We start from the raw sequence: 144,179 nt of genomic DNA on the forward strand, positions 1-144,179 counted from the left end.
TTTGTTACAATATGAGCTAGTAATAGTAAGTCTATAGCACTCTTACTAAATAGATCTTGCTTAAAAGACAGAATAAACTCAAAAGTTATCCACAAATAAGTTAAAATAAAAGGTCTCAATAAGCAAGAAGCACTATAAAGAAACTCTCATTTTACCCATCCATGTTCTCAGATTCTGCCTCCTTCTTTCTTGCCCACAGCTGAGGCCATCTCTAGGTCTAGTCCCACCCACACTTGCAGGATTTAGACTCAAATAGTAATTGGTGGACCTCTCTGGTCTACAAGCACTGCTATCTTAACATTGTTGTCTTGATTACTAGTGACATTTGACTTCTCCACTCCTCTCTGGATCTAGTTCAAGGTACCTGCCAGGTACCCAACTGTACCTGCCAATCCCCATGCTTGATAGTTGTGGTTCCAGGCCTCTACCCTAGTTCCAGACCATCAGTGACTGATGTTTAACTTTTGCTTTCTAACATGTATTACCTGATCTATTACTCAGTGGAAAATTTTTCAAGCTCACCTAAATTCCTAACTCAGAATATCTATCCTAGGCCAAATGGACCTGTATTCTCCTGGGAGATAAGATGAATGAAACCTCTCTGGTGCCAAGATTCTATAATAGGAAAACAGCAACCAGAAAGGTATATTTATAGCTACCCCAAATATGAGACTTTCTTATGTTAGATGATAAAAAAGTGTATTATCCAGAGTTCTTGGGTTGCAAGCAACAGACAAAGCTCTAAATTCCATCACAGAAAAAAAATTTTGGCATAGATTTGCCAGTTCAGAATCAAAGAAAAAAAAACTTCGAAAAGAATAGGAATTTAGGTATCACCAAAGACTAATGCAGAAGGAGCTAAATCCAGTCTCTTCAGGAGACAACAATAGGCTAAATAAAACACAATGCTTCAATTCCCTTATGTTACCTTTCAAGATATCATTGGTTAAAGCCTATTCCTTGCCTTGAAGATGATGGGGCATTTTGACAAACCCAGGAAAAATCCATCAAGAAGAGGAGAGATAATTCCTAAAGTAAGAGAGAGCTGCTATTACTAGAGGAGAGGAGGGGTTGAGCTGTGGAGGATCCTCAGCAGATGTCAGTCACAAAACAAAAAAACAAACAAACAAACAACAACAACAACAAAATAGCCTGGAAAGTATCTATTAGAAGTTGACATTTATATCTAGACCAAAGGGTACAAAGCACAGAAACTGAAATGTGTGTTATCCTGAAATATCTGTGCAAATGATATCTTTGAGATCATTACGGACTACTAGTGCCATAAGTGAGGGAAGAAGAGGGTGAAAGGAGACTTAATGGAGGAAGCACTGGTTTTCAGGAAGGAAACCAAGAAAAGCTTCAAGGAGGAATCAGCATTTAATATGGGTAAGACTTAAAGGAAGGAAAAGAGGAGCAACAACACTGGTAAAAGCATAAAGAAGAAAAGCAAAAGCAGGTTTTAGGAAGGAAAACTATAGTTTTTAAGGGTAGGTATTTTTATGAGATAAATATACAGATAATGCTGGAAAGTCAGTTTGGGGCAGGTTATGGAGGAACAAGTTAAGCAATGAATTTCCTCAGGAAAGAAGTACTATTAGGTCTTGATCTTGGTTGCCAACAGTGTGCAGCAGAGGGATTGGATATCAGACAAGGAAATGGGAACAATACTATAGAGGTTATTAGCAGACTGCTGAAACGAACTACAATGTGGTGAGTGATTAGCAAAAAGTCAAAACCGACACATATTTCAAAGCCAGAGCAAATCAAGAGAGACAGGCATGAATGTACTAAACCTGTGATGACAGTGGGAGTTGAGGAAGACAGCTCAATTCTGGAATCATCTGCCTAAAATTTGTATTTGACACTAGTTTTCATGTGGGTGAAATGACTGAGAGAAAGTGAAAAGAGGGACAAAGATAAAACTTCACTGAAGACCTAGTTTCATAGGGTATGAAGGTAGAATCAATGATGTAATTCTTTTTGTGATGCTATAACGTAATACCTGAGACTGGGTAATTTATTAAAAAACAGAAACCTATTTCTCATAGTTCTGGAAGCTGGGGATCTAACATCAAGGAGCCAACAGGTTTGGTGTCTGGTGATGGTTCAGCCTCTATGCTTAAGATGATACTTTGAACACTGCATCCTCCAAAGGGGAGGAATTCTGTGTCCTCACACAATAGAATAGCACAAGAACCAAGAGAACACATTTGCACTTTTTTATTAAGGCATTAAACTCTCCATGAGGGTGGATTCCTAGTGGCCCAATGACCTCTTAAAGGCCCCACCTCTCAATATCATTCCACTGGCAATTATACTTCAACTTGAGTTTTAGAAGAGAAAAACATTCAAATCCTGGAAATCAGAGGCATAGGGAAAAGCAGGGCAAAAACAGGAGAAAAGTAGAGGGAGGAAATGACTAGTGGGGAATATCATGGCATCCAAGGGGGGAGAGGATGGTAAATAAGGCTGGGTCAATGATGTCATATGAAAAAGGATGTTGGGATGCAAACTTTAGGAGGTTTCTTATCACTCTGGGGTGGTTTTGGAGATAGGAGATAAATTGCAATGGTCAAAGGTGCACGAGGGGATGGGGACTCAATGTTTGGCACTGAAAAGAAAGAATGGGCCAAGCTAGTATTTTGAGAATGAAACAAAAATAGAAGGAATATTTTCAAATAAAGGACACCCAACTTGCCATAGGCTTAGAAATCAGGAAAAGATGTAGAGAAGATGAGAGAAAATGAGAATCTCATGGTAGAGCAGAAGAGACCAAGGTCATTATATAAGGGACAGCCAGGTCAGAAGGGGGCCTGGAATGTAGGAGGAGAGAGCAGGTGGCCATTCAGAGTGACTGGAGATGAGCAAACTTGAGTTTCTGGCTTTGATCTTCTCAGTAGGTTGAGGGTGAAGTCATTTTCTGAGAGTAAGACTGGAGCGTCTGAAGTTTAAGAAAAATAGAAAAATTTGAAACAACTGCTGTGCATTATCTAAGATAACCATTGCCAGAATAGTGGAAAACAGTGCTAACTTTTCTTAATTCCTGGAACCTCCTTGTTTGTGTGACCCAAAACTCAACAATCTATGAGCCAGAGTGCTCAAAGGCCTGCACTATTCCTTCCTTTATTGGACTAATAATGTCATCCCCAAGTATCCCAATCTAATGGTGACCATGCAATGGAATTATCAGTCCATTGCTTTAGGGCCAGGTTGTCATTACACAGCAACTTTCCCATATGGAGCTTGATAACATCAAGCACTGGTGTCACTGTGCGTCCCTGTGTCTGTGTCACTGAGCAGGCAGGACTTGGTGAACATGAGACAAAACTTCATGACTCACTCACTCAGTCATTTTATAACATCAAACCCCTGGAGCTCCCACAATATTTTTGAACCATCTATCATTTCTATTGTTTTTACTCTTAGTCATACATTGTAAAGAATTCTGAAATACAGAAAGTGGAAGAAAAACATAAGACAACAATTCCGCGAATTCACCTCAAGATGCTTCCCTAGACCCACAGATAGCATTTGAAGTTCTCATATCACACATCAGGATGTTTCCAGTATGTCAACAATGTTTAAAATGTAAAATATACTGGTGATTATGTACAATTTGACTCTCCATCTACTGAGAATAAGGCGTATCAACAGCTGCAGTGTGTTATTTGTGAAATGCTTGCAAATCAAAGCTGAAACTTCCTCCCTTATCTTGTAATTTAGAAACAAAACCTGAAAATTGTATTTGTGTAAAAAAGGATACCAGTTGATTATTTTAAATTCAAAAGAGAAATTTCAAACATTAAGTTATGAAAGCAATTATTGATTCTAGAATCCAATCCATTTTAAATACATTTTTGGTTCCAAAGTTAAAATATAAAGTTATATTAAAATGTATTTGTCCATAAATCATGCTTTTTCATATTGAAATGAGTATGAATCAAATAGTATGTATCACTTGATAAATGAAAATATTGAAATTTCCTGTAAAACTAATTACTAGACCATTAACACGAAATGCTGACAAAATATTTTGTTTCTTATATTAAAGTATTTGAAGAATACAAAAATGTGAGGATAATAATATAATAAACACCCATATTCTCATCACCAACTAAAGAATTCATAATATGAATCTAAAATATATCTATTTTGCTGGACGTGGTGGTGCACACCTGTAATCCCTGCACTTGGGAGACTGAAGTAGGAGAATTGCAAATTCAAGTCCAGCCTCAGCAACTTAAGGAGGCCTTACGCAATTTAGTGAGATCATGTCTCAAAAGAAAAAAATAACAAGAGCTGGGGATGTGGTTCAGTGGTAAAGTAACCCTAGGTTCAATCTTCAATACCAAAATAAATAAATAACATGTTTATTTTAACTTACAATACCTTGTTAATTTATACTATGTAAAAATGATTAAATAATTTTAAAATTCCTAAGGGGACTTGCAAGAATTTTTTGATAAAAGGATTTGACAAGTCAGAAACTTTGAGAAATGCTGCCTTAGAGTGTTCACTGAGGTCAGAAAGTACTTTTAGCTAAGACTGGAGTTACTCACCCAATGACTTGCAGGACCTGCTCATTCATTTCACCAAAGGACTCATGAAAAAGCAGAGAATAAATGCAACTCAGATATAGTTATTTTTAAGTGCAGAACAAACAACACAAAAAAAATCATCCTGTATTCTCTATACTCTGGGCCAGTTCTGTGGTGGGTTCAGAAAGCCAGGAGCTGGGTGAGAGGTAATAGGAAGCCATTGTTATGCCAAGGGTCCTACTGGGTGTGAGACCCCCTATCAGACACATTATACAGCTTAGTTCATTAAACTTGTGCAGCCATCCCCTGAAGTAGGTATTATCATGGTTACAATTTTTCAGCCTTAAGAGGGTTTCTTAAGGCTGGTGGCATTGAAGCCACACCTAGGTGGATATGTCCTAAAACTACATGAGGTTTATTTTCTGTATTGTTAGTCTGGGGACTTTAAAGTTTAGAACAAATAGCCACATGATAAAACATCCCAAATGAAAGCACAACATGTTCATCTCATCAAGAAAGGTTTACAAGCCTCCTTCCTCATTTTCTCTGTGGCAAATCTGGGGATACTGGGGCCTCAGCAACTTCTGATCTTACTGTTGCTGACAAGAAGGAAAATTGAATTGCCAAGATAACAAGCAAACCAAGAAATACACTTTAAGAACATGCCGGGTCCCAATTGCTGGGTTGCCAGGGCCCCTGTTTTCAGTGATGACCAAAATTTCAGAATGCATTTCTGAAATAACTGGACTACTTACTCACTGATCATCTTCACTGTGAGTTCAGGGCACTTTCCAAATGCATTCCCATTCTTTGTCTGCCTTGTAGCTCTACTGGGGAACTCCTCCACTGTTAATACTCACTCAAACCCTGTGCAATATTCAAGATCTACAGCAATATCACTTTGAGAAAAGGAAAGAGGGAGAAGGAAAACAGTAAGAGGAGAAGAAAAAGGAGCAGGAGAGATGAAGGAAATGAAGAAAAATCTCTTTGTGGTACATTGTGTTGATCTGTTAAACGAGAGTATGGGATGAATGCTTTTCTTAATGTTTTCTGGATGTTAGAGCCTGTGAGAATCTGAGGAGCGCTGTGAACCCTGTTTAATGCACATACTATATTTTGCACACAGTTCCAAGAAGTTTGCGGACTTCAGGTTAAATACTCTTAGACTAGATTCTGTGGGAGTAATCCTGCTATCAATTGAAATGTAGCATGTTTTGTTGCTATCAAATTCTGGTTCTATTTCAACAAGGTGGTGGGCAAATAGTAATATTCAAAATTGGCTATATGCTTAGAAACCTGCAGGTGAAATCTAAATGAAAGTAAAATAGTATTAAGGATATAATCATTATTCCAATTATCTTAATATTTAACAGGTAAGTCTCAGCTCCCTAAACGTGAACACTCCTAGTAGGAGTTTGAAACCATGGAAAGCTGCTGTGGTACTTCTTGGCCTTGCTGTCTTTCTCTCCACTCCCTACCCCAGACTCCACACCAAACTTTCAAAGAACTTGTGGGGAGGTTCTTTGTTCTGAAGAAAAAGGCTTAATGGTGAAATGAAATGGGCAATGATTTTTTTCCGGTTTTCTCTTTTTTCTTTTATAGTCTGCATGATAATGGTAGAGGAAGTTCTCTTGGCAGTGTTGTGTTTCCATGGTGACAGGAGAGGTCAAGGTTAGCAAACCAGGGTGCTGGGAACCTACTGCTGCAGGGTGGATGTGAAGGAAGGGCTGGCAGTCAAAGTGTCACCAGGGGACCCAATTTCACAGCCTCCTCCTTTGAGTGAACCACAGAGCCTGACTTGTGCCTCTCTGAATGGACAAGCCAGTGATGTCTTGAATGTAATAATAGCTCCATCACTTCCCCCAATGCAGAAATTTGCTGTGCCCTTCCTCTCAAAGGCCAAGAACTGATGCCTCTCATGACCAACAATCCGCAGATTGTTGGAATATGTATGTGCTCTTTGTATTGGTACCAGAAGCTCAGAGATGCCAAGTTTTAGAAACCAAATGTACTTTAGAAAAGTAATTTGATCTTTGAGAACAAGAGATCCTAAATAAGTTTTGACCAAGTCAGGGCAGGCCAAACAGATGAATTAATTAAGAGTAGGAAGCATACAGTTTAAATTAAATATCAGATGACTCAAGTAATTCTCCCTAAAATCTCAGTTATTTTGCCTGAAACCAAATGTCCTGATTTTACTCTAGGATTCATTTCTTACACTTTTAGGTGGGTGCATAATGTCACAAAACTTCCATAGTTTTGTTCAAACTAGAACTAAAGGGGAAGAAATGTGGGAATCCAAGTAAACTTCAATTACCAAAGATTTTTAAAGTATTCATTCAAAAATCTGTAATTTCAAGCTGGGCATGGTGGCACATACCTATAATCCCAGTGACTCAGGAGGCTGAGGTAGGAGGATCATGAGTTCAAATCCAGCATCAGTAACTTAGCAAGGCCCTGAGCAACTCAGTGAGACCCTATCTCTAATAAAATATAAAAAGGGCTGGGGATGTGGCCTGATATTTAAGCACCCTGGTTTCAATCCCTGGTACAGAAAAAAAAATCTATAATTTCTTGAGAGGAGACAGGAATGCTGTTAGGATTGTAAAGATGGAATGGAATAAGACACTGGTGCATTACAGAGTTGTGTTAAAGGCAATTCAGATATGGGGTAGTTCTTCCCATTTTAAGTAATATTAATGAATTCTTAGGAGTTCTGCTACCCAGAAGATGTAGTATTTCTTGGGCACACTGTCCTCCATAATCAGTTTTGTGCTAAAAACTCTCAAATCTCAATCCAGAGTTGCAGACACATATATCCAATCACCAATCAGAGTTTTTGAAAGCTCATCCAACACACGAAACTCAATAAGAACCAAACTGAACTCCTCATCTTTGCCCCTTCCTCTGCTTCCCCTCTATTTCATGGTCCCACTGTGGTAACTAGTCATTCACCACTAGTCCAGCTATACACCTTGCTCCCTCTTGCTCCTTCTTTCTCCCTCATCCTAAACAACAATCCTGAACAAGTCTTGTCTATTCTCTCTTCTTACTCTCTGTCTTCATTTCTACTTGCCCTATTTAGCCTTTCATCCTCTCACCTGAGGATTCCCACATTCTTCTATGCTGAGCTTTCTGCCTTCAATTTGCCCACCAGTCCAAATTAAATGATCTATGGCCAGATGACTTGGCAGTGTTGTGTTTCCATGGTGACAGAAAATATGATCATGGCCATTTTTCAGCTTGAAACTAACCAAGGTACACTGCTGTGATTCTAGCAGCTCAGGAGGCTAAATCAGGAGAGTGGCAAGTTTGAGGTCAGCGTCAACAACTTAATGAGACTCTGTTTCAAAATAAAAAGGGCTGGGGATGTAACTCAGTAGTAAAACACCACTGGGTTCAAGCCCCAATAACAAAACAACACTAATAATACTAGCTAATGGTTCTCTATTGCCTTCAGAATAAATCCCAAATTGTTATGAGTACTATAAGACTTGACAGGATCTGGGTCCCTACCTCTCCTGCTTCACCTGTGGATACTCCACCTTCTCTTCCCTGCTCCCCCGACAGCATCCGTACCTTCTCTGCATACACAGTGTGTATATAAATACCAGATGGAACAAATTACTTGGTTACCTGAATGCGCCTTCTTTCTCTTGACTCTGGGTCTTTAGCTTGAACTCTGCTCATACTCTAACCCACTTTCCTAGCCATTCATCTTTCTGGGTTAGGATACTTATTCCTATAACATCTAAAGATGTCATCTTAGTTGTAATTTCTTCAAGGATATATTCCCTGCCCTTCGAATTTAGCTAGTAGGATCCCATATACCCCATACTTCCTCTGTCAAAATATTTACACACTGTGATTATTGTTAATGTTCTATTATAAGATTATTATCAGTTATTTTTTTGTTGTTTTAGATATAAGCTCCATGAGGGCAGGACTGTATCTATGTCATTCAGCACTATACCCACAATGCATGTTCTTGAAGAACCCCCATCAATAATTAAGCATTTAATGGAATACTGAAGTATAGATTATTTAATCTCAGAAGTTCTCATGCTTTTTTTGACAAATCATGAATTTTCTCCAAGAATTAGCAAGGTCTCAGATACTTATTGTGGTTAATGTTCTCCTTTCTTTCTTATATCCTATGACTAACTTGAGTTCATCTTTCCATAGAGTCCCACCAGAATGATACTGGAAGAAATTTTGGCAATGCCCCTTTTCTAAGTAAATTCCTGTGTATTAAAATTTGGCTCCTGTAGGAACTAAGAAACTAGCCCTTCCAAAAAACATTGGGTGGAGTGCATTTCCCCAACATTTTTGGCATTTTCTACAAGACAGGGAATAATTTGGATGGAAGAGAGGATTGAAGATTATCTCCTTTGGAAATAACATATAGGGAAAGAGGAGTTTGCCAATTGCCTAAATATTTTCACCATGATGTCTTGGGCCACTTAGTAATCTCTTTAATTTCTAACAAATGTAAAAAGTTTCTTTTTGTAGAACTACAGTATTCTAGAGTGTTTTTAGCAGTCATCTGACCCTGTCTGAAAATTTCAATCAGGACGTTCTTCTGCTGCCAACCACCTTTCTAAAATCAAGCATTGATTATAACATCATCACTTGCAAAAACCTTTATGGGTTACTCCAATGGCTATTTAAATAAAGCCCATGATTAGCTTAGCTCATGACACCCTATATTACACAACTCACCAGTCTTTTGAAAGTTTGTCCTTCCCAAGGCTCTTCAGCTATCTTATATTTTAGCCACACTGTGTGACTTGCCATCTTCTAAACATACTTCTTTCAAGCTGCCATATTTTTGCACATCCTATACACCTGGATTTCTTTCTTCCTTAATGATCTTTGTCTAATACATTTTTACTTGTCCTCCAACCCTCAGTATCCCAATGTCTTAGATGTTAGAAAAACTAATGGGGCTCCTAAGCTAGAGCAGGATTCTAAGATGAGATGACAGCAGTTGAAATTGATTTCCAAGAAATGCAATGAAGGATTCTGACTAGATGGATGGTACACATAGGTGGTGTTCAGTGAATACTTTAAGACAAACTAGGAGTCCCAGGGGCCTAATGTTGATATTAATGTAGAGTCAATTTATAAAGGAAAGTTATCACCTCCAAGTTCCCTAGAGATAGACCCCGACATTCCCATTATTCCTTTGTAGTCTGATATATATTGCTCTCAACATGGTGGTCTGCTTGCCACACTGATTAGCAACTCTAATCTTCTATTGGACACACCAATCTGTACAAATAGAAGTGTATCTTACATTTTCAGGTACTTTTTATGTCAGCCTTGATTTCTTAGGTTATTAGGTTCGTTAAATCTGCCGAGATCTCCCAATTAGCTACCTGCAAACCAGCTTCAGCTGAAAAATGAAAAATCAGAATGATCGTGTGTTTACTCAATGCTTCAGTGATAGAGAGAGAGAGAGAGAGAGAGAGAGAGAGAGAGAGAGAGAACAATCTTTCCAGTTCATCTCTGTCATCATTTCTTATAGTTTTAATAAATTGTAGAATAGGAGAACCAAACGATAAAAATAAAATCACTTGAAAAGGATTAAATTGCAGTCATTGTCATTACACTGGAAGGAATGGAAGCCAGTCATACCCAAATGATAACATATTCAAAAACTACTTAATGACAAGGGCATTAAATGGGTAAAAAAAGATCTGATGCCCTGTAAAGGAAAAATCAGAAACTTTTCAATTAAGGGAACTGCTTTGAAGCAATCTAAATTGTTTTAGAATTCATGTAAATATATCCAAAAATTTTTATCTTAAATGGATGTATTTTGCTCGTGCCATATGGTTTGTAATTACTTCAGAATTTCTCGTTGTTCTTCCTGGCTTGTTTTCTCTCTTCACATATCAGAGTTATCTGTCATAACTAAAGAGAGAAGAAAAAAAGATGCCTTGTCTTCTCATACAAAAGCTAAGTACTTTATTTTTGTCTCTTTGCTTCAAATCCCCTACCTGGGAAAGAAATTCTTTTTCTTGGTTAGTTTTGGTTGTTGTTGTTGTTGTTTTTTTTTTTTTGTGTGTGTGTGTGTGTGTACCAGGGATTGAACCCAGTGGTGCTTAACCACTGAGCCATATCCCTAGCCCTTTTTAAATATTTTATTTAGATACAAGTTCTCACTGAGTTACTTTAGGACTCCACTAAGTTGCTCAGGCTGGCTTTGAATTCATGATCCTCCTGCCTCAGCCTCCTGAGCCATAGGATTAGAAGTGTACATCACTGAGACCAGATCTTGGTTAGCTTTATTGGTCTATTAAATACAACATTTTTTTTTTAAATTGAAGGTTAAATTCCTAAGTTTATTTAGACTAAAATTTTATAGATTCTGACTTCCCCATGCCCAGCTCCCAAATAATAGGTTTTTCAATTGAATCTAGTTGGAATTTCTTTGACCTGGTTTGTGTATGTGCCCCCTGCATTGGAAGATATCCTGAGACTGTGATTTTTAAAATGGTTTACAATTTAAATCGGTACATGAAAGAGATAGCTGCATCCCCATGTTTATTGGAGCACTCTTCACACAACAACCACGGTATGAAATCAACTTGTTGTTCACTGACAGATAAATGGATACAGAAAATGTGGCATAGATGTACAATGGAATATTATTTGATCTTAAAAATGAAATCCTATCATGGATGAAGATGGAAGACATTAAGTGAAACAAGTCATTATAGAAAGACAAATACCACATGCTGTTCCTTACATGTAGAAGCCAAGAAGGTCACTCTCATGGAAGCAGAGAGAAGAACAGTGGTTGGGAAGGGTGGGAGGTAGGATATACAGAAAGGTGGTTGATTAACAGGTATATGGGTGTGGTTGAATAAGATGGATGATTCCTAAGATTTTATGACAGTAGGCTGCTATAGTTGACAATGATTAATCATGTATTTCAAAATGATAAATAGAGAGCATTTTGAATGTTCCCAATCCCAAAAAGACATGCCAATTACCTTGGTCTGATCATTAGATTATATATATATATATATATATATATATATATATATATATATAAATTATATATATATCACAGTACCCTAGAAATAGGTATAATTATTATGTGTCAATTAAAAGTAAAAATATTTTAAAAGTGATTTACAATTTGAATAGTACTTCATCACCCTTCCCTAGCTCCCACAAAGATTAGCAGGTGTGACTGCATATCTATTTTTTTTTAACTTTTGAAGAATTCATTTGAGCTTTGTTTTTTATTTTTAAATATTAAAATTTTATTTTATTTGTTTCCATTAGTTATACGTGAAGTACAACGCATTTAGTCACATTATACATTAATGGAGTATCACTTCTCCTTTTCCTGATTGTACATGATTCACATGGGTCGTGCAGTCATTTATATATGTACATAGGGAATAATGTTCAATTCATTCCTCTGCTCTTCCTACCCCCATACCCCCTCCCCTCCCTTCACTCCCTTCTGCCTAAACCAAAGTACCTTCAGAATATTAAAATTTAATGTGAATTTTATTATCACAACTCCTTGTGGGAAAAAAGAGGATTATATTATATATTATCAGCAAGTCATGTGTGTATACACTGGCACGCTGAAAAACAGTAGCATTTATTCCACAATCTCCAAAGAAATTTCCAAAAGAAGTCTGTAGCTCTTTTCAAGGGAGGGGTAGGTGACAGCTTGAGTGGTTGCAGGTGGATGCCACAGGACTTCCTGTTTCTTGATTTCTGGCTCTGCTAGGGCTTGCTGGAGACCTCCCTTGGTTAAAAAACAACTTCCTGCAAGCCTTCAAAGGAGATTTCAATAGGTTAACACCCACCACTTGAAGGGAGAAGTCCAGAGAGAGGAGGAGGTCAGGGCTGAGAAGGCTTGTCTTTGAGAACTTGGTTTGACAGTTGGCAGGGAGCTCCCTGCTGCAGAGGGTCACAACCTCAAGCTCTGCTTCGTGTTAGGGAGTCATGGCCAAGGTTTGTCAAAACAAAGCCACACAAAACAACCTAGTGCCAAATGGGCAGGAGCTCTGGCCTGTTGCAAATGAAATCATTAGGAATTCCTTTGGAGTAAGAGCTACAGCCCTTGAGTCCTCTGCTGCTAAGCAAATGCAGATGTCTAATTGTGCATGTTGTTATCTCCCTCAGGCACAGCTTGGAGCATGTCACTTCCCTTTTCAAAATCCTTTAAGGATGCCACCCTCCTTGAACAAAATCCAAAATCTTTACCCTGCCTTTCAGAGTTTTCCCAAGTTTTGTTCTATGTATTCACCCAGTCTCAAGTCACAATGTTCCAAATGTGCCAAACACCCTAGAGGCCATGGCCATTGCTCAAGCAGTTATCTCTGCTTGAGCTTGGTTTTCCCTCAAGATCTTCCTCAATGCCACACTTTCCCTCTTATAAATAGTCTTCCTCTCACCCTGTTTAAGGACATCTCACTCTGTTATAACATTTCTCATATCATCCTTCTCAGGGACAATGAAAACTTGAGACATTTACATCAAACACACTGGGTTCTTCTCTCAGCTTTGGAGCTTATGGAGTGCAATGTCACATAAGATGCTAATCTTCCCTAAGCCTCCATTTGTTACCCTGCTGGGAATTAATTATTCTAAAATAGGTGATTAAATTTTTAAAAAATGTCAGGAGGAACACATTTAGAATATGCCTGGTACCACATACAGGTTTGCTGTTTATCATTTGTTTTTCTCACTATGCTGTGATATAGGGCCATATTTTCACATTCTCAAAAGCCCTGTAAGTTCTGCTTGGTAAGTATGAAAAACTTCATGTTGAATTAAGATGTTTTTTGAGTAGATTAACAGTACAAAGACAGGAAAATGACACCACGCAATGCAAATATGTGAGATTTCTACAGAAGCCCGTCCTGAAATTGGTTTGATTTAAGTCCACTATTATAAACCTCTAGACAGAAATTCTGAGGGAACCATACCCATCTCCTGCCAAGGCCAGCACCGGCTTGCTTCCTATAGTTACCAATCCTTGCCTGTCTCAACTAAGAAGAAAGATGGGATTAACAAATTCTAATAGTCTCTCTAAATATGACTACTACTTTTTTCCCCTAAACCTGAATAGAAAAAATATTGCAAAGATGATCTGGAGTACTGACTTTCAAACTTTTGGTCTAAGGATCCTTTAAAATTAGGTCTCTTGGTACCAGGCATATTCTAAATGTGTTCCTCCTGACATTTTTTTTTTTAAATTTAATCACCTATTTTAGAATAATTCCCAGCAGAGTGACAAATGGAGGCTTAGGGAAGATTAGCATCTTATGTGACATTGCACTCCATAAATTCCAAAGCTGAGAGAAGAACCCAGCGTGTTTAAACATATATGTTAATACATAATGTATTTAATGAAAAATAGCTATTTTACAAAACAAGCCAAAAACTTAATGAAAAGTGTAGCTTTTTTTGTTTGTTTTTGGTTGGGGGCAATACTCTTTAATGTCTGGTTTCATAGACGAGAGCTGGATTCCCTTGTCTGGTTTTGCATTGAATTGGTTATGACATGTTGTTTTGGTTAAGGTAAAAATTATGAAGAAAATTGGACTCACACTGATATGTAATTGGAAAGTTAGGAGGACTCAACAAGGGGAAACTTTTTAAAGGTTAGTTGCAACCTAGAATCTAAAGCATTGTCAATGACATTTTTGTACTCTATTATATTAAAATCCATTGGTCAGTCTTGCCTTATAAATGGATCTTTTTATTAATTTTAAAAATTTATTTATCTATTTTAGTTGTAGATGGACACAATGGCTTCATCTTATTTATTTATTTTTTATTCAGTCCTGAGGGTCAAACCCAGTGCCTTACAAGTGCTAGGCAAGCCCTCTACCACTGAGCTACAATCCTAGCTATTAAGTGGATCTTTTAGCATGCATGGTTTTAATTTTTAAAAAATTCATGCATTTGGAAAACAATGGTTTACTGAATCATGCAGAACTTCAAAATGTTAATACATTTCATTATATAATATATAAAGCTCTCGATTGTTAATGTTGCCAACAACCTCATCAGTACAGTCTTTAAGTATTGGGAAGCTGTCAAGCTAATGATAAAAGATAAAAGTTTCTAATTCTTGCTTGACAGCTCAAAATTTTATCATTGGTATATTATCAATTGTTTTCCTTAAAATGATAGGCTTACTTGGTTAAGTTTGTGAATGTACCAAAACCTAAGTAATCAGGGTTTTTCCTATCAGTTTTTCTTCCAAGAAAACAATGTCATTTCATGTAAAGAGAAATGACACTACGGAAAACAAAAACAAAAAACACAAGAGTGCTTTATTTTGGCACAACTATTATAGTCCAGTGTAGAACAGAATTGCATTATGTATACTTCCCATTTTATCACACAGAATAAAAAGACATGTAGTAAAGGACTGAGATTTGATAAAATCAATACTTTTTACTGCTTTACAAGGTCATTCTTTAACAGACATTTTGTTTTTACTGTGAGTTCACATCAATGAAGAAAACAATGGCTCTAAGTACACTATTAAGAGCATTTACTAAATGTGAGGGTGAGAAGCTAAGATTGGCAATTACAATTGAAAAGATATTTTATAGGCACATAGATAAAATTCCTTTCTACTATAACATGGGTCCAGAAAGCTCTTTCCCATCCTCCCCAGCCTTCCTTGAATTTCTTCCTAAGAGGACATATATTCAGGACAAGATTCAGCCAAGAGTGACATTTTCAGGTGTTAGCTAAAGCGTGCTATTCCAGGGCTTGTGTCATCTGATATTTCTCTTTAAATTTGGTCTCTTTAGAAAGGGACACCAGCTGGAAACCAGAATGCATACTTAACCCTAAAGCAATATCATTCAAATGTAAATGATATTTGAATTTGTTTAAATAAATTCTAGAAGATTGAGTCTGTCAGCTGTAATGTCCCTTCCTAATCAAAATATTGAAAACAATTTCATTTAACATTTACCAATTCAACTAATAAACCCCTTCTTGTCTCCTTACAGACTTGTATGTTAACAGATACTTTATCAAAAAACATCAGAGTTATTAGAGTCAGTGAGAAATCTGATGATCTTATAAAAGAGTTAAGCATAAAATTAAAGATCAGTCTCTTCAAAAAGAGTAAAGACCTCCCCCAGATGACTGCTTTCTTGAGCAAATTTTTAGCTTTTAGCTTTTGGCAACTCACATCAATATTCACAGAAATCAAGTTCATGGGATTCATCTGTGCATAGAAAAAGTCGATTGAACCAGATCATCTAAAGGAATGGAGAAAGGTCACATACTCCTCAGGGTTTAGCATTGGGAAGAATCAAAGTTGTGCTTACCTTAAACAGTGGAAAGACTCTGGAAGAAGTTGTGTGCAAATAAAGTGGTAAATGAATAATCTAAATAAATTCATCCCAACCCAAATTTCTTCCTGAGCATATAGAATCTATCTATTCTAGAGAAGTCTAGGTCATTAAGCCTCATCACTTCATTCTAAGTTAAAAAGACATACATCAATAACTAACAGGGAGAGTACATTTTTTTCTATTTGTGCAGACCAAATAATATTTTCATATCTTTTACCCCGAGCAACAAAATAGTTCTCAGTCTATTGTTGTGTAGTGAAAATATCTTAGAAGAAGGAGATGCGGGACGTGGATTCTTCTCTTGACCTTAAACATTATTAGGTTGACCTGGGCACATTGTTCTGTCCTTCAGAGTCTGAAATGATCACCAGATGGTTCAGCTCCCCTAATTCACAGATATAGATCTTTCTATATTCGGTTGAAATGGACAGCCCCTAAGCTCTAAGTTTAAACAAACAAACAACAAACAAACAAACAAACAAAAAAAACAGCACTGCCTTGAACAGGTGGTATATCTCCAATTCAAGGACTGAGGAAATCATAGTCTCTATAAATTCTTGGGGGACTCAGGTTCTCCTGGTTCCTTTTCCTCCTAAACTCTTTGGTCACATGCTTTGTGATATCATACCTTACTTAATGATAGAATTTTATTCCCATCTTTGGTTATGCATATATATACTACTTAGCTTCCTATTATTGCAATTTTAATAAAGTTTAGTGAAAATAATAACTTCAGAGCCAGTCCAGAGCTGAGAGATGATAGACATTTTGTTGGCTCCTTTCTTAAAGAAATCTCATTTAGAATTCTGATCTAACACTTAATTGTATGATCTCTCTGAACCTTCATCTCCCTCTCAAAAGACATTGCCTCCATTATAGGTTTACTGTAAGAACAAAGAAGATAATGTATGTACACTCAAGTTTCTAAAAAATTTCCAGCTTTCTAAGGTCACCTTCTAAAAATAGATATAAAAACAATATTAGAAGTTCATGTCCAGGATGGAGCAGATTAATCTCCCTGTAAGTACGATGAAAACACTTGGATATTATATATTAGGAAAAAAAAACGTTAAAAAGACTCTTGAGAAGTAAAGAAAATAAGACATATACTAGGAATCTCAGGACAGAGGGGAAGACACACAGTGAATCCCCTGTGTTTTCTCTTTACCTTAAATATTTTAGATTTGGAACTGAAAAATAGTGGCAACTGGGGAATACATTGAGCAGAGACAATAATAGCCCCAAGGAAAACTGGTCTCTCTCACCAAAGGACCAGGAACCTGGGAACCAAGCAAGACAAAATTTTTAGACAATAACTTTCTTACTCTATTGAAACAGCATCTATATTCATGCCAGAAAAATGTAAAATGAGGGGCCCAGACTTCCATTCTTGCAAGATATAATGAACATTCAATGTCCCCTCCAGGGTTGTACCATAAAAGACTAAGTAAGAGATTCAGGACTTTCTCCATTACCCAACAATGACACCACTTGCATTGCATTTGTAGTGGAGATCATGTGGGAGTTTATGGCCCTTACAACCAGCAGTAACGAAATTATATCCCCCCTCCTCTGCTATAGCAGCATCTGAGAAAACCAGATAAAACAGAAGGTTACAATAAGGTCCTTAGTCTCACAACATGATATGAAAACGAAAACGTCTAAGTTTCAAATATCATTCATCATGTTAAGAACTAAGAGTATCTCAAACTAATAAATGAAGGCAAAAAATAATTGCCAACACTGAGATGACAGAGATGTCAGAATTATCTGACAAAAATTTAAAGTATTATAAAAAATGGCTTAATGAGCAATTATAAAATATTGAGAAAACAAAATGAAGTTTTAACAAACAGAATCTTTCGTCAAGGAAACAGAAGATATAAGACCCAATGCAAATGTTAGAATTGAAAAACACAATAATTAAAGTAAGAAAGCTCAGGGGAATGTGCTCAACACCATATCAGATGACACATAGGAAAAATTAGTGAACTGTAAGATAGAGTAGAAACTATCCAGTCTGAACAATAGAGAAAGAACAGAATGAAGGAAAAATAGGTGAGTAGAGCCTCAGAGACCTGTGACACTGTAGGAAAAGATCTAACTTCCTTGTTATTGGAGCCCCAGAAAGGGAAGAGTATGGCTGAAAAAAGTACTCAAAGAAATAGTTTCTGAAATCTTCCAAATTTCCAAAGATATGTAAATATATAGATTTAAGAAGCTGAAGAACCTTCAAACAGGATTCACCTCATAATTAAGCTTTTGAGGATTAAAAATAAAGAATAAGAAAAAAATCTTGAAATAACTAGCAGAAAACTAAACCTTTCCTAAACAGGAAAAACAAGTCAAATATCAGTAGATTTATCATTAGAAATTAGAATTCATCCCCAAAAAGTGAGAAGGGAGGTATATCTTTTTCAAATGCTAAAACAAAACAAAACAAAACTCTGTAAAACTTCTACTTAGATCTGACATTTTACCAAAAAAATCACTCATAATAGATTATATAGATTACAGACATTTTAAAACATAAAACTACAAACCTTTTCGAAAAAATAAGGGACATTTTTTAAGATCTGTAGCTAGGCAAAGATTTTTTAGACTTGACACCCAAAACTTGACTTATAAAGAGAAAAATTGATAAATTGGAGTTCATAAAAAGTAAAACATTTGCTAAGAAAAAAAAAACTGTTAAGAGGTTGAGAAGGCAAGGCAGATTGAGAGAAAATATTTGCAAACCACACCCCCAGCAAAAGACTATTATCTAGAATAGTTAAAGAATTCTCAAAACTATGCAATGAAAAGAGAATCTAATTGGCTAAGAGGCAAACATATTTCAATAAAGAATGAATAAAAAGACAAATAAGGGGCAGGTATAATGGCACATGCCTGTAATCCCAGAGACTTGGGAGGCAGAAGCAGGAGAATTCTGAGTTCAAGGCCAGCCTCCGCGTAAATTACTAGTGAGGATATAAACAGTACGGACCCTGGAAAATAGTTTGGCAGTGTCTTTTAAAAGTATACATATAATATGTGGATGCTAACCCACAACAAGGGAGGGTGGAGTGGAAAAGAATAGAAGTCTATTGGATTTGACAAAAGGGAAAGAAAGGAAGGGAGGAAGGAAGGGAATAGGAAGGACAGTATAATTAATCAGACATAAGTTTCCCAGCCTTGTATTTGAATACACGACCAGGGTTACTCTGCATCATGCTCCAACACAGGAATAGGATTCTAATTGGAATAAGGTATACTCCATGTATGTATAATATGCCAAAATACATTCTACTGTCATGTATATCTAAAAATAATAAAATAAAAAATTTAAAAACTATTATACATGCCAGCAATTATACTCCTGGGAATTCATCCCAAAGAAATGAAGATTTTATGTTTATAAAATAAGTGTACAAAAGCCTAGCAACTTTATATGTTGCATCCCTAAACTGGGAACAATTTAGATGTCCCTCAATGGGTAGATACTTGAACAAATTGTTGTACATCCACACCCTGGTATACTACTCAGTAATAATCAAAGACCTGCATGCATTGATACCTTGGGAAGACCTGGATGGATCTCTAAAGAACCAAGTTGAATGAAAACAGCCAATTCCAAAAGGTTGCATACTATATTATTCCATGAATAGATGTTTTTAAAATTACCAAATTAAAGTCTTGGTGAACAAAGCAGAGGTTACCAGGAGTTAAGTAGAGGGAGTAAGGCAGAAGGGAGTGATGCAGGGTCAACTTGAAGGGTTTTGTCCATGGTAGGAGTTTCTGGAACATAAAAGGGCATTTACTTTTAATGAATGAATGTATGATTTATGCCTTTGGAATTCTCCTTAGAAAAATATAGTATAAACCAAGATTATATAGTAAAAGCCTATTATTTTATTCTACTACTTTTATGGGTTTTGTTACTTTCAAGTCAGAAGTCAATCTCTGAAAACTGGGGGACAAAAGATATAGTATGAGTTAAGACTCTACTTTGATTTTCACCCCTAAATGTAGAAACTAAACACAATTGAATAAGCTATACTTCACTACCAATATAAGATATTGTCTTTATCATCAAAAAAATATTACATTTACTTTTAATAATTACTTGCCTGTCTTGGCTTTTATATCTGTCCATTTTACCATTTTATTTATTCCAGTGCCTAAGAATCACCTGAATAAGACATTTAGCAACAAGAAAGTGTGTCCAGTGAAAATGAGAAATTACCTAGCTTTCCTAGTCCATTAGCTTTGTAAAGTGTCTTTCTAACCTCACTTTTTCTCTCTGTAAAATAGAGCTAAAATACAATTCTAGATATTACACACAGCATATGGAAATACCCCCTTCAAAAGTGTGTTAATATAGAATTTTGTAAGAATGTCTGTTTACTTGGCTTAGTCTTTTCAAGTCCCAGAATCTTGTTTATAACAATCTCTAAAAAACAACAACAACAAAAAAAAACCAAAATAAACAAACAAACAAAAACAACTTCATTGAGATAGTTTAGATTTAAAGAAGAATGAAAATGGCCAGAGTTCCCATGTATCCTTCACTTAGCTTCATCTTATATTAACATCTTGTATGTTCATATTGCAATTGTCAAAACTAAGTCCTTAACTAACACTAATAAATAAACTACAGACTTTATTTCATCAGTTTTTTCGACTAAGGTTTATTTACACTTTCATGATCCAATCCAGGATCCTACTTTACTTTTATCTGTCATGTGTCCTTAGTCTTCTCCAGTTGATGACAGTTCCTAAGTCCTTTCTTATCTTTTATAATTTTGACACTTTTGAAGAATACTGCTTAGTTATTTTGATAACAGCCATTCTCAAAATAAAACTGTTTTTTTAAACCAATAGCAAATCATTGTTTCCCATTTTATTTTTTCCATCTTTATTGCAGTATAATTGACAAATAAAATTATATATATTTATAATGCAGGTGAAGCTTGGACATAATTAGATATTGTGAAATGATTATCACAATGAAGCTAATTAACATATCCTTACCCAGCATAGTTACCACTGTGTGTGGGGGTGGTGTTGGTGAGAACATTTAAGATATATTCTCTTAATGATTTTCAAGTATTCAATGCATTTTTGTTCACTACAGTCACTGTGCTATATATTAGTTCCCCAGAACTTATTCATCCTACATACAGATGGCTGGTGACACATAGAACTAAAAGCACTACTTGATCCTGACTTTTCTTACTGGAAGAAATGGGATTTAATCGTTTCAATTCTTATATGTACGCTTTGGCTCCTATATGCTAAAATAAAAGGCAGCAAAAAGCTCAAGTTGTTTCGTAAAATTAAAAATAAATGAAGGAGGAAAATGATGTAACCCTCTGCTACTCTCCCCACTGACACAACTGGAAAGGGTTAGCTTAGGACCATGAAAGAGGAAAATCTCCACACTTCCTTAATTTCACATGTTATATGTAGTTACTGTTAACACATGTGCTTCCAATCACCTTTGTCTTAAAAACATTGCAAATGTAGATGCTAAGAGAATTGAACCTGCCAAATATATTTGACATCACAATGCCCTTGAAAGAACTATCAGATATATATTTATGTATACACACACACACACACACACATACACACACACATCTCAGCAGTTCTATTTTATTAAACTCACAACATTTCCACCCAATTTAAACTCACTGTGATAGCACACGTCATGATGGATTTGGGTGGTGGTTTCCTTTCCAGTTGGCTCTGAGAGTATTTTATTGAGCCAGACCACAATCAAATGCCAAGTCCCTGATCAGCTCTCTTTGCCACTTGGGTCTCTTGGTTTTTGAGCAGATATGCAATGCTGGATATGATGACTTGTGGGTGGGCAAAGGACAGGACCCATTTGAAGAGATGTGACAATGGCTGTGACAATCCACTTAAAATGCTGCAAGTCTTGTTATTTTAAATGTTATGTGTGCATTTTCTGATAAAGGCTGTTGTATCTGTAATACTGATTGCACACTAGTGGCCCCTGGTCCATGTATGGCTCACAGATGTGTTTTATTTGGCCAGCTCAGTGTTATTAAAGCATCTGTATTTTGGGCCAATATTTACATATTAAGATATTCTACACAAAATCTGGATTTCTGGCTTTTCATGAAAAATTTGATGTGGCCACATCAGGCCTACTTTTCCTCATGGCAACAATTGGCTGGGGCTGAAGAGCAGCTGGCTTTTTGAGACAGGGTTTGAACCATCTGGTTAGCATAATCTCTATCCAGCTCACTTCTCCCAGTTATGTAACTTGCTTCATTTCTGTGAGTGTTTAGATTTTCAACACTAGTTTATAAAGAGCACTTCAATTATCAAAGCTTCTGGTTTGACAAAGGTGAGAAAAACTGTGCTGAGAAAAGATGACCTGTGTCTTAGTCTGGCTTTCTTCAAAAGTAGACTTTAAGACAAAGATTCAAGGGCAAATAATTTATTTAGGCTGTGAAACTAGGAAACACGGGTAGGGAAATGGAAAAGTGGGTGAGTGACAAAACAGCAATCGATAAAGAATGCATTATCAAGCAACTAACTGCTGTGGTCAACTGAGGCTTAATCCTTTTGGGGAATTCTGGGAAGTCATATAAAGTATGACCCTCAGAGTTACCCCAACAGAGGGCAAGAGAGCTGCGACATTTACTGACCTGTTCCCAACAAGTATTGGTTGGTGTCCCCAGAAGCAACAAATCTCAGCATTTCCAGTCTGCCATGCCCATAGGCAGGTCAAAGAAAATGCAGGATAAAGAGAGGAGGATGACAAAAATTGGAAATTTGTGCAATAGGCAATGAGTGTAAGACCTAAGGAGTGTAATATGTAGGGTACCAGAAGCCATCATCCACACCTCTTTTCTGCGACTACCTGCAAGTGATGGGTATGTAACAGAATATAGCCCTTGCTATATTCTGCCACTCAGGCTTATCTTTAAAAGAACATTTCTCAATTTCTGGTATCGCCCACACACACACCCTCCAAAATAAACTAAGTTTGAGGCAATCTTTCAATGATAAAAGTGTTCTGGTGAAAAGATCGGAAACTGTTCTACTTGGTGCTTAATAAAAATGTTTTGAATGAATGTATATACAAGTTATTGGCATTTCTTTATATTAATTCAGAAATTATCTGTCAAATAAATAATAATTTTTTCAAAATTAAATAAATGAACATTTCTCCTCTCTTCCAGCTCCCAAATTAACAAGTGAATCACAGTCCCCCTACAGGGAATACCTGGAATGTAGCCTTGGAATAGCTTCTTTAAAAACCCTCTTCTCCCTGATGGGCAGAATTACAGCCTATGGTACAGCAGTCCCCCATTTCTTCTTTGCTAGCAAAGCAATAAAACTTCTTTTTCCTTTTTCTCAAAACTGTGTCCTCATTATTGAATTGGCCTTAGGGACAAGGATTGAGCCACTGAGCTTTCTTAACAAGCACAATGATAATTTTATCTTACAAAATAGAGTGGTGGCACATGGTATTTTGGCCTTTGCTTCCTGCCACTCATTCTCAGGTCCCAGGTAAAAAATTACATTCAGTCAAACTACCCAAAGCAGGAGAGCTGTGAGGATACAAAAACATGACTTTTTAAAATTTTTTTGATTTTATTTTTTATTCTAATTTGTTATATATGATAGCAGAATGCATTATAGTTCATATTATACATATAGAGCACAATTTTTCATATTTCTGATTGTACACAAAGTATATTTACACAATTTGTGTCTTCATACATGTACTTAGGGTAATGATGTCCTTTGCATTCCACCATCTTTCTTACCCCCATGCCCCCTCCCTTCCTCTCCCACCTCATTGCCCTATCACCTACCCTTTTTCCCTATCTAAGAGTTTGTCTAATCTTCCCTTGCTCCCCCTCCCAACCCTACTATGATAGCCCTTATATCAGAGAAAACATTTAGCATTTGTTTTTTGGGGATTGACTAACTTCATTTAGCATTATATTCTCCAACTCATCCATTTATCTGCAAATGCCATGGTTTCATTCTCTTTCATTGCTGAGTAATATTCCATTGTGTATACATACCACATTTTTTTTAATCCATTCATCTACTAAAGGGCATCTAGGTTGGTTCCACAGTTTAGCTATTGTGAATTGTGCTGCAATAAACATTGATATGGCTGTGACCCTGTAGTATACTGCTTTTAAGTCCTTTGGGTATGTAGTATGCTGTTTTTAAGTCCTTTGAGTATAGACCAAGGAGTGGGACAGCTGGGTCAAAAGATGGTTCCATTCCCATTTTTCCAAGGAATCTCCATATTGCTTTCCATATTGGCTGCACCATTTTGAGTCCCACCAGCAATGTGTAAGTATGCCTTTTTCCCCACATCCTCACCAATGCTTACTGTTGTCTGTATTCTTGATAGCTGCCATTCTTGACTGGAGTAAGATGAAATCTTAGAGTAGTTTTCATTTGCATTTCTCTAATTGCTAGAGATGTTGAACATGTTTTCATATATTTGTTGATTGATTGTATATCACCTTCTGAGAAGTGTCTGTTCAGTTCCTTGACCAATTTACTTGTTGAATTATTTTTATTTTTATTTTTTTGGTGTTTAGCTTTTGAGTTCTTTAGTACTCTATCTGATGTCCAAGTGGTAAAAATTTGCTCTCCAGCTGTGGGCTCTCTGCTCACCTCACTGATTGTTTCTTTTGCCCGAGAAGAAGCTTTTTAGTTTGAATCCATCAATTTATTAATTCTTGATTTTAATTCTTGCACTATAGGAGTCTTATTAAGGAATTAGGGGCCTAATCCGATATGATGGAGATTTGGGGCTACTTTTTCTTCTCTTTCGCCACTTTCATTTAACATAGTTCTTGAAACACTGGCCAGAGCAATTAAACAGAGAAAGGAAATTAACGGGATATGGATAGAAAAAGAAAAACTTAAACTATCACTATTTGCCAATGATATGATTCTACACCTAGAAGACCCCCCAAAAAATTCCACCAAAACACCTCTAGAACTAGTACATGAATTCAGCAAAGTAACAGGATAAAAAATCAACACCCATAAATCAAAGGCATTTCTGTATATCAGTGACAAATCCTCTGAAAGGGAAATGAGGAAAACTACCCCATTTATAATAGCCTCAAAAAAAAATTTAGGAATCAATCTAACAAAAGGGGTGAAAGACCTCTATAATAAAAACTACAGAACACTAGAGAAAGAAATTAATAATTAAAGAAGACCTTAAGATCTTAGGAGATGGAAAGATGTACTTTGTTCTTCAATAGGCAGAATTAGTATTGTCAAAATGACCATACTACAAAAAGTTCTATATAGATTTAATGCAATTCCAATGAAAATACCAATGACATTCCTCATAGAAATAGAAAAAGCAGTCATGAAATTCATCTGGAAAAATAAGAGACCCAGAATAGCTAAAGCAATCCTTAGCAGGAAGAGTGAAGCAGGTGGCATCACTCTACCCGACCTTAAACTATACTACAGAGCAATAGTAACAAAAACAGCATGGTATTGGCACCAAAACAGACTGGTAGACCAATGGTCAGAATAGAGGACACAGAGACAAACCCACATAATTACAGTTATCTTATATTAGACAAAAGCACCAAAAACAAATATTGGAGAAAAGATAGCCTCTTGAACAAAATGGTGCTGGAAAAACCCGTATGCAACAAACTGAAATTAAACCCCTGTCTTTCACCATGCACAAAACTCAACTCAAAGTGGATCAATGACCTAAGAAAAAATGACTTTTGAAGCCAACAATAGGCATTGGTCTCCTTATTCTCAGTTTATATTTCTTTATTCCAAAGCAAGGACATTTAGCACTTCCTATAGTGAGCCCAGGATCAGAATCCAGATGCAAGTAAGCTACATTCATTTTTATTTTTTTTAGTTACCAACAATGGTGAATCATATGAGAATTGGATGCAGTTCAAACATGAGTCTAGTACATGTCAATGCTATAATTATGTTGATGTTTCCTTGGTGAGAATTCTTGATGTCCAAGCATCATGATATGTTTATGATTTTGAGCTAAAATAGAAATTTGTAAGTGATATAATTATTCATACTGAGTTTCAATCCTTAATTCATCCAATCTTGCTTGCATGACAGCTGGTGGCACTCAGTGGCCCAGTGAAAACTGACCATAATATCCTCAGGGGTAGGTACAACACTTAGGCAGGATATGCCTGTACATGGAAAGGGCTTGCAGAGTCCCATTACTCATTCTTTGCTGCATGGCACAAAATAAGCACTTAAACATTGCATAGTCTCTTCACCTTTTCTTTTTTCTTCTTCCTCTCCAAGTTTACCATTAAAAGTGGAACGGGGTTGACAAAAGTGCATGCTAGATAATGAGATATAAAAACCAGCAAAATGAGGTGGTAGACCACACAGAGGCTTATTAGAAAATTGGCTCATATTATCACCAATGTTGAAAAGTTCCACAGTAGCCATGTTCAAGATGGAAAACTAGAAAAATTAGCAGTGAGGATTCAATCTAAAATGCTGAAAGCATCAGAAGAGTGTGTTCAAGAAGAGTTTGCATATTCAGAGAAAGGCTAAATAAAAGAACATGGACTCTCAAGTGGATAGGGAAGATGTAAGCAACAGTGAAAAAAGGTGAGGAGGCTATAGTGAGAGAATATAGCAGAATGATCTTGGGTTAGTCACTTTCCCACCACTATAACAAAATTCCTGAAATAATTAACTGATAAAGAGGAAAAGGTTATTTTGGCTCACAGTTTGGAAGTTCCAGTCTATGATATATTGGCTCCATGGCTTTGGGCCTGTGGCAAGGCAGCACACCATGGCAGGAGTGTGTAGTGGAACAAAATTACTCACTTCATGATCAGAAAACAATAAGGAATGAGGAGGGGGCCACAGTTCCACAGTCTCCTTCCAAGCTAGGCTTCCAATAACCTAAACACCACCCACTAGGCTTGACCCCTTAAAGGTTCCATCACCTCCCAATAGTGCCAACCTGGGGACTAATACTTTGACACATGGACTTTGACGGACCTTCAACATTCAAACTATATCGTACCTGGATAACCTGTTTGATTTACAAATCTCCCTCTGTTTCAGGAAGTGCTAATCTGATGTGCCACTAAGTAACAGCATGTGGATTAACAATGCTATGCACATATATTCTTTAAAGTATGCTGCTCCCATAAACTCTTCTATCTGCTTATCCCAGGGTGGAGGGCCTGCTCTTGACAAAATGTGCTCTGGACATAGTACAACCTTCCTGATGGGAGTACTGTTCAACCCCAGAAAGACACAGAGTTCATAGCCTCTATGGAGGACAAGCCCCTCTTTATACAATCCCCATTGGTGGAGGTTCTGAGATTCATAGAAAGTTCCATTCACCCCACCCCACTAGATATGGTCATTCCCAATATAGTATGAAAGGAGAGCTCTCCCTAAAGGTCAAAGTCAAACTATCACTTCACTGACTACCACTGTGTCCGTCCTGTGCTGTTAGAAACTTCACTGTGAGGTTCCTGTTACAATGAAATGCATTCCTTGTAGTAAGTAATGTGCTGATCCACATCACTATTGGACTATATTTCATATATACCAATACTATATTTCATATATACCAATAGGATAGCACTTATTTACTGGGTGATAAATGCATATTACAGCATTCATTCAAAATACCATATGGTGTTGTTATTCTTATCCTTTCCAACAGATGAGGAAACTGAGGCTCCAATAAGATTTAGAAACTTGCCCAAGACATCACAGAGCTAAGGGTCAGAATCATCCCTCCAGTACATTGGTGAAGACTATTTCAGATCAAGCAACACTGTCCAGTGGGGAGGAAGGCATGACACTGGAGAGATGGAGGCAGATTCAGTATTCTTTATGTGGGAATCTTAGAGGTGACAGTCTTGTGGGAGGCAGGGTGGAGGTGGTGTTTCCTCCCTCCCGCTATCCCTGGGATACACTTCGAAGCTGTGTTTACACAACAAGCACAAGCATTATTTGGAACAACTTAAAGAGGAGAGTTGATGGAATTTTTAGGGGAATTGAATGTTCCTAATCACCCCCTTAATAATACCTTTAAGTTTATCCAATGGTGTTTTTAAGGCAGTTACATGCACCAGGCTGTCTCTGAACACTAGATGTATCACAACATGAGTATTGGAAGGAACATACACAGAAGGGGGTGAAACTCAACTCTAGAAAAAAAGGATCAAAACCAAGGAAAAGATTCTCTGCCCAGATCAGACAGAAGCCAGACTCCTTGTGATGTTGCAGGATTAATTCCTACTGTAACTTAGGCACTGGGATGGGGTCTTCTAAGTTTCCCTCTAATTCAAGAACATATTCTTTTAGAGGAAGTCAGAGAAGAAGATTCTGGTGTAGAGCTTTGTACTGAAGGCTGCATCTGGATAGGCATTGCAGAGACAGTCAGGCTAGTGTGGAAGAGGGAAGAGGTTTCAGCACAGAATGAAAAAGAAGGAACAACCAGGAACAAGGGCAGTAGAACTGGCTTGACTTTGGGCCTAGACAGACCTGGATTGAGGTCCCACCTTGCCTTCTCTTCAGAGTGTGCTTAGATGAGTGACTTACTTTTCAGAGCCTCACTCTTCTCACTCATAAGACTATTGAGAGGATCACATGATATAGGTACCTAAAGCACCTTAGTATGATGTCAAGGACATAAGTTGCTCAATAGATGGTCATTTATTATTAGATTCTTACCAAAAACTATAAGTTCCCCTGTGGCTAGTCCTCTCCTTAATTTACCCTGACAGTATTGTTTCTAAATAAATGACACCATCATTGAGCCAAAAGTCTTCTAGACTTGGATAAATCACTTCCCTTCTAAAGGAAGGTTGTCTAATTGGTTTTGTTGTTTCATTTTGCACAAACAAAAAGGCTAAGTGAATGCTTCCAGAACTCCCTCTCAGTTCTACTCCTTATTTTTTATTTCATTACTACCATTAATCATACCTCACTCTTGCATAAGCTTTTATCGTAGGACCCTAGCTCTCTGCTGTCCATGCCACAGTACAATTTGCACACTATTCATACACGTTACACACTTGCCCATACAGACACACAAATATACACGTTTATACACAGTAACACACACACGCGCACACATATACACACAACCCTCAGCATTATTCCTTTTGCTATTCTCTTTCTATATAAGCCCAGAACTAAATTATGAGTCTCGGGTTGAGTCACATTTTTGTCTGAAATAAATGAAGCATAAGATTTCCCTTGGACAGAAGCCAAACTTCCCCCATCTCCTCCAGGAAAAGTCTACATCTCTCACTGAGGGCATATCAGGGAGATTATGGCACAGATGAACAGCAGACCCTTTATTTAGGTCACCCTAGAAACCCAGAGGGAAGAAGGAGCACAGCTCTGTGATCACTTGAAAGGTGGTGAATACAAACATCTGAAATTCATGGTACAAGAAATTCCTGTTTCTCCCTCGATCATCTAAATGATCACCTCTGAGGAGGAGACATGGTACTGTTCTCACAATGCTCGGAGCTCACAGTACGCGTTCTCAGGACACACAGCTTTCATAAAGCCTGAGCACACTCCTCCAGGCTTGCTGGTGCTTGTGAGAGACAGAGATGGAGACAAAGACAGATGCCCAGAGATTTGCAGGGAGGACTCAGGGCTCCCTGCTGGATCCAACAAGGTTCAGGAAATGCAGCAGAGTTAACATTCCTGCTGTCAGCAGTCACACTGGAGATCCGCCTCACTCTTGGCATTCCTGGGCTGTCATCAGTCTGCCTCACAGTTTCAGGGTGCCTAGGTGTCTGTTTTGCATTTGATTCTGTCCCACACATCACACCACGCGCCATGTCGTGGTTCTGCCCTTGGAGAATGGTTAATATCTGAAGAGGGTGGGCGCCCTCACCAAGAAACCCCAGGGGAGACATGGAGCTACAAAGATAACGATCAGTTTCACGGAGAAAACCACACAGGCACAAACAGCAGAAACTGATATTTAAACCCCAAACTCATAAGGGACCCCGCGTTTTCACATTATCTGGCTGTCTGTTTCTCCTCATCAGTAAACATATGTTCTCCATGGAACCAGCCCAGCCCATCTGAACCAGTTACTATTTTTGCAAGAAGTGGGAGGGGGAGAAGAAAGAGAGGAAAAAAAATCATATCACCCTCTTCAAGTGCTGCTATAAATAGGCACCCATAGAAAGCCATGGGGGTCTCATTTGCATGAGTGATACATAGAAGCCAAAATGCACCTCTGTGAGCTAGTACATCTCTCCCTCTGTCCTCAGTGTGCTGCCTCGGTGCTGGGGTGGGCTCCAGGATACCAGAGACCTGTTTTGGAATCCCAGCTCAGCAACATCATATTGTATGCCTTTGAGAAAAATATAATTTACTTCCATTTTCCAATTTCAACTGTCCCCTATTTTTGACTATTATCTTCTACCTATCCAATTCCTGCCTCCACCACTGCTTCAGCCCAATGACACTTTGATGCTCAGCAAACCCTTCAGTGCATTCACCTATAAGAATTTCACCATCTCTTACAATATTCATGGGCTCCTTTCACTCATTATTCATTTTAAAATCCCACGCTCATGCAACAATAATTCCTTTGCATATATCCTTCATTTTCTTGCCCTTTTCCTTTGAAGTATTTGCTTGGTTAAATGACAAAACTAATTATATCCACCTCTTGGTCTACTGTATATTTGGAGTTGGTTGGAGAAAAACACATAATCTTACTGACTAGTTTCATTAAATATGTAACTACATCTTCAACTGGGGCCTCAGGGCTGCCTGACAACCATGCCATGGTCCCCTGGTGTTGGGAGCTGCCACGTGGGAATTGAGTGCCCCTTAGCTTTGAGTGATGAGAGTGTGGAGATGTGGCAAGCCAGCCATCGGCTGTGAGTGTGTGAACTATGAGCATTGAGCTCACAGGGGGAACTGAACTGAAGTTGCCCCTCTCTTTGGGTGGGCAACATAAGCGTCTTTTCACTTGCTCTGCCATGATCCCCACACAGCACATGAGATGGGCGTGGCCTTCCTAGATGTCAGTCAACCTGACAGTAAGACATCAGGAAGCTAGACTCAACCCCCTGAAACCTGACCCCTTGCGTCATTTGAATGGCTTCTCTCCAATAAAAGGGTTCGGCATGTGCTCCTCTCTTTTTTGCCTGCCTTGCTTCCTTTGTGGGAGTTGGGTCAGAGGAGCCATCACAGAACTCAAAGAAAAAGGTATTTCTCTGTCTCTGTGTGATTATTTCATGCCAGCCCAGTTCACCTGGAGTGACCCTGACTGGTTTAGTTGGTGTTGCGACACTCTGGTCCATCTACTGCTTCACTTCTTGGCTGATCATCTCTGTTTCTTCTGCTCTCTTCGGAACTCCCTGGCCCCAATCCTCCCACTCTGTTTCTAGCATCACTTCCTACTTTCCTGAGAAAAAAATGAATCAAAAGAGAGAATTCCTACAAACTCCCACTGTCACATCTACCTTCCCCGCATGCTGCCTAATTTTTATTGATGTGCGTACCACCCCCAGCTCTGACCTTAACAAGCCTTGCCACTTTCTCTCCTACATTCCTTCTCTGTTTAAGCCACTCCCATCCTAGCATGTCACCCTATTTTACTAAGAGGTTTCCTTTTGACCACCACTTTTCTCTATACCTAAAGCCCCTATTCCTCCCTATCCCTTTGTAGCAAAAGCTTTTAAAAGTGGGCTCTATATACTCTCTCCCAATCCTTTCTTGAACATACTCTTATCACATTTTTGCTCCAATGAAAGTACACTTATTAGACCACCAGTGACTCTCATGTGACTAAATGCAATAGTAGGCACTCAGTATATATTTTTAAATGAATGAATAAATGAATCACTCTAAGCCTCATTTTCTTCATACATAAAATGAGATAATAATACTTCTGATGTTGATTGTGAAGATTTGATACACTGTAGGTAAAGGATTTAGCAGAAAAAATGCTAAATTTTATAGAGAGCAAAGGAACTTTGCTACATTTGAGAGGAAATATTTACCTCCAAAGACTGAAGTTTTCTCAATGTTGAACTTAGAAGAAAGATGTTGATCACTCCAGGTAATAGCCACTTGTCCTTATGGTAACATTCCTTCCCATTCCTGGAAAGAAGGGGACTTGACTTCTATTTTCCTACATTTCTTATTAAACATTGATACACTGAGAGGAAGGCATTTGTACTGTTTGTTAATGACACTATGGGTCTTCCTGATAGGCATCTAGGTAGAAGAGGTACCAGCACATTCAGTTTATTCATTAAACTGATCCTAGAATAGGTTATAGCCCTTTGAAAATAATTGGAATCTGCTGAGCACAGGGAAAGAAAGAGAGAAAGAATGAAAATGGAGAGGTGGATACAAGAAGTGACCAAAAACTGAGCACTGTACCTATTTGATTCAGGATGTTGGAAGGATAAGCAAGCTGAGTCCAGCTCACAGGCAAGTAGATTTGCCAGGGGAAGAATTCTAGAAGATTCAAAAATTCTCTACAAGACTCAAACCATACTTTGCTGGAGTGAACATGGTTTCCTGAAACCTTTGGGAGCAATTTGGCATTGTATTATAAAGGTTTCTAGTATGTCCTTTAATCTAGTTTATTCCATTTCTTGGAATGTATCTCCAGGAAATAATAATGGATTTACACAGAGATGTGGTTACAGTGCGATTTACTATAATGTGGTTCACGGTGTAGTAAAAAGAAAATAAAAAAATAGAAAAAATCTAAATGCCCACCAATAAGGAATTGTTTAAACACTTTATTCTGTATAATGACATTTAGTGTAGCCATTAAAATATGCTGGATGTTTTATTATTTGAAGTTGAAATATGCTCACAATCCATTGTGTTACGTGAAAAAAATAAGGCCACAAAACAGTATATAGAGAATGATTCTATATTTTTATAAATTACAGGAAATTTTTGAGATAATATATAACCAAATATTAATAGTTATGAGATATAAAGTGATTTTTATTTTCTCTTTTCATATATAATTTTTCTACAACTATGCATTATTTACATAATAAAAGCTAAATACCCAAAAGAAAGTTCTGTCTCTAGTTGGTATAGGACTCTCTTTCTCCTGGCCCTTAACAAACATGAGCAAATAAAATGGAGTTGTGCAAAAGTTAATAAGCCAGCAGTAAGTGGGGACTGATTAGGAATATTGAAGAATGTCCATCTGCTCATTCACAAAATATAAGTGTGAACCATGTTCAGGCACTGTATAAGTCCCCAGACAAGCAAAGAGGTTGCTGTGGGCCCGTGACCCTATGTAGTCCTGCAGCTACTAAAGAAAAGGGACATTGAGACAAATAATAATTTAAGTATGAGGATTATTACAGAAGAAAAGTTCTGCTATGACAGGAGGACACAGAAGGATTTAATCAAGTCCAAGGGATATAAAGACTTCTCTGGGTGAATGCTATTTAACCTAAGGCCTGAAGGGTGAGCAAAATGGGTCACACATACAGGGGGAAAGAGAATTCAGGTCAGAGGAAGGAAAGAAAGTTCTCAGCAAAGGGGCTGGCATGCATGTAGGCCCCAAGTCAATAATAAAACAGGGCATTTTGGAGGCAATGAAAGAAAACCAGAGCATTGAGAACATATGGGTACGTGTGAGAGACAGGTGTGCTTCTGGGCAGAACAATACCAGCAGTGTTCCCAGAGTATGCAGGCCACGTGGGCAGCATGTGGAGTCCAACTACCAGAACTCAAAGTAATAAGTGTGCCAGTCTAAATCAGAGCACCCCTAGATCCTGCAGAGTTCCCAGTCGTGTTGGCCTGACAAAATATGCTTCTGTAATAGCATCATAACTTCAACCACTCACATGATCCAGGCACTTGCTATGAGCTCTATGTGCATCACTTCACTTACTGCTATCCATCATTCTTTGAAGTGAGAATGCTTATTAAATATATATATATATATATATATATATATATATATATATATATATATATACACACACACACACACACACACACATATACTGAGGCTTGGATAGGTCAGGTATTTTCCCAAGACCAAAAGGTTAATGAATAGCAAGAGTACAAGTTCAAACCCAAGAAAGTCCATGCCAAACCCTCAGTGAAGAGAGTGAAGGAAACTCAGGAATGAATGTGAAGAATCAGTCTACTCACACAGATATGCAAGAAGAACCCCACTTCTTTAGTTTTATAAACCAAGTTGAATTTCAAGCCCTTGTTCAAATAAGCTCTTGAGTAACTTGAATGTAGCATTCTCAAGGTTCCCTTGCTCTTTCTGAGGTTTAACTTCAGCTTTGGGGTTTCATGCAGCACTGTGATTCTGGGGAGTTCCCTCTGCCTCACCTGTCATCTCTCCTGGCCTTCCAGAGCACCTAGACACAAGGCATAGAGGACTTTGGGGAGGATAGGGGTCCTGGGCCTAAGACATGGTTTTCTTGATGCCCTATCCTGAAGTCTTGACAATCTCCAGGGGCTGCCAGAATGCAAAGGTCTCCCTTCCCTTCCTTTCCCTCTTTACCTTTAGCCTGGGAGAAAAACCTCTCTCCTCTGTGTTTTCCCTAGAATCTTTCCTTGGCTCCTGGACTCTGGCCTGCTTACTGGATTTATACTTTCGGAAAGAAAATCCATGAAGGTCAGTGCCTTACAGGTCAGAAGGAGCCTGGCACCTTTGTGGCTCTTAAAGATAATAGCCCTATTTTTCTTTTCAGGGGTCTCTAGCTAAAAGTTTCACCAATGTCTCTGAGTGAGCCCTTTAGAAGCATCTGCATTACTCGCCATAAGGCCCCTTCACCACCTCTTCAGGTTAGAGACATGAAAAGAATACTCTGAAACAAGGCTCAGACTTATCTCTGCCTTCCTAATTCCTTGTATGACTGAAACTGCCAGTGTGGTCTGACCGACTGATGGTCTATTGCTAGTCTCTAGATTTACAATAGAATTGTAGACCCCAACCCCAAACACACACTGTACCAAAAGACAGGAGACTTGGCCCAAGCCCTACCTCAAGTCCTAGCTGCGTGGTCTCATACAAGGCACTCTCAATATTTACAACATGAGCTCGTTGGATTAGATGACTCAGCTAAGGACTTCAGGAGGAAGAGAGCCTGACATGGGAATGGAACCGCGGAGTTATTGGCTTTGTCAAACTTTGCTAAAGTGGAGTGGGGAAAGTCAGAGAAGGTTCCTAGAGGAGGACTCAGGTCTGTGTTTTCCAACTGATGGGCATGGTGGCCATTCCAGGCAGCAGGAACAGCCTGATCAAAAGCACAGAGGTTGTGATCAGGTTGGTGTGGGCCAGAGTCTGATCAGTGTGTACGGGGAGAAGGGCCATAGAAAGTGAGTCTCGTGAGGGAGAAGAGGGCATGGAGAGGCCTGTATGTGATTAATAGGTAGGACTGTGTTCCAAGAGAAAGCAGGATCACTGAGGATCCTAAATACAGAACTAATGGAATCAGATGGACAGCTTAGACAGTTTCCTCTGCCTATAATATGGAGAATATCTAAGGGGACAGACTGGATGCAGCAGATCAATGAGAAAACTGTTGTAATAATCCTGAGAGAAAGAGATATGAAAAGGAGAGATGGGCAGGGAATCCAATACCAAATAATATCCATCTAATGGACAGGTCTTGGTGTCTGGCTAATCAACATGGGAAGGCAGAGGTCTGGTCTGGTCAACTGGATAGGGTCACTGAGACCAGGGTAGAGTGAACTTAAGTGGAGGAAATCATGGATTCCATATTGGTCACATCTAGTTTGAGATTTCCAGCAAGCAGTTAGTGATGAAGATCTGAAGCCCAGGAAGGAGGCCTGTGTGGAAGACTTATTTGACAGCCTGAGCTGATTACTCATTCACTGATGCCATGGGCAGGGAGGAAATGTAGGGTAAAAGGAGAAGAGCAGGACCAAGAGTGGACTCGAGAGCACTGCATTTAAGGGATAAATGGAAGAAAAGGAGCCAGCAAAGAAGAAGCCAGAAACAAGGACCAGAAAGAGAGAGAGAAGAAAAAGAACTGTTTCTTATTCCTTCCTTTCTGGTTGTTGGAGAACCAGATGGAACCTCACATTTAGTTGTGTAGGAAAAGGATTTATTTGAGTATGTCCAGGTGGGGATGGAGGAGGTGGAAGACAGGGGTGGAAGGGGGGGTGGAGGTGAGAAAACTGTGCCTCATTCTTCTAGCTCAGGGTGAATTGGGAAGTGAGAGATAGGAGGCTGGGTAACCCCTTATATTCCTGGAAAAAGACACAAGATGCTTTACCAACAGTTTGTTGTTTGGTTTGTGACAGATGGAATCACCACTGTTCACCAGGACACAGAGCCTTGTCCTTGTAGCAGGCTCTGGAGGCAGTTTCAGATTCAGGTTGGAAAGGAAGAGATAAAACCCATCTACATATGCTTTGGCTATGAATAGAGCCAGAATCAAAGTATTTTTAATGGTGAACCAGAGATTCCCCACACACACATGGCATCAGGCAACCAGAACCTGCAGTGGGCCCTGATTCAGCACACTCAGCCCACCCTATGTATAAGCCGCAGGTCAAGGGCCATGGGGAGACAGGTTGAGTGGGAGTCTGAATCTGCACCCAGACATGGGTGTCTCGCCTCACAAGGGTGGCATGACATCCAATTCTTGATCTGTGGAATTTGACCTTCAGATAAGTGACTTAAGCAGAAGTGGATTGTTGAATCTAAGGAGGGGGATTATAATGCAGGCACGAAATGAAAACCTAGCTCCATGCCATACAGTCCAGTGGAATAAGGACAATTCCCTGTGTGTGAACTGACGAGGACAGCTTTTGCCTACAGCTGTCCAGTGGCTCTGCTGAAGAAGCAGTTCCCACATTTGATGACTTCCAGAGTAATAATGCCACATATGCTTAAGTGATAACAGTGCTCAGGGGAACTTCAACAGCTTTTTCAGGAAGAAGAAATTGAATTTCAGACCTTTGGGATTTGTGACTGATGCTCAGAGGACATGACTGGGGGTAGACCTCACCCAACACACCCATTCTGCTGCCTTAGAGGTGAGCCCACACTAGGCCACGCCCTTCCTCTCCAGCCCACTGCTCTGAAAACAGTGGACCCTTCCTTCCTCCCTAGAGGGCTTGTGTTTCCTCTGGGCTCTGTGCCCTCTGAACTCCACCCCTCAGGACCTTTGTGCTTGTGATTCTCTTTGCTATGACTTCCCTCAGCTCTCCTGTGGCTAGCCTGATTCAGTAGTTGTCTGTTTGTCCAACTGTCACCTTAATTTTAAATGACAGAGAATGGAAAATCCAACCCCCTGCATGGGCTCAGTGTCTAGATTATCTCTTTGTCCTGCATATGGGGACACCAGAAAACAGCACAGTGATGCAATGAACTTCATCCCCTTCTCTGTTTTTGCTCAAAAAACCCACTACTAAGAAAGGCTGGTACAGAAAGATGACTGAGTTTGGGGGTAAGATGGATGGGATTGTTTGCATCACAATAGAGAAAACAAATTGAAATGGAGCATTAGACATTCCCCTTTTTAAAAGCATTTGGCCACCTACCTCTGGGGATTTTATGGCCCATTTAAACCCATTTAACAATCCTGTCCTCTATCCATCTAATGTCATCTCTCTCCCTCTCCTCTCCTACTATCAATTTTTCTGCCCACCTCTTTTTTTTTTCCATAAGAACACAAAATTTTCCACACTACTGTGTAAAGCAATTCATCTCTCCTCAGCTCCCACACACAATCTCCAGACCCATCTGTGCAGATCTAAGCCCATTAATGTATACTTCAGAATGAAAGGGTCTTTCTTGGAACAAAACTCCATCTTTCCCCAACGACAACTGTACTTGTTAATAGTAATAGTTTCTCTCTGGGAGGAAAGATTTAATCTCAGGCTAAAAAGCAGGGCAGATGGGGAATCCATCTAGCTATATATATTTAAAAAACAAACAAGGCAAGAAGCCCTGCTATTTTTTCTATGAGTTCATTTTCCATTGTCCTGAATACATATGAGGTGACTCTACAGGGAGAGGTTCTGGAAAACAAAGGTAATTTGGCAAATGCTACCGTCATTGATGTAATGACATCATTGGTACTCTGAGGTGAAGGAGATAATAGTACAAGAACCCCAGATAAGTCAGCCTCAGAGCAAGGAGACATTTACTTGGTCATTTGTTAGTATGTTATGTAGTCTAAAGGTACAATGAGTGTTCTGCTACATTCCTGGGCCACCTGGGCAGAGGCTCTGGGTAATTTGCAATGGTCAGTACACAGTAGGTGCTCAATAAATATCAAAACAAGTGGAGAAATTTAAAAAAATATGGATGGCCCCAGTGACTGAGTAAGTTTAGGTGTTTTATGATGCACAGGCCCTAATAGAGAAGCCCAGAATAAAGGACTCCTTACAGATATGGACTCCTGACAGATGGGGAGTAGCAGTGGGGCAATTGGAGACAATGAAAAGGCATTTACATGGTGGGAACATTACACAGAACAGCCAGGCAACTTGCAGCACAGGTAGAGGTGGGACCATGCTGGACCATGCCAGGATTCCTGAGGTAGTAGAAACTTATGGTTTTAGCATGTCCTTAGAAAGAAATATATCTGGATGGGCCCACGCATGATAAACATTTTCTCAATTCTCCTTCCAATCATTCTAAACCAATGACATGGTAGCATTTGTCTGGGACTGAATTTCAAAAAGCTTCATTGAAGTCACACCTAAACGAGAGCAGGCTAATAATAAGGTTGACTTTGTTTTCTTAATGCCTGGAATCTGAACATCTCTGCTTAGAACATTTTTTTTCCTGCTTCTCAGATGCTGGCTGAAAAATGGGCTTTGGAATCAGGCAGAATCTGGATCCACCACTAATTTACTACATAATCTTGAACAAGGCACTTAATCCTTCTGAGCCTCTGTGACTGTGACCTAGAGGAAAAGTGTAGAGAATGTGCCCACCTGATAGAATTATTGTGGAGATATACCAGAAGTGTGTCCACACATGTGCTGGGGATGGGTAGAATGATCATGTCTGAATTTGGAATTCAAACTCAGATGTGTTTGAACAGATATGAGCAAAAAAATCAGATATGCAACTGATTCCGCTGACTGGGGAGCAGCAGTGGGGCAATTGGAGACAACCAAAAGGCATTTAGACGGTGGGAACATCACACAGAACAGCCAGGCAACTTGAAAGTCTTGACTGATTTTGGATATAAAGAGAATTTAACGTGGCTGATTAGAAAAAGAGTGGATGGTGAGACTGGAAAGGGAGGCAGGGGCATCGGAGTGTGTGGACAGATTTTGTGGCAGCAACTGGCACCGGCAGGTCTGTGAGTGGAGGGAAAATAGGCAGATTGTGAAAGATGGCCTGGGGAGGAGAACTGGAAGATTTGTCATCATTATTTAATTGTCACTACTGACAAAAACAGCTACCTGTTACTGAGCTTCTGCAGTCTGCCCGACAGGGCCCTTAGACAGTTTTCATGCTTCATCTCTGGTCACATCACTCTAAGAGATGGATGCGATTAGCTCCAATTTACAATTGAGAAAACTGAGATGTAGAACGGTAGAGAACTTGCCTAATATCATTATGGGTCATTTCTAAAGCTCAAATTCAAATGTGTGTCTAAGATCCAAGCTCTGCTGTCTTGCTGTTCCTGGGCAGCGATGGTGGGAAAGAAGACCCCACCTTGAACCACAGGCTGTGGAGCAGGACTCTGCTCTGACAGCAGCTGCCTTCCTGCCTTCCTGCCTTCTGCTTCTCACCCACACTCAAGACCACGAGGTTCTGCCCACCTACAATGCCACTGTCTGCTCAGTCTCTACACCTCACACAGCACTCATATGCACACACACAGACATGTGATAGTAGACCCCAAATGCTGTTCTTGCTTAGATTATATCCAAGTTCTGTCTCACTTTTTGGACATGATGCTTTTGGTCTTTCTTGAGTATCTGCAGTTGTGAAGATCTCCCCTGTCTTTTCCACCCTAGGGGAGACTCAATTCTTGGTCTTCCTCACATCCAGTCTGATTATTCTGAATGATGTTCAGTCTATATCTATTGCTGCCTGTGAAATATGACACAGTTGTGTATGCAGTTTGCCTCAAGCATTATATAAAAGACAGCTTACAAAACTAGAGTGCAAAATGATGTGGGTTCAAATCTCATGCCTACCACTTCATTAGCATGCCTTGGACAATTCCAGAACGTCCAATGGGTGTACTTGTTAGAAAACTTAGGAGCCAACAACAGAAATCTGCTTTTAGGCATACACACATGAGAAAAGAATTCATCAAAGAGACACAAAGAGCTCCCAGAATCAAACAAGTGGTCAAAAGACCTGGCCTTGGGAGAGACAGGAAGCAAGGCTCCTTTGAGATCTCAGTGGCATCTGGCAACATACCACTTTTTGTTTTGTGACAGCATCTGGATTCTAATTTCTAAGAGATTTCTGGGATGCAAGGAAGGCTCACTTTGCAGTTTTACAAAAGCAACATGTGTATAAGTGTCAATTTTATAATTTAAATAACTTCTAAAATTAAAAGAAATGGAGAGGGAATAGAATTTTATGGGGTGTGGGGGAGACAAAGCTTTTATGTCCATTCCTGCTAACCAGCACATCATCACCCATTTTCTTACCCAGAGGGACAAGGCACCCAGAATTTTCATCTCAGTTGACAACAACCAGAATTTGTCAGGACAACCTGAAGAGGTTTTGAAAGCAGGGGCACACTGAAAGGGACAGAGTAAGAAGGGTGCCATACAGTTCAGAGAGTAAAAATTAGTACCTTGATTTTTTTCTTCAAAAATTAATTTGGGAAATAAATGCATATGTGGCATTGGGATCAAACCCTTGAAGTTCCATTAAAAGATCAAGAGAGCAATTTGAATACTTCACCTGGAGCTCCATTGTGCTAGGTCCTGTGGCTGTGAGAACAGTAAAACACATCTTCTCTCCACAGGCAGTTCTAAGGCTGGAGGGGAGGGGAGCAAGAACCAAGTATTAAAAAATGATTAAGCATTATGATAGGTGACGCAGCAGAGCTGCTCAAAGCAAGAGGCAGAATGCAGGGTGGAATGTGGACTCCCGGATCCCTGTGTGGGACTGGGGCAAGCTGTCCTCTCTCACCCACCCCTGCTTCTTTTATTTTTTCCAAATATTTATTTTTTAGTTGTAGTTGTACACAATACCTTTATTTTATTTATTTATTTTTATGAGGTGCTGAGGATCGAACCCAGGGCCTCACACATGCTAGGTGAAGGCTCTATCGCAGGGCTCTGCTGCTGAGCCACAACCCAACCCCCACCCCTGCTTCTTATCAGAAGCTCAAAGAAGGGAAAAGAGAAGCCCTCTAACAATCCATGCTCTCTCCATAGACTTTCTTTCCAAGCACAGTATGTTTCATGAAAAAAAAAAAATCGTATCCCTAGTTAGTTATTTTTTTTTCCAGGGGAATTCTTATTATTCTATTCATAACAAATTTTAGAATAACATTCTTCTAGCACTATAGCTCTCCATTCAAGGCCCCTTGTACCCAAAATACAGGAAATAAGGCTACTTACCTAATCAGAGAATTCAGAAGTCGAAATTTATTTTTTAATCTACTATTAATAGACAAGATAAAATATCTTTTTCTCCCTAAATAATAAGAGTTTAAGTTTGCAAAACACTTTCACATATATCTTTTGATCCATGTAGCTTATAAACTGGATATGACTAGTATTCTCCAATAGATTATTAAAAAAAAAAAAACTAAGGCACCTAACATTTCAGTTAAACCTCACAAAACTCTAAGGTTGTTAATAATTTTCTTTCTATTAGATACTTGCTAATAGTATTAGTTAAAGGTAAGAGACTGGAGTCATACTGCTTTGGTTCAATTCCTAGTTTTATTATTTCATGACTGTGTGACATTAGGAAAGTCACTAGAATTCTCTGTGCCTGAGTTTCTTCATCCATAAAAATGAGATAATATTTAATTGTCAAGATAATATTTAATTGTTAATATTTTATGTCAAGATGACTTAATATATGTGAAGCACTTGAAATAGTGCCTGGTACTTTGAAAGTATTATTGAATCGTGTGCTCTTACTTTGAACCAAAAGATTTTTATTTTTGATTTACAGTTCTATTCCCTGGATTGTATATTCCCAGAATGTGTTTGTGGGATGTTACTAGGCTTTATTGGGAAGGAGGTGTTGAAGAAGGTTCTATTATTGGATATACTGGGGAAGTCCTTCATTAGATCAAGTCATGTATCTCTTCTCTACAGTATTTCCCAGAGCATTTAATACATTTGTATGAACTGTGGATTTTGTCAGAGGATTTTTCTGACCAAATGCTGGCACTGAGGCCTCTCCATCCTCACTGTCTTTGCCCCACTGGTCACAAAAGCTCTTATTTTGGGTATGGAGGTGTCCTTGGCCTTTGATAGATGAACAACATCCAGAAGCAGAGGTCTCTCTGGGACATAGCTATGGAGGCCTGGCTTGCCTTCTGCCATTGGTGATCCATAGGCAAATTCCTGAAGCTGTAGATGGAAGCCCACACCTCTTGGAGACAATGTAAGAAGCCAGTGCTCCTCCTGCACCTGGTGAACTGTGGTGCTCCCTGCAGCTATGATGACAGGCCTGCCTTTCACAAGGTACCCATGCTGCATTCTGGAAGGGACCATCAGGGTACAGGATGTTCCTCCAGGATGCTGGCCCTTCTGCTCAACCATGTGTGGGGAGGCACACAGGGGGCTGGCTAACGGTCTTGTTCTCTTCTGGTCTCTCTAGTTCAACTGATCTGAGAAATTGTAAACTTTGCTAGGGATGGAGTAGAGGAAAGAAAATTCAAGTTTTATATGAATGCAGATCCACCCTTGGTAGATAGGTGGGTGGGTTGCTTGGGAGAATCAAAAGTTAAAAAAAAATGTAACCAATATTTGTAAAATAATCTTAGAGTTATCAAAGCTTTTTATCTACACTATCTCTTTTGAGTCTCTGGACTGGATGTCACAATTAGTTTCATGATTGACATGCCCACCTTATATTGAGAAAGTGAAGGCTGGTAAGATAGGAGACCTCTCTCTCAGCTAATGATTGGCAGGACTGGGACCCAAAGTCAGGTCCTTCCATTCCAGGGTTTTGCTCCTTGCCTCACACTGTGCTGCCAGGTCTCTCTGGGAGGAGAGACCTGGGAGTGGATGAGGAAATAAGAAATAAGAGCAGGGAGGCAGATTTTCTGCAGTGTAGCCTTAGGGCGGGTTTGGAAAGGAGCTGCCAACCCTATACATTTGATAAGACAAAACCTGCCAAGAGTGAAAATCCATCCCGCTGAGGAGTTTAAAAAATAACTTCAGGCTGGAAATTGCATTTTATCTTTTCATCCCACTTAAGTTCAAAATTCAACTCCCCACAGTTGCCCTGACTCTAAAAGAAGAAAAGATTCCAACTTCACAATTCAACGCACAGTGAGTCAGAAGTCCCTGTGCAGCCATGCTGAAAATGGCCAATGGAATTAGAGTGTCTGGCAAATAAGACAGGAGACTGCACATCTCAGCATCAGAGCCCATTTTCATCATTCATTATTATTGAAGGAGAAAGATTTGTGCTCATGTGCAGAATGTGGATAATACTAATCTCCATGGTAAAATTTCCAGGGATGAAGACTCTTCATTACTGGTTTCTTGGGAAATAGTCTTCCGTAAATCTAACAGTTAGGCAGACCAATACATAAGTAAATTAATTAAAAGGCTACTAAAAAGTTTTGTAAGCATGGTTTCTGCCCAGATAGCCACAGACACAATCAGGGAGAGGTAGTATATTAAAAGGGAACATTGACTTTACAGGAAGTCACATTGGGTGTAAACCCTATGACCCCATTCACAGGTTGTGGTTATAAGTTTCATAGGTTTCATTGTAGGAATCAAACAAAATATCCTGAGTAATCAATAGTGACTTGAGCCAATTATGTGTTTAATTAGCTTTATTTAAATCAAAGTCATCACAATTCAGAACAAAGAGACCTTGGTTCCAGGCATAATGGCACACACCTGTATTCCCAGTTACTCAGGTGGCTGAGGCAAGAAAATCATATGTTCAAGGCCAGCCTGGGCAACTTAGTGAGATTCTGTCTCAAAATTTAAAGGAAAGGAAGAGAGAGGGGGTGGGGGAGAGGCGGGTTACAGTTATAATACAGTGGCAGAATACGTGCCTAGAATGTATAAGGTCCTAGTTTCAATCCCCAGGGAGAGAAAGAGAGGAGAGAGAGAGAGAGATGCAGACACGGATCTTAAGCGTGATCCTTGATTAAGGCAAACTGATGCAGCTGTTCAACCAAGAGATATTCTGACCAGCAAGAGCTGAAAGCAGAAAGCTGGTGAAAGTCAGAAGCAAACAGGAGTTATACTGGTCCCTTGGTCCACTTGTGTTCTCCATTACATCAACCCCAGAACCTGAGGTCTAGGGAGCCAGGGCAGGGGTGAAGCGTCTGATACACAGCTGACCATGTGCCAGCTCTGGCCCAGAGTAAACTAGTCAAGGAGGCAGGCCAGGGGATACCGACCCAATCCTGGTGCCTGCCAGAAACATCCTGGAATCCCGGTAGGCTGACAGCCCAGGATGCCTAGTGGGAGCTGGTTGCCAAGGAGGTGAAAACTAGAATCAAAACAAAGAGTCAGGCTAAGGATGGGCTGCTGAAGGGTAAAAGAAATGTTTCTTTTAAGCTTATCCAGGAGCAGATCCAGGGGTGGAGGTTATAGAGGTCAAGGGAGCTGTCTAATAAGAAAGCCCTGTCTTGCTGCAAGATCAGCCTGTTCAGCTATCACTAGATTACAAAGCACCTTATGGGACCAGCCAAGGGGTAGGTGCATGGGACTGGGTGGGGGCCCTTCTCTATCTACATTAAGTCAGTTCCCTGGAAAGCTGGACTCTGTAACCTGGCCCCCTACATAAATAATTTCCTTGTGTTACAGTGCAGTGGAAATCTCCAGGCTCTTACTCAGAGTCTAAGAAATAGCTCCAGAATGGCTGCTTCCTGAACAGGTCATTGTGCCATTCGATTTTCTTAAAAAAAAACAAAAAGCTCCCTTTGGCAAATTCCTTTTAGAGTATCCAGATAAAGTAGAAAGGCCAAAGGCTTTGTGACTGGAGACCTGGATTGGAATCCCGGCTCTCTATGCACTAGTGACACCCTGACACTGGAACCCTATTTCTTATGTGGAAATAGTAGCACTCTCCTGGAAGGTGTTGCAGGAATTATAGGCGCTGTTTACTGGATGTTTACAACGTGCCAGACACCCTGCTAGGGCTTTATAAACACCTTGCTAAACTCTTACAGCCAATTTATGAGTTAGAGATTATCCCCAACCCCTAGTTCAGAGATAAGGGATCCCATGATCCCACACCTGCTTGAGCTTTTATGTTAAGGTCTGTAAACAAGTCAGGATGGCGCCTGGCGTTTTGCCAGAGGGAGTGGTTTGTGAAGTAACACCAGCGAGCCATTAAGTGTGTAGATTCCTTATTGGTTGACTGCTGTATCTAGTTTATGTTAATTAAGATAAGCTGTGTGGAATGTATATATACCCCTCCTGTTCTACAATAAACGCCTCTCACTCCTGCTGTATCAATGTACACAAGTTGCTCTTCACCCCCTGGTTATTTTGCTGCAGCCAGACTGCAGCAGATGGTGGCCGGTACCAGGAGCCCTGGGACACTCGGGGGTAAGTGACGAAAAAAAGCTGCCCGTCCCTAGATAGGACGGGAGCAAATCTGCTCGTCCCTAGATAGGGCGAGAAGAAAAATGGCCATTTTGAGATAATGGAGAAGATTGATACAGTATGTTTGTGTCTTGTTTTGTCTTGAAATGTTGTATTGTCTTTGTGATGAAAATATGGAAGGGGTGTTAAGTAAATTGTTGAAAAAAGGAGGCACCCCAGTGGAACCAAGAATAGTTAGGTGTTGATAAAAGCCCAGGAACTCTAGTCAGAAAGAAAAATAAAGTTCAGAAGAAGAAGGATTATCAGGAAAAAAGTTGCAGCAAAAGGCTATTACTAAATACTTTTCGTTACTGGAGGGTGCGTGAATCGGTGTGGAGGCTGCCACATGCATGAGCCAGTCATGGTGCAGCAAGGACTTTCCAAGCGCTGGTAGTGGGCTCTTCCCCACCCCCTGCCCGGGGAGCAGGACACCACTGTGAGAGCCCAAATCCAAACCTGACCCGGAGGCACAGTCTCGCAGTCTCTTGCTCCCTGTGCCCAGTGGCAGTTTGAGTCCGGAACACTCCCCGGACTCTCCCCGCGGCCATCTGGGGCTGCCCGGGATGCTGTAGGCGGAAGATGGCCCGTGTCCCTGAAGTTTGATCATTTCCAAGGCCAGTAACTACAATGGTTCTCCCACACCTGGAAGCTAATGAGTAATGAGCACTATTAAGGCTTATTTCAAATGTAAAAAAAACCTTGAGATAATGTACTAAATTGTTCAGAAGGTTGTTTTCTTAGTGGAATACTACAGGATTTTCTTTAGCCAGCATTGCCGGAGTTCCTGCCTTTGTCCCAGTGCCGGTGAGGACGAGGGTGAAAGAATTTCCAGTGTTGCTGAGAACAGGACGAGACTTCGGATCAAGCTAGCTGCCTGCAGAACTTACCTGGACTGTGATTTAGGCTTGCTGCCTGCAGAACTTACCTGGACTGTGATTTAGGCTTGCTGCCTGCAGAACTTACCTGGATTGTGATTTACCTGGACTGTGAGTTAATCTATTGAGACACTGCTTTACCTGGACTGAGACAACAAACTGTAATCTACAACAAATTGTAACTCGGTATCTTTGCTAATGGTGTCATTGCTGGTATAATTTTTCCAAGGGCTTCTTGCATGGAGCCATCAATTGGCTTGGTATTGTGGCATTTTGTATCCTCCCCTTCTGCTTGTAGCAGATTATTTATGGTGTTTGTATAAAAACCACTATGGTCATTATTTAAATTAAACTAAAGGGGGAAATGTTAGGGTCTGTAAACAAGTCAGGATGGCGCCTGGCATTTTGCCAGAAGGAGTGGTTTGTGAAGTAACGCCAGTGAGCCATTAAGTGAGGAGATTCCTTATTGGTTGACTGCTGTATCTAGTTTATGTTAATTAAGATAAGCTGTGTGGAATGTATATATACCCCTCCTGTCCTACAATAAACGGCTCCCACTCCTGCTGTATCAATGTACACAAGTTGCTCGTAACCCCCCGGTTATTTTGCTGCAGCCGGACTGCGGCATTTTTAGGTAAATTGCCCCAAGTTTCCCAGCTGGTGGGGAGTCAAAGGTGACGCTCATGAAAGCTCTGGGCAGTTCCTGTGTGGGTGCCAAACAAGCATCAGCCACCTTGTCCTGCTCCTCATGAAGACCTGAAATGTTCTCTTCTAATTGTAAAAAGACTGAGCTTATTCAGACTTTCCTGTTTCCCCATTTCCAAAGTAATGTTCAAGAACAGAAACTCTGTTTCATGAGTATTCTATTCCCCCAATGTGTTCATGGTTTTGAATTTCCTATTTTAGTAACTCTATTATAGAAATATGTTTTGCAGGCATTGCACATGCTACATCTCCTATCTCTCAGAAGCAGAGGTTACAATCCAGGGTCTCTACATGGACTACTAATGTAGGGTGGATACAGCCATAATTACAAAACAGGGACCTTTTTTAAAAAAAAAAGAATAAAATATTAGAATGTCTGAATTCAAATGAAGAATGCCCTTTAAAAGGGGAACTTCAAAAGACTAATCACATATCACAAAGATAAGTAATTCAAAACCCCTTGAATGGTTTCTCTATGGGAATTGTCTTTAATATCTATGGCATGACTTTCCAATACTTAAAGTAATGGCAAATTCACATCTGGGGTGTATGTGTGCGGGGTTAATTTTGGGAACAGATAAAACTTATTCAAAACTAAAACTGAATAAGCAAACAGACAAAACTATGTTTAAAGAAAGCAATAAAAGCAAAAAAGGTACATCAACAACAAAAACAAAACAAAACAAAAAACCCAACCAACCAAACAAAAAACCCACTAAAATTGTTAATAAGTGACTAAACTGGAGAAAATGGACTTCAAGTCAAAATCAGATCACTATTAAAATATAAGGATGTTAGCATTCTCATGGGGCATAGGAAGTGGCTAGAAAGACCTTGTCAAATCCTGAAAATCAGATACCTCAGGGAAATTTGCCTAGCAGGATGCTGAAAAGAGGTGGTCTGTTTGAAGGAGGAACCCTCCTTCCTTCCAGAACGATGGGTAGGAAGGAGGGTCACAGAGATGGAAGCCATGGCAACCATGGGAGGATGGCCTTGTGTTCATGGCAGCATTTGAATCAGGCTTCTGTGAAGTGAAAATATATGGAGAAGATGATACTGAAAGTCAGAGGACTCATCTTTCCTTTAGTACGGGTCAGATTGCTATGGGAAGAAACATCAGGAACTCTCATTTCAAGGACCAATTGGTGAGAGAAGATGATTTAACCTAGAGTTAGCACGTGCAAAGAAAAGCAGGAGAAATCACAGGCTATTAATCACTGATACAAGAATCATCTCCTATATCATGATTGGGAGACACTTGGTTTACCACGTCCAGATCTAGTTTAACAGACATATTCAATGTTCAAAAGACTTACATTTTTTTTTCAGTGACTGCTCTTCATACCCCTGTGATGTGGCTAGGGTAGATAGTATTATAAAATTTATTTGACAGTAAGAAGGCCAATGATCAGATAAATTGACTAATCCCTCAAGGTCACTTAACATTAATGGCTAAATCATCATCACTACTGGAATCTTGATCTCTGCCCTCAGTGTCTGAATTTATCTACTACTTTTCTATTTCCTTGACCAACAAAAAGAAATTCTGAGCTCTTTTCTACAAAGAAATCATTGCAGTGACTTCAGTGGTCTTGACAAGCATCTTGGAAACCAAATTTGAAATTTGAAAAGCCTCTTATGACAACTTGTCTTTGAAACTGAAGATTACATACACACCCTGCTTTATTTTGTACATATTCATTGTCTGTTACCTTCTTCCTCTGGAATAAGGCAAAAAGGAGCACAAATATCATTTACTGTGATATAGAAATGGGAAAGAAAAACTAGGAGAAAGGAAGGAAGGAGAGAGAGGAAGTAAAAGAGGAAGGAAGGAGAGATGGAGTGAAGGGAGAAGGTCAGGAGGGGGACCTGCATCTTCAAGTCTGACCAAGTCTGACTGGGCCTGGTCCTTGGTCTCTGTTCCTGGACTTAGTGTAAGCAAAGAGGGGAGACCCTCCGGGGTGATATCAGCTCCAGCCTGCTTGCCTGTTTTCAGCCCTTGATGATTTTAATGAAGAACAGTTATAAAAATACTTGGTTTGTATTCATTAAAAATTGCCAAGGAACAGAGAAAAATGAAGACTGGGAGTTGAATCTACCCAGAGGCATTTTTACCAGTAATTCTTGGCTTGCTTTCTCTCTATGAGCCATGCCCACCTCAGGAGACTTAATCTGGATAAAACAAATTAAAACAAAACAAAACAAAAAAGACTCCTGTTAGGTCTTGTGTAGTCTGTAAGTAGAACTCTATCTTCTGGGGCATTTGCTTACTGAGAGGAGGTTGATGACACCGTTCTAAGACAAGCACATCTTCTCTATCATCTCTTTTCCTGACCTGCCTCAAGACCAGGCTGACACAGTAATCTACAGCTAACCAGCTCTCATCAGGAATTTTCTACCCCATGGTTTATGCAGGTTTTTGCCTCATACATTCATTTTGCAAGTATTTCTTGATTTTTTACCATGTATCTGGCACAGTGCATTATCGCTCCTCCCTTCCTGCCCAATAGCAATGTGGAAGACAAAGGAAGTTTGTGGCTGAGGGTTATGTCTCCCAATGGCCTTTTGTTCATTTAGAACATTCTGGACTTCTTCCCAGTCCAGCATCTGTGGAAGGCAACAGAACCCACGGACCCACAGGGAGCATGATCTGCAATGGATTCTAATTCACTAACACAAAGTTAAGACCCCTTTCCTGGCTCTCAAGATTTTAATTGTTTAGCTGCACCAGGGCAGTTTCTCTCTGGAAACAAACAATAGAGTGAAAAAGCAACCTATGAAATGGGAAGAAATAGTTGCAAACTATATATCTGATGAGTTAATTTCCAAAATATATAAGAAATTCCTACATTGCAAAAAAAGGCAGCAAAAAAAAAAAATCTTTTTAAAAAATGGGCTAAAGACTTTTATAGACATTTCTCAAAAGAAAACACAAATGGCCAATGAGCACATGGAGAAGTGCTCATCATCATTAATCATTAGGGAAATGCAAATCAAAACCATTACGAGATACCTCCTTACAGCTCTCAGGATGGCCAGTTCAAACGAACAAACAAAATATAGTGTTGACAAGATTGGAATCCTAGAATACTATTGCTGGGAATGTAAATTAGTAGAGCTATTACAGAAAATAGTATGGAGGTTCCTCAAAAATTTTTTTTTAAATGCAACTACCATTGGATGCAGCAACCCTATTTTGGGTTATTTATCCAAAAGAATCAAAATTAGGATCTCAAAGAGATTTTAGTACTCCCATGTTCATTGCAGTGCTATTCACAATAGCCAAGATGTGGAAATAACCTAAATGTCTACTGTCAAGTGAATGGATAAAGAAAGTGTGGTATATATACAATGGAATATTATCAGTCTTATAAAAAATAAGGGAACTCTCAATATGCAACAACCTGGATGGATCTGGAATAAGGTGTGGACTGATATCGGCTGCCTTTTGTTCATGGACTTAACCTGCTCTTGGCCTTAGCTTTGATTCTAGATGCAGGTGTGGCAATCAGTTCCATGTAGGCTTTGACCCACCTTCCCTGACAATGCCTCCCCTCAAACATGTACCATGGGCTTCGGTGAAGCATCCTTGAAGGAGTACTATTGGCTCCATTCATGCACATCCCAGAAACAAGAAGGAATTTACATTTCATGAAGTGACCCTGGACAAATGGGGAGTGGTAGCTATGTAATAAGTGTCCTTCCTTTTGTCCTTCAGGTAGACAATTTTGATTCATGTGGTAGAGATCCCTGCAGGATCAGGCACCGCAGAAATAACTAATTTACTAAAATATTCTTGCACTTATTTTTCACTTTCCCTATTCACTCTCCTCAGTCTTGAATTCATAGTTCCTAGGATCACATCCCAAAATAGACCACTGAAGCACAAGCTCTTGTTCCAGGACAAGGACAAGACCAGGCCAAAACACTCCCAGTTGCTCTCTGGAGCAGAACTGCTGCTCTTGTATAGTTTTGTCTCCAGTGGCTACACAGTTCTTATTCTCTTGATTTCCAAGTAAATATTCTTTTTCAAGGGATGCTGCTCTTGATATCACTTCCCGTCTCTTACTTTGTTCCTGCCCAGCACATTGTTGTAGTCTACTATTTTAATCTATTTCATTTTCTTTGAAACCTGGGACTTTCCTATAAGCACACTCACAGTGGAAAAACCTCAGAGAAAAACTTCTGCTATTTTCCCTGCCCAGTGACTATTTACCTTTCTCCTAATGAGAGTCCCCACCTCTCTCCTGAGAGCCACCCTTTCCACCATTTGGTCCATGGTAGAACATGTGAGGGGTACTCAAGTCAATAGGGTAGTTTCATCTGTTCTGTAACGGTGCTGGGTTCAGGAATAAGTACATAGGTCAATCAAGCCCCATTGGAGGAAATGCAAGGGCTTTGGCTTGAATAACCAGGAAAAACGAGGAATTTCTGCTGGAGTATTATTGCCTGTTTCAGAATGGAACCAACCCATCGGAAACAAGGCTGAGCAGCATCAGATTATAATGACATCATTTGAGCCTCTGCACAAATTTTACTGTAAATAACCAGACACTTGGATTTTTTTCAGTTCTTTAGCCAACACAACACTGTTTAATCCAGGTTGAGATGGATTTTCTTAGTTCTCCTGGGCTAGTTGTACCACTTGATTTTTCTGCTTCTACTATAGTTAATGAAAATTCTGCTCTAAATTCATAATGTCTAAAATTAACTGCTCTCTCAACATCATTTCTCTGTCATCCTACATAACATGGATATGTATGTAGAACATATAGGTATGTCATATATATGTATATATGAACACACATAAACACGTGTATTTTGGGGGGGGTGGGTACCAGGGATTGAACTCAGGGGCACTCAACCACTGAGCCATATCCCCAGACCCATTTTGTATTTTATTAATCACTGAATTACTTAGCACTTCACCATTGCTGAGACTGCTTTGAACTTGTGATTCTCCTGTCTCAAAGACTCCTGAGCTGCTAGGATTACAGGTGTGTGCCACCATGCCTGGCTATTTTTTTTTTTTAAAGTTATTTCAAATCCTTTCAGCTTTGTCTCCCCTCCTTTAGATAAAAAGATGTTTCTACCTGAGCATGGTGGTACACACCTTTAATCCCAGCAGCTCAGGAGGCTGAGGCAGAAGGATCACAAGCTCAAAGCCAGCCTCAGCAACCAAGCAAGGCCCTAAGCAACTTAGTGAGACTATGTGTCTCAAATAAACAAAAATAAATAAATAACTAAATAAATAAGGGCTACGGATGTGGCTCAATGGTTAAGCATCTCTGGGTTTAATCCCTGGCACTAAATAAATAAATATTAAAAATAAAAATATTTCTGGCTTCCCCTACTTTCTTCAAGCCCTTGTATCATTCTCTCCTAATAGTCCACAGACTTGACTGATAACTCATTACCCAAATCAATTAACAAAATTTCCAATTGTAATGGTTACCAGCAACTAGTAACCATCACAGTGTTACTCTACAAATGTTATTGAAAGAAGACATTCTTCTTTGTATCATAGAAACTATAAATTGTAACCTAAGACCTAGCAAAACATCTGGTATGTTGTTGATGATCAGTAAATATTTGGTGACCGAATGATTGATTGTATCTTTTAATTAAATATAATCTGGGGCTGAAGTGGTGGTTCAGTGGTAGAGCATTCGCCTAGCATGTGTGAGGCCCTGGGTTCGATCCTCAGCACCATATAAAAATGAATAAGTAAAATAAAATAAAGGTATTGTGTCCAACTACAACTAAAAAATAAATATAAATAAATAAATAAATATAATCTACCTAATAAATAGCAACTATTAATAGCAAATATTATATAAATATATATTCCATGCATGTCTACCTAATAAATAGATATGCATGGAAAATATATTTATATATGCACATACCATATAAAGTGCTTTTGTTAAACTGTCTCATCTTTTTTTTACACAAAAAGAGAAAAACATATGAAATATTCATATTTTCCCCTACACATAATATACAGAATACTGACCACAGAGGGGACACCTCTTTTGGGTGCTGGGGATTAAACTCAGAGTTTCACACCTGCTAAGCACATACTGTTCCACTGAGCTACACCCTAGTCCTATGGAGAAGGTTCTTAATAAAAAATCTCTGCCTCCATCTTTAGCCTGATGCCTCCTAACCTGACAGAGTACTTACTAGAGGCAACCCACATTTCAGAATAAAGCTCAGTGCTACAGTAAACAATCAACAACCAAGAATACACTAATTCTTCTAACTTTGTAGAGCAACATGAAAGGTAGTAGCCACTTAAGATATATACAGGATCTCAAGACTTATCTACCCCAAGTGCACTGAGAGATTAGGTGGAAACTGATCCTTACGGAAGTTAGATGACATCCCCAAGCCACCTGGCATAGCTCAAACCAGACCTCAGGTTCCACCCCAGTCGTCCCCCCATAGTAGCACTAGTTCCTTCTTGGTAGTCTAAGATCCAATATGTTCTTATAAGTTTGGACAGTGTTCCAAACCCTGTTATTAATCATTTTCCTATACAGGGCCCAAGTTAGGGCACAGAGAACTCAGAAAAATGATATTGGCTATAATCCTGTCTTTAAGAATCTTTCATTGTGTTTAACCCAGTTCAGCCCATCCATTCAGGGAAAAGGCAGTGATGAGGAGCACGGTTGATTTAATGCAGCTCATTTCTCCTGCCCCAGGAGCCTATTATCTCATGTACCACCAACTCCTGGTTCTAAATCAGATATCAAAAAGAAAAGCTTGCTTCTGTCAGTGACCTTGTCTATGTACTGAGGTTCAAATCGTCTGGAATGCCTACTTAAGCAGAAAGCTGTTACTTCCTCAATTTCTACTTAAAAAAAAAAACAAAGAAGTGTGGTGGATCAAAATGTATATCTGTTTGTGATATAATAGGAAAAATGTTCTCTGGAGCTAAAAACGATTTTTTTTTTTTAAACTGACTCAGAAAAAGGAGAAAGAACATGTAATATGATAACATGCCAACACCATTTGCTGATACTATTTTCAAGCAGGTAACCTTTGAAAAAGTTTTCAGTGTAACAATAATCATTAGTGCCTACTATGTGCTGGGGATTATAGTAGGCCCTACAATGGGAAGACTAAGATGGGTCTTCTGTTCTCAGGGTGGATCTAAAATGACTCTACCCTGTCTTCTCTACTCCTAAGTCTCATTAAAGCCAATAGCCACCTCTCCCACTCTTCCCCAAATTCAGTCCTTCCTCCTCCCATATCCCATCATATCTTATTTGTGCACTATAGCCAGTTTTTATCACTAGCTTGAGGAGCTCTTTCCTCTCAATTCAAATTTATAAAAGCCCTATGTTCTTTTGCCCAGTGCATTACCTGCCCCCTTTTATTCCCTCCCCAAGCCTTTCACCGGCTTTCTGCCTGACTGCTCTCTAATCATGACTGCCTCCTCCTTATTCCCTGTCAGACTTCACCCTCGCATCCTTTATTATCTCCATAAACCTGAAGCTAATATGCTCCTAAGAGGCTTGGCATCCTTTTTCCATTCCCAACTCCAAATCCCTCCTTTTGTACTACCAAAGTTTGGAATGACTGCATATTCTACATCCTCTAGGTGCTTTTCCCTCCTTCCTATACCCAGCAGCCTGAATTCAAGAAAGCTACCTGGCCCTCCCCTTATGAAACTACAACTGACTTCAGAGAGGAGTACCTCTAACCAAAGCCAGACAGTGTTGGAGGGAGGATTACGCACTCAGTGCTGCTCAGGGACACAGCCTCTCCCTTTCTCTTTGCTGTACAAACTGTGTTCCTCCTTCCCTGTGGCAAAAATGGGGTTGTATCAACAAAGCAATTTCCTGGGATCTGCCCACGCCCAATCTTCAAGAAAGACAAGGCCCTTGAAATTCTTCCCAAATGGCTCTGGCAAGGCACAGGCTCATTCTTTGGCTGGCACATGCCTGTCTTTGCCTTCCCTTCATGTTTTTCTCCTGCTCTAGATGACAGTAATGACGACTTTCATGGCTGCCAATGACAAAGCAGCAGCTGTGTGGTGGCTCCTGCAGGCCCAGCCAGTAACGCTGCCAAGGCTGCCAACAGAGCAGAGCTGATCTGGACCCCTGATGCTCTGTCCTTGACCACGGAAGATGCTGTGCTCATGCCAGCAGAAAGCTATTGCTTATCAATGTCCCCACTGTATCTATTGACAAGCCCCCTCCCTTGACACACATCTCTTCAGGGACACTGATGTCGCTGAAAAAAGCACAATCTCCTCTTGCTGCTGGCACCAATTCTGCTGCCACCTGGGGCTTACAGTAGCCCATGGTGATTTTGGCAAATCAACCATTTTAGTTCTTATTTATTTTATATCGGAGCTCCCTGAACCTAGGACTTAGATATAAATCCATAGTTGCCAAATCACTGGATAACAGATAAACACTTGTGCTGCATTTAGAGAATGGCTCTTTCCCTCTGCACTCTCCAGAATGTCCCTGGGTTAAGCCCTAGCTGCTCACTGTTCCCTTCCTTAGAGTGAGCTGGGCTCTCATGCAAATGAACTATGTCAGGCTTATCCTGTCAGTTCTCCCAATGTGCCTAATGGAATACAAAAAATCCACTCAGCAGTGCAACAGAAAGCCTCAGTGGAAACAAATGACCAAAAATTAGAAAATCCATCCAGAAAAAGTCACACTACCCCCATAGGTGCATATGCGCAGAACACAGTGGCTTTCAACTGAGAGGCTACTCCAGAAGAAAATAAATTAGCAAAACCACTAATCAGAATCCTGTTTACTCGTCCAGCCCTGTGTTCCTTCTGAATGAGAGCTTTATCCCTTAATTATAGCTCTTAGTGACTGTCAGCAATGGACAATTTAATTATTGCACAATTTCTCAGAATTTACTCTCTTATGATTGTAAACAGCCACTATTTTCACAGAATCAAAGTTCCCAATATTTCTTAGGGGCTTATTGCAAGTGAGTAACTGGGCTTCACGAGAGGATACCACAGAATCATGTGTACAAACCTATGCCTCAAACCCAGGACCCCTGGGTACATTTGTAGGAGGAACAAACCACACATGATGGAAGAAACTTCAAGAGCTCTGTGATTCTTCCAAGATGCATATTTCTGTGCTCAAATACTGTAGTTTCTCTTTCCTTGGAAATTGAATTTCCCAAAACGTTTTCTTATAAGTGGTATTTCTGTCAAGGAGCTCTCTTACTTATGTAAACTACCTCCACTTTTCTTTGGTCAAGCTCTGGAAAAGCTACAGGTATCTGCTTCTCATTGTTTTCTTCTCTTGGCTTTGAACTTCACCCACTTCTAGCTGATGCACTTCCTGAAATCCTTTCTTTCCCTGGGAGTGTGGCATTCCTAATGCAAACCATGGTCAGCCCGGTGGGCTGGGTTTTATCTGCAAAGGAATGTCTCAATCAGAGACTGCAGTTTTTATATCCTGCTTGTATAACTGTGGATATTATTGGATTTGATTCTATGAGATCAAGTTCAGGGCAGACTGTCTTATCTTTTTATGCTACACTGTTTTTATTATGCCTTTTATGTGCCAGTGGTCCTCAACAATACTGTACTTAACCTTTTCTCTGTGAACATCGCTTCAGTAATTTATCACAAAATTGCACTCTGAACTGAACTTGGGTATCTCTTGTTATCTGCTGTTCTCCTTTAAAAAAAAAATCACAATTGCTACCCAATTCTGTAGACCTTCGAATCAAAAAGACACACAGGAAGAAAAAGAAACACAAAACTAGGTATTAAGAGTCTTGCATAAATGTTGTTTATGAGGAAGAGTTTAGGATAAATTCAATTTTCATAAATAAATATATCTGAATATATTCTGTGTGAGAACTCAACGTTTTGTTTCAGGCACTGAACTATATGCCTCTGAGGAGACTTAGTTTCTCTGTGCTTCAACTTCCTTCTGCATAAAGTCAGAATAATACTATTTGTCCTGTCATAGGAGTTACAATCATATGAGATATTCATAGGATACAATTTTAATATCTATAAAGCTCCATGCACCTGTAATTTTTTTGATATTGTCATTAGAAGGGTAGAAACAACATCCCCAGAAAAAAAAGAAGTCATTTCTTATTAAATGATTTTTGCTTTACTCTCAGGGTTGGCCTTCTGATGAACAGAATATACAACTCCTATGTGGCAAAATCTTGAGACTTGGAAAGCAGCTTTCAAACCCAAAGAAGCCTATGCCACCTGCTTATTGATATTTGAAATATAACCAAAGCACACATTTAGAGATGAGGCTGGCAAAGAACTCCTGAAGGAGCCACCATTGATATATTTTCAAATCTATGGCATAAATTAAAACAGATATGGAACTTACCCATGTAGCAGGTTTGGATATGATGGAGAGAGGTGATTCTTGCATGATATTCTAGTCTCCTAAAGCATGCATATTTTGGTTTTCTCCCAATTGTTTCTCACTCTTGATTCATTAGTTTATTATCACAATGGCCTAAAAATATAACAAAATAGCAATTATCTCCCATGATCACAGTTGATGTTGGCCACAATGGGTATCTCTAACCCTCCTGAATGTTGAGTCTGAATGTTCACAAATTTGGTTGGGATATTCAAAGTTCCTGCATCAAGGCCACTCTGAATCACAATGTCAGAAACAAAAGGACATTTTAGAGACTAATCAGTCGCTCAATAACTTAAAATCCAGAGGCAAGGTGAGTAACATGAATGTGTGAATCAGGATGGTAATGAGAAAATAGTGAATGGTGAGGTCTATGGCAAACTAAAGAGAGAACAAATGTGAAGCACTTGAATTCAGATCTAAAAATTGTGTTGGTCAAGTCATGCATATCCACAGAGTGACTACAATTGGCATCTAGTTGCCAGTCTGTGACTTCTGACCCAAACTCCTTACTATAGAGGTAACCTGTGGGTACAATTGCTGTCAGCTTGATTATTAAACTTCATACTCCTCCCCGTCTAAAGCAACCCCAGTTGTTCCTGGATACATCACAACACTGTCTCAGTCTCCCTGTGCTGTCTGCTTTGATCATCCCTCTCTCCTCCTTTATCTCCACTTGGACTGCTGATCTTAAAGCTTGGCAGGGGAGCTTACTGTAGCTAATACTGATGGTGCCCTTGTGGAAACACCAATGTTATTCCAAGGTGCTACCCCGACGCCCTCAGCATCACCATTCCCAGGCTGCAGAGAAGGGAGAATCACTGTCCAATTCAATGCACCTCTTGGGCACTGGGGCCCCAAAGCCACACTGGGTGAGCCCAGAATAACAGAAGGCTTCTTTTGAAAGGCAGCCCCTATGGCTTCCTTCCTTTGGACCAGCCTCTCATACAGAACTCTAAGACAAACATACAAACACCATCCATCTCTGTCAAAATGAGCCATGACACAGGCCTGGTGCAAATAGTGCCAAGAAACATTTTTACCCCACCCACCCCATCACCAAATAAACAAAAGCAAATTTGCAAAGGCATTGCTTTGACTAAAACATACCCAGGAGTTTACACTAACCCAAAGAACCCAGCTTCTTTGTTTAAAGTCTCAGCAGGAAGAAAACTGTCCAGTCAGTGCAGTGAATCAGGACTGGGTTTATACTTGTGCAGCTAAGGGACCTACTCAGTTGACTGTGCCAGAGCAAAGGAGTACTGAGTGTAGCTTTCAACAACACAGACAACTGGTAGCTTTCAAGTGAAATGTTTCAGCTTCTACTCAAAGTCTCTGCAAAGAATCTTGCAATTGAGTTTCAGTCAGCTTATCTTATATCTTGTTATATAGTTGAGACTTCAAGAGGGGATGTATCTGCAAGTGGTACCAAAAAGAGAGTGAAAAGAGAAAACCCATAGACGAGGAGAAAATATTCACAAATTATATATCTGATAAGTGATTTTTATCTGGTATATTAAAAACTCTTGTAACTCAATGATAAAGAATGACCTAATTTAAAAGTGGATAAAAGATTTAAATTTCTCCAAAGAAATAATAAAAATGGCCAATAAGCATATGAAAAGATGGTCAAATTCATTGGTCATCAGGTAGATACAAATAAAAACTATAGTGAGATATTGCTTCCTACCACTGTAACAAAAAATATCAAGTATTGTCAAAGATGTGAAGAAATTGGCATCCTCATATGCTATTGGTAGAAATGTCAAACAGTGAGACCACTTCTAAAAATAGTTTTGCAGTTCCCCAAAACATTAAACATATTTACCACATGATCCAGGAATTCCATTTCTCGATATGTAACCAAGAGAATTGAAAACATATAAACACATGGAACTTGTGCATGAATAATCACAGAAACATGATTCATATTAGTCAAAAAGTGGAAGCAACCCAAATGTCTATCAGCTATAAATGGATAAATGCAATTTCTATACCAATCTAATTAAATATTACTTAACAATAAAGAGGAAAGAAGTCCTGATACAGGTTACCACACAGGTGAACCTTGAAGACATTGTGCTAAGTGCAACAGGCAAGGCATAAAACATTGTGTATTGTAGGGCTCCACTAATAGAAGCCCCTTCAGCCATGGGGAATATATCCCAACACCGCTGCTGGGGCCTGAAACTGCAGATAATACTGAATCCTATGTATATTTCTTCTCTTATGCATACATATGATGAACTTTAATTTACATATTAGACACAGCAAGAGAATAATGATAACTAATAACAAATCTGAACCATTATAACAATATGCCATAATAAAAGTTATGTAACTGTAAGACTTCTCCCTTTCTCCTTCTCAAAATACCTTACTGTACTGTAGATCTTAGCAACCTCAGTGTATCATCTTTTTCTTTCTTTTTTCTTTCTAACTTTTCACTTAAAAGAAACACTTCACAGCTTCTCTTTGACATATTCAAGTTGCCAGCATGACCACTCTTGCACTTTGGAATCATTATTAAATCATAAGGACTACTTGAATGAATCTGACATAACTTTCCTATGTACATATATTAGTATGCCACATGAATCTCACCATTGTGTACATCCAAAAGGAATTAATTTTAAAAAATAACTATGAGTTATTAGAGGGAAGGGAACCGAGGGAGGCAGGGGAGGGGAAGGAGAGGTACTGGGGACTAAATTAGAATAAGATATATTCTATGCTTTTAAAATTAAGTCAAAATGGATTCTACTGTCATGTATAACTAAAAAGGATAAATAAATCATTTTTTTAATTTTTTTTAGTTGTAGATGGACACAATATCTTTATTTTTATTTGTTTATTTTTATGTGGTGCTGAGGATTGAACCCAGGGTCTCATGTGTGTAAGGCAAGTACTCTACCACTGAGCTACAACCCCAGCCCAATGAATCTGTTTTTTGTTTTTTATAAAAAAAGATCTACTTGAACAGAAGTGTTTTGATGCCATGACAATTAATCTGATAACCAAGACAAGTGCTGAGTGACTAATGGGCAGGTAGTATATACAGTGTGTATACCCTGGACAAAGGGATAATTCACATCCCAGGATCAAAGCAAGATGGCACAGGACCTCATCACACTATTCAGAATAGTGAGCAATTTAAAATCTCAAAAATGATTAAAATATATTTATTTTTTAAAAGAATGAATATGGATGCTTAGAGGCATAACCAGGTTGACTGACCTTGATTCCTATGTGTAAATCTGTAGTAAAAGTGGTAGAGATATGGATATAGAAATAGGTATAAAAGTAGACACAGGTTTTTTAAGTGTTTCAAATACTTATTATATTACTGTCACTTTGTATATTGAAACACTGAAGCTAATTCACTAAAAATTACAGAAACAGTATGGAGAGGCCCTTATGTCCTTCTCCTAGATTCCTTCCATGATAATACCTTATATGTACTTAGTGCCTTAGAGACACAGCTTTTAAATCACTTCTGAGAGTTCTTCCCCTTAATTGTGATACATTTCTTTGTGGGAGAGAGTCTCACATCTGTTTTGTTCCTGCCTTCAAATTTGCCAAAACAGGACAAAACCTCCATCACCACCAATGCCACAAACTAAGCCCTGTTTGAAATTCCTGAGTTTGTCTCTGATGCCCATAAAAGGTAAGTTTTGTAACCATATGCCCAGCCTCCTTCAAAATGGCTCTCGGGAAGACACCCTGTAGCCAGAAGCACCACGAGGTTACAGGGCATCGCCTCAGGTCCACAGACCTTGCAGGAGGCCACTGAGCCTGCCAAGCCTCTCTCCTGAGACTACAACTGACATCTGAGCTCTACATATTAGATTTAAGAAGAGGGAAAGAGAGCAAGTGTGAATGAAGGTGTGAAAAACTTCACTTGAACATTTATCGCAAGGGTAGGAAAGTGGGAAGTGAGGCTGCTGAAATGTCAAGTGAGGAAATAATAAGTCAAGAGCAATGGATGGGCTTTGGCGGGCGGATCAGATCTTGGGAGCAAATAGGGACAGAATGCAACCCCCAAATGGCTGAATGCAAACGTGAGAAAAATGAAAAAGGACTGGCTCAGTGCCAAGGGCAACATTCAACTAATTCTAACAGCAAAGCAAAATACATAGAATGCAAGGAAACATTGAGTCACTCAGGTTGATTTGAATAGGAGAATACAAAATATGAGTGACCTCCTCCAAGGGCATTTCTGAGATTCTCTTGCCAAGTCCTCCTGGGGCCAACTGCCCTTCCATTATCCTGGGATTCTTTTCAAGTCCAGCTAAACTCAGGCCCAGAGTATGCTGGCTAACCCAGGCTTTAAAGTCAAACTAACAGATGCCCCACCTATTCCTGCTGTATTATCTTAAGTTACTTACTTGTCTATTGTGAGCCTCAGTTTCCTCATCTATAAAGTGGGAATACCAGTAATAACAGCTCTACCTCAAAAAGTGATTATGAAGATATATGACAGTAGCATGGACAGCTGTCTGGTCTGTCTCCATCCATTTCTGAACTACACAGAGCAGGGAAAAGTCTTTAAAGGCCTTACAAGTAAAGACTCAACAACAAACTAGATGAGAAGTGCTGGGAACCAGAAAGAGCAGGGCAGTCTTCCCCTGTCCCCTACTTCACAAGTAGATGCCAGGAAAGAGACAGAACTATTTTAACTAGGATGATAGGGAGATGCCACTTGAAGTGAACACAGGAAAGTGGTTCTTGCAAATCACTCTGAGAAATGAAGAGATTTCAACTTCAAACCAGAGAAGGGAAAGAGTTATTGAACTTGACTCTTAACTATGTCTATGTCTATGTCTATGTCTATGTCTATGTCTATGTCTCTGTCTCTGTCTCTGTCTATGTCTGTCTGTGTTAGACCAGGACGCAAGAAAAGACCACTGACTCCACAATGGAGTATTACTCTGCATTAAAAAATGACAAAATCATAGAATTTGCAGGGAAATTGATGGCATTAGAGCAGATTATGCTAAGTGAAGCTAGCCAATCCCTAAAAAACAAATGCCAAATGTCTTCTTTGATATAAGGAGAGTAACTAAGAACAGAGTAGGGACGAAGAGCATGAGAAGAAGATTAACATTAAACAGGGATGAGAGGTGGGAGGGAAAGGGAGAGAGAAGGGAAATTGCATGGAAATGGAAGGAGACCCTCAGGGTTATACAAAATTACATACAAGAGGAAGTGAGGGGAAAGGGAAAAATAATACAAGGGGGAGAAATGAATGACAGTAGAGGGGGTAGAGAGAGTAGAGGGGAGGGGAGGGGGGATAGTAGAGGATAGGAAAGGCAGCAGAATACAACAGACACTAGTATGGCAACATGTAAATCAATGGATATGTAACTGATATGATTCTGCAATCTGTATATGGAGTAAAAATGGGAGTTCATAACCCACTTGAATCAAAGTGTGAAATATGATATATCAAGAACTATGTAATGTTTTGAACAACCAACAATAAAAAATTTTAAAAAAAATCAAATTAAAGCAAGCTTATTATTTCAACTGGCCAGGCTGCCTCTCCCACCCAAAACCACGGAAACAAGACAGCAGCAGCATCTTTCCTGCAGCCCAGCTTTAGAGCCCAGAAAGTTACACAAGGGGGGGTGCTGGGAGCCATTAGCCAAGTAGGTATGACAATTTCCTTGCCAGCGTACCCCATGTTGCTGACATGTTGCAGCGACATTGAATGTAGGTGACCTTGCTCAAGGACCAAGGCAGATTAGGGTGTTCCCGGTTTTAAGATAATCGTGTTTAGGGCGTTTCCAGTTTAGGTTCCAGGTTTAAGGTTTAAGATTATTCCTGCTGGGAATAGGGCGTATCCTGCTGCCTGAGTTCCCCTTGAGTTCTCATGGGATTCAGACAGTATGTTTTGGAGATAGAAGCCCAGTGGATGTGGATTTGGGCAGAGAACGTGGATTTCCCCAGAACGTGATTGTGGACGGCTGGTGTGAGTTCGGGAATAAAGAGTTGCTGTTTGAATCTACAAGCTGTGTGGTGGCTCGTGATTTTGTGCCCAGCCAGACTGTGGCAGGGGGGGGGGGGTTACAGATAACAGAACTCTGATGAGCATAATACTAATGGTAGTTTACATTTTTGCTGGCCCGACATCAGAATTTATGAAGGTCATTAGAGCCTCAGAGAAGGTCGTTGTCTGGCCAGGGAAGGCCAAGATTTGTGAGGCATCACTAAAGTTTCAGAGAGGGCTGCTATCTGGTCAGAGGGCCAGGCATGGGTGAGTTCAAGGCACAGGCAGGCATTCCAAGCAGGTTCAGAATTTGCAGTAATTTATAGTAAAGCCGAAATTATCTTTTCATGGCTTTGTGGCGAGATGGCTCCCAATTTTAAGAAAAGATCAGGTTGGGTCTATCATCTGTCTGTCTCTCTCTCCCTCCCTCTCATATATTGCCTTATTGCTCTGTCGCATTGACAAGAAAACAAACTCAATTTTATTTATATGAAATATCAAGAATTGATAAATTCATAGAGACAAAAGCAGATTGGTGCCAGGGAACTGGAGAATCAGGCAAAACAGCTTAATAAGTGTGGGTTTTATTCTAGAGTGATGGAAAAATTTGAGAACTAGAGTGTTGTATAAATACAACATTGTGAATGTACTAAGTGCCACTGAATTGTTCATTTTAAAATGGTTAATTTTATGATATATGAAGATTCTTAATAATATATATATATATATATGTATTTTAATTTTTTAAATGCCTGAAAAGCATTGTTTCTAGTTTCTGCTGTAGTTGTTCATTCCTCACTGTCTGTGGACCTCATACAAATTAAGTTTTAACCCCTATCACCCCAACCAAACTGCTATTGTTAGAGTCCTCACAATTTTCAGAATTCTAAATCCAATGGTAATTTATAGCTCTGTATAGCTTCAAGAGATGCTGAAAAAAGTGGTCTTTATTCTAACACCAACCTTTCTATTATTAGAAACACAGAGAAAATTGATAATAAAGGATAACTAGAAGTTTCTGTTAGTTTCTTTTAGGGTAAACTATTAAACACTAGCAATAGTGTATATAGTCTCCAAACTGGGAGATTTGAGTCAGGGGAAAATGACTTTTTGAAAACTTGATTAATTCAGGAGATAAAAAAGAAGGGATATACAAAGAAAAATATTTCAATAAGCAGAACACACAAAGTAGGAGGGCAGAAATAATTTGAATATATAATTATCACTACTATAAATTCATAAGCCATCACTTATAAGACAGATTCTTTCCAGTAACTGGCCTATTTCACCTCAGTTACCAAATCTGTGGGCATACAATATTTTATAGCATTTATTTATTATCTTTCATTTCTGATATTAGTAATTTGTATTTTTTTCCTCTGTTTTTTCCTTAGTCTGGTTGGAAGTTTATCAGTTTTATTCACCTTTTTAAAGAACCAACATTTTGTTTCATTGAATTATTATTTTCCTGTTTTCCATTTTATTGCTGTTTGTTCTTATTTCATCAGCTTACTTTGGATTTACCTGGCTTCTTTTCCAGCTCCTGAGGTGGGAACTTATATTATTGACTTTTTATTCTTTTTCTTTTCTAATATGTGCATTCTCAGTACTATAACTTTATAAGTAAGGACTGCTCTCATTGCATCCTATACATTTTGATAAATTTTATTTTCATTTTTATTTAATTCAAATGCTTCTCTGAGACTTCCTTATTTGACCCATGTGTTATTTAGGAATATATTGTTTAATCTCCAAATATTTGGAGTTTTCTAGCTATCATTCTGTTACAGATTTCTACTTCAATTTCACCATAGTCTGAAAGCATACTGTACTTTGTATGATTTTTTTTTCTTTCAAATTTAAGGTGTAATTTTAGGCTCAGATTTGGTCTTGATGAATATTCCATATGAATGTGAGCAAAATGTGCATTCGACTATTGTTCAATGAAATAATCTATGAATGTCAGTTAGATCCAGTTGATTGAGGTACTCTTCAGGTTAACTATTCCTACTAATTTTCTTTCCACTGAATCTGTCAATTATTCATAAAGAGGTACTGATGTTTCCAAGGATGAGAGTGAAACTCTCTATTTCTCCTTGGAGTTCTGTTTTGTTTCAAGCATTTTGATACTTTGTTTCTTGGGCACATATACATTGTTTATCTTCTTGGAAAAGTGACACCCTTATTGATATGATGGACATCTTTATCCCTGATCATTTCCCTTGTTCTGATGTTTGCTTTAAATAGAGCTTCTAAATTAGGTAGAAAAATCAAAATAATGTTCTTCATTGTTTATGAAAGAAACAAGAAAAATGTACACAGAACAGTTAAAAACAAAGGGATGAAAAAAGTCAAAACTAATCAAAAAATATTATGTGTTGATATTAAATAGAAGGCAAAATAGAATTTAAAATAGAACAATAGAATTGACAAAGTTACAATTAATCAAAAAATAGTTTAATCTAAAATAAGAGGGATGCTTTATAATAATAAGCATAAAATACCACAAAAATGGTACAAATGGAAATGTACATATACCTATCAACCTAATCTTAGAACATATAAAAGCAAAAAGCTGACATAATTAGAAGGAAAAACTGATAAATCTGTAACCATAATAGGAGGTTTTAATACTCTTCCCAGAAAGAGTAGGCAGATAAGATAATTATAAGAATGCACAGATTTCAACAATATAATCAATAAATTTAATCTGAAATATATATGTGTGTGTATATATATATATGTACATATGTATATATGTATATTCATATATGTGTGTGTATGCCTATACTTTACAAATGAAGAATATGTTTTTCTTTTTTTTATATTTATTTGTTAGTTTCAGGTGGACACAATATCTTTATTTTACATTTATGTGGTGCTCAGGATCGAACCCAGTGCCTTTGTGCATGCTAGGCGAGCACTCTACCACTGAGCCACTATCCCAGCCCATGTTTTTTATTTTTCAAAAGAACATGAGTCTGTTTCAAAAAAATGTCACATACTAGACTTGCTTATCCTACTCAAGGACAGCTAGACTCTAGAACATTGTTCTATGATCACACAATGTCCACTCTTATCTAGAACCAGGTAGAATCCTTCTAGGAGCACAGTGGAGAAAACAGTCAAATTAAAATATGAAAACTGCTCATAGAGATCACTGGAAGGGAGCACAGGGTCATAAATGTAGCTTTACAAAGAAAGTAGTCAACCTCTTCTGAAGAACAATATCATTTAAAACATGTTCTTCAATAATGCAATTAAACATAAAACTTTTTTTCAAAATTTAAGCAAAAACACTAGAAATGCAAACAAATTACATAGCTTTTATGAACATTTTCCGGCAGTTTTCAATTTACTTTCATCCACCAAAAAATAGCCATTTTAACAATGTAAATACCAACTTGTGAGCCAAAATCAAATAACTCCATATTTTTATCCAGATTAAATCTTCCCTTTCCTAGCTCCAGCATGCCTCAGCCAGGAGACCCCCACAGTGGTAGGGGCAGCTAAGGTGCTCTTCTTCCACACCCTGTTCTCCTCTGGGACTGCAGAGTTAGAAGGTGGAAGGAATTCAGCAAGAGGAAAGATAAGGGACCAGAAACATCTTATTACCTACATGGGTCACCGTGGGAGCTTGCCCTGGGGGACAGTAGACATCCTGCCATTTCCTCAGGCACTTTGTGGCTCCCCTCAACTGGTCCCAGAGGGATCCTTGGATTGCAATTGTCATGACAAAGAACTGAGGCTCTTGGTAGGTAAGTAATTGGTTCTTTTCAGCCTACCATTATGCTTCTTCTTTCCTGGGCATCTGGTAGTTCACTGCTTCTAGGATCAAGTAATCCTCTTAGGTACAATCAATAAGAGTCCAAGGTACCTCAGGGCCTAAGTGAGCTAGTGCCTGAGAAGCACCCCTCATCCTTGATCTACTGAGAGTGGAAAAACTCTTGAGTGAAGCCCCTTCCTCTTGATTTGGCTACTTTATTTATTTATTTATTTTAGGAGAAAAAGTTATTCTGGCTCAAAGTTTCAGAGGTTCAGGTCATGGTTAGCTTACTCTATTGCTTTGGGGCTAGAGTGAGGCCCCATGGTAGAAGGGTCTGGCAGAGGAAAGATGTTGAGTTCTTGGTAACTGGGAAGCTGAGAGTAATCAAGACACCAAGGACAAAATATAAACCCCCAAAACATGCCCCCAGTGACTTACTTCCTCCAGCCATGCCTCACTTGCCAATAGTTACCAGTTGGTGTCCATTCAAATTATTAATCCATCTAATGGATTAATTCACTGATTAGGTTACAACTCTCATAATTTAAACATTTCACTTCTTAACATTTTTCTGCGTTTTATAACATGGCCTTTTGGGGGGGGGGGGATAACACATATCCAAAGCATAAACTTGCACCCCTGGCCCCCAAAAGCTTATTCAAATCTTATAATGCAAAATGAACTCAGTCTATCTCTAAGAATCCCCATCATTATAAGAGTTTTAGCATTTTCCAAAAGTCCAAGTCTACAGTCTTTTTTGAGTTTCAAGGCAAACTCTGGGTTATGAACCCCTGTAAAACTCAAAAACAACTTGCATATCCATTCCAAAAGGGAGGAATTAGCAACATAAAAGGAAGGAATGAGACCCAAGTAAGACCAAAACACAGCTGGGCAAATAAGTTCTATGGTTTCACAACCAGTATCTGGGGTACATGGTGGTGAGATGTGATCCCAGAGGCCTTGGGCAACCCCATCACTTTGGCCTTGTCTGTTACAGCCTTATGCCCTCTCTTTTAGCCTGGCTCTGTTTGTAGCAGACAGCTTTCCTCAGTGGACAGTCCATGTTACTGGGCATCTCTTAATCCTGGTAGTTATTTCAGCTCTGACTTCACCTCCAAATCTAGCTACAACATTCACTGGAGTCCTGGGCTCTCCCAAATTCCAGCAGGTATAGTTCAAGGTTCTTGTGCTCTTCCCATGAGACCCCCCATATCTCTTCTGGATGAAGGAGAGGAAGAATCAGGAGCAGTCCTCTTTACCCCCAGGGGTGAGGTGGGAGTCAGAGGTAGATACAGAGCTCTCTGGCGTCTCTTCACAGAAGTCTGCTACCACCTCAGCCTCTGATTTGATCCCTCTAAATGGGTGATGGCCTAAGGGTACCAAAAAGAATTTTATCTCATCCTTTAATGTCTTGCATAAATGGTCTTAAAAGCCTTTTTTGGATCTCCTGTTATTTGGTCTTTTGCAGTCAGGAAGAGGCCATTTGCTTATCTGGCTGCATAACCACAGATGGATATTATCATACAATGAGATGAATAAATGTAGAGGTGTTTTTGCCTTAAGGAGTCCCTATCTCTAGAAACTTGTATTCCACATTTGCCTGGTCTTCTCAGGTTCACTCAGCTTAACCCCCAGGCACTTGTGTTCTGATAATACCCGGAAGTCATGCCAGGAAGTGGGGGAAGGGAGATCATTTGGAGGCAAGAGAAGATCCAGCCATTTCAGCTTTCTTCAAGTCAAGGCCATACTTTTTAGCATTTGTTTAGCAAGGTGAACTTAGAAAATGCTTATTTTTTTTTTCTCATTTCATATTCATTGTGACCCTTGTGAGTCTGTGTTATTGTCCTAATTTCTTTACAAGAGAAGTATATTCTTTAAGGTTATGCAGCTGTTTATAACACAGAGGAACTTAAATTCCTGTTCTTTCTGTGCCCTTGAGCTTGATCTGCATTTGAGCCCACACAGTCCTAGCTTCTTACCAAAAAGTTGAGATGGAGTAGAGTTTTGAAAGTCAATACATCAAAAAGAAAAAAAAAAAACAGGCTAAATATTCTCCCTAGCCAGCCCTGTAGTTCAGATTAAGTTCCACGAGGTAATCACAAATATATTTGGAACTGTATAGTGCTGTCTCTTAGATATATGGTCTTCAGGAATGCATTTGTCATTTTTAGTGTTCTAGATTGTTTCTGAGATTGGAGATAAGTCTCTGAAAATATTGGTCTAATAAGGAAGAAGTACTAAGCAAAAGCCTCAGAGTTGGGTCTCACAAAGGTTTTGATTGGTTTGTGATTTATCACATGCTTAATTTTCAAAACAAATTAAAACATTCCCTCTCTAATTTATGCCCCCAGAGTCTCCTAAGTGCTCATGGCACTCTCCTTGCCAGCTGGAGCAGTTCGGAAGAAATGAGTGGGCTCTCATAAGAGTGAAGGAGAAAATGCAGGATGGTATCAACATCGTGTGATCAGACTACTTGGCTCTCACGTGTTGCTAATAAATCACTGATGTCAGAGGACCCATAAACACAATGCGTAAGGCAGACTTCAGGACTATTGCTACTAGTGCACTCAGCATGGGTCTCTTATTGACTGTCCCCAGTCCCATAAAGAAAAGGACATCCAGAAATCCTTAGATGAAATGACAAAGTTATTGGCTATTTTATCATGAGTGTACTGCTTGTGTTTTAGGAGAAAAAAAAATCATTTTTATATCTAATTTAATTCAGATTGGGGATAAGAAACTATGACTCTGTGGGGAAACTATTTTTATGAGTTTTAGCTACCTACAAGTAGAATCATTTTAAAAACACCTCTTAGCAAAAATAAGTTAGGATCTTATAACTCAAATAGACATAGACCTAAATGAAAGGGAAAACTACAAAACTCCTAGAAGATTGCACAGGAGAAAACCTAAATGTCTTTGATTATGGTGATGACTTTTTAGACACAATATTAAAGGTATAATACATGAAAAAAATAATTGATAAGGTGGATTTCATTTGAAACTTCTACTCTGCAAACAAACATGTCAAGAGAATAAGATGCCAAACCACAGACTAGGAGAAAGTATTTGCAAAAGACATATATGATAAAGGGTTATTACCCAAAATTAATAAAGAATTCTTAAAACTCAACAATAAGAAAGCAACTACTTTGATTTTTTTTTTTAAAAAATGAGCCAAAGATCTTAAAAGATACCTTACCAAAGAAAATCTACAGATGACAAATAACCATATGAAAAGGTGTTCCACATCATATGTCTTCAGGGAAATTAAAACAACCCTCAGATACAATAACACACCTCTAAGAAGAGCTAATGTGCAGAAGATTAACACCACCAAATGCTGGTGAGAATGTGGATCAGTAGGAACTCTGAATAACTGCTGATAGAAATGCAAAAGAGATCAGCCACTTTGAAAGATGGTTTGGTGGCTTCTTACCAAACTAAATATGTTCTTACCATACAACCAAGCAATTACACCACTTGGCTTTTACTCAAAGGAGGTGAGAACTTATGCCCACATAAAATATCTTCACACTGATCTTTATAATAGCTTTGTTTGGGATTACTAAAAGTTAGAAGCAACCAAGATATCCTTCAGCAGGTGAATGAATAAACTATGGTAAATCTGGAGAATCAAGCATTATTCAGTACAAAAGAGAAATAAGCTGTCAGGCCTTGAGAAGACATGAAGAACCTTAAATGCATATTGCTAAGTGAAAGAAGCCTATCTGGAAAGGCTACATACTGCATGACTCCAACCTCTGCAAAAGGCAAAAGGCAGTAAAAAGATCAGTGGTAACCAAGGGTTAATGAAGAGAAAGGTATGAAAAGGCAGAGCATGGAGAATTTTTAAGGCTGTGAAAAATACTCTGAGTAATACTGTAATGATGGGTGCATGTCATTATACATCTGTCCAAATCCGTTGTATATGCGACACCAAGAGTGAATGCTAAGGTAAAACAGATCCTATAATGATGGGTACATGTCATAATACATCTATCCAAATCCACTGTATGTGCAATACCAAGAGTAAATGCTAACATAAAACATGGACTTGGGGTAATTATGATATGTCGACATAGCTTCATCAATTGTAACAAATGTACCACTGTGTTTGAAGATATAAAAGTGGGGAGGCTATGCCTGTGGGGGTGGGGGAGTAGATGGGAAATCTCTATTCCTTCCTCTCAAATTTGTTGTAAACCTAAAACTTCTCTAAGAAAAACAAAATAGTCTTTTTTTTTTTTTTAAGTGCATACATACGAAATAAAATAAAATAGGAGTGGATTGATCCCATAGGCATTCAGGGTGCTGGTTCAGGCCTGACACAAATGAAATAGAAACAATTACTTGCATTAGGCAAGAAAGGGAGTGTCACTAGAACTGCACTGGGTTCAGGCAGAGTAAACTGAGGCTACACCAAGATCTAGGATCCTGTCTCAGCCACAGTTGTATCACCTGAAAATTGGATGTACCATGTAAATCTGAAAACCCAGAAACAAATCAACAATTTCATAAGGTCTATTCAAAAGTTTCCGTTTATGATTTTTTAATGTTCTATCTGTGAAATCCCCTGAGGGAAGAAAGGAGACTAGTACAGCTCTTAGAGAACACTGCAGGGTATGAATCTTGCCTCAGGCCACTCACTGGACAAGTGACAGAGGCAGGGAAATTATTTACCCTATATGTGCCTCAGCTGTAATCATCCTTGAAATCCCATAAGTATTGTGAAGATCAAATGAGTTGCATACATGAAGCATTAGAACAGTATGTGGCACCAAGTAAATACATAGTAGGCATTAGCTCTTCCTCTCCTTTTTCATATATACAAATTACATATATAGACCAACTGTAGTAAACACATTCAATATTAAGATTGGCAATAATCAGTATTTGATCCATATATAGTACAGACACTGCTGGGCATCCTATATATAATTTCTTTGACATTATCAATGATTCTTCAAGGTAGACAATATGGAATTATGATTCTGCTTACTTTTCAGATAAGTAAAGTAAATTTAGAGTCATGTTCAAATCCACATAGTAAATGCCAAAACTCTAATCTAAACCCAAGCCCATTTGAGTTCTTAACCAAACTGCTTTGAGAGAACCAAGGCCACTCTTCTGAATGCCTGCTCTGGGTCAGCTGTGTTGCTGGCCACTTTCCTTTACTCATTGTGTCTAGAGCTCCTAGTCCTGAAGTATGAGCACCCTTACCTCCATTTCTTTTCTCAAAGAGCTGATCCAAGCCTTTTACTTCACATCCTATAGTGCTGCCCAGCAACAGTCAGGTGGGAAGAATCTGAAGCCATTCAAAGTAGGAGTTGAGATGACATTGCTGACAACACTCAGATATATTTATTTCCAGCCATGCCAACTGGTACTCTGGCACCTCATATTAAATAATGAGGCTCATTCAAGATGGAAGGATGACTCATCACTTGTCAGTGTTAACTAACGAGATTGTCTGACTATGGCCTAAAGCCAGGCACCTTCTCTCATTAGTGCTGGGGATGCACACCCTCACCTTCTGGCATGAACACTTCTGAGGGCTTCGTGCCCCCACCTCCAGTTTCTCTACCACTCTAACTCACCTGTACCATGACAGGGCAATGCCAGGGACAGAAAACCCAGCCTAATTACCCTAACTAATGGCTTGTCACAGCACAACAGACCATGAAATCTTTACCTAGGGTGAATGCTCAGGCTTGCATATTTATTTTTAATTATGACATCTCATAAAATTAAGAGAAGTTAAAATTGTCGTTGTGACATGGGAATTCCAAACCAGGTACTACTTTATTTTGGGTGAGTATTCTCATCAGGCGTGCTCCCAGAGGGGCTGGCAGTTTTGGTCATCCCATGTGGGCCCATGTGTACTTGGCTACAGTAAGAAACCTTGGTGCAACCACTTGTCATGTATCTGATTGGAAGAAGCAAAATAAAAGAGTAGCACCCAGAAAAGAGGCTTATGAGGTGAGGATGTGTGGTCAAGCTCTACAATCATTACTTCTCAAGAAATTGTGTGGCCCCTTTATTTCTCTAATCCTCATTTTTCAGATGTAGTTTTTAATATTGTGGCTAAAAAGGTGATTTCTAAGAGTTTTTAGGTAATATATCCTCTGATTCTATAAGCATCCACATCTTGCCCAGGGGAAGCTATTCTGTTTAAAATCCTGTAAACACAATTTTTCCCCAGCCCTTGCCTTCCTGGCCTCCTGTGGTAAGCCATTCCTGGAGGGAGCAAGCTGTCTCATTAGGGTTCTTTCTTGAACAGTCTCTCCTTAACACCCTTTTTACAGCCTGCATTTTTGGTTATAATAAATGCCAAGCTCATTATCTGGCTGCTTCTCCGAATTTTTTTACAGTCTAAGTCCCCTTTAATTTAGCCTTTTCCTAGCCAGGTGCTAACTTCTGAGTGTTCTCCAGAAGATTCTTAAGCCTCCTTATCTCATAAGAGACCCCTGGACTGTGGTTAAGTGGAACATTTCTCAAAGAGTGTTCTGTGAAACACTTATTACCAAGGATGTGAAATAAGTACTCCAAGATCTGGCTCTAGAATCAAACATTTTGGCAATGCTGGACTGAACAGATAAGTTGCTGAGGAAGCAACTTATCACAAGTAATTGGGGTCTGTCTTCCTCACCTGTTAGAGTTGCTGGGACTATGGCATAAAGAACCTAAGGCAGAGGAATTTCCCCATCCTGGCACATTTACCTGAACGTTGCAGACAGGAAAAAGAAGCAAGGGAAAGTCCTTTCCCTATTGCTCCTACAGGCTACCATCACGACATTCCCTACAGAACACCCCTGCTGCAGGGGATGTCATGGAGGAATGAACAGGTCAATAGCTTTGGATGTACGTAAACCACTGAAGTTCAATGCCAACTCCACACATTCTGTTTGTGTGACTTTAGGCTTATTATTCTCTCTCGGAGCACTATGTCACCATTGATGGAATAAGGATAAAAATACACCGAGTGCAGGCTTGTTGTGAAGAATATCTGAGGAAACACAAACAAAGGGCCCACATAGTCAGAAAACTCCAAATACTATCAGAAGCAAAATCCAATTTCCCTTATTATCAACCAGCCCCCCTTTCCCTTTCGAAGATGTGGTGGACCTCTCCCTTCGAACCAGGTTTACTCCTGTTCTTTCTTCCTCCTCAGGCAGTGCTGTCCTGACTTTCAGACCCAACATGCCCACTGGAGGGATGCCACGTCCAACTCTGTGCAGCACTGGTGGCGGATGGATGCCTAACACGGGCAGGAACGTTCTGTGGAGAGGCAGCTTGTCAGCAATTTGAAAACCCACTGAAAAATGGAAAAGTGCAGTGTGAGAAGAGTGAAAGAGAAGAGCCCCTATTCCTGATGTCAGTTGAAAGCCCTGCAGGGGCCATCCTGGCTCTGGGAAAAGGCGGGAGTGTCATGTGGAAATCAGTCAACACTCACCTGCCACCTCCAGTCTTTAACAAGATAAAAACTGGCAGCCCTCAAACATGTTTCTCTTGGCCCACACGATGGTCTTAAAAATTCATGTGAGTTGCCAAGATTTCAAAATTCAGAGTTTACACAAAAATTCAAATTTATAACTTCTTTTTTAAATTTCAGTCTTCCTGCCTTGAAGCAATTGCCCAAAGTAGAGTAGGTGCCATCTCTCTTCAGAGGACAGTAGGAGGTCCACTCTCCAGTGTGTCCTCCTCTACTTCACTGCAACTGCTTTTCTTGATTTCCTGTGGCACCTCCAGGCATCTGAATGTGACTCTCACCCATTAACAAATTTTGTGCCAGGTACCATGCTGGGCACCAGATATATAAAACAGGCAAGTGAGGAAGAAAGATATGCAAACAATGGCAATATGCTTGCGTGCTCTGATAGATGTAAACAAAATGCTATGAGAATTCAGAGGTGGGAGAAACTAATTGCCTAACAATAACACCTAAACTTGACTGAGCATTTACAATGTGTGAAGCATTTTGCTTAAGGAGTCAGAGATAGCTTCATACAAGTATTTAACTTGCATAGCCCTTTAAAAATAAGAAGGCTATCAAACAGAGAAGGATATTTTAGAGAGAATCATATATTCAAAGGCTTGTGAGTACACCAAGATAGTTCAGAATGGAAATCATTATGTGGTTGCAATCTGAGTTGCAAGGGAACTAGGATAAGACCAGGTCCTTTACATTTAGCTTTGGGATAGAAAGGACCAGATTTCTATCCTATGGCCAATGGAAAGGAATCTGAATTGTTTTAAAATTTAAAACATCTAATTAGATAGTAAAAGTTGGACAATGAAATGATTGACATGTTTTGTGTAATGATTATCACAAACTAACACATACATAACTATCCATTGATTAGATATCCAGAACTTATTCATCTTATGACTGACTGACTGTACCCTCCCATCAGAATCCCTTCATTTCCCCTCTCACCAGCTCCTGGCAACCACCATTCCACTCTTCGATTCTATGACATTTTTAGATTTCACATATAAGTCAGATCATATCGTATATTTCTGTGTCTGGCTTTTTCCACTTAGCATGATATCCTCTAGATACATCCATTTTGTCACAATGACTGACTTTCCTTCTTTTTATGGATGATATTCTGTTATTTATATGTAATACATGTTATATATCTAAATATATATATATATATATATATATAACATTCCCACATGCATTTAATAAATTTATCAAACATTGTAGCTTAGTCTAGCTTGCCTTAAACATGCTCAACACTTACATTAACCTACAGTGAGGCAATACCATTGGACAAAAAGCCCATTTTATAATCAAATGGTGAGTATCTAATGTAATTTATTGGATGTCTACATCCAGGCACGCAGTACCCCTGGAGAGCATTGGCTGCTTCCCCCTGTGATCATGTGGCTGGCTGCAAGCTCTGGCTCTCTGCCACTGCCCAACTTCATGAGAGAATATCAGACTGCACATCGCTAGCTGGGGAAAAGATTAAAATTCAAAAATTGAAGTATGGATTCTATTGGCTTCATGATGGTGTTAAGTTAAACCTTGGTAAGTCAGGGACAGCCTGTAAATTAGTCCAAGTCCAACGTAATGAGGAGGATAAGAATGGTGCCAAACCTACTGACAAGGCCCTTGAAACCCAAGTGAGATCCAGTTCCCTCTACCTTGAGTGGATCAGGCTCCTCCCCCACTCTGAAGGAGCTTTCCTTTCCGTCTAAGTATCTGCAAATATATACCTTTCCTCTCAAAGCCACGCTCAGAATACCTTTCCAGCATACATGCTTTTATCATTGTTCTTTCCAGCAACTTCACTGTTTTCTGTTAAATCCGCTTTGTGAATTACTTCTCTTTGGCAACACCCATTCATGCTAATAGGCAAAGGGGTCACTTGGGGGTTGGGGTCTGGGGCCACTTTGCCATGCAGATTATTTAGGAGAAGCAACACGAGAGCCCTTTGGGAAATTCTCGCATGTAACTAAATCAGAAAGTAATATCCTGTTTTGTCTGCACTCTGCACTAGTCCTCATGTGTCCTGTAGAGGAATCCTGGAGTTTCTCCCTGCTGGCTGAAAGATAAACAAATCCCTGGCACCCAGCCCTACCCTAGAGCTGTCCTAGGGAATTACACTGAAAACAAAGTGTCATCAAAATTGAACCAGAAGGACACAAATGCAGCCTCCGAGCTCTTACTAGCTGCAGTCTAAAAATGCTTGGACCAGAAATTTCCACTTTTGCTTGTAGAACCAAAGCATTTCTATCAAGAGTAGGTGACGCCAAAATTTTTCATAAAAAGGAAGGCCCTTTTTTTTTTTGAATATTGAATGTCAATATCAAGCAACTGAGAAAAAAATACAATGTTAGAAACCCACTAATGATTCAGAATTTTAATTCTCTTAACCATAACAGCATCTTTATTTGCCCATTGAAAAATGGCATCTCTCTTTTGCTCAGTCTGAAATGTACAACGTATTACTAGGTAAGCTTATTGATCATGGAAGCCTTGGCAAAAATGTTCTTTCCCACACTCCATCCCCGACAGGAGTTCTCTACCCACAGAGTGAAAATCACTGTGACTCTGGAGAAACAGCAAGGGTGCAGTGTTCTGTGTTTCTTTTAGGTTTGTTTTTTTGTTTTATCAGGGAACATAATCCACAGCAATATCTGTGAAAAACTAATGGGACTTGGTCAAACTCCTGTAAAACTGTGCTTTCTGGCTGAGCTCTGTGGTGCATGCCTGTAATCCCAGCAGTTTGGGAGGCTGAGGCGGGAGGATCACAGATTCAAAGCCAGCCTCAGCAACTTTGTGAGCCCCTGTCTCAAAATAAAAAATAAAAAGGGCTGGGGATATGGCTCAGTGGTAAGTGCCCCTGGTTTCAAACCCTGGTGCCAAAAAAAAAAAAAAAAAAAAAAAAACCAAAAAACTAAAAACTGTCCTTTCTGCCTGGCTGCCTTCTAGTTGTATTAGCCAGTCTCCTCAAAGGGTAGGCTCTTAGATGGTCTCTTTGTCACTTACTCCAGATGGAATAGTCTTCAGAGTCGACAGCTCCATGCTCAGTACTTAATATGAGTATAGCAGTTTTTCCTCTGGGAGTTAGTACATCAGGAGGGATCAGAGTAATCTGGACTTAACACAAGAAGAGACCTCACAATGGGGCTGGAAATGGCCAGGATATCAAATCCCATAAAGAATTTAGTCATAATCTACCTTCATCATGTTTTGAATATGTACCACATGTCTAATAATGTAAGGCAAAAATTGAAAATCTGACCTCGTGAAAGACACAGATAGAAGTGTTTTTAAGCTTATTCAATAGCTACAGAACCAGTTAAATTCCATCTAAGGCACAAATGGAGAATCATAGTACATAGGGGAAAGTGGTCCAACAGCCAGGTGAGACCTGTATAGACCTATGAAGGAAGTATTCAAGTTGGGCCTTGAAAGGCAGGAGATTTGGACAATTCTTTAAATTCTATGCCTCCTATAAAATGTTTGTGGTTTGGATCCAGAAATTTAGAGTGGTAAAGAAATAGTCAGTTGGCTTTCACCTAATCACAGAGGACTTTTCAGTAGAGGATAGTGAAAGAACCTTTGAAAGAAGGTAAAATGTACTCCCCTGTCACCAGTCAATGAAATTGGTAAACTTCCTGATTTCATGGGCTAGTCACAAAGGTCCAGGTTCTATTGAATTTGAATAAATTACTTTCCCTATTAAAAACTGAATCAAACCCTCAGAAATTATATTTGAAGCCCTAACCCCTAGTTCTTCTGCATGAGACTGTATTTGGAGAGAGGTTTCCAAAGAGGTAATTAAGTTACACTGAAATCATTAGAATGGGACTTTATCCATAAGATGGATACCATTTAAGAAGAAATGAAAACATGGGCAGTTACCCAGAGAAGAGCATATGAAAACAAGAGAGATGAAGGCCATGTATGAGCCAAAGCCCTAGAAATAACCGACTTTGTCAACTAGGACGACTAGTGGGACTAGCAGCCTCCAGAACTGTAAGCAATCAACTTGTTTAAGCCATTTGGTCTGTGGCACTTGTTATAGCAACCTTATGTATGTATATATCAAACATACATTCCCTATGTTACAGTTTCCTGATCTTAGAATCATCACACTTCTTGTATTAGCATATTTGACTACACATTTTTATGCAAAGACCACTGCACCCCACCAACAGCCTTCTCTATTGCATACTTCACACTCTCACCTACAGCACCAAGTCACTTATTCTTTTTCTTTGGGGTGTGGTGTTCTGGGGCACTTTACCACTGAGCTACATCCCCAGCCCTTTAATTTATTATTATTACTACTACTACTATTATTATTATTATTATTGAGACAGGGCCTCACTACATTGCTCAGGACCTCACCATATTGCTGAAGTTGCCCTCAAACTTGTGATCCTCCTGCCTCAGCCTCCCAGGTTACTGGGATTATAGACATGAGCCATCACACCTGGCTGCTTAAGAGACTTTCGCATTCACAAAAAGGAACATTACTTTATGCATCTGTGTATGTCCTCTCCTTTGCCTGGAATGTCCTTATGCCCTCTGTTCATCATTTGGGAGTTCCTTATAATCTTTCAAACTCAACTCAAAACCATGACTTCTGAGTAGGCTTCCCTGGCCTCTTCTACCCAATTCTTGACCATTCCCCCACCATATTCTGAACATAGTTGTATTATTGTCATGCAGTTATATCTTACTTCCTAATGAGCTCCTTTCTACACTGTGTCCGATTTATCTCTGTGGACCCAGAACCTAACACAGATTCTGGCATTCAGCAGGTACTCAATAAATGCTTACTGCCTTGAACAACTAATTGAACAGGCTATCATCAAATAAATTCACATCTTAACAAGTATTTAATAGATAGCAAACTCTCCAGTGGGACAGAAAACACAATGGATATTTGTGATTGAAATGACAATGACACAAAACTTAATTCCTCCCAAATACTTTTATTATCATCAAATATACATGTGTATGTACAAATAAATATTTACATTTATGTATACATATACATATATTTATATTTGTATGAGTGTGTTAGGCACTAAAATGATCTTAAATTTTGGATTAAATATCTTAAGTTACAAAGGGAGAACATTAAGTGAGGAGAAGAAATTTATCCAAGTCACCTAGCTAGTCAAGTGGGAGACAGAACTAAAACAGACTCTCCACAGCTGACCCAGTGCCCTTCCACTCATTGAAACTGGCATCACCACTTCAGGCCTGGATTGAATCCCAGCTGCTCTTTGCAGACTCTTCTTATTACTCCAATCCATGCCAACAGCTCTCTCCTCCAGAGCTACCATCAGCCCAACTTACACTGACTCTTGATTTGCTCTCACATGCAATGCCTCATAATTGGCATTTGATTTTCTGCCTTGATTAAAAAATTAAATTTCCAGTAAACTCATGTCATTCTGACAAGAAAGAGTGTGAAGGTCTCAAGTCTCTGATGGAGGTCATCCTTGAAATCAACCTATTGCTGAGCATAGAATCAAAAGAAAACTGAATAGGTCTTACTCTTTGAAGTTAAAATAGACTTACTAGAAAAACAACTGAAGGAAGAGAAATATACAGGTCCAAGACAATATAAGGTGAGAGTGGCTGTCATACGAACTCTGCCCAAAAAATGATTCAGCATCCATCCAATTCCACGTGAATGAAGTCAAAACAACTTTAGAGTTACATTAGAAGAGTGGAGAACCACTAAAGAAGGGATAGAGAGAAGATATGGATATGAATTCTCAGGTTTTAAGAGAACATAAACCTGTTTTCATGAGATGCTAACACAGAAAAAAAATGAGCATAGAGCCCAAAAAAGGCTGAACATTTTAATGCAGGTATGAGAAATACTATAAGAAAAAATATCAGATCAAGTCTCTTACTGAATGCCTACTGTTTTAGTCCACTTTATGCTATAATAATGGAATATCTGAGATCAGATAATGTATAATGAACAGATTTATTTATTACATATGAGGACTAGAAAGTACAAAGCCAAGAGGCCTGCATCGGCCAAAGGCCCTCTTGCTGCATCATAATATGGCAGATGACATCATGTGATGAGAGGGCAAATTCACTGTAATGATAACTAACCCACTCTTACAGTAGACGTTAAGTTGTTCATGAGGGCAGGGCACAATTATCTCATACTAGCTCCCAACTCCCAGTACTTTTGCACTGGGAACCAACACATAAATTTAGGAGAAAGAATTCAAACCATACTTCCTCCTAATAATAGCAGATACAGCATATACAATGGTGTCTGGAAGCTGAACAAAAGGAGAGTTAAATTGGAGACAACCAAAGTTATCAATCAGAAAAGGGTTTTGAAAGAACTTCTTTGCACCCCTGAGCTAAAGTCCTTCCTTATAAATTCTTAAAGACGAAAGTTACCAAATATATATTAAATCTATGAAGATGATAAGAAGAAACACTTAAGAATCATGTAAAAACTCTCTAGAGGAAGAATGTCCCTTGGGAATCAAAAAATGCAAATTATGGAAAATCAGAGAGCTTAAATTTAAAATGATAACTCTAACAAGGAGATGAAGGGAAAAAAAATCCCTCAGAGGCAGAAGGAGAAAATAGTTCAAGGATAAAGGAGAAATGTCCTAGCATGTAAAAAACATAAGCCAAGCCCCTGAATCACTGGATACCTATGGAAAATAATATAATACTAAGGGAGGAAATATAGACTCATGAGTGCTCTGGAAAAGCAGATTATTGCCATTGGGAACAAAGCACATATATATATAGTTAATACTTCAAATTCCAATGCCTTGGAAGAAGGAGGTAGACCCTGTGGACCAAAATTAACTGAAGCAGATGTTACATTTGAGCTTTTAGAAAGGGTATGTGAAGTGTGGGTAATGAAATTACCAAATTTGGCTAAACTGAATTTGGAATCCTTAGATTATCAGATCACCATGGCATGAGTCATGTTTAACTGGGATGGCTCAGGCTTTCAGGTTCCAAAGTGGATAGGTTTCATAGGATCCAGATCCCAGGAGAAGGATTTCTCCATCCTGTCAACCTAATCCTGGACCAATTCTTCCTCCAGATGGGCTATAGAGCTCTCCCTATTTGCTCATAACTCTGAACATCAGTCTGGATCAGTCTACACAAGTTTTATAAGTCTTCTTTTGATGGAGCATAAGGTCTAACATTCTCAAAAGTAGAGTCTAGTAGAAATGACACTGACATGCTTTTGAACAGTTTTGGCCTTCAGTTTTCTCAACTGAAAATGGAGTGGCTGGCCAGGCTTCCTTCCTGCCTCTCCATATCCAGGCAGGTGTCCCATGCTGGAAACTGACTCAGAATACAGGTCCTAAGGGGGAATCTCCTGCTCCTCTCTATTCCAATAAACTCATAAAAAGCCCCTCAAATTATTTCCTGCCCAAGGGATTTTTCTGGATCATTCCATCCTCCAGTAGAAACTGAGCAACATTTGTCCCTCAAGGGACAGCCTCGCAATCTTTGGCCAATTTCATCTCTGCCATCACTTTTGGGGAAGATAGAGTAAAAGTCTGAGGCGCTAGTTCCCCCTTCAAATGAGCCACCTTATAAAGATCTAGAACCAGGGAAAGAAAGATTCTGCTTATTTTCTGCATCATTTGGAATGCTTTCTTTTTAGAATTAAAACACTTTTAAATGATTATACATTTGTTCAAATTGAAGTTGATAGAAGCATGAATCATTGTAATATTTATGTATTTTGAGGAGATTTATGAATTAGGATCTTATAAATGTTATTTTATTATCGTCTTTAGATAATGCATCGTATTTTAGTTTGATTAATCAGCCTATTATAGCATAAGCAATAAGATGAATTTTGTGGGGCAATTCAGCAACTGGACATATTTGAAATTTTAAAAGCTATTTCTTTTTTCCAAGAACTATATTTTTATAGCTTTCTTCAGTTAAGTTGGGTAAACATATAACGGCAGCAGCACCCCAGAGAAAAACCCCAGCATGGTGTCTAACAACCCTCCTTCTCCTCTTTGTTTCTTTCACTGGCCCGAAACGTTCCCACCGGCGCCAATGTTCAAATCCTGCTGGTGGGAAGCCTTAGCCCCAATTAGAATTAACTTCTTGGGCTCCGGAACTGACATATGGAAGAGCTTGCCAATAAACTACCTCAGCCCTGCGACCTCTCCTTAGACCTATATAAACACACAGCCTTTTGTAATAAAATGGAAAACCTCTTTGGCAATCTGTGTCGTGTAGTGCAGCGTTTTTCTAGTCTTACAGTGGTGCTGAAACCCGGGAGACGGTGTGCCCGACAAACCGAGCCCCGTCTCTGCCACCGCTGTCACCAACGACACATTTTTCCCTCTTCTGTCTTTTTGGGCGTGGGCTCCCTGCACTCACCACTGATCGGGCCTAAGTATGTTTCCCCCCCCTCCCCGGCTAGCCAACTCCCTTCGGACTCCCAGCAGGAGACGTGACTGTGATCCTCCAGCACGCTCCTGACACCCGGTAGGGAGGAGGGAATACACCCCACTAAGACCTTCACTGGTCGAAGTGGACCCTCTGGTGACCCACTTCCCTTTGAGGCGTGAGGCTTCTGGGTTTACAGAGAGGGGCTCCCTGGTCTCTTCCTCCTCCACAGAGCTGCGCACCTAGGTAGCCGCATGCCCCGCCTGGCCCACAGGCCCGGGGCTGCTCGCCCTGCACGCCCCGCCCAGCCGGGAGCTGTGTGCGTCCCCCCTGGCGGAGCCCTGCGCCCCGCTGGAGCTGTGTTCAGCCCACAGCTGAACTTCCGGCCAGGGGCTGCGTTCCCTGGGGCTCTGCTCTTTCCTTCCTTCTTTAAACTTCTCATTCCAGTGGGAAATTTTCCTGGCGCCAGGTGACCCGCAGCCTCGACCCTTACAGGGTCACACAGACTGCACTTCGTCGGTGACGACCGAGCTGTGCCCTCTGTGCCTACTCGCAGTGGACTGGTCACTTCGGGGATGCCCACGTGATCCTCCATCTGCTCTACACTTCAAGGAAGCTCCTACGGCCTGGGTTAATTCTTTTTCTCCCTCTGTTGTCCCTTCCTCCACTCTCTAACTATGGGTGCCTCCTCGCCTATACCAGAAGCCTCACCACTCAAGTGTCTCCTTAAGAATTTGGCTACACTCTCTGTCTCCGGATCTCAAGCCCAAAATCCTTATCAGATTCTGTACCCAAGATTGGCCCACATATCCACTAGATAATGACAATCATTGGCCTCCAGAAGGCTTGTTAGATCCAAATTTCCTCTGGGACCTTTTAACTATTGCTGGCGCCTGAAAGGGTAGAAAGAGTTCCCAGCCCCCCCTCCCCCTGTCCTGCCTTCTGCTCTCTGTTCCCAACCTTCCCCTCTGTGCCCTTCCCTCTGCTCTACATGTCTGCTCTCCCTCCCAGTGGCACAGCGTCTGGGTCCCTCTCCCTGTCGCAGCTGCCCCCGCGGCCCTGCCTGTACACTTTCCCTCCTCTTCTGCAGAGACAGCCCCCTCCCCTCCCTTTTCTTCCTGTCAGCCACCACCGCCCCACCCCCATGGCTCTGCCTGCTAGCTTCTAGTCTGCCTGGCCACCAGACACTGGTGCTCCACCTTCCTGGTGCGGTGGGCAAAACGGGCTGGCAGTGCACCCTCGGCGGCTTGGAGAGGCCTCTGGATCCCACCTCAGCCGGGGGTGAGCCGGCGTCCTTCACCTTCCTTGCACCGCAGCAGCTTTCCCACGAGCCCCTGACTCGCGCACCCCTCCCTTTGCCGCCCGGTTCCAACGGGCAGGCAGGATGGGTCCCACCTGGCTGCAATGGGTGGGATCTCGGGATCCTTCTGAGCCTCTCCCCCTCCCCCCACTCTGCTCACTTCTTCAACTGATAAGCCCTTCCCCTCCCCCTACTCATGCCTCTCTTCTCCTGTCAGTGTCCCACTGATCCCTTTTATCAGATAACTCACAGTTCCTTTGTTCTGTCAGGGAAGTAGCTGGTGCTGAAGGGATAGTCCGAGTGCAAGTCCCATAACTGAATCTAACTGGGACTGCATGCAAGCAGTTTCTAATAAGGTAGTTAACTTTGATAAACTGAAGGACATTACCCAGAACCCTGATGAAAATCCATCCTTATTTCTCAACCGCCTTACAGAGGCCCTAACCAAATACATTAAGCTAAATATTGAGTCTCCCATCAGGGCTACAGTGTTAGCAACCTATTTCATTACTCAATCGGCTCATGATATTAGAAAAAGCTCAAATGAGCTGAGGAGGACTATCAGACCCCTGCCGCAGTCTGGCTGGGCACAAACCACGAGCCACTGAAGCAGGAACAAACTTTATTTTTAAACTGCAGGAAAACACTTCACACAGCTCCCGGGGAATCCTCCCTAATGTGCCATGAGGCTTGTCCAGGAACCCCCAGCCGGAAAATCTCTCCCGGAAATACCTCCTCCTGCACTTCCCCAACCAATGGGAACTCTCGGGGAATCCCCGGAAATCCCCACGAGAACTCCAAAATAGTGCGAGAACTCAAAAGTTGCGGCAGAGGCGGATAGTAATGCCTCGCCTGTCAATCAATACTGTTGGCAAAATGCCAGGGGCCATACAGACTCAGCCGTGGCTCTCAGCATCTCCCCCTTTTTGTTTAATTAAACAACAAGCAATGTGGCTTAGGGACCGTGCCTGTTAGGCAGTCCAATTCAACATATGGTCCTTACCCGTCATCGGATGAACTGACCTCTAGGCGTCAGCCTCCTGTCTTAGGTTGGTACCACTGCAATTGGATCATACCCGTCACTGACTACCGGTCCAGCATACAGCCATACTTGTGGAGAGGCCTTTGCACCAGTGGGGGGGTGAGGTTCTTCGCCTCACCTCTGTTGGCCCCCAAATTTTAGACCATCACTAGTAGAAGGGAGGAGGATGCAAAATGCCATGACACTAAGCCAATTGAGGGCTCCTTTGAAAAATTGTACCACCGGTGACACCATCAGCAAAAATACTCCAGCACTACCACAATTCGCTGTACCAACAGATAGTTCACAATGCATACAAGTGATACATAGTCCAGGCAAGGTCTGCAAGCAATTCAAAGCAGAGGAATCTGTCAATATGTCCATTTCCTCCCAAAGTAAATCGACTCCTTAATTGAGCATTACTTGTGGAGTTATTATTCATTGATGCATCAGTTTTTACAGTTTGTTGTGATAACTATCAAAGAAGCTGTAGTTTGGTTTTATCTTTGTCTTCACCGGCACTGGGATGAAGATAGGAATTCTGGCAATGATGCTAAGAAAAAAATTATGTAACATTCCAACAGGCACTAAGAAAACAATTTTTTGAACAATTTACATTATCCTGAACAGAATTATTAAATATAATGAGAAGGAAAGGTGAAAGTAAACAAACAGATCTGTTAACCTCCTTATTTGTTCACATATTAAAACAATTTTCAACAGCTGTTTACCCAATCTAAATTAAACCATTAAAATCACGTGAATAAAAAAATTTGGATCCATTTATTCATGAGCGCTCCTCATATATGATATATGGACATACGCACATACAGACATACAACACAAAACAGAAGTGTGCACACATAACATACAACACTTAAGACAATAGTAAAGGCCTTGAAGCTTTACCTAGGTGAAATCTCCATTGCAATGCTTAAAAACTCTACAGTCAAAAAATAAAACTGATCAGAAAAACATTAACCTAGGTCTGTATGAGCTCAAAAATAAAATAAAACTTTATGATGTGGGAAAAGGCAAATAATAAAATAAATATTGAAAAAAGCATCCTGGTTAATCACTGTCGCAGATGTAAGAATAGCCAAACTGGAGTTCTGGATATCAGCTGTTATGGATTTGAGTCAAATCATCTTCCTTTTGGCCTGTAGAAATTGTTTTAGTTAATCTCTCTGGAATCCAAATCGGCTGCTGTTCTCCCTGTGGAAAAACACAAACAGAACCCCGACTCCAGACAATCACTGGGTCAGGACCTTTCCATTGTCCTGTTAGAATATCCTTCCAAAGTACATTAGGCTTATGTACATTTTTTGGACACATATGCCTTTCCGCAGCACTAAGCCCTGAGGAATCCAAATTTAAAAAGTTTAGAGTAAAAAGGGTTATTTTAAGTTTATCTTTGGGTGACATATACCCCTTTCCAATTCCCTCTTTTTGCTTTAGTAAGTACATTTTAATAGTTTGATGAGCTCTTTCAACTATGCCTTGTCCTTGTGGATTGTATGGAATTCCTGTTATATGAGTAATGCCAAATGATGAGCAAAATTGTTTAAAAGAGGTAGAAGTATAACCAGGACCATTATCTGTTTTTAACTGTTTTGGAACGCCCACAGTGGCAAAATTTTGTAAGCAATGAGCTATAACATCTTTAGTTTTTTCTCCGGAATGAAGGGAGCCCATCAAAAATCCGGAAGAAGTATCAACTGTAACATGCAAATATTTTAATTTTCCAAATTGTGGCAAGTGTGTGACGTCCATCTGCCAAATATGGTTAGGTATCAGTCTTCTAGGATTGACTCCAAGATTAACTTGTGGTAAAAAGGTCACACAATTTTGACATTGTTTTATTATTTGTCTAGCTTATTCCTTAGTTATTTTAAAACGCTTTTGTAAAGTATTAGCATTGACATGGAACCTTTTATGAAAATGTGTAGCTTCTTCTAGTGTAGAGAAAATATGTATGTCATGTGTAGTTTTATCTGCTAAATCGTTGCCCAAACTAAGGGCTCCAGGCAATCCTGTATGTGCTCTGATATGTCCTATAAAGAATGGATCTTTTCTGTCCCAGATTAGACTTTGTATAGCAGAAAACAAAGAGAAAACAGTAGAGGAAGGGGAAATCCTGCCAGCATCTTCAAGGGATACTATAGCATTAACTACATACTGACTATCAGAGAATAAATTAAATACAGAATCTTTAAACATCACAAAAGCTTGTAAAACTGCATTAAGCTCTACCTTTTGAGCTGATTGTTTGGGTACTAAAAATGTAAAAGTTTGATCAGGGGTAACTACTGCTGCTGTACCATTATTTGACCCATCAGTGAATACATTTGGAGCATTCATGATAGGGGTTTCTCTTGTCATTTTTGGAAAAACTACAGGATGCGAAGACCAAAAAGACAACAAAGGATTAGATGGGAAGTGATTATCAAATGAAACATTAGATTTACACATGATTATTGCCCAAGTATTTAACTCATTAGCTAACTCATCAATTTGATCCATAGTATATGGAGTAATAATTTTATTGGGAGAAATTCCAAACACTCCCTTTGCTGCTTTTATTCCTTTGAGTATTAATTGTCCTACAGCCTCAGGATACCTAGTAAGAATAGTGTTAGGAGAATAAGATAAATGTATCCACAATAATGGACCTTCTTGCCAAAATACTCCTGTAGGAATATTTTTTGTTGGTATTACAATAAATAATAAAGGCAAAGTTATATCAATTCTATCCAAATGCATATTTTCCATATATGTTTCAATAATTTTTAATGCCTTTCTTGCTGTAGGCGTTAACATGCGGGGTGAATTTGGATCTGATGGACCTTTTAGGATATCAAATAAAGGTCCCAACTCTCCTGTTGGTATGCCTAGATAAGGCCTTATCCAATTTATGTCTCCTAATAACTTTTGAAAGTCGTTAAGTGATTGGAGTTGATCTACTCGTATTTGAATTTTTGGTGGACGGACCATGGTTGAGGATAATAGAACTCCTAAATAATTAATTGGAAAATTTAATTGTACTTTATCTATTGCTATCTCTAGATTATAATTTTTTTAATAAATTTGTAAGTGTGGCATAACATTCTAGCAATGTGTTTTTATCTTTGTGTGCTAACAATACATCATCCATATAGTGAAATATTTGTAGTTTAGGATTTTGATTTCTAAGTGGCTGGATTGCTTTGTTAACATAAATTTGACACATAGTTGGGCTGTTAGCCATCCCTTGAGGGAGTACTTTCCATTCATATCTCTGATCAGGACCTTCATGATTCAGTGCAGGGATAGTAAATGCAAAATGTGGACTATCCTCAGGATGAATTGGAATTGAAAAAAAACAATCTTTAATATCTATAGCTAAAACGTGCCAGGTTTTTGGCAAAGCAGACAATTGAGGAATCCCCGATTGAGCAGGTCCCATAATAACCATCTCATTATTAATGGCTCTTAAATCTTGCAATAATCTCCATTTACCAGATTTCTTTTTAATGACAAAAATGGGAGTATTGTAAGGAGATACGGAAGGTTGTATATGTCCCTCCGCTAATTGTTGTTTGACCAGGTCATGGGCTGCTTGTATCTTTTCTTTAGTCAGGGGCCACTGAGGAACCCATACTGGTCTATCTGATTTCCAAGTAATTTTTATTGCCTCAGTGACCCCTTCTGAAAACCCAGTCCATGTCTATTTATTCCCTGATCTATTTGAATGGGTGCTGCTATGCCTTGTTCTCCTAATCTTTTTTCTTTCCTGAAACCTTGTCTAGCCCTAATAGTGGGCGCATTTGGATTGATGTTATTTGTTAATGTCAAACCTAATTGATCTAGGACATCTCGTCCCCATAAATTTATAGGAAGATGATCCAATACATATGGCTGTATAGTTCCTTCGCATCCTTCAGGATCCTTCCAATCTAATACCATTGCACTTCTATGGGGATTAGTTGCCACTCCTAGGCCTCGAAGCGTTTGAGTGGCTTGTTGTAACGGCCAATGTTGTGGCCATTCTTGACGAGATATGATGCTAAGGTCTGCACCTGTATCCAGTAGCCCATTAAATTCATGTCCTTGAATATTTAGTTTTAGCATGGGGCGAGAATCTAAATTTAAAGACAGCATAGCCCAATCTACACCTGTGGAGCCTAATCCCCTGGAACCTCTTTCTATAGTACTACTGGAAAATTTATCATGTAGGCTGGGTATTATTAATAACTGTGCTATTCTATCTCCTGGTGAAATTACTGATATACCCTTTGGAGAACTAGCTATAATTTTTATTTCACCTTCATAATCGGGATCAATTACCCTGGGACTTATCATAAGTCCTTTTAGCGTAGAAGAACTGCGTCCTAACAATAAGCCTACTGTTCCTTGGGGAAGAGGTCCTTTTACTCCTGTGGGAATGATTTGAACTCCCATCTCTGGAGTTAGTACTGCTCTGGCGGAGGCGCAGATGTCCAACCCTGCGCTCCCTCTGGTTCGTCTGATGAGAGATCTGATGGATAATGTGTCCTGGGCACTACCCTGATGGTGTTGCTGGGTTCCTCCATGGTGTTTCTGGGTTCCTCCAGTGCCCCGTACATTTGTGGTCGTGGGCCCCGGAGCATTGGGCCCCCCTGTCCGTTTTTTGGCAATGGAGCTCGATGCCTTTCTCCACGATATCGTGGGTAAACACTTGGTCCTTGCCTGTTTTTTGATAACGGAATACCCTCTATGGTGGTTTGAGAACGGCATTCATTAGCCCAATGTTTCCCTCTACAGCATCGTGGGCAAATACCTGGTATTCTATTCGTTTGATATCTAGCTTTGTTAAACCCTCCTCCTATGGGGCAACTCCTTTTAAAATGTCCTGTTTGATCACAATTATAGCATGTTTTTGGCCTGGCATCTAAAGCCTGTTGTACTGCTGCTAAGACTTGCCCTTGTTCATTAATGTCTCTACATAATTTAATATATGTGTTTAAATCTTCATGTCTCCATGGTCTAATGACCTCTCTGCAACAACGATTTGCTTGGTCATAAGCCACTTGTTTTATAAATGGCATTGCCTGTTCTGTATCCCCAAAAATTCTGGAAGCTGCTTGAATAAGCCTATCTACAAATTCAGAGTAAGGTTCATTAGTTCCTTGTATTACCTTAGATAATTGACCTTGTAAACCTCCATGCCCCTGTAAAGTTTTCCATGCCCTAACCGCATCTACAGCAATTTGTGCGTATACGCCAGGATCATATTCAATTTGTTGCCGTTGACCCTCATAAGGTCCTTTTCCTAACAACATATCTAGATTTCTTTGAGGGTAACCGGCTGCTGCATTTCGTGTAGCTGTCTCCCTGCAAAATTCCTCATTGGCAACCTTCCATAACAAATATTGTCCTCCATTTAGCACAGATTTACACATACTAGCCCAATCTGCTGGCGTCATGTCCAAGTTGGTAATGGATTCGACCATGCTTACAGTGAACGGTGCTTGAGGACCATAGGTTGTTACAGCCTCCTTTAACTGCTTCACTGTTTTGAAATCTAAAGCACGGTGAATTCGCTGCCCTCCTGCCTGCTCAAGTACAGGGCATGCTAATCTTTGAGGTCCTGTCTCAGGATCCCATCTATCAACTACGGGGTTTGAGGGCCACTCAGCTATCTCCATAGGGGGTGCTGTTGGTTGAATTACGCCCTCTGGTGATAGAACGGTGTTAGTAGCAGCCTCCTGTTGTAGCTTTTTCCCTAATAGCTGTTTCTCCTCTAAGCTTTCTTCCTTTAAATTTTCTTCCTCTGTCTGACTAGCTTGAGAGACCTTCTCTTTTGCTTGATCTAAAATGTCTTTCTCCATGGTCTGAACCTCTAACAATTTACTTAACACTCTTTCAGTTTGTTTTTTACTAATTTCTAATCTGTTATAAAGATAACGCAACCCAATAAGATAACACAAAACAAAACCGAAACAGAATGAAACAAAAACGGAACAAAAAATCGTTGTATCAATTTTCCTATTTTCTTGATATGTGCATTTGTGGTCTATTTCTATCTCTTCCTCAGGGGCGAACAACTTCAAACCTTGAGCCAACCATTTTTCCCAATCTGCCTGATAAAATTCTAGGGATAGGCAGCTTGAAACAAACACAAAACAAATCAAAACAAGAACACATTGTTTTTTAAAATGGTCACCCATTCTCTCGCCTTCCCTTAGGGGCAAGCAATTTCACTTACCCCGAAGCTTCAGACGTTCCCCGCACGGGCCACCAAATGCCGCAGTCTGGCTGGGCACAAATCACGAGCCACTGAAGCAGGAACAAACTTTATTTTTAAACTGCAGGAAAACACTTCACACAGCTCCCGGGGAATCCTCCCTAACGCGCCACGAGGCTTGTCCAGGAACCCCCAGCCGGAAAATCTCTCCCGGAAATACCTCCTCCTGCACTTCCCCAACCAATGGGAACTCTCGGGGAATCCCTGGAAATCCCCACGAGAACTCCAAAATAGTGCGAGAACTCAAAAGTTGCGGCAGAGGCGGATAGTAATGCCTCGCCTGTCAATCAATACTGTTGGCAAAATGCCAGGGGCCATGCAGACTCAGCCGTGGCTCTCAGCAGACCCCTATCTGAGATCTGGTGGAAATGGCTTTTAAAGCAGGCTCCATTGCAGAAAAGAAGGTAACACCCCAAACTCAGGCCTTGACAGCAACCCTGAGGCCTACATCTCCAACAAGTTTCAAGTTTCAACCAGCATTCCTCTCCACCAGAGGCTTGCCTCAAATATGGATGCGAAGGTCACTGGGCTCACCAATGCCCAAGCCCATGGCCTCCTTCCAGGCCATGCCCCACCTGTAAGCAGACAGGACATTGGAAGATAGACTGCCTCTGGCTGGTCCTTCCTTGGCGCCTCTACGCAAGGGGTATGACCAGTCAGGCAGTCCCCTCTCCTGAATTTTGGGGTTTGCAGAAGACTGAAGAAGCCCAGATTCAAAGACCCCTTCAGCCCTCTCTGAGCCCAGGGTAATGTTCCAGGCAGCGGGTAAGTCCATAACCTTCCTTGTGGACACGGGGGCTACCTATTCTGTCTTGCCTGCCCATTCTAGGCCTCTGTTTCCTTCCCAGGTCTCAGTTATGGGGATTGATAACAAACTCTTCTCCCCAAACAGAACTGTACAGCTGGCCTGTGCCCTGGAGGGACACCCATTCACTCACTATTCTGGCCATTCCATCCTGTCAGTTCCTCTCCTAGGCAGAGATATTCTCCAATTATTAGGAGCCACCCTTCAATTACACCCCAAGAATACTACCACCCATCTCCTTTGGCCTTTAACTCTTACCCTCTCTAATGACCTGACAGTGCCTACTGTGCCATTGCCCCCTGATCCCTAGGTCTGAGACATCTCCATGCTGGTTATTGCCTCCCATCACAAGCCAGTCCATACCCAGCTGAAACACCAAACTAAACTTCCTTGTGTTCCCAATTTCCTATCTCCAAAACCCATAGGGAGGGACTTAAACCCATTATAGACCGGTTGCTGGCCCAGGGACTCCTTATTCCTACTGACTCCCCCTGCAACACCCCCATACTGCCAGTGCGCAAACCCTCCGGAGCCTATCGCTTAGTCCAGGAACTCCGCCTAATTAATGAGGCAGTTATTCCCATCCACTTGGTTTCCAACTCTCATGCTTTTCTTTCTCATATCCCCCTTTGACCATTCACTTTACTGTCCTGGACCTTAAAGCTGGCTTTTTTACAGTGCCTTTGCATCCTGACTCTTATCACCTCTTTGCCTTCACATGGGAAGACCTTACATTCTTTAGGTTTCAACAGCCGACATGGACAGGCCTACCCCAAGGCTTCAGGGACAGTCCCTACCACTTTGGTCAGGCCTTGACACAGGATTTAACTGTTTGTAATTTGGGGATAGCACTCTCTTACAGTTGGATAAAAGCCTTCCCTACCTCCAGGAAAACTGCTGACACCATCGGAAACTGCTGACACCGTTGCCTCCATCCTCATTAAGCAGATCATTCCTAGGTTTGAACTTCCTGCCTCCATCCAGTCAGACAATGGTCCAGCCTTCACTTCTAAGATTGTTTAACTAGTTTCCAAAGGCCTTAACAGCACTTGGAGGCCCCACATCCCCCACTGACCCCAATCCTCCTCGGGTAAGGTTGAGAGGCCTAATGGCATTCTCAAGGATCATCTCACTAAACTTGCTATTGAACGCAGACTGTCCTGGCCCAATCTTTTGCCATTGGCCCTCACCCAAATTCGGGCAATTCCTAGAGCCCCCTCAGGCCTTAGCCCCTTTGAGCTGTTTATGGATGCCTTTCTTAATCAACTAAAACTTTCCTGTCACTCCTCCTCCCCTTGTGTCCCACCTGCCCTATCTCATGCTTCTATACAAACTCCTAAGAGAACACGCACACTGGTGTCCTCCTGCACCATCTGTTACTTCTGTTCCAGCACAATCGGGAATTAAATCGGACCCTCTTCAACCGGGTGATGCAGTCTTACTTTGAGAGCTACATTCTCAGTCGTTGAAACCTTGCCGGACAGGACCCCATACAGTCATATTTCCACCATGCTGGGGCCCACCAAACTCAAAGTTTCTCGCCAACCCTCTCCTATTACTAATCATTAATCTCTCTCAAGCTTCTATCCCAACCCACAGATGGCGCCTCTACATCCAAGCGACATGGCAACAGGATGGGACCATCCGCTCCCAGTCTATGGGCCAAGGCGATTGGCCTTTCACTGGCTGTAATCCGGCCCATAATGTTACTGGATTCAACTGGGCCACCTCATCCCACTTATGTTCAGCAATGCTATGCTTCATAGCAGATCAAACTGAGGAATCCTGTTGAAGCCATATCACCAGGAGGCCGCCCCACCTGCTGATGACAAGACTACCCCAGAGGAGCCTTAGGAGTCACCTCCTAGACCTCCCCTTTACTCCTGCTCTCCACATCCTAACTATCCTCTAAAGCTTCGCCTGTCTCGTGTAACTGCCCATACTCCAACATGATAGTTGGAGATTCAAAGTCAGAGAGACATATGTCCAAGGCATATGTAACGAGACATATGTTCTCATTACACTCGCCTAGTTTCTTCAGTCGATTGCGCCCCTACTGGATGTAATGCATCTATCTTCCTTCCCCTCTCCTCCCAGAATTCTGAACTTTGAATTCTGAACTTTTAAAAAATAGCCACTATGCCTTACCTTTGCTTCTTATATGATCAGACAGAGGATTACTGCAAATGGTGGCCCAAAACCTATGGGGGATGCCCCTACTGGTCATGTAACATTCATAACCCACATGCATGCATTGGGGATTCCTGCGTTGGAAATTTCAGATCGATCTCGGGGGGCTATCAATTGGCTATCACTGACCCTAACCATCCACGCTGGACTTCTAGGATAAATGCTTCCTTCTACTGTGACATATCTTCTCCCACCCCCTGTGGCTCCATCTCCATCTCCTGAGAGCTTCAACACTCCCAGCCCTCAGTAGCTATAATCTCTACTGACATAAAGCATTCCGAACAGTAGTTGTTAGACTCCATACAGGATCCATATGAGCCTAATTTTGGGAGTCCACCACAGTATTCATGGCTACGACTACTTACTGAAACTGTAACCTTCTTAAATCTAACCCTCCCCGCCATCACACCAACTGATTGCTACTTATGCACCTCTCTGACTCGACCTTTGCTTGCAGCAGTTCCCTTGAACTTCTAGGCTTCAGACCTCTCAAATTTCTCCACTCCATCTGCTCGCCATTCTCTCCGAACCCTTTCACCCAACGCTCCATTATGGGAGCCCGAGGAATCTAATCATACTCTGATTCCCCGACGCTGCCTCCTGGGCTTGGGCGTCTCCCAGTCAAAGTTTTGCCACTCTAACATCACCTTTAACTTCACCCTCTATGTACCACCTGGCTCATTCTTCTGGTGTAATGGTTCTCTCATCACTATCTTATTCACCAACACCTCTACCCCATGTATACTGGTGACGCTTGTCCCACTATTGACTCTCTATACCCCAGCTGAAGTGCAGGCCCTCGTGTCTCCCCCATTGCAGAATAAGTGGGCTGCTTCCCTTCTAATACTGGTGGGTCTCTTACTGGCTGTATCTGTAGCGGGAGCCGGAATTTCTGGTGGACACTCCTTATGGGCTGTACAGGACTTAAGTTCTAAACTTGAACAAGCGCTCATTTCTATGGCAGAATCTCTAGCATCTTTACAAAGGCAGGTCACATCCTTGGCTCAAGTTACTCTTCAAAATCGACAAGCTATAGACTTACTCACAGCCGAAAAAGGTAGAACCTGTCTTTTCTAGAGGGAAGAATGCTGTTACTACATCAACGAATCAGGCCTTGTGGAAACTAATGTAGTCAAGCTCACCCACTTGGCTACCTCTTTGAAAAATCCACCAAACCAAAACCCATTTGCCACCTTCTTTTTAGCCCACTTCCAATCGTGGCTGTTGCCTCTTTTAGGGCCCATATGTCTTCTTTTCCTGATGTGTCTGTTCCTGCCCTGTCTGCTTCGCTTCCTACAGGGCCAATTACGGAAGATCTCTAACCAAACTTTCAACCAGCCTCTGCTTAGGTACCACCAGCCTCTGATGACCGATGAGCCCCCAACATCTTCAAGAGAACAGCTGACTCATTGCTGAAGCTCATTACCAGGCGCGATGGAATGCAACGGACGTTGGACAGCGGGAGACAACGAGCCCGGAGAACCTCTTAATCTGCCATCCTGGATTTTTAAGGCTTTATGTCCTTTTAAGCCTCCTCATGGCCCTTGGCCTCTTCTCTGTCAGTCCCCCGACATGGAACTTCTGCCAAAAACTGACATTTGCTTTAATTTTTATCTTCATCCTGCTTTTGTTTGCTCTGATCTTCTTCAGGTGTTGGTGACGCCATGTCAAGGCAACGCTTCCAATATTTCCTAGAGTCTCTGTTACAGGACCAGTGGCTGATACCAACAATCTCCTCCATCCAGGACTGGTTTGATGCCATCGACGACTTGTGGTTTCAGGGAACTTTCATAGACTTCACCCCTATGGAAGTAGCTGTCTATAGCCACTGGGTTTTATTTCTGGTTGCCATGATATCCCCAGACCTGCCCCCCCACCCCCCGAAACATTCCTCCACTTCCCCTTCTAGGCCCTACGCCACCCCCGCACAGCCAGAAGCAGCCAGATCTGACTAACGATGCCCCAATTCCTAAGAAAACAAAAAGGGAGGAATGTTGGGTAAACATATAACGGCAGCAGCACCCCAGAGAAAAACCCCAGCAAGGCGTCTAACAACCCTCCTTCTCCTCTTTGTTTCTTTCACTGGCGCGAAACGTTCCCACCGGCACCAATGTTCAAATCCTGCTGGTGGGAAGCCTTAGCCCCAATTAGAATTAACTTCTTGGGCTCCAGAACTGACATATGGAAGAGCTTGCCAATAAACGGGCGACCTGTTATCTACCTCAGCCCTGCGACCTCTCCTTAGACCTATATAAACACACAGCCTTTTGTAATAAAGTGGAAAACCTCTTTGGCAATCTGTGTCATGTGGTGCGGCGTTTTTCTAGTCTTACAAGTTATAGAGTATAAAAGTAGTTAAAAGTTTCAAAAAATGAATTTTCATTAATTTTAAATAAACAAATATTAATTCTATATGTCCTCCCTTAATAAAAGCTTGAGTGGAAAACGGGGATGGTAACTAATATTTCCTTAATATTTTTAGCACATATATACTTCTTAAAGTAAGCACTAGATCCTTAAAAACTACTGAATGAAAAGAATGAGTTCATCAATGAACTTTTTCTAAACTGTCCCTGTTTTATCATCTATAATTTCACATTTATCATAAAACAATTTTCTAAGTTATTAAGTCAAACTTTTTTACCTGTTGCACTTAGCAGTTCCTAGTGGATTTATGGGTAAGACCAGTTCTCATTCTGGGTTTCCCAGTTTTAACCTTTACTGCTGAGCATGTTTGATGCTTAAAACCACAAATTTGTTTGAAGACTGATGATGTAATTCCAATGGTAATAACTGTAAGTGCTAGCACTTAATGAATGTCAGTCCCAGACACAGAGGGTCAGACACTATAGTAGCCATATTGCATGTATCATTTTATTTCATTTTTCATGTGCTGTAGAAGATTTGTTTTCTTATTTTCTTAATCTTAGGTGCAAAGAAGTTAAATTAGTGGCTAACAAGTAAATGGCTATGTTTTGAATTTATCCTCTCTCCACCCATTCTCTGTCTCCCTCTCTTTAAAGTTTAAACTCTTATTCATTATTCTATAATCACCTCAGTAAGAGGGCAAATTACACATTCACAGAACCTACCATCTTATGCATTTAAATATATACTGTGTAGACCACCTTCAAAAGACCTACACTTCTAGTCCAATTATTTAATAGCACTCATGGCTTTGGGCCAAGCCATTTATAGTATTTTGCCTAACTTGCATTCTGACCCATGATCCACTTCCATTTATTAGGATTGATATAATCCTGCCCTATAAACTTCAAGGATGTGTTGACTCAAACTCAGTTCTTCAATATGGATCACCAGCTCCTCTAATCCTAAGAACCATACCTAAGTGAACAGCCAAACCCCATTATCAAGGACATCTGCTAGTCTAAAGCCATTGTTGATTAGTCCTGGAAAATATTTAAGAATTTTTTGCCAAGATTCTGCAGAAAACCACTGAGCCAATGCTGAATTCCTCTTAAGGGCATCATAATTTTTAATGTGTGAATTTCAATATTACATTCTTACTTAACCCTATACCTAAAAAGAACTTCCGGTTGGGATTCTAGGTGCCTAAGAAAACTTTCTCAAGTGGTTTTTACTTTTCTTTCACCATTAGATGTCAATTAAAGCTAATAGTTATTGTACAGTCATTTTCCTCATTAATTACAGTCTCTAGAAGTGTTAGGTTCTAGACTTTATACAGAGAATTAGTTAATTTTGAAATAGAGAAGTGGCAAACCAGAGGTGACAATAGTTTCTTTCAGTCTTCTCTGACCAATTTCTTTTCTAAGAGGCAACTACTGGTAATCACAGAGTCTACGGTTTCATATTCTGCTGCTTTCCCAAATGAAATTAATTCCTGTCCTAGAAGCTGGTAAATAATAAAATGTCCCCAGAAGGACATTTGAAAATGAGATTTTACAAAGAAAAGAGCTGGAATTTCAGTAAAGCAGAACAATTTGCATGTGATAATTAATAATCACCACAAAAATAATAGAATATTGGACTGCAATACTCTGGAAATATACAGAAATCCTAGCTCTTCTGAAAGGTCTAAGATTGACTCTTACAGATCAAATGAATCCTTCTGGAAATCCTTGAGTATAAGAGGAATTATGATCCATGTTAAAGTCACATAAAATTATGCTGTTATTTCAGACTAGATTTATTTTTCTTAAATGCATTGTTGTGTAAGATCCAGGAAACTGCCCATGCAGACAGTATCCACATGCAGCGAGAGCCTGAGACTGGATCTCTGGGTGCAGTTATTTACCCTCTTCCCCAATACTGGAAGGAGGCAGGACCTGAACAGCAAGGAAGCTGCCCAGCCTTGCAGAGTCAGGGGTGGTGAATCCATTGTGAACAAACTGGAGAGAAGACAAACTGATACCCCTCTGAAGGACCCATTACCCCATACTTTCATGCATGCTGATAGAACTGGCTGTCTTCATTTTTCTCTTCTTTGCTGAAATATTTTTATTCATTACTACTCATCCCCTAGAAAAACAGACAAGATGCAACAAAATTAAGAAACATGGGGAAATCACAAGCATTCCAGAAATTTTACAAAGTTCTTTTTTTTAGATAAAAATCTCAACTTTCATTTTTAAATTATGTTCAGTAACCTCTTTCTGACCATTGTAAATGTTAACCTTCAGATCCAACTATAGATATTAAGCACAGAGCTATTGGGAGCAATTTCTTCATGGGTCTCTTTCATGTCTTCATATCTTACAAATAGAATTCCTGTCCATTCTTTGTTCTGGACTGCCTTTTAAAAGTTTAACAAACAGCCTTGGAGAAATGTCTCTCTCTAAAGTAAACATAAGGCATAATTACTATTCCTTATAAAAGATGTGGGTTCCCTTAGCTCCAAGTTCCTCTTCTGAGCTGATATCCTCTGCATGTACAGTCCACTGTCCCGTCGGCATTTTCCCAGTCAAACTTGAGCAAGAGGAACTGATCCAAATATGCTCCTGTCACTTGCTGAGCCATGACAGGTCCTTTGTAATCCAGAGGGTTCATTCCTTCTTCCACCATCCATGGGATTCCAAGCTAACTTGTTAGGCTTGTAAGCAGGGTAAAATCACAGGTTTTAATAAATGTTAGTATTCTCACTTAGGTTTCCCCCTGTAAGCCCTGGTAGGGTCTTTGCTACTTCTAGGATCCACTTCCTAATCAGCCTCCCGACATAGTCCTTCCTTCTTCCTACTCTGAGGCTAGTCCTTTAGGTATTTCTACTTAAGGAATACATCTGCTTCTCTGAGCCCTAAAATTTCCTCTATCCTACAGAATTTCTGGCCTTCCTGTACATTGCTCAGGCCTCACCTATTAGAAATCTTACCCTCATATTTAGTAGCATCCATATCTGGTCTTTGTAGAATCTTTCATCTGGATTTCAGATTCTCTGCCCTTCATTTGACCAGTTGTTCTATCCCTAGATCTAGGGAGGATTTTTCATTCAGCCATTCCCCCACAGCCCTGCAGATCCACAATGTTAGCATTCCTGTCTGAGACTCCGGGCTTTCCTACCCAGGCTAAGGCTCACCTTAAACACTGTCCTTTCCACCTTTTCTTTCCTTCTCCTTTTAATTATTTATTGATTAGTATGTCTCTCCTGTAAGCATTTTGGAGAATAACATATCAAATTCCTTTTTGTATACCCTCTACTGACTAGTGCTTTCACAGTAATTGCATTCACTAATTAAAATGAATTATAGTTTTACATATAAAAGCTCAGACATAAGCCAGTCATGGTGGCTCAAATTTATAATCCCAGAGACTTGGGAAACTGAGGAAGGAGGATTACAAGTCCAAGGCCAGCCTTTGCAATTTAGCAATACCCTAAGAAACTCAGTGAGCTCTTGTCTCAAAATAAAAAATGAAAAGGGCCAGGAATGTAACTCAGTGGTAAAGTACCACCTGGATTCAATCCCCAATACAAAAAAAAAACAAACAAACAACAACAACAAAAACCCCACAGGCATATATTTCATTGATGTTTTATTGTCACATGGGCCATTTTCTCCTCCTCTTTGCCCTCACTGTTGCTATTTTTGAACACCCTACTGCATATGTCTTCCTTGATAAGAAAAAAGGTGATATCACAAACTAGGTGCCATACTGAAGAAAACTCAGAAACCAGAGTGGAGTTACCAGGTAAAGAGTCCTTGGAGATCTAAGTGACAATGAAGAAAGCACAATGGTTACTGGAGAAAAGGAGTTCATCAAGGTTACTTAGGCCCCCCACTGAAGACCTTCAAAATCCCCAGAGGGAAGACTCTATAGAATGGGGAAAATTCTGGGGGAACGCTAATCTCAGTAGGACATATGCCATTAGTGTGGGTGACTGCAGAAAAAGGAAGGTCTTATTTTGGTCTTGCTTTTTAGAAAGTTTCCCTAGGGAGGTATTCTAAAGGCAGGCAGGAAAATTATCTTGGAGTAGGAAGGTCACTTAGTAAATCCAAGGATCTTATTCTACACCACTCTGCTTTTCACCCTTACTCCACTGTCAAAACAAAGGTTTTCCCTGGCCCACTAAGTCCAAAACTGCTCTCCTGCACTTTCTGAGTTTCAGAAGAAATAAGGCCTTAGGAGAACAGCTGCTCCTTTCATAGCATGCCTCGCCACCCCTTGGAGATGAAGACACAGGGCGTGCACAGGGTCTTCATTTTATTTCTCTGATGTGCGTGGCACAAATGCCAAAGACAGCTACAAGTAATTGCTCTCTAAGCTCCAGTGAACTAGAACATCTTCATTTAAGTCATGCATAGCCTGGAATTTTTTTTTAAAGGAGAGAAAGATGACTTTATGTGGTAGTTGCTAAGCAGCCAGACTCTCAGGGAGCTCAAACACATATGCAGCTTTGCAGAATCTCAGCAGGAAGCCACACTGCCCTCTTTACAACACTCTCCTTATGCAACCTTTACTGTCTTCTACTGCATCCAAAATGTAAGTTTTTCTTGTTTGTTTTTAACTACTCACCATCCCCACACCCCATTAACCAATGATAAATCAGAGATACCTACTCTGAGAATTCCAGTGAAAGTATTGGAAGAAGTAAGATTTCATAGCTTTTCATTTATTGCTTTACAAGTGCATGAAAAGAAATTTGAACATTGCAGAGAAGTATAAAACAATAAAAAAAAATTAAGTGTAATTCCATGACAGAGAAAGTCAATGATAATTTTGGTGATTTTTTTTCTCTGATGATACATAAAAAATTGGGATGAATACATAGATTTAACACAATGGCTAGAAAATGGTAGGCACTTATATTCAATAAATAATTTTAATAAGTGGATGAGTACATTCCATTTTATGTCAGTTTTTCAATGAATATTGCAATATAAATATAGGCACATTATTGAAAAATGTTAGTAATTGATACTTCAGCATATTTATTACAAAACTTTTTTTCTATTTTTATCTATTCTGAGATATTTATTCTAATTATAAGAATATTTATTCTAATTTAAACAAATCTGTCACTTACATAATTCTTTATCTGTTTTTCCTATTCTTTAGAATTAAATCCCTAGAATTAGAATTATTTGACCAAAATGTATAAATTTTGCTAGATTTAATTGTTATTGTCAAAGGGCTTTCAAAAAATTGGTAATAATTCATATCATAAGTTATGCTAATTTTTGCCTCATCGTACCTTCATTCACATAGTAAGTATGTTGTTATTTTTAACTGTCATTTTTGTTTACATTTTATTCTGTAAAGAGGTAGTTGTTAAATATAAATGTCATTTCAGTTTTATGTTAACTATTTTTTTCATATTTAATGGCCACACTGATATTTATTCTTTCATGAACTGTGACAAAGTGACTTTAGTAGACTTTTTTCATCCAAATGACAGGACATCACAAAGGCCTGGGTACCAGGAGGCAGGGCCACCTCAACTATGTCTGTCATAACCAACCTTAGACTCACTTGTCCTCATGGGCATAAAAGTACTAAGGTTTAAAAGGCCAAGAGGAAGGATTTCATTTTAGAGAGTTGTCAAGGTAGTTGGCATTTCTTATTACACCACCCTATGGAGAGAGCAGGCATGGAAGAAAGGGTTTGCCAAGGGAGAGTGGGGGCTCCATGAATAGCATGCAGAGTCTGGCCTGTGTCCCATGGAGTCTGGGGAGCACAAGTTATGAGCAGCTAAGCCTAGGAATTGCCTGAGGAGACAAAAGCCTAGGGGAAACCCTCAGCTTACTGGACTATATTCCCACTTGGTAGGGACAGAGCACCTCATGGATCAGATGGAGGCCACCTGGAGGCATCCTGACTCCCGTGCAAGATGACTGCTGGGACTAGTGGCACACAGCTAGTGAAGGGGAAAATGGCCACATTCCCAGGATCAGAGAGGAATTATGGCAAAGGTGAACCATGGCACATGTTACAAACCCTCTGCTTGAAGACTCCACTGTTGTAATGTGGCTGTGACTAAAATATCTAGCAGGAACAACTTAAAGAAGCATCCGTCCACAGATGACCAACTCCATTCCTTTGGGCCCAAGGTGACACAGTGCATCATGGCAGAAGGGTCTAGTAGAGGAAAGCTGCTCAGCCTGTGGTGGGGTCAGAAGCAAAGACACAAAGGAGAGAAGGGGCCACAGGGAAGATGCACCCGCCTAGGGCACACACCCAGTGACCCACTTTCTTGAGCCATACCCCAATTGCCTGCAGTAACCACTCAGTCTATTCAAACTAGAATGAACAGATTAAGTTACAAATCTCATAATCAAATCATCTCCCCTCTTAATATTTTTGTATTAACACAAAAACTTTGGGGGAACACCTCATATCCAAACCATAATAGCAGTCCTTCCCGAAAAACCCGTGAGAGAACTCCATGAGAGAAAGAACCAGCATTAGATGCAAGGCCTCACCAGCACACTCATTGGACTCCATCTCATAATCACTACTGTGTCAGGTAGTAGGACCTTTCCTGACCCTCATCTCTCCTCCCTTTCCCTCTCCCTCTCTTCAAGGGGCCAGAGTGCTTGGTAAAATCCAAGAATAGAAGAGCAAGATTCCTATCAGCCAAGACATCAGGGCATTCTTTGCTTCCTTTACTATAGCTTTCTGGTCTTAGTGGAGGGAGAAGACATAAATTTTTTAAAAATCTTTTAATTTTGTACAACACTGGACAATATAACCACAAAATGAGTGTGTTTTCTTATCATTAAAATGAACAAAATTAATTTTTCAAAATCCAAATGTAACTGGAAACTTCAAAATATCTCAAAGTTTTCATCCAAAGAATTAAAAAGAAACAGTCCACAAACACAGTTCAGGGTCAGCAGTAAGAAAGAATAAGGTTATTTTTTGCCTCTACTCTATCAAGTTGAAACTCGGTCAAATATCTGGCAGAAGGAACGCAGCATTTCTGTACCTATTAAAACAAATTCTTGTCTATTCTAATCTGTTTCTTTTTCTCAACTAGCTTTAAATTACTAAAAAAATTCATAAGTAGGATTTTTATTGGAGTAGGCCTGTACATTTCATTTGGGGAAAATTTAGTTCTCTGTAATACACGTTATCCTAGAACATGGTGTCCCTCTGTTTATGCAATTATTTTTTAATTTCTCAGTAAAGTTTAATAATAACCATCTTCATTATATCCTATATATTTATTGTTGGCTTTAAATCTATAAATGTTATAGTTTGTTTTACTGATGTTTTTGTTGTTGTTACAATGGAGTATTTCTTTCACGTCTTAAAATTGGCTATTGAGTTTAACTACAGATGCTCCTCAACTTACATTCCAATGAACCCATCACAAGTAAAAATATCATAGGCTGAAATTGCATTTAATATACAAAACATACCAAACAGCATAGCTTGGCAGCACAGCTCACCTAGAGTGTCCCCTGTTAATCATCATGACCACATGGCTGACTGGGAGCTGCAGCATATCATTAGCCCAGGGAAAGATCAAAATTCAAAACTCAAAGTACGAATTTTACTGAATGTGTATTGCTTTCATTGTAAAGTTAAAAAGTTGTTAGTCAAACCATTGTAAGTCAGGAGTCTTCTATATAATGATTGATGTTTATGTCAATAACTTTACTAAATTTTTGTTAATTTAAAAAAATGTTTTAGTTGATTATTTTGTATTTCCAGGATTTCTAGTTGAATGATCTACAAAATTAATATGTATGTGTCTTCATTTTATAGCTTTAATTTCTTCTTTGTATTTTACTCCATTGACAAAAAAGATCTAGAAAAACACTATGAATGGTGAGATAGATCAGATAGGTCATGTTTTTATTTAAACTGGAATTTTTCTATTTTTCAACCTTGAGGTTGAGGTCAGCTATTGTCTTTAGAAATATGTCTTTGTGTGTGAAGGAAATAAAATGTTATTCCTGGTTTTACAAAAATTAGATTAAGAAAGTGTATGTAACAATTCAAAGGCTACCACCCACTTCAAGATATTTTGACATTCAAAAAAGCAACTCTGCAAGTGCTTAATTACCCTCTACATAATTTAACTTTATTTAACAAAGTCAATCATATTCTCATGTTTTGCCTCAAATAAAGGCACAAAATTGTCAGTTCTTACAGATTTTTAAGGCCCATATGAAAAACTAATAAATTTTCCAACAAGACTGTTTCACTAGACTTGTATACATGTTCAGTTTTCAAGAGGAGATATGACAGATTTTCTTTCATGTTATAATCATAATAGTAATTAACATTTTTAGCATTTGTAAACAGTTAGGAAAGAATAATGTAATCACCAGGAGCCATATATGTTCACTGAAAATAACATTCCAATTAGCCAAAATACTTTTCTTTTTTGATAGTTATTAAATGAGAGAAATTTAGTAGACAGAGTAGAATTGGATTTCATGAATTCATTTATGAAATGTATTTGTTAAAGCCTCTCATGATGTCCTTTTGGTAAGCTGGCAACATGTGGATGGAAGTATAGATTTACATCTACTTGAAATTAGAATCTCAATAGTGGTTCTGTGTTCCAAGGAGGAATTACCAGGAGAGGCTCTTCATCTTTCCTATTAAACATTTTTTAAATCAATTCTTGGAATGAAGCTATAGGAGGCACACATGCCAAACTTCAAAATGTCACAAAGTTAGGAAAGAGAAGAAATCAAATGGCCTAAAATATAAAAACTTTAAGAGACTTTATATTAGTGACTTGAACCATAGGTAGAAATATGGAAAAAAATAAGAAAATGAGTGAGGTCTTACATAAATAAATCTATCACAAAAGCATAGGATGAGGTGACTGGCTTGGTGCTATTCACATTAATACTGTTAACTAAATGTCCTATGAGTTCTAGTCAATATGGAGCACCTGATAATGGATGTCACAGGAGGGTGCCTAAGGAAGCAGTGGAGAAGGGGAGGCTGGTGGACAGGATGTTCACTAGGAATGCCCTTGGAAGCAACACCTGTGAAGGGCAGGTGGGAAGCAGGAACAAGCAAAGGGAAAAGTCGAACTGCAACACGTACTCAGGGGCTCCTTGACCAAACTCATGGCATGCTCAGAAGTAGAATGGCTCTTCAGAATTGGTCCTGAGTTGGTCCCAAGTTGGACCAAGATGGCAGGGCCTCTGTATTCTTACACCAACCGGCCATTGGATGTGGGCTGCCCAGGGAACAAAAGGGATATGACCTTGGATGAAAGGGCTCTCTGCAGCTGAGCAATTCCTAAAAGGTTGACAGCTGAGCACTATCTACAGACTGTACTGCCAGCAGCTGGGTCAACAAATCCTTCAGTGAAGGGGTTTCTGGGCCATGTATCACAGTGTCCACCACAGTGGGAAACCCCAGCACTTGCTCCAAACCCACAGAAATGCTGGGGAGAATATATTTTTTAAGATGTTTTTAATACATGGTTAAGCATAGAAAAGCAAGAGAGGGTGCCAAAAGTAAAGCAGGAGCTGACAGGCAAAGCACATGGCCCAGATATATGCCTTAGAAGAACATGAGGTTAAGGTCTTTGAGAAAGAAATTAAAGCCCTTAGTCTCTATTCCCAGTCAGACATCAAAAACCAGAAAACCAGACACCTGACACTCGTGGGTGTGTGGTCTGAATTTTTACTATTCTCAGTGTGAGAGAACACTGAATGAACCATTAACATAAAAATTGATCTAAAAATGGACCTATGTATAGATCCTCAGCAAAGGAAAAACTCAAAACACCCCAACACCCCATGGGATGATACCACCCCGGTTCACCTGAGACTCCCATGGTAATCAATGTCACTGAAATGAGCACACATGCACAGTAAGAGTGACTCGGGTGAAAACTTCCACCTGCCAGAGTCTATAAAACTTAAACCATCTGACTTAAAAACTGTTTAAAATATTCAGAAAAATTAGGAGAAAATCCAAAAATGAAATAGACTGGAGAAAATCACAAATAGAAGTTCTAGAAATTAAAAGTACAGACATTTTTAAAAAAAGTTAATGTATTAGAACTGATTGCAGAGATCACCTAGGATGCAGTCCAGAAAGATAAATTAATGAAAAATATGAAGTATCTACTATGTTCAAGAAATCTTTTAAGATGCTGAAAACCCTTTTTCATTCATTAAACATGTATTAAATAACTACAATGTGCCAACTATTGTGCTAGATATTGAGAATACAATAATCACCAAAAAAGAGTAACATTTCCTTAAATTTTTGTTGGCTTCATGAAAATGAAGTTCACACTTTCATAATCCATGTCACCTTAGAATTAAATAAATAAATTAAAAGTTAAGTATGAAGAGCTATCTGGTAGACTTGAACTATGACCTGATGATGAAGAAAATTTTGTCCCAGTGTGCTTTTTTTTGGTTAACCATATCTGGAGTAATGTGATCCTTTCTGGACATCACAACTTAAAATTGGGTGTTGATAAATTATGGAGAAGCCAGACACAACAAACAAGGATAAAGAAAATCCTGGAATATAGGGTATTTAATAAGTAGCTGAGGAGTGTTCCAACCAGGGAATAAGAAAATAAATAAATATAAAACCCTCTAGTACTTTCTAAATCTAAAGTGTTCTGATTCAGCTCAAGGCTTCGGTGTCGATGATGAACAGTTCACCTCTTCCTTCTCCTCACTACACAGGTGGACTATGTTCCTAGCTTTGCCTCTAGTTAGAAAAGGTCGTATGACTGAGTTCTAGCCAATATAATAGGAAAAGAAGTACTTTGTACCAATTCCAAGCATGTCCATAACAACCTCACGTGTGTCTGTCCTCTCACCATCTGCAGACTTGGTGCACAGCACAGTGACCTTGGAAGTCAGTGCTGAAATTAGTAGTGCCACAGAATGGAAGGAGTTGCATTCCCTGAGTCACTATCTGGAAAAGAGCTTCCACCAAGGACATAAAATTATTCTGGATTTTACATAATTGAGAAGTATAATTTTACCTGTTTAAGCATTTACACATTTTTTTTTTCTTTTTGACAACAGCCTAACAAGATTTAAGGGAGGAATAGCTCATACAATGGTGTGAACACCCAAACATCATACTTATGAATCACAAATGTTTTTTTTAAAATTAATAACCTTTACTAATACAGATTCTTAAGTTCCCCCATCCAATTTTCATTTCTAGTGCCTGCCTAATTAATCTTAATGGAATTCTACTTATCATAATCCTATTTCCCTCAGGGAGGTGCTCTTGAAGGGAAAGCTTTGTCATTACCTAGAATTCTTTTGGTCATAGAAACTGGCACATCATTTTGTCACTGGTCCAACTTCTTTAAAGGAAAGAATATTTCATACTCATTCTCCATCAGAAATTTAAGTGTTTCCTCCTCAAAGAAACTGAGTTACCTAAAGATTCTTTCATGCTTTTGTTTATATCTTCAGGAATGATCAAGGTATACATCAGGCAATTATTGACTGGGTCAATTAATTATAAATGTGAAGATGTGCATCTGAGCTTTTTGACTCTTAATGAGAAAACCAGACAGAGCAACATTTTGCAAAAAGAACAGAGACTATGTATGAATGCAAACACATAAAACATTTTAGTGGTAACATATCTCTATGCACATGTTTGTATATAAATGAGAACAGGTTGACTTCAAATCAGTTATTTCCGTGTATAAAACTAACAGCTTCCTTTTTTGTTCTCTTTACTACATCAAGGAAACCCGGATATGTAGCTATTTTTAAAATACACACAGGGTTTCCCTGAGCAAATGGTCTTTCACTAAATTAGTAAATGAGTAATGGTAATAAGATTACTGTGGGAATAGCACATGCCAGAAAATATAGTGCTCAGGAATCAAAAAACAAGCAACCAAGACTTTCAAGAAATCTTAATTTTCTGCTACTGAACAAACACATCTGTTCAGCTCAAGGCCAAATAGCTAATAGATCCCTGATTTTTATGAGCATAAATAAAAATTTATGCTATGCTCAAGGGCAATGCATTCTTACCTTTCTCAGGGATTTGCACTGGAATCAGAAATAAGAATGAAAGAAAAATATGGGCTTGTTATTTTCAGAGTCTAAGAATAAAAGCTAGTGCTTGGTAAGTAGAAAACATCTAATTAAAGTGTACCTTAATGATATTCTAGAAACCTAGACCTGCCCCGTTGGGCCTTCTGAGACTTCTCCACTTGCACAGATCACATAGCACAGTAGTTACACACTTCTACATCTGCCTTCTTCTCCTTAGCTAAGATTCATGAGGACAGGCCTCATTGTTGACCACACATTTGAGCCCAGGGAATTGGCACCATCAAAGCCTTTAGTAAATGTTCATTAAATTCTTACTGTGTAATCTTGGAATTTTCCTAAAAGCATCAATCCAATTGTGATGATTTTTCTCCCTGTTATGAGTAAACTTTGAAGAACAGACACAAAATGAATCAAGTTTCACTATCTGTGTGACCTCTAAATTAGTGAGGTTCAAGTCAGCTAAGAGCAAATGATGCTAAAGAGCTTATCTAGGTTTTACCCTACCAGTAACAATCCCTCTTCTAATATTACCTTAACTAGAAATTATGTTCTATGAAAACAGAAACACATCTGTCTTACTCAAGACAGTACCCCAGCATGCATGCAATAAAGTAAATGACTGATCTCTCTTGTGTAATTTTTTGAGAAAGTTTCAATGATATTAGCTTATCAAGACGAATCCTTGACATGATCACTTCTCTGATTCTCTTCGTATGTTTCCAACTTGTCAGCTGGCTTACCTCAATATATTAATTTTTTTATCACTGCTGTAAAAGATTTCAAAAGCTTAGCTTATTAGTTCACAGGTCTCCTGGTCAGAAGTCCATGCAGGCTCAGAGTCTAATCTGAATCTCGTAAGGCTGAAATCAATGTCAGTCAAGATGGTTTCTCATCTGAATGCTTTGGGGGAAAAATCCACTTACAGGCTCATTCAGATAGTTGGCTGAATTCAGGCCCATAGGATTGTGGGACTGAGATCTTTGAGTCCTTGCTGCTTGTTGATCAGAAGTCATACTCATTTTCCAAAGCCACCCACATTCTGGGGCTATTGACCTCTTTGTCTTAAGCCAGCAATGGTGGACTGAGACCTACTCACACTTCAGATCTTTTTGATCCTCCCTTCTGCATAATGTGTACTATCTTTTGCAGCCAGGTTCAGGTGATTCCATTGGGCCTGGCTGGATAATCCAAGATCATCTTTCTATTATAAGGTGAATTGATACTTCACTTCCACCTGCAAAATTCCTTCAGAGCAGTATGAGATTATGTTTGAGTAACTAAGTTTGGGAATTTGATGGGACAATTTTAGAACTCTGCCTACTACACACGGAGTAACCAAATGAAAGAGCCCCGAATGATAACCAGTCTTTATGTATTATCTCAGAAATCATATCCATTGTTTCTACCATATTCTAATTGTTAGAAGCAAGTCAGTAAATGCAGCTCACAAGGGAAAGGAAGAAAATACACCATGCTTTGGATATTAGTAGACAGGGATCACTGGGGACCACCTGAGAAGTTGCCTACCACAGAAAAGAAAGAAAATGGCATCCTCTTGTCTAGATCAGCTATTAAAAGCATTTATGTAATCACAGTGATAGAAACATTGAATATGAATCTAAGAAAAATTATTATAGCATTAAATTAAGAGGAGAAGGTGATAGAATAAAAATGTGTTTAATAGAAAAGGGAAGAAAGAAAGCTAAGCCTGCCTAGCTGATGTGGGAATTCTTAAATATGGCATATAAAGAAGTGGTACTTAATAGGTTCTTTGGTGACACAAAGGGGAAATATCAAATAATCAGGTAAAACTCTGGGACAGGGAAATGTTACCATGGGAGGGTTGTTCATGAGGATGGCTATTGTTTATAACAAACCTTATAGAACTTGTTAACTCTTTAAACCAGGTATGCCTATAACTTTGATTAGAACAACAAGGAAAAACCAAAACTGAGGCAGCAGAGGAAAACCGTGAAATCATTTTCATTCAGTGAAAACAATTTAATGCATCTCTGAAATAGGAAAACTTTAGCCCAATAAAAACAAAACAGGAGGATGCTGTTGACAAAGACTAAGACCAGTTCAGTGGAACTGCAGCTATCTGTCCAGCTGCACACTAACCATCCTGACCCATGTGCACCCTTGGGGCCTATGACAAGTGACCAGCAAGGCCAGTTCCCAAACTGCCTCTCTTTGCTACCACCTTCATTTTTTATTCTGGCTAAACTGCTTCTCCAGATTTGTTTTTATTGCTAGATATCAGTCTAGCTTCTATGCTTTAGAATATTTTGAATGTTAACTTTATAGTGTTGGATTATTTGAAAGATGATGAAGTCTGTTCCTGGGCCAAACTCACTTCCACCATAGGACCCCCCTGCCCTTGCTGTTCTGCAGCCATGGACTATGGCTGGCTGACCTCTGCTGCCTCCTCCTTGTCATTCATTGTTTCCTTCTCAAGAGTCTTTTCCTGACTACCCAGACTAAATGTGCACTCTCCCGCAGCCACTCGTCACTGTCTGTCACTTCACCCCATCTTGTTTTATTCTAGCATTTGTCAAAATGCAAGCTTATCCTGTTCATTTAATTTTGTTTTATTCACCGTGGTATTCCTGGGGTCTATAAGTATCTAACATATGTACCAGTTAGCCAACATGATTGTTGAATGAAAAAAATGAATCGGGTAGCATATTAGTCCAATTTTACCAAGTCACCCTAAAACTTGATGTCTTAAAATAAGCATGTCTTTCTTGCCCATGGATCTGTGGATCAACTTAAATTCAGCTGATGTTGGACGAGCTCAGCTGGGCTTGGATCCAGGCATGGGCTCTGTTCAGTTTCACACCATGTGTTTCCTCATGCCTTGAGCTATAGACTACCCTTGGAAAACAAGAAGGCAGGCAGAAGCATACCATGCTTCTTGAGGCCCATTATACGACTGGCACCCTGCTAGCTGTAGGCACTTTCCACTAATCAAATCACATCACATGACCAAGATTAAACATCAGTGGAGTGAGTGGGAAGGAACAGTCTGGCCACCATCATTTGTGATTATTATTTTTTTAAATATTTAGCTATTTTTCTATTTTTTTATTCTAATTTTTTACATATGACAGCAGAATGCATTACAATTCATATTATACAATTTTTCATATCTCTGGTTATATACAAAGTATATTCACACCGTTCATGTCTTCATACATGTACTTAGGATAATGATATCCATATCATTCCTCCGTCTTTACAGCATGTATACAGATAGAATTTTCCATGTTATTGCAACTGATAAAGCACTAAATATGTCACAGAATATTTAAAACCATAAAAATTTGATCTTGCCCAACCACTTCATTTGCAGACAAAAAATTAAAAAACATATCCAGAAAAACAGGAATGAAAAGAAACACTTTAAAGTTACATGGCAAAGGAACAGTCATATTAAATTATGATCAGTAAGTCAATCTGATCTGAATGAATTAATAAATAATTACACTGGTATAAAGGATCCAGTAGAGGAACAGAAATTGAAACTATAAGAAAGGTAGGCCTTTGAGTGGAAGATTCTTCTCAAAGGGAAGAAAGAATGGTAGGTACATAGACATACTTCTAGGTAATAAGGAAGGAAAAATTAGAATTGGAAGTTCAGATCGGTAAAACAAAATACAACACTTGTTTGACTTAAAATAATACACCTAACAATAGTGTGCATTTACATACATCATGATTGGTGATAGGTTCTCAGACTCTGAAACCCCAGGCTAGGTGGCTGCCCCACTTAGCAGCACCATAGGAAGGTTTCAATCTCTCAACACAAAGTCTGTAAGTGTTGCTATTTTTCCACTGGGATGATCCCAATTCTCAGTGATATAGATGTCAGAATCCTTTGTCTCAACTTAAGGCAGAAGGGTTGTATAGGTGGCATGAGGCAAAAGATCAAAGTTTGGAATAGTATCTGAGGGAAATGGGAAAGAGATGACCAACAGCATCTGAAGACCTAACCACCACCAGAGGGTTGGCAGCACTGAGATTAGACAATGAATCAGAAGCAGTACCATCTACATGGATGCATGATTTCCTGTAGTGCTCTCCTCTGTTCAACCATGTATGGAATGCTATGTGAAAACAGGTAGAGTTTCTACCAAGCAGATTATAGTCTAATCAATACATAGCCAGAATGAGTTAATGACTAGAGAAAGAATTCAGTTATAATTCAGAATTTAAAACTAAAAACTGAGACATGGATTCATGCAAATGTAACCTTTCCATCTCATCTGCCAGTATCAAATGTCACTGTCATTTAATTTTCTAAAAAATTGCAGTCATATACAGTGCTTAAATGCAAAGTTTAATGAAGTCAATAAAGTATGGGCATAAAACAGCAGAATGTAAATTCTATTCCTGTCCTTTACTACCTAATTAAGAGATAAATGTCATTTACCTTGAGATAATATTTTCACAAAAGCCCTTAGAAGAATTTCAGCTCAAATATTCCAAAGAACCACTGATGGCCACTATTATACAACATACAGAGAAATAAACCTCTATAAAATGGCTGTTTAATATTAACTATTAGTGTTACAGAATGATAAAATTGTACAGAACTTTGCTTTGGTCCAACCATCTCATTTATAGATAGAAAATAAACAAGGACATGAAGAAGTGCAATAAATTTTGCAGAAGGCACACAACAAATTAGTAGCAAATAAAAAAATTCAAACTCCCCTGATTCCCACTCCAGGGCCATTCTACTGCTTTAGTCTGTTCCCTTAACTGTACTTGGACACATTATCAAGCAGGTGTCCCAGATTACCATGATGAGCAGCTTTAAACAAAGAAGGAAAAGAAAGGCCTCAAAGGGATAGTTGTATACAATCTCACTCTCTGTTCTTCATGAATCAGCAGAGCCTCAGAGGAGTAGCCCCATCACACAGAGACTGAGGGGCATACAGTCCATGATAATGGCACAGTCAGCAGCAGACCCTTCAAGGGGCCGACAGAGCCAGGGTATCTAACATTCAAAGGTGTTTTCTGGTAAGGAAGTCATATACCATCTAAAAATCTGAATGAATATGGTAACTGTATGGGAGTAGAAGGTGTCATTTTCTTTTTCTTTTTTTTTTTTAAAAAAAAGTTTGTGAAGTCACTGGGTGCTGACTCAATCGTATGGCAACCAGGATGCTGGAAAGAATATAACCACCCACCCCCATCTTCACAGCTCAGGATTCACACCAGTGAAGGGATGCTAATATGCTGTTTAATGATCTAATTTCCATTCTCCATAAGCCTCCCAAAGATACAGACCATAAACCTTGAATTTCTGACATTTCCGACTACTTCATCCATTTTTCCCTCTTCACATTTCCAATATTCCCTGTTATAGGTTTTAGGAAGTTGCAGGGTATATCTCAAGTTATTCCAGGATCATATGCAGAAAAGATCTTTATCTTTGGTCAAACAATTCATGGGGTATTTTGTTGTGTTCATTTCATTTTAGGAAGTTCATGAAGAAAACAAGCACGAGAACTGACAAAGTCTAAAATAATTGAAGAAATTTAGATATTTAGCCTGCAAAGAACATACATCAAAAAAAAAAACCTGATTTCTCCAAATGTTTTTATAATAATTGTCTTTGCGTTTGCAAAAATTATGCACTTGTTAGTTTTTAAAAAGTCAATTAATACAAAAGAAGATCCAAGAGGATCAAAAGACTTCTCAAAAAGTCTAAGCATATGTCATGGATTTGGAAGAATATGTGATGAATTGGGAAAGCCTTCCCCATTCATTCTGGAACTGGTAGATTCTCTGGGTTAGGAAAAGAGAATCCAAGGTGAACATGACTTGTGTAGAATATGTAGGTCCATTGAAAGAGAAGCTGGATGAGGGAATGATAGTGCCCCGAATGAAACTGAGGACTCAGAACAGAGCCCTATGGGACACAGAATCTAGAGGAGGAAGACAGGGTGCTTTGTCAGCAAACACTGGCCCACAGCTGCCTCACAGTGTTCCTGGCCCTGGTGGGCCAAAGAGCGACCAAGATATCCTGGGAAGCCAAGAATGCATGAAATTGTCAGGGTCCTAAGCAATCTTGGAGCATTTGATGGCCTAGAATGGACTGAGAGCTGCACATTCAATTCCTTGACACACGAAAGGTCATGGAAGGAGGATTGAAGATTTTAGCAACTTCAGAAAGGCTTTCATTTAAGAACATGTGACAGCTAGTCAGCAATCTGCGTGGATTAATCACAGACAATGAAATAAGAATAAAGACATCTCAAATATCAGGATCTACTGATGACAAGCCATCATCTATACCACCCCCCTCACCCCCAGAACTCACACACATATCATGGAGGAAAGACAGAGCAACTCAAATCAATTGAAATTATACACCAAAATTTCAGTGATAGGAATATTCAAAATAGAATTTTTCTTTCTAGCCTACTAACTCACATTTCTTCTATCCCTTGACTTGTGGTCTGTGAGTATGCTATGTGGCTTCAATACATGTTATGATGTATATTAGAAGCCCTTTTCTTATCCTCAACTAACTCCCTCTTTTAATGCCTGGGTATTGCAGGTGAGTTGGTAACAGTGTCTCTCAAATTGAATTCTAATGCCACTATGATTAAATTATCTTGTTCATGTGAAATCTGCATTCAGATTATCTATATAATTACCAATATTATCTGGATGGTGGAGTCCTTTTTATTATGCCAAAATAGGAAAAGTAAGCCTTTTAAAAATAGCATAATTCAATGAAAAAGTTAACATCATCATTAAGTGATGTCTCTGAGTTCAATTAAACATTTAGCCCCTTAGTGGAACAGGAGACCCCAGTGGGATGGCCTGTTAAGGTCTGGAGCAGTGGCTACCAGGATGCATGTGCTTTTGCATCTAAAACTCACCGACTTTTCTATCTTAACTTTATAAATAGGTAACATTTGGCACTGATTTTTTTCCCGACATTTGCATATATTTTGTGTGAACTCATTTATTTGATCCTTACAGAAATCTCTAAGTTCAAGACCATTATCGTGATTGACAGCTCAGGAATCCAATGGGTAGAGGAAAAGCAACTGGCTCAAGGTCAAAGAAGTTGTACTGACCAATCCAGGTCTGCAGGCCTCCAAAGCCTACTTTCTTAATTATTAAGTTATTCAACCAGCCCAATAATCCCCTACCCACCCAATGCTAAAAAAATGCAAGTTAAAAGAAAAATATCTGGTCGTTCAGGGACACAATCCATGACAATGTATTTATAATTCAGGAAGAGGAGGCGGGGGAGGGCATTCTCTACTAACCATGGTAAGCAATCTGTTCAGTCCCCAAAGCATGAAGTTTGATTTTCTTTTTATCTGGTTTTTATGTTCAAGGGAATATAAATGTCAGGAATCAAGCATTCCCTCTGGATGGTGGAGTAATAAATAACTTTCATACCATTTTGCACAGATGCTATAACTAAATTGAGACCAGGAAAGATACAGACAACTATAGCAACACACTGATGATGAATCTATTTTTGAGAGCAACTATTAAATTAGAAAGGTTTGTCAAGTTTAAAAAAAGAAAAAACTTCAGAGGAAATAATTTGGGCACAATTCTAAGAAATTCAAAGGAGATTTAAAGATAGAGTGAATGATCACTTCCCTCATTTTAAACAAAATTCTGAATGCTTTTAAAGCATAAAAGCAAAAGAAAATTTTTATACCTTGAAAGGCCTAAAATGCTACTTAGAATACAGGCAAATATTTCTGAAATGATAAAAACTTTACACTCTAAATTGTACAATATATCTAGTAAACAAATAATACTTTCCAAATAATATTAAAAGTATTATCATTTTGGGCTGGGGAGGTGGCTCAAGTGATGACGCACTTGCCTGGCATGCGCAGGGTGCTGGGTTCGATCCTCAGCACCACATAAAAATAAAATAAAGATGTTGTGTCCAGTGAAAACTAAAATAAATAAATAAATATTAAAAAATTCTTTCTCTATCACTCTCTTTTAAAAAAAAGTATTATCATTTATCTGTCTTTAGTGAAAGTCACACTTAAAACTAAGTTAGAAACAGTCATCCTAAGTTGAATAAATTTAATTTCCTTATTAAATATTTTGTACCACTACAGGCCAGTAATAATATCCCTGGGTATTTATCTTAAGGTAATAATACAAAAATGTCAATAACAATAAGTATTCAATGAAACATCATTTTAAGCAATATATCATAAAGAGAACCAAAATGTAGGAAACTAATAATTTACTCAGTAACAATTATTTGGCATATATTATCTGGATACTTTGCTTATGGTATTGGATTCAATAGGATTAATCTAGATATTATTTTCATAATGAGGAAATAAATTCAGAGGTTACCTGTCAAAGATCAAACTGCAAGTTAATAAAGGATCAAAATATAATCTAAAAGAATCAAATAGAAAGATAGTTAATTAATTATATCTACAAATTTATTATTATTTATGCAGGCATTGAAACTAATAGTACTGAAGACCATAAAGCAGCATAGAAAGTGCTTAAGATTTAATATTTAAATGTGTTTATGCCAGCATGCATTTTATTGCCTCGGTGCTCTAATTAAATAGGTAAAATCATCTGTACCAACAGGTGATGAGTAGAACATATGAACAGCTCATATTTGTTAAGGTAGTAGTTAGAAATGACTTTTCTTAATTCAAAATCTTCCATTTTTCATTACATTTAAGAAATATTTATTAAGAGCCTACATCCATGAGCAAAATAAAGTCCTTGTCCTCCTGGAGATTATATTTCAGTAGGGGAGAAAAATAATAAAGAGATAATGTTTCATGATATCAATAAATGATAAATGCTATGAAGAAAAATGAAGGTGGGGAGGATGGAGAGTTGATGGTGTTCACTTTGGAAACACTGGACACAGAAGATGTCCCTACATGGTAGGGAGGGAGTTTTAAGAGAAATAACATGGGCAAAAGTCCTGAGTCTGAAATGTGATGCCACATAGATATGTTAGGCATAAATAGAATAAGAAAGGCTATAAAGCTGTGCCTGCATCTAACAATTATGTAAAAATCACTGAATAAAGAAATAAAAGGTATGTTGGTGGTGAGTTATATTGGTATAAATTAGTTTTTAAGAGCTCTAGAAGACTGCCTGGATTTAAATCTCTGTTTTTTGACCTCTGGGAGTTTATAGTCAGTCTGTCTCATCTATAAAGTGGGAGTAATAATAGTACCTGTAGATACTATAGCATTACAATTAGATATGATAAGCAGAGTAATATGCCGATTTGTCCACATCCTAATCTCTGGAATCTACATGATACCCTACAAAAACAAAGGGGAAATAAATTGCAGCTGGCTTTAAACTAGGGAGATTACCTGGGGTTATCTATTCAGGCCCTAAATGACGACCAGGAACCTTAAAAGTTAAAGATGGAGGTAGAAGAAGGGAGAGGAGTGAGAGAGAGATGCCTGTTTGGGCTTTGAAGATGGAGGAGGGGGCCCTGAGGCAAAGAATGTGAGCTGCCTCCAAAAGCTGGAAATGGTGAAGAAACATCCTTCCCTAGAGTCTCCAGAAAAATAACAAAAATTACATGCTGCTGACGCCTTGATTTTAGCCCAAACATATCAGAATTCCCAACTAGAGAACTATAAAGATAATAAATTTGTGGTGGTGCAATCTACTGAATTAGAGTAGTAATAGAAAACTAATACAGGAGAATGAAATGGATTTTTAGTGAGTAAAATATTTAGAATAATATTTAATTTAATAATAATGAGCATTCTCTAAGCTGTTAAAATATTCACAGTGGTGTTTTCTCCCATGTTTTTCAATAAACAGTAAGTATGATTTGGTTTTTTCTTTAAAAATAAGGGGAGAAAATGTTTAAAAAGAGAAACTAGTTCATTAGGATTAATACCTGAAAAGGAAGATTTTAATTGTTATTAGGATTACTAATAAAATACCTGAAAAGGCAAGTTTTAATCGCAGGAAAACAAATTAATTGAAATGTAAAATAGAAATAAGAAAACACAGCAAAAAAACTCTTCCTTAAATTAAATAGACCTTATGTTTTTAAATTGCATTCTTTAGTTGCTAACAAAATACTGACAAGTTGCTGGGACTGGAGTAGATTAAAAGAGGTTTCATTTTGGGTAAGTGATTTATAGACTATGAGGAAAACCGTGAATCCATCTAGAATCCAGATGTGGGTCAGTAACCTAAGGTATGGGGTCCAGTAAGTTCCTTTACAGACAAGAATCATAAAAGCTTGGTATTTCACTCCTAGTAAAAGCCTCTAGGAATTTGTGAATTTCATTTTCCTTCCAACAGAAAAGTGACAAATCAAATTGTAGCAAGTAAACTCAAGCACCCCCTCCCTCAATTCTTGGCTCAGTCAGGTCTCCAGGGCACTCAAAAATTTCAATTCCATCCAAACACTTAGCAAGCATATCCCATATGTATGGCTTGACCCAGCATAAGTAGCACTGAACTTACAAACAGTACATAATCTGTAACTTTTATAGTTGAAAAAAATACAGCAGTATGAACATTTACTGCTCATACTCAATTTCTTATTCAAAAATATTTATTGAATGTTAGGAACATTTTTCAGATATGAAATACTTTCAAATGCACTTCATGGATTCTCAAATAGTTTGTAGGAAAGAAACAGGAAATTTTGTAGATTTTCTACTTTACTGCTTTGGAATTACTTTCAGATTCCTCACCATTTAGATATCTGGGGGGGGGATAGTCAGAATATTTATAATTTTGTAAGAATTATGTAATAAGACATTTGTCAAAATGGTAGATTTTGAGATAGTGCTTTCTGTTTTTTAATTTCACTTTTACTAGAGTAACACACACACACACACACACACACACACCCCAAATATGTACCCAGCCATCTGCTTTCCCAATTCCAACACCCCAGAAAATGCCACTTTCAATGATTTGTCTGTTTTTTTCTGGTGCTTACTTTCATATTTCTAAATATCTTAATTATATTGCTCTTTTATGATTTTATAAAATTTAAAATGTATCAATGCAAAATGAGAATTTAATTCACAGTCAGGCCCCTACCCTCTTACAAATGTACAATCATCCCTCAGCATCCATGGGGGATTGGTTCTGGGACTCCATGAAGTACCATCATCTGGAGTGCTCAAGTCCCTTATAAAATGGTGTTATGTTTACACATAGCCTATACACATACTCTCATATACCTCTAGATTTCTTATAATGCCTAATGCAGTATAAATGCTATGAAAGTAGTTGTACTAAATGGTTTAGAGAATAGAAATAGGAAAAAAAAAGTCTGTACATGTTCAGTATACATATAATTTTTAAATTTTATTTTATTAATTTTAGTACCAGGGAGTGAACCCAGGAGTGCTTAACCCTGAACCATATCCAATACTTTTATAATTTTTATTTTGAGACAGAGTCTCACTAAGTCACTTATGGCCTCACTAAATTGCTGATGCTGGCTTTGAACTTGATATCTTTCTGCTTCAGCCTCCTGAGTTGCTGGGATTACGAGTGTGAACCTCTGCACCCAGCTTTCTGCAAATAGTTTCATCCCTCACTTATTTGAATATTGGATACAAAATCCAAGAATATAGCACCCACTGGAACCTCATTTTTTTCTATTCTTCTAAAAGAGCTGTATCACTTTTTTTGTGATACATAATCAATATTTATTGTTTATATTTTGTGACTATATAAAATACTGCAGTGGCGATAAAGATACTATATTCTAATTGCATTCCTTTTCTCCTATAATACTTGACTTCATGAATTTTTTCAGTTCAGTTGTTCGCTTTACTGTGCAAATATTACTCAACCCTCAACTCTGACAGAGCTGAACTTCAACACAACAGGAAGTCCATCAGTTTTGTTTTTGATTGACTGATTGATTGCAGACATGGCTGCTGGAATCCTCTGATTCTCCCACTTTGAACTGGACTGGTTGGTTCAGAGCTCTGCCTCAACACAATCATTCCGTGACTTGACTTCTCCTTCATTCTGAAAATTATCTTCACCTCCAATCTTGTTTCCAAGATGCTTTACCTTCTCTCTTGAATGATGTCCTGATGTCTTGGAAACAAATCTTGTTTCCAAGATGCTTTACCTTCTCTCTTGGATGATATCCTGACTTCAGGAAAATACCATCCTTCAGGAGCTTCCAGAATAGGATCCTTAGGACCTAAATTTGTTGAGAAATTACAAAAATGGACCTTCTACCCTCATGCTTAATTGTTAGTTTGACTAACAGTTAGGATTCTGGTTTGTAAATTGAAATGGTTAAAATATGCTATTCTGGCATACTGAGTTAAATGCATTTGAAGAACAGCAGGTGCAAAAAGATCACTCTAATCTTCTAATCCATTTCTCTTATGGTTTAGATGTTAGGTGTCCCCCAAAAGCTCATTCAAGAGACAATTCAAGAACATTCAGAGTTGAAATTATTAGGTTAAGTCTATCATAACCCAATCCTTTGATGGGGATTAATTGAGTGGTAACTGAAGGCAGGTAGGGTGTGGCTGGAGGAGGTGAACATTTTCTTAAGTGGGCTCCTATGCCACATAGCCACATAAAGCATTTATAAGTAAATGTGTATGTTTCTATCCTGCTATGCTATCTTATATTAATGAAATTCTATGGCAGTTGTGACCCTAATAGAATGGAGATGGAGTTTTGTCACCCCTACAAAACCTGCCTACTTCTAACATTCTGTATTGTTTTTGCGAGACTAAACTTATTCTAATTCCTGATTAGTTATGAATAATCTACTATGTTTAAATGTATGCCCTCAAATTCACAAGCTAGAAACTTAATTCCCACTGCAACAATGCTGTGAAGTGGGGCCTAATAGGACATGATGAGGTGACAGGGGCTCTATGTCTGTGGATGGATTGTTATTGCAGGAGAGGGCTAGTTATCACTAGATAACTAATTTTTTAAAGGACAGTTCAGCCCCATCTTGCACATTTGCTCTCTTGCCCTTCTACATTCTGCCATGGGATGGCACAGCACAATGGCTCTTTCCAGAGGCCAGCGCTATGCTGTTGGATTTCCTAACCTCCAGAACTGTGGGACAAATGAACTTCTTCTATTGATTATTAATCACCTAGTTCTTAGAATTCTGCTATAGTAGCAGAAAAAGAATCAAGACATAACTTTTCCATCTCTCTTGGGGGTCTTTTAGAATTTTCTCTCATCATGAGTATCCTAAAATATTTATGATGAAGGACCTTGCTTTAGTTTATGTTTTTCATTGTCTATTTGCTAGCCAATCTTCTAGCCTTTTTTTCTTGAAACTTAATTCCTATAATTCTGAGAAGTATTTTTAGAATATATCTTAAATATTTTTCATTTCCTCTGGTTCCTCCTTTTGGAACTTCTATTATTATGATGATGTCAACTGATCCTTTAATTTCTTATTCTATTCCAGCACTTTAGGGAGATATATTCTGAAATATTTCCTCAATTCTATTTTCTAAGCTTTCCATTCCACTGAGTGCTTAATTTCTGCTATTACTTTTTAATATCCAAATCTTACTTTTTTAAAGAAATCTGTTCTTTTTATGGGAATGTTTTCTTTTATTTCTAAGAATATTAAAAGGTTTCTTATTTGTTCAGTTCACTGTTAATCTTTCTTTAAACATCTTATGATTTGTGGGTACCTGGATGCCTCTGTGTGGCATTTATTGACTAGCAGGCATCACTGCAAGATAATCTGGCATGGACACGGTTGTCCTTTTGAAGAACCACAAAAGTGGTCTCTGCAGCAGTTCACGCTTGGGTATATTATGTTTCACAAATAAGAGTCTTCCAATCTCCTGATTTAGGAAAACGGACATAGTTCCAAGTTTCATGGCTGGTGTTCAAGAAGACAGGTGAGGTGGGGTGGCGGTCTCATTTTTTGCAGGGTAAAGCTCCCTGCTTAAATCCTGTTTTCAGTAAAAGGTCTCTATTTTACCCAAAGAGGACAGCTGTACCTGCTTGTGGGCCCCTGTGATTCACCCTACCTAGATGAATCCTTAAATGAGCAAATTTCAATATTTGGACAGCGTATAGAGGACAGTTGTCCTAGGAAAGAAGACTTGGAGGCCTAAGTGCTAATGTAAATAAATATTTTCAACCCATCCATCTGTTTTTAGCCCCATCCTACACCTCCTACTTTTTTCCAGATACCTGCAGTCTCAAATTCCTGAGACTTTTCCAAGTTATGCAGGATGAACCTGTTTGCTTGTATTGGCTTTCCAAGCTGTAGGCTTGGATCTCTGATTTTTTTTTCAGGCCAGTTAAGTCAGTTATTTCTAGTTCCTCCAAATTCCTGCTTTCAGATTTTAAAAAATCAGTTTGCTATAAATTCATGCACCTCTTTCCACGTGAATGTGTACCTTTAAAAAAAAAAAAAAAAAAAAAAAACCTTTGTTGTCACTTCAGTGAGACTTGGGGAGGAAGATGAGGTAAACACAAGGTTTACCCTACTATGTTTACCTAGAACAATGCTGCCTTTTATTAATAAAATAGTTCAATATCCCTTTATTCTCTTGATGCTACTTTGAGATTTTGTAAGTATGAAGTAGTCTCTTAAAGGAACATATGATGCAGGTCGGGAGGCTGAGACAGGAGAATCGCAAGTTCAAAGCCAGCCTCAGAAATGGTGAAATGCTAAGCAACTCAGTGAAACCCCATCTCTAAAATTCAAATAGTATTGAGGATGTGGCTCAGTATCTGAGTGCTCCTGAGTTCAATCCCAGGTACCAAAAAAAAAAGAAAGAAAGAAAGAAAAGAAAAAAAAAGAAACATATGATTATTGGAAGCAAAGGCATTCTTAAATACCTATCTTCTTCATTTTTCAGAAAATGAAACACTTTTATAAGCACTTTCTAGTAAAATGGAACTAATATTGTATCTACCTCATAATAAAGAGTACAACCAGAAGAATGGGATCCTAATTAGAATAAGTTATACTCCGTGTATGTATAATATGTCAAAATGCACTCTACTGCCCTATATACTGGGAAAAAACAAATTTAAAAAAATAAAAATCTATGAGACAATTCACAAAGGCTACCTGACACATAGTAAAATGTCAAATGTTAATTTTTTTGGTGGGGTGGGTACTGGGGATTGAACTCAGGGACATTTGACTCCTGAGCCACATGCACAAATACACCCTCTTTTGTATTTTATTTAGAGACAGCTGTCACCAGCTGGCCGGGCTGGCAACTAAAAGGCCTCACCAACACAGAAATACCTTTTTCAGGGGTCAGGGACAGCTCTGAGACATCAGGAGTCAGCTCCCACGCTGAAGGGCAAGGGGAGCAAGGGAGGCAAGAGGCAAGAGAGCGAGCACACCCCAAACCCCCCTATTTATTGGGGAGAAGACATTCTATAGGCTATTTCACCCAAATAAGACAAGGGGTAGGATTTTGAAGGGTGGAATCTTGCTTGATGATGTCTTGTGGTCAGCAGATTGGTTGACATCTTGGCTAGTCACACCCGTCTCAGGTGCTGTGTGGGATCACAAGCAGAGTGAGAGGAAGGCACACTTGCATTATAAAGTCCAATCAGCACACAATGCCAGACCAGTCCCCACATATGTTCAAATGCGCATAGCTCACACACACAGCCCATGGATGGCTCATGACAGACAGGGTCTCACTTTAGCTTATCACCTTGCTAAATTGCTGAGGCTGGCTTTGAACTTGCCATCCTCTTGCCTCCCGCTCCTGAGCCGCTGGAATTACAGGTGTGCACCATGGTGCCTAGCTTCAAATGTTATTTTAATTATTATATAAAACATTCTGCTTTAACAGGACTGAGACAAAACTTTTTTTTCATATTCAATAGCTTGCTTTGTTCATTTTAAGGGTTTTTATTCCAAAAAAATTATTTCACCAACCATTTAAAATAAAATGTTAAAGAAACATTGTGATTGGAAGGAAAGGCATTCTTAAATACCCATCTCCTTCATTTTCAAGAAAATGAAGCACTTTTAAAAGCACTTTCTAGTAAAAGTAGCATATTTGCAACTATGTTACATTCATTTTGCTACTAACCCTCAGGATGAACAGCAATTTTCTTTACCAGAACATCCAGCAATCAATGTTATAATATGAATTCTGTAGTAATAAAGTAGAAGATGGGACAGCATTGAGGGGGAAAGAATAGATTGATAAATGTTAACTTTAGAGTCAAAAATATTCAACAAAAAGTCTGAGAGAGAGTTTAAAGTATTGAATTATCGATTCAATTGTATACACCGTACTTCCCCATCTAAATCATTAGGATAAAGTCCCACGTGTCATCAGACTTAAGAGGCATGTGAAATTTCAGTACTTTGGAAAGAAGAGTGGATGTTTATATTTGGCCAGATTCAGATTTCTCTTCCATTCCTTAGAGAATTCCCACTTCTGGTATGAAGCAGATCCATCTCATGCTATAGAAGCTAAAATTCTCTGACACGACTTGTCCCAGGCTGTCTTGCAAATAAGGTAAAGACACACATCTTAGACTCTGTTAATCAGACATACACATCCCAGTCTTTAAATTGAAAAATACTAAGACCAACCAAACATGGCCACAGATTGACTAGGTTCATGGGGTGCTCTTGGCAGCAGGGCCAGTACCCAGTATCCAGTGTGCTTCATGTAGGCAGGGCCAGCTGTAGTGTCTCATGCTCAGTGGAAGTGCCATTGCAGTCCTCAGTGGACTAGCTGGATGATGTGATTTCCCAGAACATTTTTCCTGGTTGCATATGCTACTTCTCCATTCCTCCTGCTGATGCCATTAGCTCCACAAGTACCCTCTTTTTTACCTGCTCATTTCTCTTTCTCTTATTATCCATTACATTTGGAAACTGACCAAATAACACTGCAATATTAGCAAATGCCTTAAATTTTTAATATAAAACCTGAATTCATATAAAGCAAGAGTTCCAAATCCATTAGTGTTTCTCACAGACAAAAAAATAAAAGTAACAATTCTTCACATAACTCATTATTAAAAATCATCTTGGCCACTGACATTTCCAATATGATATTTTACATCTTGCTCTCAATGTTTCTGATTATCAGAAAGCCTGGGTTAGGGCTCTCAAATTAAATTCTAACTTCTGTCCAAGAAATAAGGGAGTTGAAAATCATAAAACTCTCTATAGTACACCATGAAATATGAAAACAGCCAGCCTATCCATATTAAAAATCTAAAACCAAAGTAGATAATAACATATATGATATTAAAGAAGTAGTATGAGATACAAAAGATTTTGAAATACATATTGGGAGAAAAATGTATTTTTCTACATCAGCTTAACTTTTTGGTGAAATCTGGGGAAAGTTCAACATTGTTTGATTTCAATAATCACCACATGAACTCATACTAAATGATTATACTAAATGAATTGGAATGCTGGTATTGATGAAATAAAAAATTTTTTAAGTTTCTAAAGTAAATAGATGTTAAGAGAATCTGTCCATGTTTCTAAATGGCTAAAGATAACACTTTCTGAACACATTTTAAAAGAAAAAATCTGGGGCTAGAAGTGTGGCTCATGGTTGGAGCGCTTCCCTGGCATGTGTAAGGCACTGGTATGGCATCGCATAAAAATAAAGATATTGTGTCCATCTACAATTAAAAAAAAATCCTCACTTGCTTTAGCCCAATAGCTCATGCTTGGTAATTCTACAAGCATGCAACCCAACTAAAAGCTCTCTCAAGATATTTTTTAAAAAGTGCTAAAGCCTTATTTCTTTCTAGTGTCTACTCTTTGTGTGCCACTTATGGCAGGCAGGGAAACTTTATTAAGACCATATATGATTTGAAGTCAGCATTACTATCCCATGTGTAGTAGTGGACACAAATCCTTTCCAGTCACTGCAACTTATCAAAAGATTGGCACAAAACAACCAACCAACTCATACACTTAACATGCATACAAATAAACTGGGTGCCTGGTCAGTTCCCTTCTCTGCCCTGTATTTCCTATAACTGTACTGGGCTGGATCAGTCAGAGACCTCGGGGTGCTCAGCAGGGACTATGCTTCCCTACAGAGAATAGCCTCCTCTATGTGCTTGCAACCAAAGTAATCCTATGCTGCTGGCCTTAACTGACTGGGCCCAAGGTCATGGGTCTATGCCAAGGACACCCCACTAGGGATGCTCTGTTACAGATGACAATGAATAACCCTAAAACAAGAGCAACATATGCCTTAAAATGTAAAAGGACAAGTATCAAATGGAGCAGATTCAAATACAAACAAAATTCTAATCAAGTTGTCAACACATAAAAATTTTTAAAACACCAGCTTATAATAAGACATAAATATGAAACAGAACCTTGGTGTAAAATCAATTTCATTCCAGTAGCCTGAGATATGGAAAACTTCTGATTCTGTACCTTCTGCTTCCAGAAACTCATCCTTCTTGTTGGAAGAATTTGCCACCTATACCTTGTGAAATGCAAACTCACTGAGGTATTGGGTGTTGCTGGTACTTGCATATGAACTTAACCCTCTGAGTTCCCTCACTCCTAGGATAATGTCATACAGTAAAACAGCTCTGCCCTGGAATCAGGGATCTCATTGACTGCCCAGTCTCCCTGTGAACTTGGACAAACTGCATCTCCCCTAGACAAGCCTGTGGTAGAAAGAATTGAGCTGGATAATTTGTAAGGTCTCTACAGGAGTCATTTGGTGAAAGAACAGTTTTAAATCTACTTTCCTTCTGAAGAATGAAGTATGGTAGGTAGAGTATTGTCCCTGCCCAACATGTCCACAACCTAATCCCAGAACCTAGAAATGTTACTATATATGGTAAAAGTGTCTTGAAAATGCAATTACCTGAAGGATCTTTAGATGGAGAGATTATTCAGGACTCTCTGAGGGGCCTGATATAATTACAAGGGTCCCTGTAAGAGGGAGATCAGAGGGTCATAGTTGAGAAGGAGATAAATAAACAGAAGCAGAGATTGCAGAGATAGGACCCAGAGCCAAGGAATGCTGGCAACCTCAAGAAGCTGAAAAGGGCAGGAGATAGATTCTCCCTAGGAGCCGCCAGAAGGAAGACAACTCTACTGACACCTTGACTTGGTTCTGAAAGTCAGACCCATTCCTGATGTCTGTCCTCTAGAAATATAAGAAAACAGATGTGTGTTGTTTTAATCCATTAAAGTACTAGCAATCTGTTACAACAATAGAACACTAACACATGCAGTGGTGTGGGGATGGGGTGGACTGCTGACTCTGTACGGAAAGGAAGAGTCTAGGAAAGAGATGAGGCTCCAGAAGAGCAGTAGGGGCTTGTATGGGAATGGCAGGAATGTGGAGTTGTCATGTGTGCTATCAAGTGATGTCTCATACTCACTGAATTCTGCCTAACAACCACAGAGTCCAAAGGTAGTGATTCCAAAAAACACTTAACTAAAATTTATAAATGTACCCTTTCTTAAACCTAAAGAAGAGGACAATCAAGAGAAAAGTCTTCCTTAAGTATGACTCCATATATATGCAAATGCTATGTCACTAAATGTTTTATTGTTTTTTCTTTTATCCATTTATTTTACATAAATATCTATTAAACATCACAGATATCTGATATTCTACAAATGCATAGAAAGCTAGACACAGGAATTAAATGATAAAATAATAATAATAACATCTTCATGGAGCTTACAAACTAGCAAAAATGAAAATTATTAAACGTGTTAGGTTAGGTGTAATGGTGCATGTCTATAATCCCAATGACTAGGGAGGCTAAGGCAGGAGGATCACAGGTTCTGGGCCAGCCTCAGTAACTTTGCAAGGCCCTAAACAACTTAGTGAGACCCTACCCGCCTCCCCCAAAAAAGGGGGTGGTAGTTAAGGATGTGATTCAGAGGTAAAACACCAAGGTTTCAATCCCCAGTACCAAAAATAAATAATTAATTAATAGGAAAAGAAAGAAAAGAGTTTTTCAGAGTTCTTTATGAGAGAAGACAGAGACATAGACACACACACAGAGAAAGGAGATATTAGCAAGGCCCTAAATAACTTAGTGAGAGCCTGTCTCAAAAAAAAGGCACTAGGTGTGGTGGTGCACACCTGTAATCCTGCAGCCTGGGAGGCTGAGACAGGAGAATCATGAGCTCAAAGCCAGACTTAGCAAACTCGAGGTGTTATGCTCAAATTCGGGACCCCCAAAAGACCACCAGAGACCCAAGATCGATGTAAGCAGCAAAGAGGTGTTTATTGTGAGCTAGCTCCGTCCTCCGCGTGCACACACAGCAACTGGTAACCGCTGAGAGGCCCCGAGCCCAGGGTTTGCAGCAGTTTTATACATTTTTTGGAGAGGGCAGGGACTTCACATACATCATAGCCTCTTTTAGCAAATCATCACACACCGCGGGAAAATCAAATAACAACTCTAAAACATGATTAGCACATTCACTGGTGGGAACAAGTTGGGTAGGGGTGATTGGTTACTACGAGAAGGGGATTCATTTGAACTGATTGGTTTAAGCCAAGAGGGGTGTAAGTGCTGAACTACATGGTTTCCCAACATGTTATCAACCACCATAAACTACTGGGAGGGCCATCTGGCATCCCAGGTATTTCCCTGTCTCATGCTGATTGGTGGCTGCCAGGGGGCTGCTATAGATCCCCACCTAGCCTGACTGAGTCAGGGACACCTGGCACAGCAGATCTCTCCTGTTATTTGTAGATAAACAACTTAGCAGGGTGGGAACGTGCCTAGGAGTGCTCTGTGGGTTTTTACAAGGACAAAGGTCATGTCCCTTCCCTGGACAGGCTCTGCTCAGAGGTAGAGGCTGGTTTTTCAGAGGCACTAAGCAACTTAGTGAGACCCTGTCTCAAAATAAAATACAAAATAGGGCTGGGGATGTGGCTCAGTGGTCAAGTGCCCCTGAGTTCAATCCCCAGAATCCGCCCCGGGTTCTGACAAAAGGCAGGGGATGTGGCTCAGTGATAAAGTGCCCTGGGTTCAATCTCTGGTACAAAGAAAAATTACAGAAGCACATAGTATAGAGGTTAACTGATAGAATGGGGGAATCAAAGGAAGTTCCCTTTGGGCTTACACTTTACCCATACCTAAGGGTAACGCCTAAGCTGGGTCCCACAGGATGAATAGAAGCTAGCAAGACAAAAGGGAATAGAAAAGAAGGAGTGTTCTAGATAGAGAGAAGCAACAGCCCCAAGACTGAAGGAACATCAAGATTGAGTTCCTGTTTTTAAAATCTGACTATGGTTGCCATGTAGTGGGTGGGATGCAGGCAACTGGGTACTAGATGGTTAGGAAGAAGAGGTTGGTGGTAAACATCCAAATCAGGGGTCCAGGAGACTGCAGAGCTAGTCCCAAATCTCCTACTAAATAATGATAAAACCTATCCTTTACTGAAGTGTTATTGTGTACCAGGCACTGTTCTAAGTTCTTTACCTAGAATACCTTACTCCTCCTCTCTGATGAGGCAGAGATTGTTACTATGCCTGTTTTAAAGAAAAGGGATTTAAGCACATCAGAATAAGCTATACCCTATGTTTGTATAGCTTTATCAAAATGAATTCTACTGTTATGTATAATTAAAAAGAACCAATAAAGTAAAATTTAAAATTAAAAAAAAAGAAATATTATGTGCCTTGCCCTCAAACACCTAGCTATTAAGTTACACAGCTGGGATTTTTCTTGTTTCAGAACTTAGTTTATCTTCTCAATTCTCCATGCCATGCTGCCTCTACTGACCTACTGGATATTCCAGGAAAAATATAAAACACAGCAATTGTCCTACCAAAGAAAGAAACAGCTCAATGGGCCTCCTCTGGAAAGGGAAAGAATTGAGCTGAACCAACACTTAGCTCCTTTCAGTTCCAGTTATACAATTTTGTCTGGAAAACCAAGATTCTGCAGCCTGTTCTTTCCCCAGGGGAAGTATTTGGGGCCTGAGAGGAGTATCCAGAGCCCGAGGCCATGGCTGAACTTAAACCTGGAACAGAGACCTTGGAGATTCAAGTAGACCACACCTCCACCCTACATGCTCTTCTTTCTGACTGCAAGTCCTGCTCCACTGCACCTGTTCCACTCTACCCCCAACTCAAGAGAGCCCACCCCATGGCCATCCTTAGGACTTCCATTTTCACCTGGATGAAACCAGAATCTCAATCATTTATTTTGGATTTGTGAAACCATGATTGACTTTTGGTTTTGTTTTGGGATTTTCTGTTAGGAACACGTATTCATTAGGAAAAAAACATTTTTAAAATGTGTTCTTAATGAGGTATCTAATTGGTGTTACTCAATAGTTTGTGAAGTTCAGTTCAGTATTTAAATTTTTTCATCCCCCCAAGTAATATTTAATATCCAGAAGACCAGACTTAAAGTAGGCCAGGCCATATACCATGTACGTAAGAAACTAGTAAAATTACAGAATGTTACAAATGAAAGTATTTTCATGTCATTGATCCCAGTGATTTTAAAACCATATGCCTTTGACTCTAAGGGTTCTGTGGATAACTCTTGATGCTACAAATAGAGGAGATGCAAATGTGTTTGGATACAGATTTCCTACCTCTTTGTCAACCAAACTTTCTTTTATCTTCTTTTGGATAAAAATGTTGCTTGCTCCAAAATATATCTAGAGTAGTTTGCTTCTCTCCATGTCAATTGCCTTCACTTTAATGGGATCATCATCCCTACACCAGATTATGGTAATAACCTCATTATCTAGTCTCTTTGCTTCCATGCTTGCCTTTTGCTCCAATTTCATCTCATAGCACCCCCACTTTATACTTTGCTTACTGTGTTCAAGTCATACTTGATTTTTATTTATTCTCCAAACACACTTATATTACCCAAAACAAGACAGTGTATGCTGAAGTAAAAAACTACCTCAAAGTATCAGTTCTGATAAAATTATAATTCTTTCACATCAGAATCTGATATACCTTCCCCTAAGAAGTGATTCAAAGACCCAGTGTCCTTCAGTTTTAGGACATCATCATGTTTAATGCATGGCATTCATGATTGCCATGTAAAAGGATGCGGGGAGGGGACTGCTAAGGTCTAAGTATGGAACAAGGGCCATTGACCAGAACTCAGACACAGACCTCAACCAATTACAAAAAAGGCTGGTAGGAATAGTCTTCCACAATGCTCAGAAAAGGGAAATGATGCAGGATCTGGTGAAGAATTGGTCATTATATAGAATGGTCTCTATCCTGCCAATTCTGCACAATTGCTTTGCCCTTTCCTCTTCATAGGATATCCTTCCCATAGCTTTTTGGCTATGAATCCTTCTTGTCTTTCATATTTAGGCTCAGTTTTAATCTCTTCTAAGATATCTTCTCTAATCATGAACCAAAGTAATCTGATACGGCAGAGAATGCTTAATCTCTCATCATTCTTTCTCTCTTCCACCTTTAGCAAAGGGAACATTTACATTTAGCTGTTCAGTTACCTAAAAACACATTTCTTATCTGTCTTTGCAGCCAGGCTTGTCCATGTGACTGTTTTGGTCAGCGAGATATTAAGTGTGATGTGAAAATGTCTAGAAAATTTAAGGAGATTGCATGTGTTTTCTTTCACTCATCCCTCACCTCTCCCTGCATCCATGGAGGCCAGAATGATTCAAGCAACCATCTCTGGACTATGAGGCAACATCCCAAGCAGGGTGGAGCATCAGCTGAATGAACCAATATTCCTGATGACTCTGTAAGGCCACCATAGCAGACCTGGACTGCATGTCTCGAGATTTCTTGAATGAGGGAAAGAGATCAATTTCTATCTTAAGACGATAATGTTTTTATAAACCACTAATTTAATATAACATCCTTATTTTATATATATATATATATATATATATATATATATATATATATATATATATACATATATGCATATATATATGTATGCATATATATGTATGTATATATAGTACTAATTTAGTGCCTCCTTATAAAATCATGAACCAAGTACTCTAATATGGCAGAGAATGGTTAGCCTCTCATCATTCTTTCTTTTTCCTTTAGCAAAAAGAACATTTACATTTAGCTGAGTGTGTTGCTGAACTTATTTCATATTATATATATTTATATATGTATTAACATATGATTAAGTGGCTCTAATGACATAAGAATTAGTTCTCTGACTTCCAGTTAAGTACTCTTCACACATCAACAGTCTTAAAATGAAGTTTCAGTAAAAACAAAAGCAAAACATGCTGAATTGCTATCATACTTCTCCAATGAACAGAAATATAAGACATGCATAGTTTCTGCCCTTGTCATGATGACATCACAACATAGTAATATTATGACATAGACATGTATAAGCATGTACTTTTGCACTGAAATACAAGGAAAGGGAGTGGTTTAATTCTGACTTCCATTATAAGAAAAGTAACATAGGAGTCAGACCTTGAAGGGTAAATAAGAGTTTCTCGGGTATGAAGATAAAAGGCAGGAATGAGAGAGATTTTCTAGGCAGCTGAAACCCCAGTATAGAGGCATGGAATGTCATGCAAAGTCTAAGGACTGCTCAGAGCAGAAGTTTCAGTAAAGTAACAAATGAGTGAAGAAATGCAGGATAATGACAGACTCTAAAGATCCTATATACAAACCCAGGACTAGATCAGATAGAGAAGGAAGGTGTAATGGGTTTTCATTGATATTGGAGACCTTATTATGTATTTCCTCTTCCTAAAATAAATCTAATTTCTACTATTGATGTTAATTCCTCAAATATATAGAGATGTTCCTCCACTTAATGATGAGGTTATATTCCAATAAACACACCATAGGTTAAAACTGCTGTAAATCAAAATGTATTTAACACACCTACCCTAATAAACAAGCTGGCTTAGCAACACAGCACCTGTGGAGTACTGGCTGTTGCACCTCATGATCAAGTGGCTGAGGAAGCAGTGGCTTGCTGCTGTTGCTCAACATTCCAAGAGGATGACATGACATATTGCTAGTCCAGAAAAAGATCAAAATGCAAAATACAGTTTCTACTGAGTGCATATGATTCTCACACCATTATAAAATCAAAAAATTCTAAGTTGAATCATTCTAAATGAGGGATTGTCTATAGTCTGATGGGACCCAACTAGGGTCTCCACTCTCTGTCACCCACGGAGGCCAAGCGACTTAAACTAAGCCAATTAGATGCTCCTGCTTTGGACCCTGAATCTTGGGCAAAAAAGAAGAAAAGAACACAAACAGTTGTCCCTTTCCCCATCAGCAAATCAAGGTCCTCACAATAACACTGCTGACAGGAGACTGTCTTGCAACCTCCTCAAATCAACCTCAATGCAACCAGCCTCCAGGGTAGCCTGGCTCTCAGCCTTGTTTCTGTCCATCCTCTGAGTTTCCATTGTTCTTCTGATATATTTATTCTGCTTGAGTGAAACAGAATGGTTTTTGTAGCTCAAAGAAAAGAAATTTCTCACATAAAGTATCACAATATGAATTGAATTTTAGAAAAACAATTTTGGTAACAAGTAGATCGTGGAACTAGAAAAAGAGAGACTGAAGCCAGAGGACTAGGTAGGGAGAGAAAATCATAGTTTATATCAGGAATTATGAATGAGGAAGTTGGATTTTCTTGTCAGATTTTCCTTAGCATTCAGTAGTTTATACTTTAACCTTAGTTAAAACTGGGCTTTCATAGAAAGTTAAATGTTTTGATATTTTAATAGTCATCAAATTTGTTTGAAAAGTTATATAGGCTTCTTCTTAAGGCCATTAAAACACTCACACGTGGATATTTCTAAAAAGTAATTAACAGTGTACAGTAATTTCCAAACTTATTTGATAGAGATTGCCATTAAAAATGTTCTCTCAAAAATAGTTTTAAAAATAGAAACATGGATTCAGAGGAAGGTAGATTATTCAGCTGGTTATTGATCCAAATTGTTTATCAAGAAGGCAGCAGAGCCCTGGGGTCAATGATTCTAGAGTCAGACTGCTTTCATATGCCAGTCTTTCACTTATGAGCATGGATGACTAACTGCAGAGACACTCACCAACAATTGCTTCCTTCTCTGAACATGTGTATCACAACTTTCTTGAGGAAGTGAAGACTATTTCCTCTCTTCCTGAATCTGTGCTGACCTTTGCCTTGCTTTGACCAAAAGAATGTAGTGGAAGTGATGCGATGTGACTTTGGGGCCTAGGCCTTCAGAACTATCAGTTTCTATGTTCCCCCTCCTGAAGCCTAATCCACAATATAAAGAGGCCAAACTACCTTGCTGGAGAATAAGGCCAGGTGAAAAGACAGAGGCTCTGAAGAATGAAATAAAAAAGAGTTTTAACCAGATCCCAGTTCTTCCCACTACCGCAACTGAGGCAGAAGCCATGGGAGGGGAGCCATCTTGGATCATCCAACCTCAATTGAGTGGTTCTACCCCTTGGAACCTGAAGTACACAGTCACAAGAAAAGATAATTGGTGCTTTCAGCTACAACGTTTTAGAGTTATTATATAATAAAAGATAGCTAATATACTAGCTGTGACCCAGGGTAAGATACATAACGTTTTTGTGCCTCAGACTTCTTACCATATATGAAGAACAACTCCTCATAAGGCAAGTGAGAGGGTTAAATGGGATTATACTTGTGAAGAGTCTACTGGGATATTCGGCAAAGGTAAACACTGAATTTTTTTTTTCCAATGCTGGGAATTGATCCAGGGCTTTACTCATCCAGGCAAGCACTCTATCACTGAAGTATATCCCCAGCTTGAATACTGTTACATTTGTAAATACTGAAAAAATGTTAGTTATTATCATATCAGTTATTTCTTCTTACAAATCAAGAATAGTGAACACAGACAAGGATTTTTTTTTTCCAGAGCATGTTCACCAATGTTAGAAGGAAATGGCTTTCCCTTGACCCCTATAAGGAATGGCTTTCTTTAAATTCTCCAAGTCTACGTCCCACCTTTTCTTTCATGACAGAGATGAATTAACTGGTAGGTAACTTCTATTTTTAATGTGGTGGAAATAAGGTACTGAAAGTTCTCAGCACATGGGCTTTGGTCTTTTCCTCTTCCTTCTCTACCCAACCACGGGAAACAGCATCAGCCTGTGAATTCCCTCAGAGCTGTTGTTCCAAGATGGAACTCCTTGGAGATGAGGGAGTCAGGGGCTAGCACACTAATTAAGGCTTAGACCAATCTACATCCATCAACCTAGCCACTGTCAGTAAAAGCTTACTGACTCATTTTTCTCTTACTTTTCACTTGGCTGAGCTTAATCATGGAAGACAGAGACCACATATGAGCTCCCTCAAAGACCTCAAATGAGATATGCTACCACAGGTAACCTATAGGACAATATGGGAAAAGGAAACCATTTTACATTCAGTCTCCCCATGAACAGCAGAAAACTGTACCCAAGCACACAGCCAAGGCCTAGACTCTTGTGTCCTAACTCAAGATCCTATATTTTTGTCCCTAAAAGGATTGTCCAGCTGGGTTTGTGACCTTCCTGGTTACTGCCCCCAAAGCTTTCTCTTTTACAAATTCAGAGTTGGTGATCATGAAATCCATGCTTAAGACAGGAAATCCATGCTTCCCATGAGAAGTCTTTTAGGCCTGACCTAGATAAAACCAAACAGTCTGTCCCTGGATTCTTACATTCCTCTGGATTCATAGAGCAGAAGCAAATGCCAAGAAGGAAGACTGCTTTAGGGCAGGGTGCAATGGATTTCTGAGTCTTCCTTAATTAAAAAGGGATTTAGGGCATTTATTTTATCAAGATCCTCAGATGATTCAAAGAACACTTTTTTTAGATAAATGATCATGTTACTGAGAGTAATAGGAGATATTATTAAGGGTTTCATAAATATTTAGAGAATGACGAGGAATTTTAATGATGCAGGATAGAAATTTTGCCTTCCCCTAAAAAATAATTCAGACTAATGGAAGACCTTGAAAGTCATCTCAACTATTTCATTCTAATCCCTGCACAAAAATGCACAGATAGGTCCTGAGGTGGGCTATGAAACTGGAACCACTCATCACTGTCTTTTATACTTCAATCCTGATCTCAAATGTTAAGTGAAATTCAAGAGGGGTGAACTAGAAAACATCCTTCCAGAATCATCTTTCTGGATTCATAGGTAAACGCCCAAGAAAAGATGCCAGCAGTTTATATTCTCAGCCTTTCTACTATCTATAAGCAAGGATTTCCTATTGTTCAAGGATTGAATGCAGATTGCCATCTCTGTAAATCATCAAATCAGGTATTGAAGAACAAGAACTTAGTTTGCAAATTATTCATTCCAACCACTGCACTTGACCAGAAGATAAACTAGAAAGAAAAAAATCAGTCATCTAGGGAAGGTGACAATCAGTTAAGAGCACAACCAGGAATCATTCATTGTCCCTGAATGTTGAAGATTTTTCATTATAATACATGATACTGACAGGAGGACTTACAAGACTTTTTTTTCTTTTTTGGCACTCATAGATGGGGGTGGAGATGAATGGAAAAACAAAATTTATCCTGATAGCTGATAATAATATTTCTTTGGGTAGCTGGTAGAGGAGAAATATCCTTTTCTTAAAAAAAGAAAAAAAGAATTATCTGCCATAAATAATACCACAGAAAACATAAATAGTTTTCTATGTGTTTGACATAAATGACGACAGCTTGTTCTGCCCATAAATAATAGTGCAGACTGGGTGGCTTAACAAATAGATATTTATTTTCTCAAAGTTCTTGAGTCTGGAAGTCCAGGATCAGGATGCCAGCATGGTCAGGTTAGAGTGAGGGTCCTCCTCCTGGCTTGAAGATGGCTGCCTTCTCCCTGTCCTCACATGGTGCCTCTTTTTATAAGGGTACTAATCCTATCACAAGGGCCTCACCCTCAGGACCTCATCAAAACCCTCATCTCTACACAACATCAAAGGATCAGGGCTTCAAGATTTTAATTTGGAATGGCCACCAATTCAGTTCACAAAAGAAAGTCACCTGAAAGGAAGCTGAAACTCTAAGGGTATTTCTCACCTAAGGCATCAAAAGTGATCATTAAACTGTTTTAAACGAGAAAGAACTTTCTACTAAGAAAGAATAGTAACTTAAAGGTGGTGGTGATGGTGCTATAAATGCATGGTGTAAAAAATAAAGCAAAGAAAATGTGAAAAGCAAGGAAAGCTGCCCAGCTGACTCCCTGGTGGGAGCAATTTGTCAGGTGACAGATGTGATCAGCAGAAAATCCTTGGAGTGGGATACCTGAAGGACTGCAATCTAGAAGATGCCTAACATACATCTGAAGTCCATCTATATCTGCTCTAGTAAAATCCCTTTCCCAAGCTCCAAAGATCCAGTTGATTTTCCTCCATACACAATGTACTCTGTGCAGTGAGTCTTCCTATGGAATCAAGAAAAGTTCCTAGTTTTATACCTTAACCTTCTGTGAACCACGGATGGATACCAGGCTGACAAAAACACCCTTGAACTATGGAAAACCCCCAAAACATCAGAAGAATATAATCCCTCTTGCTGAACCAGAAGCCAATGATATCTGGCTCCCAAGAAGAAAGGAGCCTTCCCTAACAGGCGTTAAACAGGCAAAAATATCATAGGTATTTATTCAGTGTGGACTGAAGACACTATCAAAGCCTATGTTTAGAAGATGTCCTGGGGAGAAAGAACCACCTCACTGAATACCTTAAGGTTATGTCAAGGCTCCCAGCTCTCTGCTTAGAGATTCCTAGTGAGGCAGCAATGTATCAGCTGTCCTCTTTCTCTCTTAGTTAGCAAGAAAACGCTGGGGTTTCTTTTTCTTTTTTTCTTTTTTTAAGAGCTAGCATATACATGGAGTGTTTTCTTTCTTTGAGGGTGGGATCAAGGGAAAACTTAAGTAAGTTGTCTTTCCTGTAAGTGATCAAATAGTCTATTGAAGTATTTGCAAAACAGTTATCCTTCAGAGGTGCACGTGTTGTCCCCCTCCCAGTCCCGATGAAAGATGACTCCAAATGTAATAAAATGGCCTCCAGAGAAATCTGTTTATTTATTCCAAATATTTCAGCTAATGAGAAAGCCAATTTGTACTCCCTTTTCCTCAGGGGCTTTGCAGCCAAGCTCTCTGGCAGTGTCCTTGGCGTGGGCACTCCGATCCATTCCTTCTGCCTCTCTGGTTCTGTGGGGCCCACTCTCTCTCCAAGCTTATTATTAGAAACCCCATCATTCATGTGGGATGCAAAGGCCTCACTCCTGCTGATGCCTTTATTGTGCTCCACCCCCTCCCCAGCCTCTTCAGGCCCTCTCCCTTGCTCCACTCCAGCCCTCCCTCTCTGCAGGACTCCCTCCCATTCTGTCATCCTTCTGTGTGGCTCCTGGCAAGAAGCTGCCTTTGATGGATTCCACAGACCCCTGACCTTACTTTGAAGTCCCCACAGCTTAATCAAACACGCCCACCCCAACACTCAGCATTGCCCCTTTCACTGGCTTACAAACTCATTAGGCAACCCGAGGGATCCGAGGAGGGACTCCGTTTGCCTCCTGTGTGACAGGATGATAAGGAGGCTTGGGAGAAAGGAAAAGAAGTGTTATATTCTTGTACGTACACCACTAAGAAAGCTGAGTTTTCCCTTGGAAGGAAGCCAAGGAAGCTGCCCTCATCCAGCCCCAGCCAGGACTGGAGATATCAGGCTTTGGGCACAGAGAGACATGAGTTAGGCCTCATGTTCCAACTCTGCCTGGTTGAGATTGACCTTGAGCAGGACACTTTGTCAGAATTTATGACTAGCAATCATCCTTAAGGTCTATGTGAGGATTAATTGACTAAAGTATTTAGCACAGTTTGTGACAAAATATAGTCACCAAAAGCATTATTATTGCTATTTCCAGAAACAGGGTAATAGGTGCATCAGAGTTAAATACCCCATATCCCAACCACGGAGTCCTCCTAACCTCTGATATCTTGCTGGTGCCTCTCATTGAATGATCCTAATAGGAACCCAATGACAAGGGAGCTAAGTAAGGCAGCCCATAGAAGTCAGCATCCTTGGGTACAAATGAGAAAAATCAAAGTCATGTAGCTTCTAAGTGGAAAACCTAGGACCTTGCTCAACTTAGATGTCCAACATCAATCCCAATCCCTACTATAAAGATATTAGTGTAATTTGGGGGTAAATGAGTCATCCCTGGCTGGATTCCAACTATAGGTATAATGAAGGAAAATTATTGGATACTATAAAATAGAGTAATAGGATCTCAATGAAACTGAATTTGAGTCCAGAGGGCATTGCTTGTCCTTCTCTACCCCTTTTTCAAGGTACCCATCTCTTCTTTGGCTCCTTCTGAGACATATGCACCCTCTGTACTCAGTCCCTAACAACTACAAGCCTGTCTGTCACCAGCTTCTGCTTTTTGGAGAATCTGCCCTGCTGGGCCATCTGCCTTACCCCCCCCCCACACACACACCTCAACTTCACCCACCCATACAATAAAAATCTGCTAAATTATATATTCTCCATCTGGTTACTAAGAACAACAGTCAACAAACCTACCATGTGCTAGAAACTCTTCAAGGCCCCAAAAATCAGCAATGAAAAAGCAGATAACAAACCAGGCCCAGCACAGGACACTGTTAGAGTTTAGAGGTGCCTCCAAAAGCTCTTGTGTAAGATAATGCAAGAATATTTAGAAGTGAAATGATTGGGTTATGGGAGCTCTAACTAATCAGTGCATTAATCTACTGATACGGATTAACTGGGCAGTAACTATAGGCAGGTGGGGAGTGGCCGGAGGAAGTGGATCACTGGGAGCATAACTTTGGGGTTTATAGTGTTTTCCCTGGTGAGTGGAGGTTTCTCTGCTTCCTTCTTACCATGTTCTAAACTGTTCTCCTCCACCATACTATTCTGCAATGATGCTTTGCCTCACCTCGACCCCAGAGCTATGGAGTCAGTTTATCATGGACTGAACCTCTGAAACCATGACCCTCAAATAACCTTTTTCTCCTCTACATTGTTCTTGACAGGTCTTTTGGTCACCACAACAAAAAAGTTCACTAAAACAAACACTGAGGCAGAAGGATTATAAGTTAAAGGCTAGCCCAGGCAACTTGGTGAGTCCCTATCTCAAAATAAGATTTAGAAAGGGCTGGGGACCAGCTATCTAACTCTCTGGTATATATCCAAAGGATTTAAAATTAGCATACTAGAGTGACACAGCCACATCAATTATTATAGCACCTCACACAATAGATTGGTTGTGGAACCAACCTAGATGCCCTTCAACAGATGGATGAATAAAGAAAATATGGTATATATACACAATGGAGTATTACTTAGCCATAAAGAATGATGACTTTATGACATTTACAAGTAAATGGATGGATCTGGAGACTATCAAACTAAGTGAAATAAGCCAGTCCCCAAAGCCAAAGGTTAAATGCTTTCACTGATATGTAGAAGCTAACCCACAATAAGGGGAAAGATGGGAAAATTAAATATTCAATAGATTAGACAAAGGGGAATGAAGGGAATGGAGTGGGGATAGGAAAAGGAAAGACAGTAGAATCAATCTGGCATAACTCTCCTATGTACCTATATGAATATCATAATGAATCCTACCATCAAGTACATTCATAAAAGTGGGATCCTAACTAGAATAATATACTCCATGTTTGTATAATTATACCAAAATGAATTCTAATGTCATATATAACTTCTAAAAATCCAATAAAATTTTAAAAAATAAAGGGCTGGGGATGTAGTTCAGTGATACAGTGCTTATTCAGTATGTAAGGGACCCTGGGTTTGATCCCCAAAACTACCAAAAAAAAAAGTAGGCAATAATTTCTGCCCTTGTGGAATGTGTATTCTAATGGAAGAGCAAACGATAACATAACAATTAAGAAAAATATGTCATATGTTAGAAGATGACAAGGGCTAAGGAAAAACTCAAGCAGGAAAGGAAAATGAGGGGTTATGGCATAATAAGGGGCTACCACTTTAATTAGGGTGGCCTGAAAAGACCTCACCAGGGGTAGAGAAAACATGAAACATTTCACAGATTTACATGCTATAATAAATGTTAACATAATTGGTCAAAGAAAATAGAAGTTTCTGACAAGCTATGCACTCAATTGTTTTGTCTATGTTGATGCTAGAGGCATGTAAAGGGAAAGGTTTGAGAATTACTACCTAGATATTGCTGGGGGAGGTTATCACAACAAACCAAGAGAACACAGGGTAACACAGGACACCATATACTTCTCTGTTTAGCTGGTCTCAGACCCAGCTCTTCCAAGTCTAAGAAACGGAGGAGCTCTCACAGAGAACTGTGTCACCTTTGGGCATTTAGACTCAGCTCATATAATTCTTCCTTCCTCAGTATATTTAGAATATAAGTGTTGACTGTGTTGGGTTGCTGACATCCAATATGGACTCCTGTGTGGGAGAGAGCTTTTAAATAAGTCATGTCAGTGATAGCAAATTCCCTTGTGGTCAGCTGCAGTTGGATGTCCTTGACTAGGTCAGCTTAGGCCAGAATACATGGAGGCAGTAAATTAACAGAAATCCCATGAGATTATAACTATAAAAGTTCATTTATTACTCATGCAACATCCATTCATGGTCTAGGTAGCCATCAAGGACAACTCTTCCCCAGGCTGTTCCAATCTTATGGTTTCACTTCCTCTACAATGACAGGCAAGGAGAGGCTTCCTCCTCAATGACAGGGAAACAGAGCATACAGGAAGATTTCATACCTGCACTGGTGTCTCAACCTGGAAGTGATGAGCATTGCTTCTACTGAAAGATTTATCATTTAGATCTAGTGATGTGATCGTTATGTGACTAGTTCTCTACCAAGAAGTAAAGAGCCAGATGTTGGAGGTCATTAGCAATTTCTTCCTGAATCACTTGCCTCTACTCCAGGTGGTTGGGTCAGACACTAGGTAGAAATGGTTTCATTCTATGTGTACCAACTAAACTTGTTTTGTGCAGAAAGAACATATCTGCTACCCTGAGTCCAAACCCAGATATTGGAACTCTCCCCTCTGCAGAGGCAAGGGTGAAAAGAAGAGTGAACACAATATGTAGATGCTGGCAATCTCAGCTACTGGAAAGTTTCACAATATTCACAGGGTGTCAGCCCACTTTGAGAAGTAACTTAGAACCCACACAGTAGCCTTGCTTTGGAAAATGATCTCACATCATCTCCCAGTGAACATCCAGGGTGCTCTAGCCAGAAGTCATCTTGAGAACTGAGCTAGGACTGCACTAGGGGTCAGAAACCCAGCACATTCCATCTATGGGATTCCACAGGTGCTCCACTGCACTGGCTGGGATACTAGCTGTGTTGTGAACTCAACTTGGTCCAGCCCAGTGGGTACTCTGAACTATAAGAGTCAGGTGTTAAATATGGAGGTACTTGTGAACCTGGGCATTTGCCCTTTGATATCAAAGGTGTGGCCAGTTGGTACTCACACCAGGGCCAGAACTGAAGGCTAGTGCCCACTAGCTTCCAGCCAACCCTCCCCCATGATCAAGTACCTATCTTTGACAGGCTAAGGAAGGAATACTGTGGCCACACTTCTAACCTGTCCACAGAGGCATGCTGAGGGGGCCTTTAACAAATCCATGTCTGTAGCTATTGCCATGTCCCTAGTATTCCTGGCTGGGGTATGAAGAACAAATGCAATTTTGCCCAGCTCTGGCAAAAGCTGGTGGGCAATACTCCCAAGCAGCAGGGAGGAACACCACAGTTCCCACTCCTGCACTGCCCCACACTATCTGAGCATGCACTGCTTCTGGACTGGGTGGGAGCACCACAGTGCGGGTACTGCAGTTCTATCAACTTCTCTTCCCATATAGTATCTGAGCCCATACCACTGATGAGGAGA

General features: G+C 39.4%; 1 pseudogene; it reads right to left on the reverse strand.

Moving 5' to 3' along the window:
- Positions 1 to 108,297: 108,297 nt before the first annotated feature.
- LOC114089073 (small nucleolar RNA U13) lies at positions 108,298 to 108,393 on the reverse strand (annotated as a pseudogene).
- Positions 108,394 to 144,179: the final 35,786 nt, after the last annotated feature.

Source organism: Marmota flaviventris, chromosome 9 (genome assembly GCF_047511675.1).
Source record: "Marmota flaviventris isolate mMarFla1 chromosome 9, mMarFla1.hap1, whole genome shotgun sequence".
Lineage (NCBI taxonomy): Eukaryota > Metazoa > Chordata > Mammalia > Rodentia > Sciuridae > Marmota > Marmota flaviventris.